Below are 144179 nucleotides of genomic sequence, written 5' to 3' on the forward strand. Positions count from 1 at the left end.
TGTCCGACCGCGGCGGATCCCTTCGTCACCGGACTGCCGGGAGTCCCGGAGGCATTCTTCCCCCGTATCTCCCCTATGTCCGACTGTGCCGCTCATCGGAATGTGGCGAAGAGGGTGGTTCAGCTGGAGGGGAAGGGTGCTTCTGTGGACGCCCAAGCCAGGGTGGTCTAAGATAAAGAAGAAACCAGGCACGTCACCAACTGTACAAGCCGGCGGCGGCCTTCCTAGGACCCAAGCAGCGGCAGCCTCCCGTGTTTTACTTTCCCTCGAAGTTGCTAGCGGATGCGCTGGCCACCGACTCATCGATCTCATCCACACCCCGCCTTCTTTCTCTATCTGCATGGGGCGGCTACGCGCGCGTCAACGGCGGATGGTGCGGTCGCAGGCACTGGAGCGGCGGTAAGACGCGGCGTCGTCCATACCCGTGCCACCGTGCTCCCCTTCGTGTCGGCCTGGAGCAACTCGCCACTCCTCTGCAAGCTGGCTTGGAGCAGCGGGTTGTTGAACCACGCGCCGGATTAGGGCGGCAACTTGCTACGGGGGCCTAGGCTCGGGAGGTGGAGCAGCTGGCTGCCTCGTTCATATCTGCTGGGTTGGGCGGGCCACCATGCCAGCTTTTATGGCGGAGAACTCCTCTTACTGCCTGTTGAATGCCATCGAAATGGTGGAGAAAATGGTGAAGGAGGAGATGAGGTGAGTGGCGGAGGGGTGCGATTCTTGCTCGGCGCATGCCATCGTTTAAATACAGGGCAGACGGGAGGAGCTCGGCCCGCGTGGCGTTTAATGCCGGTCCACTCCTGAACGGACGTGTAGCCGGAGTAGATTTCTTGGCTTCCACGCAGGGATTAATGGAGGTGTATGAATGCGGGGACGAGGCGTGTTCAGCCGGGCATGCAGCGGGCAGTGCCCTCGGTTGGCGCGCCGCTTCAATGGCGGAGGCAGTGAGAGGTCGCGTCCGCCCTAAGCTATCTTCAATGCGAAGCGGCGAGCTCTACAGCAGCATGAATGCGGGCAGGTGGCGCCGGGCGGGAGTGCGCGGGGGAGGCTGGAGGGGTTTTTGGTGGGCCAGGGCGATAAGAAGCGGGCTTGGGAGCGATCTAGACTCCCGCAAACCTCCTCCACTTCTGTCTCCGATTTGCGGGAGAAATCACATCTGAACCGCTCCACGGATCGATATAGATCGATGTTGGATGGCTTCCACGGTTCGGACAACGCGGTCCGGACGGTTGCAGGAGGTTTGCGGGTCCGCCTTGGAGATGCCCTTAGCAAGCGACTGAAATTTTGTGCCCCAATGGTTGAAACGGGGGATAAGAGGATGCATAGCTCCGAGACGGAGACGTGAGCGCCAACAAGGCCTTGGATGAGAATGAACTGGAGCCTACGACGACATAGTAGTAGCGCCCTAGATGGAGGGGAGTCGGAGGTTTGACATGTTTGGGTGCTGGGCGGCGTTGGGGGGGGTGGGGAGTGCATGGAGGTCGATGATTTAGAGGAAGGCCAGGGGCAACGACAACACGACAGGGAAGGCAGGGTGACGAGCCGTACACGATAGCCCCGCTGGCCGCGGATGGCGAAGGCCGACGTTGGAGCAGGGTTCGAGTGGTGGAATACGACTTGAGGAGGAAGAAATGCTCTCAACCATTGGATCTGCATCAAACAGTGATGATTGATTTGAACAAACTAAAAAAAACTAGATGCTTGCACAGTTGTCACTCCTTATATTTCACTTAGCATATTTGGGATGGCACGTAAGATTGGGGCATAACACAAACGTGGCTTAATTTTGCTTTTGCTAAATCTCCTATGCCTAAAATTTTCCCATGGCAGTCGATTTCCGCTTTGCATGAGGCAGAGGGCTGGGACTACCCGAGAGTGGCAACAATGAGCGTCAGCCATGTTGAGGCCAAGCGAGGATCTCACCGGAGCCGAGGACAACACTGCGAGCGACAACGACGCGAGGAATAAACTTAGGGGGGAGGGGGTGATGAAAGTCGCTAGGGTTTCCGCAAATCCGGGAGGGAGGGGGGTAAAAGGATGGGCAGTGCAGTAGGGGAAGGTTAAGGGGAGGGGGCGAGGCGGTGCATGGTAGCACCCTCTAGCCACGAGTAGTGAAGGCCGGCGGTTGGAACGGGGTAGGCTAGGGGCGTGCGTGAGGAAGAAAAGATGCGCGGGGGGGGGGGGTTGAAGATGCACAACATTGATCTGTTTGAGGTCATTTGATCAAGATCTAGTGATTCATGAGAAAAGTGACTAATGCGCGGAGTGTTTTCAGGTACCTAGCGTAAACTTAGTGGGGGGGGGGATTTGTAGCACGCGCCGCTTTTTATTTTGGTTTTCGATTTCAAAGTTTTATACCTTTCAAACGGGAATTCTAAATTAAGTTTTGTTTTCATGTTCGTGTTCCTCATGACTAGCGCTTTCAAATAATATTCATTTAAATATATTTTGATGACTTAAAAGAAACAAGTTAAGTTTCAGTGTTTGACCGACCGATAAAAATCAATTGTTTTGTGTCTACGACCGACAGAAAAAATTGCTTTAAATTATATCAATGAAACAGGTTGAAACTTGACAGTTTTAGATGCAAAACCTTCAAACTTTTTGAGGGATTTATATTTTTATTGTACCTTCATGCAGAATTGAGTTACTGTGTGAATCGCGAGGCAAAAACGAGCGGGCGGCAGGACTTGACAGGTGAGCGCCCCCGCACTCGTGTGCCCCTACACATTGTTGGAAATATTGCTGGAAATGTGAGAAATTTACTGAATGATTTTATTAACAGAAATACTAGATAAAGCATGACTAGTATAGCAGTGATAAAACAAGCCATGCGATTTGACAAAGAGAAGATAAACATCTTCATATATGAATTACAACTAAACATATCTAGAGCAGACAGTATAGCAAGTTGCATATATGAAATAGAGCCTAACATATGTAGGGCAAACAGTAGACAAAGAAACTGTAGCAGAGCCTCTAATAGAAAGAGGAAGAACACGTACAGGATAACAGCAGCAGAAGTGCTGGACTTGGGGTCAGTGTCCTCGCCAGCCATGTCGTCGAGGAGGTCGTCGATGTCGGACAAGAAGTCATCGTCGGAGTCCAGGGCGTTCGTGATGAAGAAGTCAGCAGTCGCGCGAAGTGCTCCCTAAAAACCTTATCACTCTTCTCCCATACAGGACTCAAAAAGTGCGGTTTCGGAGGTCTACTATCCCGACCTGCGGTGCACGCCGCAAGCCGGGATGGGGAAGATCGAAGCAGTAGCTCAGTGGTCAGGAACATGGAGGCGAGAGGGTTGTGTTGTTCTGGTGCGTCTCTCTGGGAGGAGCGGCCTCCCTTTTATAGGCGCAAGAGAAGAAGGCGAGAGGGCAATGACGAGAGATGAAACGAAGAGAGGGAGGCGAAGCGAACATGCAACAGACAAAGAGGTGCACCATTCATATTCAATCTCCATTTCAAAAAAACGTTTCAGCTCCCGTGTGACCGTTCGTATACCCGTTGTGCGTGGAAAAAAATTAGACATCGGCTCATTCTCACAACCCGCGTCATGACGAGGCGAGGCGAGGCATGGCGTGGCGAGGTGGGCGGCGGAGGAGGAGCACACGTGGATGTCCCTCTTATTCTCATGATCATACATGTGGGGAAAGAACCTCCCTTATAAAGAGGTCCAACTCCCTCTAAACTAGTGATGTGGGACTAAACTTTAGTAGTGCCCCTTGCCTTGCATGAATGGGCTAAGTGGGCCTCTAGGATTAATTAGAAATTTCTGAAATTGTTATTGGGCTGGCCCATAAAATATAAAATTCCAGCAATCCCCCACCAGATCCTAGAGGCACATAGAATTTGCCTTTAATTCCAAAACACTGTTTTATATACCGATACTGCAGTGGAGACTGTTAAGTTGAATTTCCACCTAGAACTCTATGCTACACTAGTAAGCAACTTGAACAGTGGACTGGGCCTTGAACTGCAAGTTTTCTATGAATCTAGCTTCACACAAAGCCTTGATCGATACTTGGCTACCGTGGGTCTTCCCCGCGGGTGGAGCTTATGCGTCATACTCCGAGACCTTTCATGAGTTTACTAGAGAGAACCATACTCTTATAGATTGCGACATTTAACAATGAGACTCATATATGTGTGTTTTTAAAAGATGTTCTGCAGGACAACATCTCTGTTTAAAAGAGCCACTTAGAACACATTAAGATATACATCAACCTGCCATGCAGATTAGGAGAGTATTGCATCTTCATGGAGTGGTATTGTTAATAATAAGGATACTCTTCTTTCAGTTGACCAACAACTTGTCTTCCACATCTAATTCACGGGATCTCCGATCACAAAGAATAGGTTACCACTATGAACAACTCATATTGTGGGTCTCATACCCATCTCCCTCGATGCATTATCTATCACATTACGTGATAGACCCTTAGTAAAAGGATCTGCCAGATTCTTAGACGTTTGGATATAATCCAATGCAATAACTCCAGAGTTTTTCATTTTCCTGACAGACTTTAACCTTCTCTGAACGTGTCTTGATGACTTCATATTATCCTTTGAGCTGCTCACTTTCGTGATCACAGTTTGATTATCGCAGTTTATAAGGATGTCCGATACATGTTTTTCAACGACCAACAAGTCATTCAAGAGCCGACGAAGCCAATCTGCTTCGACCGTAGCTGTATCTAGTGCTGTGAGTTCTGCTTCCATTGCTGACCTCGTTAATATGGCCTGCTTGCAGGACTTCCAAGAAACAATGTCACCTCCATGAGTGAATACATATCCACTCGTGGCCTTTATCTCATCAGCATCTGAGATCCACTTTGAATCACTATACCCTTCAAGCACCTTTGGGTGCCTAGTGTAGTGAATTCCATAATTCGTAGTGCCTTTCAAATAACGCAAAACTCCCTCTAGAGCTTTCCAATGCACATCTCCTGGTTTTGAGACAAGCCAACTCAGTTTGCTAACAACAAAAGAGATGTCAGGTCTTGTAGCACTGCCTAAGTACATAAGCGAGCCAATAATCTGAGAATATTTCAATTGGTCTCTAGCAATTATTCGATTATTTCGAAGCAACACACTAGCATCATATGGTGTTGGAAAGGGCTTACAGTCACTATAGCCAAAGCGACTCAAGATCTTTTCCACACAATGTGATTGAAGCAATGTAATCACACCATCGTCGTCTCTCAACAACTTAATGTTCATAATGACACTAGCCACTCCTAAATCCTTCATCTCAAAACAACGAGATATGAAATCCTTGACCTCCTTAATAACATTCAAATTTGTTCCGAAAATCAGTATGTAATCAACATACAAGCAAAGGATAACTCCCTCGCCCCCATCCTAGCGATAGTACACACATTTGTCAGCTTCGTTCACAACAAAGTCTGCAGCTGTTAAAGTTCTTTCAAACTTCTCATGCCACTGTTTGGGTGCTTGCTTGAGTCCATACAAAGACTTCAGCAACTTGCACACTTTCCCTTCCTGACCATCTATTACAAACCCATCTGGTTGTTCCATATAAATTTCCTCATCCAACTCCCCATTTACGAAAGCAGTCTTAAAATTCATTTGATGAACGAGAAGACCATGTGAGACATCTAGTGAAAGTAGAACTCGAATAGTGGTCAGTCGAGCCACAGGTGAGAAAGTATCAAAGAAGTCTTCTCCTTCCTTTTGGGTATAACCCTTAGCCATGAGCTGAGCCTTGTACTTTTCAATAGTACCATCAGGCCTAAGCTTCTTCTTGAATACCCATTTGCATCCAATAGGTTTGCACCCATAAGGACGATCAGTTATCTTCCAAGTTTCATTCGCCAAGATGGAATCCATCTCGCTACAAACCGCTTCCTTCCAGTAGTCAACATCTTCAGATGCATAGGCCTCTGAAATAGAACTGGGAATGTCATCTATGATATACACAAGAAAATCATCACCAAAGGACTTTGGAGTCCCCTGTCTCTTGCTCCTAGTAGGAATTTCATTGTTCTCCTCCATAGGATTTTCAAAGTGTTCTATCGAAACGGTAGGTTCAATAATTGTAACTGGTTCCTGATTTGATGAACTAGGCATCTCCTGATTAGTTGAGGTAGCCATATCCTTCATGGGAAAGATATCTTCAAAGAAAGTCGCATCATTCGACTCCATGATCATACCGACATGCATGTCAGGTACCTCAGACTTTACAACCAAGAATCTATAACCAATGCTATGAAAAGCATAACCTAGGAAAACACAATCCACGGTTTTTGGTCCAAGTTTGCGCTTCTTTGGAATTGGCACATTGACTTTCGCCAAACAACCCCAGGTTCGTAGATAAGAGAGCTTTAATCTTTTCTTTTCCCATTCCTCGAATGGAGTTATCTCTTTGTTCTCTGTGGGAACTCGGTGTAGGACATGACATGCAATCAATATTGCCTCCCCCCACCATGCCTTGGAGAGACCCGATGTGTCTAACATGGCGTTATCCAAATCAGTTAGAGTACGGTTTTTTCTTTCGGCTACCCCATTTGACTAAGGTGAATAGGGAGGCGTCCTCTCATGGATTATACCATGTTCCACACAAAAAGCATCAAATTCATTGGAAAGGTACTCTCCACCACGGTCAGACCTAAGCCTCTTGATTTTCTGATCAAGTTGGTTTTCCACGTCATCTTTATAGATCTTGAAAAAGTTCAAAGCATCATCCTTAGATTTTAGAAGATACACACGGCAGTATCTAGTGGAGTCATCAATTAACGTCATGAAATATTTCTTTCCACCTTTTGTCAAAACACTATTCATTTCACATAGAAATGAATGTATGAGCTCTAGTGGTGCAAGATTTCTCGTTTCCGCAGTCGTGTGAGACTTATGAGGTTGCTTATCTTGCACACAAACTTGACACTTAGATCCCTTGACAGTGGTGAAACTAGGGATTAAGTTCAACTTCGCTAGTCGCGACATGCAACCAAAGTTAACATGACAAAGACGTGAATGCCACACATTCGATTCACTCTTGTTGCAAACATGATAAACAACTTTATTGCAAACGTCTGATAAGGATAAATGAAACAGGCCTCCTGACTCATAGCCTTTACCAACAAAGGTTTCATACTTGGATATTACAAATTTATTCGACTCAAAGACAAGCCATTTCTACACAGGAGAGACCCGCTAACAAGATTTTTCTTAACAGAGGGGACATAATGCACGTTCTTCAGCCGCACGATCTTCCCCGAAATAAACTTCAGATCGACCGTGCCAACACCACGAACAGAAACACTTGAACCGTTGCCCATCAACACGGTTGAAGTCCCTGTGGTCCAGCATCCTTCATGTCATTGTCTCCAATGACAACATTAGCAGTCTTGCCACCTTTCCCAGGGTGACGCTTGTCATAGCGATTAGGGCAACTAGGAGCCCAATGATCAGGATCTCCACACACATGACAAACACCTTTCTTCTTGTCATTCTTCTTCTTGAAGTTCGTGTGCTGCACAGCCTTGTTCTTCCCATCAAACTTTGCTTTACCATCAAATTTGCCCTTGTTCTTGAACTTGTGGGGTTGAAAAATTTTCTTCTGTACCAGATTGGCACTGGATCCTCCCTCAATACCTCGAGCACGTGTATCCTTTGTCGCCCTTTCTTCCACATCAAGAGTACCAATGAGATCCGGAATGGAGAACTCCTGCCTCTTATGCTTCAGTAAGGTAGCAAAGTTCCTCCACGAAGGAGGAAGCTTAGTAATGATACCTCCGGCAACAAACTTGTCCGATAGCATACAATTGAAGTGCTCAAGTTCTCTAGCAAATCACTGTATCTCATGAGCTTGATCAACCACGGAGCGCTCTTCAGTCATCCTGTAATCATAGAATTGCTCCATGATGTACAGCTTCATGCCAGCATCCGAGACCTCAAACTTGGCATCGAGTGCGTCCCACATATCTTTTCCATTATCAATTGACGCATAAGCATCAACTATGTTCTCACCAAGAACACTCAAGAGAGCAGCCTTAAACAGAATATCCATTTTTTGAAAAGCTTGTTCCTATTGGGCATCATACTCCCATTCAGGTTTGCCAAGCATGGCGTCATAGCAACTCATGGTTTGAAACCATAAGAGTGCTCTCACGCGCCACCTCTTATAGTGGATACCCTCAAACATAGGAGGTCTCATGGAAGCAGCAAAACCACCTGGAGTAAATTGCCTACAATAAGGTTTTTGGATTGTTGAAAATATTGTTGGAAATGTAAGCAATTTACCAAATGATTTTATTAACAGAAATACTAGATAAAGCATGACTAGTATAGCAGTGATAAAACAAGCCATGCGAATTGATAAATAGAAGATAAACATCATCTTCATATATGAATTGGCAAACAGTAGAAGAAGGGAACTGTAGCAGGGCCTCTAATAGAAGGATGAAGAACACGTACGGGACAGCAGCACCAGAAGCGCTAGACTTTGGGTCGGTGTCCTCGTACAAGACTTAGGAACTTGGAGGCGAGAGGGTTGTGTTGTTCTGGTGCGCCGTTCGTATTCAATCTCCGTTTCAGCTCCCGTGTGACCGTTTTGGTGCGCCGTTCCCGCAACCCGCGGCGCGGCGCGGCATGCGGCGGAGGAGGAGGAGCGCGCATGGATGTCCCTCTTGTTCTCATCCTCGTATATGTGGGGAAAGAACCTCCCTTATAAAGAGGTCCAACTCCCTCTAAACTAGCAATGTGAGACTAAACTTTAGTAGCGCCCCTTGACTTGCACAAATGGACTAAGTGGGCCTCTAGAATTTATTAGGAATTTCTGAAATTGTTATTGGGCTGGCCATAAATAGATAAAATTCCAGCACACATTTCTGCTTAGTTAGTTTTAGTCGAACTCGATAATATGAAGTTTGGTAGTCAAATTCAAGCGTCAATTTTGGTGAGCTGAAGGCTGCATTCCGATGATTAATTTTGTGGCCCCAATCAGATCAAAACTGAAAAGTTGAACCTTGTTTTTAAGTAGATACTTATAGCACACTTACATTTTGTTTATCTTGCACCTTCTTTGACTCTACTATCTCGGCAGCCGATGATTTTGACTCCCATTAATCCCAAACTTGGAGCGTCCGGCTAGCGGATAATCGCCTAAACTTGTACTACGGCATAGTCCAGTCAAACTTGCCTAGGTGGACTCAGTGGATTAGATGCACGCATGGACTCCTGCATATAGTATATGGTGAGGTAATGGTATACCTGCATATATATTCCGTATGTGGCCATGTGATCGAGGGGTGGATGGCTAAGTTAATATTCTCATTGCTCCCATGAGGCCATGAGACCGTTAATTAGTCATGTGTCCATGTCAGATTCCCGTGACTGGTCTATGCCACCTGTGTTTCTAGAAAACAATGATTATGCGTGGAAGCTTAAGTTGTGGTGTCGTTTACTAGCTAGCCGATGTGACCTGCGCATCGACTGGATATTGCGGTTGTTTATTTGATTTTCCGCTCGCAGACTTGACTTGGCTCGTAGACCAGCTAACGGCCACGACTTAATTTAGACTAACACAAGAGAGGGGGAACCATCTCTCCCACACACGAGCACACAGTGAGGGGATTTAGGGCATGCAAGTGCGGGGCACACAGATTCTGTCTCGCTGATCTCTGTCTCGTTGATCTGTGCCAAGATCCGCATATTTAAAGATGTGCAGACATATTTCTATTTTCGTTTTTATATGTAATGTGTTCGTACATCATGCGGATATACGTGTTCGTGTGACGGGAAATAAAACACTCATAGAATAGAAGATAAGGAAAAAAATTCACCATGCCATAATTCTCCTGCTCTTGTTTTTTTTGCGGGGAATTCTCCTCCTCTTGTTGCTTCCTCTTTGTTCTTCTCTCTTGCAGATTTGCTGGGTTGGGCCCTGTATCATAAGCAGTAAAGGCCTAATTGATCTGGTTGGAGGGCAGGCTCAAGCCTGTTAAAGCCTGCACAGTAGATTTGCCCCTGCCTTCAGGCATCATTTGAGTACGCGAAAGGAAGGAGATCATCATGTGTCCTCGTAGATTGAAGCCCGACCTTTAAGATAAAAGAAAACCGCAACAATATATTTGGTGCAAAGAGATATAGATTCGCTCGTAAAGCTTCATTTTCTTGTGTAGTCCTTGGTAGCGATCTTGTCTGTTCAAGAACAGGCTTTTAATGTGTGATATTGTTAGTCAATTCAATGTTTGATATTTGTCTTTGTTGCTTGTGTTCGCTTTGGTCCTTTGTTATCTTCGAACAGCTTTACTGTCCGACATATTGAGTATTTTTTATTTGAACCTGTATGAACTGGAATCTTATGATGTGTCCGTAAACAACGGGAGCACATACGTGCATAAAATATGTTTACGCAAGTTACAGATGCTGAAACTGAATTTGAGGAACTTTAAAACCCATGTTTCTTCGTACAAAACTTAAACATTACGTAAACTTAATTCAGCCCAAGATCATTATTGTCATTAAAAATAGTTGTGTTGAGTGATTCACAATAATTTTGTGTTTGGAGGTCAAAAGGTTTGAAAGGACAATATTTGCAAATCGTTAATAATACTAATCCTAAAACCCCTAAACCCCTAAACCCTAATAATCTACAAGGTACAAATAGTAATGCCATCGAATCTGGTGGCAAATTAATAAAAGGAAAGCTAAACTCAAAACCCTAACCCTAAAGCCTAAAGCCTAATACTTCAGTAAACCTAATAATATCCAATGTATTATTAATGTCATTGAAATTGATCGCAAAGTAAAATAGAGAAATGTAAACCCAAAACCTTAAGTTGTAAGTTCTAAAGTAAGACAACTAGATACAATACATGCATACGCTAACCTAAGCCCTAATCTGTAAAGTAAGATCCCTATGTGGACTACATGATTACCCTAAATTGTAAGCATTAAACCCTAAGCCCTAACTCTAAAGTAAGATTGATATACTAAGTACTCACTCCGTAAAGAAATATGAGAGCATTTAGATCAGTAAAATAGTGATCTAAACCCTCTTATATGTCTTTACATAGGAAGTACATGAGAACCGTAAACCCTAAACTTTGAACCCTAACTCCACAATTAATAACCTTAAACCCTAAACAAAGTATTGAAAATATATGGAAAAGTACCAAACCATAGAGCCTAATTGTACCCTAAACTGTAAGCACTAAACCCTAAACCCTGTTTGCGAGTAGTATTGGTTGTTCCCTGTGAGTCTATCCTTGATTTCTTGTTCATCCCTCAGGACCTCGACCCATCTATCATTAATCTAATCCTTTTAGAAATAAAGTTTATGGGTCTTCCGCTTGATGCTCTTGGTCGTGCTAACTAATCGCCGGCAGAAGGCTTGAAATTGAGGAGCCTCAAGGGGTTCCTCGGGGATGTTGAATTCATCGGGTCCGAGGCTTCGATCTTCCCTGGACTCCAGGTAGTCACCGTCTTCGGGCGCCATCGTCCCCTTTGAACAGGGTGTCACTGACATTTCCAATGCCAGTGCTATTGTCACCATTTTGGTACTCGTCACCGTTCGGAGTAGTGCTATTGTCGGTGGTGTCGCCATTCTCCGTGGCGCCGTTGCTAGCGTCGCCGTTGCCTGTATTTTTGCATGATGCTCTCTGTGCCGGTGTTTGGAGGGCTCTTTGCCTCCTTCATCATCCTCCGGGGGTACTACCATGTAGACATCATAGGTGGAGGTGGCCGCCCATTTGCCGGTATTGGAGGTAGCTAAGGATGATGTGGTGTATGACATGTCGTTGGCATCTTCATCCATGTCGACTACCTCCTCGAAGGCATAGTCCAATATGTCGATTACGTCCTCGACTGTAGCGACTAGGTGGGTGGAGAGTGGGATGCAAATTTGTATTCCCCCGAGTTTGTCCCCGATCTGATCATAGACCGAGGTTAGATTGTCTGAGATTCCAAGACTCTGAATCCAATCTAACATCTTGTTCAGGAGCGTGATGTCGGCCTCACCCATCTCTCGACAGTAGGCGGGACTCAACTGAAGTTTGCCCAAGATACCATGTGTTGTAGCCTCAGAACTTTCATCGGTCGGGCCTGATGCCTGATTTGGCAATGTAGTGTTCGGATCCTAGCTCTAAGCTAGATCCGAGATGCAAACTGTTCCGCAGTCCTGCTCCGAGATCGAATCTAGTGCTAAGATGGCGGTGTTGGTAAGGTCTTCGGGCTGGTTTGACACCCAATCCAAAAAGCAAGTTTGCCATGGGAGTCTGTGGCATACTCCAGATTCCCAAACCTGATGGTTTGGCCTGGGGAGAGGTTCTTGACCTAGCCAAGGTAAAGAGCTAACCGAGGACAAGATCTTCCCACATCCAATGCCACCATTGATCTGAAGATGAGCCATCAAGCCTTTGCGACCACATAGCTGGACCTGTATGGGCCATCAATGTCGATGCTAAAACTAATGCATCTCGGGTAGGGTATCCCAAGCTGGTGGTCTAGACTAAATGGTAGCAGGGAGTAGGGAAAGATGCGATTTTACCCAGGTTTGGGCCGTCTCGAAGAGGTAAAACCCTACGTCTTTCTCTCGTTGTATTGATTGTGATGAGGTATAGAGTAAATGATGATCTACATCGAGATTGTATGAATGATTTCTAACATGCCTCTATAGACTAAACCCCTCGGCTTATATAGGGACCGAGGGGTACCTAGGGTTACACATGGTCAATTGCCTCTAGACATAAACATGTTGAATATTTGAATTTCCCTTGAAGTATTACGCCAAGTCTTCGGAGGATTCCATCTTGAGTATACGCTGAGGGTCGTAGCTTATGTGGCTCCTTCTTCGGTTGTCGATGGATCCTCGACCCGGCCCATGAATGGCAGGCCGACATGGTGAGCACCACCTAATCCAGGACACCATCACATAGGACAACACGAACGGATAAGTGGAGATAACATAAAGGAAAGAATTGGATAGATGGGAAATGAAGATAAAGTAAGAGGAGAAACCATAGCTGAAACATAACATAAGAATAGGGCTGAGACGAAGGAAGAAGAAGATGAACAGTTGTCAGAACTCGTGGAATAGGGTTTGTAACAGAACGGAGGCTGTAGACGGACAGGTAGACACACATATAAGCAGGGCCCGCACACGTATTTGTACAAAATAAACACATATACTATTTTGTATTCAGATAGTTAAGGATTTCCACATGTGCATCCCCCACACTTGGTGCCCCTACGCATTTTTGAAAGCACACACGGAGTTTGAAGTGCATTTGAGAAATGGAGGCTTAACGGAGTGGTCGTTTCCATCTTCTATAAAATAGAAATGTTGGTAAATAAAATGAAAATTTGTTAGCCGTCAGAAATTTGATCTAGGTGTAAACCACAAAATGTATGCGTGCAGCTAAATCAATCACATTTCTTCTTAGTTTTACTTCCTCAAACGGATCAACTAATTCTGGATGGAGGGAGTACTTGTTTCATCGTAGTGTAATCTTTGTACCCCATTAATAAAGTTCCAATTCCCATGTTCATGGGTACCAAAAAATGTCCCCGTGCCTCTTTCCCTTGGGTGAGATGTGTTGCTACCAACCACCGCCGCATGCCTTCCTAGCCCCCTCAACGTTGATGGTGGAGTCCTTCTTGCCCCTTTCACATTGGAGGATGGACACGCGCTTGCGCATTGTGGGTCAGTCACAGTGCATGTAGCGCGCCACCATGGCCTGGTGGAGCGGCGTGGTGACATGCTCTGCCAGGTATAGGCAATGTTTGGGTGCTCGCTTGGTGCAGGGAGCTACGTTCTAACTTAGACCCCTATGAACATTATTGATCTTCACGAACCCCATGGGGGCGGGATCCAAAATGGTTCCACATGGGAACCCTAGCACCAGCCTCATGCTTGTTTGGTTTCCCTTCCTCTAGGTTAGCCATAAACCTCTCGATGAAAGCATATGTTTCCATTAGGCTCCGAAATAACTTCTATGTATTGCTTTCCTCATAGCACTTCAAATTTCCCACTACGTCACCACAACATTTATGATCTCCTCATGGTGAAGCCTCACAAAGATGTTAAAGAGTTAGTTCTTCATGCTAGCATCCTAAAACAGGGGAAGATGTGTTTTTGTCGCTCATTTAATCAAATCCTAAAGCAACAAGCAATTGTACTTTTAAAGAGGGAATGTGTGTTGGAAATATGCACTAGAGGCAAATAATAATTTTATTATTTATTTCCAAGTTTATAATTAATGTTTATGTTTTATGCTATAATTCGAATGGTTCTTGAGTCTGCAATAATCACGAGGCTCTGAGGAAAATTCATGTGCACGTGTTGAATAATAAACGACAAATAGATTCCTAGTCTTGCTGCTAGGACTAGCTCAAGTGTTGCATGATGGTTTGTTTTCCTGGTCATGAGCATAAGTTATGTGTAATAATGATACATACAACTTTGAGGGCACAATGTTAGAAAAACACTTGTGTTGAATTGACCCAAATTGTTTGTTATACCAAGAGATGCTTTCGTCACAAGTTAATAGTTTATAACACAGAGAAAGTTAACGTATGCACAATTCCATAGATCATGATAGTATCAAGCCACTTCATATTGGATGATGCACTTAGGGTTCGTCAAACGTCATCCATAATAGGGTGACCATAATGGCAACTCTTACAGGTTCGTTGGAAACATATGACAAGGGACTAGATATCTCAAGGATGGGATTTGTTCCTCCAACGATGGAGAGATGTTCTTAGGGACCTCTCAATGTGAAGGTGTCCATCATCGTCTGGCTAAACTCTCTCCACCCCTTTGTTTAAAATTAAGCACTTTTAACTCGGGCTTAGAAACAACAAGTGAAGAACTAGCCATGATAGCAACACACCATGTTTTTGGTATTTTAGTTTTTTTGGCAAATAAAGAGAAGGAAAATAAATGGCAAATGGCACCCAGGCAAGAAAATAAAACAAGAAAATGAAAGGGTTTGTGTGAAGGACATGATTCGATAGAAGCAAAATCCCTGACGATGGCGCCAGAAATTCTTCTACTACTGCAATTGGAGTTGTTAGATTTCCCCGGAGAGGAAGGGTGATGTAGAACAATAGCAAGAAGTATTTCTCTCAGTTAAGAACCAAAGTTTAATTGAACCAATGGGATTCTACAAGGTAGCAAGATAATTATGATATTTATTGTGATCTTGAAAATTTATTTGAGCTTCATGATGATTCTATTATTGATAATAAAATTGTAAATACTATTGAAAGTGGGTTTGGAGAGGCCATTATTTTAGTTAATGTTAATCCCACTGTCTTGAAATATTATAAAATTTGTGTGCATATGGATCATGAAGAGAATGTTGTACATGATAGCTATATTCTTGAATTTTATTATGATTTTACATGTAATTATTTTGAGAGAGGCAAGTATGGTTATAAAAATCTCCATGTTACAAAATTATATTTCTTTATGTCAAAATTGTTAATGTTTCGTTCTTCTTCCTTGCATATGCTAAGTATTTCTTGCTTTGATAATTTCTTTATCTGTAAAGTGTCTATGCATATGAAGTGGGTTGAGCTTCAATTCTTGTTTTTCATGTGAGCATCATTAAAATCTCAATCCTATCTTAATGGCTATAAAGAAAGAGCTTGTTGAGAGACAACCCAATAGTTATCATTCTTTATTTTATTTTCCGTGTTAACATGATTATTGCTACTATATGAAATATGTTTCTATCTTTTATTGTGCTTTTTGTGCCAAGTTGAACCTTTAGGGTGATGTGAATCCTTGTTTAATTTTGCATCCAGTGTCTGATTTTTCATTATGTACCGAAATCTGATCAATTGCTGAAATTTTTAGGCAACACTGACTTGCAAATTTTCTATTGTCCTATTTTTTTTTAGATTTTTTAGAGTTGCATAAGTATGATCATAAAATACATCTTTATGTACTGTCCTGTTTTTCACAGATTCTGTTTTGATTTCATAGTTTGCTTGTTTTGGACTTTCCATCGCTTATATTGCAGGATATAAATTGTGGAAACGATAGAATACAGTAGACATCATTTAGGGATAATTACAAATCTTGCCTTGATAGTACAAGAGTGAATGATTTATTTTTGGGTATTTATCATTTATGCCACTAGTAGTGTCCCACTACTCAGTTTTGCCATTAGAAATTACAACTGCTCAAAAATGCCATCATTTCATGAGATGCTTGCTCAAAAATGCCATTAGATATCTCAAACATGCCATTGTTCCATTAGATGTTTGCTTAGAAATGCCATTAGACATCGTTATTATCAGGTCAAACCCGTTGATCATGTTATATGTCAAAAATACCCCTAGACCCACATGTCAGTTCTCTCTTTCTCACAATGATAAGTGTGGGCCCCACTTGTCAGGAGTAAGCAAGTGAATAGTTTTAGAGGAAAATAAGAATGGTGTTGGGATCAAGTGGGACCCACACTTTATTGGAGTGATATAGAGGGAGGGCTAACATGTTGGTCCATAGGTATTTTGGTCACTATAACATGGCAAACGAGATTAGAGCTGATAGTAATGGTGTCTAGTGGCATTTTTTAGCATGCGCCTAACGAAGCAATGGTCTTTTTGAGCAGTTGAAATTTATAATGGAAAAACTGAGTAGTGTGACATAACCAGTGACATAAATGATAAAAACCCTTTATTTTCTATACTAAGCAATCTCATGAGGTCCATTAAGTTTTGTGTGAATGAAATTTTCAACTTTTGGGTGAGATGACAATGGAATAAGAATAAGGAGTGGCAAGACCCTAAGCTTGGGGATGCCAAAGGAACCCTAAGGTAAAATCTAAGGAAGAACATCTAAGCTTGGAGATGTCCTAGATGGATCATCTTCATATCTATTGGTAATCCTACACTAGTGCAGAAAGGGTCTTGCTGGCGTGGACACACGACGCCACCAATATGGCACCATTGTTAAAAAATAGTACTAGCGTTGGGTCCTACGCTAGCAGTATTTTGGAGGCTAATGGCGTGCCACGTGGCCAATGCTAGCAGTAATATTCATCAGTAGTGACATTCCATGTTGTCATGATGCCAGTAATTTGATTTTTCATATTTGAAATAAAAGCTAAACAACAGCGATCCCAACCAAAATGACAGCATAAGCCAATTTGAGAACAATAATTAAATCAACTTTAAATAGTACTAAATAGACCCAATACCAACATTTAAGTTCAACAATGCACTTATTGATATAGTTCAACAAAGTAGGCAAAGTAACACATGCGTGTACAAGTTCAAATAAATAGAGGTGGTAATAACATTAGATCTTCCATGCATGCCAACTAGCTAACTAGACTTTTCAGCGGGCGGACGCAGGGTCATAGTCTGGAGTAAGTGAAGTATCTTCACTACCAGCAGGCTTGTAGTAGACCATGATCTCATCATGATCATAGTCGAGGTAGAATGTGGCTCTCTCCCCAGCTTCCATCCTGTAAGCAGGTGCAAGGGCTCTCCAACCAGGGCAACCAAAATAGGTGCAGTTTGGCTCATTGGTGAAAAAACAATTGAATTGTTCTGCCGTCAGCATCTTCATGAGGGTGCATTGGATTGTGATGGTGGCATCAAGCGGAACTCGAAACTTCTCTAATATGGCATGCCTTTATGCGGCTAGAAACTGCATCGGTATTTCCCGAAAGAGAAAGGGATGATGCAGTACAGCTACCGTAGGTATTTCCCTTAGATGTGAAACCAAGGTATCAATCCAATAGGAGAACCAAGCAATAATATGTAAAAGGTACCTACACACAAAGAACAAATACTAGCAGCGATATAAAGATAGATAATATTGTATGAGTTTGGATAAATAGATCTTGATAAAAGATGAAATAAAATAAGTAAAGAAAAAGTGCAGCAAGGTATTTTTGGTTTTTTGCAAATATAGATCTACAAATATGACAAAAGATATATCGGAAAGCAAATATGATAAAAGATAGAACCGGGGGCCGTAGATTTCACTAGTGGCTTCTCTCGAGAAAATAGCACACGGTGGGTAAAGAAATTACTCTTGGGAAACTGATAGAAGAACAAATAATTATGATGATATCCAAGTCAATGATCATGAATATAGGCATCACGTCCAAGATTAGTAGACTGAAACGATTCTGCATCTACTACTACTAGCTGAATGCCCGTGCGTTGCCACGGATCAACAAAAAATAAATAATCAAATAGTTGTTCTAAGTAAAGTGTGCGTCAAAATGACAAGACGTGATTTCAATTCCAACAAATCAATATCTCTCCCACTTCTTTCTTCCTAGGCAATCATTGTATCTCTTTAACCTATCCCCCCTTACATCGTTTCTTTCTCCTTAATTACCCTTCCTTTTCCTTCACCTTTTTTCACACTGCCGTGAGCAAGCCCCTCTTCAAATCTTGTATTTTCATTGATGATACTATCGACAAAATATTATTTTGATCTATTTTTTGGTGGTCAATTAGTTGAATGGAAACTTAAGAAGTACCTCACAACTAACTGAAAAGAAACATGAACTCCGATGAGTATAAAAACAAAAGAACTAAAAAATTCTGAAAAAATAGACTCCCATTTATAGCATATACCATTCCCAAACCCAAAGAAAAAGACTTGCAAACGAGGTATATTTAATTCAAAACAACTGACCTTTATGTCACTCTCATTAAAAGTTATTTCTGTATCTGCCAAATGACTGGGAGGAGCATCTTGTGTTAAAGCACTTCTCTGTGCAGGGGCAGCTTGAGTTCAAGGTTGCCCTCTACCTCCTTAAAAGGAACTCCTGACCTCCTTGAGAATTGAAAGAAGCTCTACGTGCACCTCGCCTTCATCATGGTCAAATACAAACCAACAATTTAGAGCCATGATGTCTGCAATAGTTAGTTTAATCTCTTACAGGCCAAAAAACATATGAATTGATCAACTTAAAGTTTCAAGATTACCTTGAGCCTTAGATATTCTTTCTGATTTTGTATAGTTGCATGTCAAAGCTCCAAGCATGCTTGACAACTGAGAGCGATGTGATAAGTTATGACTGACAGGAACATTAAGTAGCACAACCAACACGAAAACTACGACGACATACTACCATCACATGAAATATGTAAATGTGTGTGCACTATTTAGGTTCTCAACACTATCTCTCATGCTCTTCCCGTTTCATTTCTCCTATCCAAGTGTCTCATGGCCAATCTAACAAAAAAACAGCTTTCCACATAGATGTGGCCTTGATCAGTGACCCAACGGAAGCGGACATCAACCTTCAGGAAGTACTCGTCAAGCTCACCAAATGCCGGCTCACCGTAGAAGTAGTTCTGCACACATGAAGACTTCAAAAAAAATTAATGTCTTAAAAAATTAAAAGAAGCTACACATATAAAAGTGTAAAAAGGTATAATTGGGGACAAAATGTGGAATAGCTCTGATGAATGCATAAAAGGCAGTACAGTACCAAAATAAATTAGTCTATGTGCCACTTTGATTATCAGAGAAGTTTAAATGCTCTTAATGTACCCTTGAAGAGAATAATCAAATCCTGAGAAAAATAAAATTATTATCAGCATAAGCAACATACAAGATGTGTAGAAAGCAAATAGCAATGGCCATTTTGACAGGAATCAAAATATGACACAATTAAATGTGCAGGCAACATGATAATAATTTATACACACGCACTTGTCATGCCCTTAGCAGGAACCATTGAAAAAAAAGTAATCAATATTGGTATACATATACTTGTAGGGATGGCAATGGGTCGGGTTTGGGGCGGGTGGATCTGGTCCAAATCCAACCCATGACCCATCTTCCTACCCTCTGCCCATCCATCAAATTATCCATGGGCAAAACTTGTGCCCATGTCCAAACCCACTGGATACCCACATACCCATGGAGCTCCATGGGCATAGAAATGTCAGCATGAAGCCTTCCCAAAGAGCAAATTAACTCATCATCATTCACTCACAAATGACAACATAAGCTACATGCATAAGTAGGCAACAAGTAATACATGAGTCCTTAAGTGTGACATACCATAGATTGATTCTCCAGCATATAGCTCATGGAACAAGTTGCATATTTCCTGCCACTTCCCATTGATTCGCTCTTTCTACTATCACTGGCATATGGCCCCACATGTCATATGGGTATCCATTGGATATCCATGGAGCACAAACTATAACCATGCCCAACCCGGCTGTTCGTGGGTATCCATATCCATGGATCCATGGGCGAAAATGTGCTCCATACCCTTGCCCAACCGGGTCAGGTATCCATGGATATCCAGATCCGTGGATAAAATTGCCATCCCTATATACTTGTCTTGGACACAAACCGAAACCTACATGCAGCTGAAATCATGCATCAAACCTGAACGTACAAAATACATCTACGTTTCCTGAAGGTTGATAATTTTACAGTTTGGTAGCCATCTGCAACCATGCATCAAACCTGAGCTTGCCAATTCCTCATGGAGAGGGCGGCAATGCCGGCTGAAAGAATAACCACGACAATGGCATCACCTGCTGCTGCAGGCTTTGAGATTCTGTCCAGGTAGCCTGGCGATCGACATGCTCGAATCCGATTCAAGACCAAGATGCAGCTCCTGGCCCTCCTTGCCACTGCCGTGATTGTTCTCGGGCTCACTACTCTCAACATCCTGTTCACGCTGCTCAGCAGGTTGAGATGGGGTGTCCAAATCCTCACTGATCTATTCGCCGTTGCTGCTACCTGGAGCTGCTTCTGATGCTCTAACATCAAGCTCATCTACTGCCTTGGAGTAGTCTGATGCATAAGATTCTTCTACCACTGCAGCAACACCCTCTGATTCTACAGTCAAGCCAGAAACTGCATCTTGGATATTCAAGTGCTCCTCCAAGGCACTGGCACTACCAGGAGCTTCTTCTGACATTACAACATCAAGCTCATCTACTACCATGTCGTAGTAGTCTGATGCATCAGATTTTTCTCCCACTCCAGCATCATCAACTGGTTCTTCTTCCACCACAACATCACCTTCTGGCTCTGCAGCAGCACGCACACGAAAGCAGCAAACATGAACAGAACGAAAGCAAGGGGAAGTAGGAACCTCAACGCGGATCCCTTCTTCACTTGAGCTCGCACCCCAAGCTCCGGCTCCGGTGTCAGTGCACGAGCTCGCAGAGGAGTTGCCCTAGGCTCCGGTGTAGAGACGCGAGCCGGCTCTGGCTTCACCGCAGAAACCTCCGATGACAGTAGAGGGGGCCACAGCAAACAGACGCAGGCTCTGGTGCCAGGACGGAAGCCTCAGCGGCCTCAGATGGAGCGGTGAGAGCAGGTGATTTTGCTGTGGTTGCTCTTGTTCCTCCTCCGTACGTGAGGTCGTCCTCCGTGGTGGCAGTGGCATCGGTTTCGTCGCTCCTCTCGGAGGCGGAGGCGAAGCCGTCCTTGAGGCGCCTGACGCCAGCGCCGAGGGGGTCAGGCTTGTAATGGAGGAACCGCGGCCTCGGTGAGGTGTAGTTGGTCTTGGGGTTGTACAGGGCCGCCCGTGACGGCAGGAGGGGGTCGAGGTCGGGCTTCTCCGGTGCGTACTCCACCTCCACCTGCAATAAGCCACGTCGTTAGGACTTAGGAGCAGATTGCAGGGAGGAGGAACTGGAGCTCGCCTGGGGGTGGGGTCGGGTTCAGGGCGGGCGCTCTCCTCGCAGGCCCCGCCAGTGCCGGCATTGGCGCACGCAGCCCTGCTCTTTCTGTCCACCGCGGCAGCGACGACGGTGAGGGTTGGCGGTGGGCATGATCGTCATCAGCAGAAGCGAGCGAGGCGACCCCCTCCTCCTCGGCGCCTCCGCTGCGCTCCTTCCTCTCTGTGTCCGCGATGATTTTTGGCAGGAGAGACGAGATCGGGAGTGAGGGGTTGGGGAGAGGTGGGGGCGGGACGTGTTTGTGGGCGGAAGTTTATTCTTTTTTAGCGACGATGGGGTGGGAGCGTGGGCTGATTTTCCGGGTTTCTCGTGCGTGCGGGATCGATCGATTTTTTTACCACGTGTCGATGGGGTGGGGGTGCTGGAGGTCGAACCATCACGACGTTCGATCGCCCTTTAATAGTAGAGATTACTCCACACATCGACCGCTATCCAGCATGCATCTAGTGTACTAAGTTCATGGAGAAACGGAGTAATGCAATAAGAACTATGACATGATGTAGACAAGATCTATTCATGTGGGAATAAACCCCATCATTTTATCCCTAATAGCAATGGTACATGTGTGCCTCGCTACCCCTTCTGTCACTGGGTGAGGACACCGCAGGATCGAACCCATCACAAAGCACCTCTTCCCATTGCAAGAAAAATCAATCTAGTCAGCCTAACAAAACCAAAGATTCGGAGAAGAAATACGAGGCTATAAGTAATCATGCATATGCCAGATTAAAGAAGACTCAAATATTTTTCATGAATAAAAATCTGATCATAAACTCGAACTTCATTGGATCCAACAAACACACCGCAAAAAGTCATTACATCAAATAGATCTCTAAGAGACCATTGTATTGAGAATCAAAAAGAGAGAAGAATCCATCTAGCTACTGCCTACGGACCCGTAGGTCTATGGTGAAATACTCATGCATCATCAGAGGAGCACCAATGAGGATGATGAACCCCCTCCGTGATCGTGTTCCCCTCCGGTGGAGTGCTGGAATAGGACTCTAGATTGGATCTCGTGGTTCTAGAACTTGCGGCGGCTGAAATTGTGTTTCACCGACTCCCCTAGGGTTTCTGGAATATTTGGGTATTTATAGAGCTGAGAGGCGGTGGAGGAGACCCCCGTGGGCTCCACATCCCATCAAGGCGCGCCAAGGGCCTCTTGTGCACCCTGGTGTCTTGTGGGCCACACGGGCCTCCCCAGGCGCTTCCTTGGCTCCCAACTTGTCTTCTGGTCCAAAAAAATCTTCAAAAAGTTTTGCTACATTTGGACTCCGGATGTTGGGGATATTCCGCGAAGTAAAAAACAAGCAAAAAACAACAACTGGCACTGGGCACTAGGTTAATAGGTTAGTCCCAAAAAATGATATAAAGTTGCTATAAAATGAATATAAAGCATCCAAGACTGATAATATAACAACATGGAACAAGCAAAACTTATAGATACGTTGGAGACGTACCAGCATCCCCAAGCTTAATTCCTACTTGTCCTTGAGTAGGTAAATGATAAAAACAGAATTTTTGATGTGAAATGTTGCCTAACATGTTCATCACATATTCTTTTCTTTTGTAGCATGGACATTTGGACTTTTAGATGGTTCAAAGCAATAGTCTATATTTGACATGAAGACTTCAATACTCAAGCATATTAACAAGCAAGCATGTCTTTCAAAATATCAACACTAAAGAAAGTTATCCCTAGCCCATCATGCTCAATCATTGATCCACTCCCGAAACACACTCGAATATTAGCTACATCCAATGATCAAGTATGATCATAGTGCTCCCTAGTTGGTGCTTTATAAGAGAAGACGGAGACTCAAAATAAAAATAAAAATTGCATAAAAGTAAATAGATAGGCCCTTTGTAGAGGGAAGCAGAGATTTATAGAGGTGCCAGAGCTCAAAGCTTAAATTGAGAGATAATTTTTTTTGACAGGCATACTTTTCCCGTCAATGAAAATGACCGTGTAATTACCAACACTTTCCACGCTAGATACATCATAGGCGGTTCCCAAACTTAAAATAAAGTTCATTCCTTTTTCCACCATACTTTCACACTCCATGGCTAGTCCTATCCATGGGTACCATCCATACCAACAGTTTCCAAGGAATTTATTATTTGACAACATAAAGTAAATTTATTTTTTATTTCAGGACTGGGCATCCCTATTACCGTTGTACTACCGTGCAATGACAAGTGAATAAACACTCATCCTGAGAATAACACATCTAGCATGGAAAATATTGGCCATCTCCTGCCGCTTCATGAGCGGTACGAGCACACAAAAAGGAAATTCATTTTGAAAATTAGAGATGGCACATACAAATTTACTTAGAACGGCACGGAAATACCGCATATAGGTAGGTATGGTGGACTCATATGGCAAAACTGGGTTTAAGGATTTTTGATGCACAAGTAGTATTTCTACTTAGTACAAATGAAGGCTAGAAAATAGATTGAGAAGCATCCAACCAAGAAATAAAAATTCACATAAACGAGCATTACACATAACTAACACCGAATAATTCACCATAAGTAGGATGTAATTTCATTGCATAACTATTGACTTTCGTGCTTGCATAGGGAATCACAAACCTTAACACCAGTATTCTTACTAAAGCATAATTACTCACCGACATGACTCACATATTATTATCATCATATCTCAAAACTATTACAAAGAATCAAGTTTATTTTGTCCAATGCTCTTCATGAAATTTTTTATTATATCCCTCTTGAATATCTATCACTTTGGGACTAATTTCATATGTTGCAATTGCTTTTTGATAATCTCAAACAAATTTAAGTGAAGAACATGAGCATAAAAATTTTCATCTCTCAAAATAATATAAGTGAAGCATGAGTGAATTTCTTCACAAATTTACTAACTCTCCAATAAATATATGTGAAGCATGAGAGTATTTCTCCAAAAATATTAAAGCACACCATGGTAAAAAAGATATAAGTGAAGCACTAGAGCAATTCCATAGCTCAAATTTTTTTAAGTGAAGCACACAGAGCAATTCTATCAAATCATAGCATAATTTTGGCTCTCTCAAATAGATGTATCCAGCAAGGGTATATGAGACAAACTGAAAAGCAAAACAAGCAAACACTCATAAAATACAAGACAGCTCCAAGCAAAACTCATGATATGTGACTAATAAAAATATAGCTCCAAGTAAAATTACCGATGTCGTTAGACGTAAGAGGGGATGCCTTCAGGGGCAGCCCCAAGCTTAGTTGCTTGGTTCTCCTTGAATATTAACTTGGGGTTCCATGGCCATCCCCAAGCTTAGGCTCTTTTCACTCCTTATTCCTTCATCCATCATGATCTCACCCAAAACTCGAAAACTTCAATCACACAAAACTTAACAAAACCTTCGTGAGATCCGTTAGTATAATAAAGAAAATCACTACTCTAAGTACTGTTGAAAACCCATTCATATTTTATTATTGCATTATATCTATTGTATTCCAACCTTTCCGTGGCATATACACTTCAATACAATCCATAGATTCATCAAAAGAAGCACACAATGCAAAGAAAACAAAATATGTCAAAAACAAAATGATTTGTAGTAATATGGACTTTCTCCATACTTCTGTAACTCCAACAATTCGGAAAACTTAGGACAACGTACGCAATTTGTATATCAATCTTCTTTTAAAAAAAATCAGAATTTTATCACGCTTCTGAGATTTTTAAGAATTCTGCTACTGGACGCAAAAGTTTATGTTTTTCAACAAGATCAAATCAACTATCACCCAACATGATCCCAAAGGCTTTACTTGGCACACACACTAATTAAAATGTAAAAACACAATCATAACAGAGGCATAATTGTGAGAACACACAAGAATAGAAATAAAAAAAGAGAATGATATATTTTATTCATTGGGTTGCCTCCCAACAAGCTCTATCATTTTATGCCCTATCTAGGCATAAGTAATTTTAATGGTGCTCACATGACAGATAGCAATGGAAACATGAAAAAAGCATCATGTAGCATGTGAAAAACAAGCTTCAGTCTAACATACTTCCTATGCATAGGCATTTATAAGCAAACAAATTATCAAGACAAACAAAAACTAGTATATGTAAGGAAGAAGAAAGAAACAATAGCAATCTCAACATGACAAGAGGTAAATTAGTAGCATGAAAATTTCTACAACCATATTTTCCTCTCTCATAATAATTACATGTGGGATCATATTCAAATTGAACAATATAGCTATGACATAACATATTCTCTACATGATCCACGTGCATGCAAAGTTGACACTCTTCCAAAATAGTGGGATTATCATCAAATAAAGGCATGACCTCTCCAAACCCACTTTTAATATTATTACTAACATATTCATCATGAGGCTTAAATAAACTTTCAAGATCATAAGAAGAATCACCCCAATCATGACCATTATAAGTAGTGGACATATCAAACTTAGCATCGTCCCCAAGCTTGGGGTTTTGCATATTATTAGCACAATTAACATTAATAGAATTTATAGTAAAACCATTGCAATCATGCTTTTGATTCAAGGAACTATCGTAAATTACTTCATAAATTTCCCCTTTCACTTCATCACAATTTTTAGATTCACGAATCTCAAGCAAAACTTCATAAAGATAATCTAGTGAACTCAATTCACTAGCAATTGGTTCATCATAGTTGGATCTTTTAAAAAGATTAGAAAGTGGACGAGGATCCATAGATTTTTATCAAGCGATGCAAGCAAATAGCTGGCACATGGCAACACAAGCAAAGATAGCAAACAAGATCACAAGCAAACAAAAGATTGAACAAGAAAAAAGCAAACGAAAAGAAGCCAAATAATTTTGTGCTTTTGCAAAAAATGTTTTAGAAGTGGGGGAGATGAAAACGAGAGGAAAATGAGAGGAAAATGGCAAATAATGTAAATTGCAAGGAGATGAGATTTGTGAGTAGGAACCCGATAGATATTGATGATGTCTCCCTAGCAACGGTGCCAGAAATTCCTTTTGATGTGGCTTGAAACTGAGCCGGTATTTCCCCATAGAGGAAGGGATGATGCAGTACAGCTACGGTAGGTATTACCCTCAGATGTGAAACCTAGGTAACCAAGCAACACTATGTAAATGGTACCTGCACACAAAGAACAAATACTTGCAACCCGACGCGTAAGAGGGGTTGTCAATCCCTCCACGGTATAAAGATAGATAAAATTGTATGAGTTTGGATAAACAGATCTTGATAGGACACGAAATAAAATAAGTAAAGAAAAGGTGCAGTGAGGTATTTTTGGATTTTTGGAAATATAGATGTGAAAACAAATATGGCAAAAGATAGATCGGAAAGCAAATATGATAAAAGATACACCCGGGGAACGTAGATTTCACTAGTGGCTTCTCTCGAGAAAATAGCACACGATGGGTGGACAAATTACTGTATGACAATTGATAGAAGAACAAATAATTATGACAATATCCAAGGAAATGATCATGAATATAGGAATCATGTCCAAGATTATAGACCAAAGTGATTCTGCATCTACTACTATTACTCCACACATCGACCGCTATCCAGCATGCATCTAGTTTATTATGTTCATGGAGAAACGGAGTAATGCAATAAGAACGATGACATGATGTAGACAAGATATATTCCTATAGGAATAGACCCTGTCTTTTTGTCCTTAATAGTAATGATACATGCGTGCCTCGCTGCCCCTTTTGTCACTGGGTGAGGACACCGCAAGATTGAACCCATCACAAAGCACCTCTTCCCATGGCTAAAAAAATCGATCTAGTCGGCCTAACTAAACCAAAGATTTGGAGAAGAAATATGATGCTATAAATAATCATGCACATAAGAGATCAAAGAAGACTCAAATAATATTCATGGATAAAAATCTGATCATAAACTCGAACTTCATCGGATCCAAACAAACACACCGCAAAATGTCATTACATCAAATAGATCTCCAAGAGACCATTGTATTGAGAATGAAAAAGAGAGAAGAAGTCATCTAGCTACTGCCAATGGACACGTAGGTCTATGGTGAACTACTCACGCATCACTAGAGGAGCACCAATGAGGATGATGAACCCCTCTGTAATCGTGTTCCCCTCCGACGGAGTGCCAGAATAGGGCTCTAGATTGGATCTAGTGGTTCTGGAACTTGTGTTGGCTGGAATTGTGATTCGTGGACTACCCTAGGGTTTGTAGAATATTTGGGTATTTATAGAGCTGAGAGGTGGTGGAGGAGACCCCTATGGGCCCCACAACCCATCAGGGCGTGCCAGGGGCCTTTGGCGTGCCCTGGTGTCTTGTGGGCCCCACGGACCTCCCCTAGGTTCTTCCTTGGCTCCCAAGTTGTCTTCTGGTCCAAAAAAATCTCCAAAAAGTTTCACTGCGTTTGGACTTCGTTTGGTAGGGATATTCGGCAAAGTAAAAAACAAGCAAAAAACAGCAACTGGCACTGGGCACTAGGTCAATAGGTTAGTCCAAAAAGAATGATATAAAGTTGCTATAAAATGAATATAAAGCATCCAAGACTGATAATATAACAGCATGGAACAAGTAAAAACTATAGATACGTTGGAGACGTATCAGCATCCCCAAGCTTAATTCCTACTCGTCCTCGAGTAGGTAAATGATAAAATCAAAAAAATTGATGTGGAATGCTGCCTAACATGTTTATCACATATCATTTTCTTTTGTAGCATGGACATTTGGACTTTTAGATGGTTCAAAGCAATAATCTACATTTGACATGAAGACTTCAATACTCAAGCATATTAACAAGCAACCATGCCTTCCAAAATATCAACACTAAAGAAAGTTATCACTAGCCCATCGTGTTCAATCATTAATCCACTCCCGAAACACACTCGAATATTAGCTACATCCAATGCTCAAGTATGATCGTAGTGCCCCTTGTTGTCGCTTTATAAGCACTACAAAAAAAGACACATCCGTGACATTTTGGGCCGAACGAATTTTTTCTGTCATACATATGACACTTCTATGACGATAATTGTGACAAAACCCGGTATCATCACAGATGTGGTGGGCTCCTACTTCTATGACAAAAAATCATGACACACAATGGGCTTTTCATCCTGGGCGGGCCGGAGACGCAGCTGCATGACGTTCTTTGGGCCGTCCATGACGGAAAAAACCGTGGTAGAAGCGAGGGGGAGGAAAATTTCGAGGAGTTCCCGGTTACGGTAGGAGGTCGGGGGCCGAGCGATGCGCGTTTCTCTCGTACACGTACGCGCGTGTGTGCGAGGCATTGGCTCTAACTGAACTCGAGCGAGGCGTTGGGCTCTAACTGAATCCGAGCGATTGCACTGTAGGCTACGCGTTACTGAACCCGAGCGATCGATCGATGGCTGTTAACTGAACCCGATCAAGCGATTCCTTCGCTACTGCTGCTAACTGAAGCCGATCGATGCTGCCTCTGGGATGAACAGTGAGGGTTGCGGGGGGAGGGGGGTTGGATGAACAGTGAGCGGTGGCGTTGCCTCTGGATGAACAGGACCCCGTGGTGTGGTGGAGGGCTGGATGAACAGTGGACGGTGGAGGGGTGCCCGTGGGGGGTGGTTGAACAGGACCCCATGGTGTGGAGGGCTGGATGAACAGTAAACGGTGGAGGGGTGCCCGTGGAGGGGTGGTTAAACAGTAGCCGGTGGAGTAGCGCGCGGTGGAGGCTGGATGAACAGGAGCCCGTGGAGGCTGGAGGAGGTCGACGGTAGCCCGTGGAGGCTGGAGGAGGTCGACGGTGGAGATGAACAGTATCTCGTGGAGTCCCGTTTTGCAGTATGCCACACCCCTCCCGATGAACAGAGCCCCCGTTTCGACCGTAGCGCTCCAACACAAGTCCATTTCGTCCGTTTTGCGGTACGCCACACCCCTCCCGATGAACAGGACCCCCGTTTCAACCGTAGGAGGTCCGTTTCGTCCATTTTGTGGTACGCCACACCCCTCTCGATCAACAGGACCCCTGTTTCGACCCTAGGAGGTCCGTTTCCTCCATTTTGCGGTACGATAGACCCCTCCCGATCAACGGGACCCCGTTCTGAATGTAGGAGGTCCGTTTCCTCCGTTGTGCGGTATGCCAGGCCTCGTTTCCATCGCCTGTTCCGTCCAAGCCCTCCTGATGAACACGACCATGTATTCCGTTCCGACCCAGCCGGTTGGCTCCCACGCGTTCTGTTGCCTCCCGATGAACACGGCACATTCCGTTGCCTCCCCATGAACACGACGCATTCCGTTGCCTCCCCATGAACACGACAACGATGATGTTTCTCCGTTCCGACCTAGCCATGTACACGAGCCCTGGCCGTACATATGCGCGAGTAGGCGTTCGAGACACCGCCCGTATGTACACATACGTGGCCGTATTTTCTTTCTTGCACCCTGGCCGATGTACGTACGTGTACATGCTACATGCGCGCCTCTACTACGACACATACGCGCCTCTACTACGACACGTGCGCGCCTCTACATCCACCAGTATATATGTACGTACACGTTCACGACTAGAATGACAACGCTACGTACGCTTCGACCAGGTGGGTCCTGACTGTCACGCACTTCCTTGCGTGCGAAGATGTAGCTGGTGGGTCCCACCAGTTAGGGGGGCGAATCGTTTTTTTGCCCGGACGCACTTCCTTGCGTGCGAAGATGTAGCTAGTGGGTCCCAGCAGTCAGGGGCAAACGTTTTTTTTCGCGAAATACGGTGGCCCGTCCGGTGGGTCCCCGCTGTCAGGTGGAGGAATAATTATTTTGCACGTAATAAGGAGGCACTTCCTTGCTGCGGTCGTGGACCCAGCTGTCAGCCTCTCCACGTATAGTCCACGTCCGATGGAAGCCGTTCCTTGACCACGTTGACCACACCGCGCCGAGAGCACCAGGGCGGTGGACGACGGGAGGCCTAGGAAGGGGACGACGTGGAGCCGGGGAAGACGCTGTAGTGGATGCCCACGCGTAGAGGAGTACGAGGGTTCACTGGTTCGCTGCGGTGTGAGGCTACCGTCACCGCAGAATAACAGGGGGTGTGGGTGAGTAGAGGGATGGCCTGGCCAGCGGTGGGAGTAGTAGGGGGCGGTGAGGCCTCCGCCGCATCGCAGCCGGCCACGGGAGGCAGGAGCACGAGGCATGACCGACGCTGGCTTGGGCGGCTGGAGCAAGAAGACCAGAGGTTGAAGAAGCAGTACGGCCATTGGATGGACATCGTACGGTCACTGGAGCTAGAATCGTGCATATTGACTAAGTTGACAAAGCCCTCCGTCCCCGTCAACTTAGTAGGCCCACAAGTCAGCCTGCCACTATACTAGGTCCCAGCTAATAGGGGGAGTATTTATTTTTTTTGTGCGTAATAAGGAGGCACTTCCTTGCGTGTGAAGATATAGCTGGTGGGTCCGAGCTATCAGCAGCGGTAATGTTTTTTTTCACGAAATACAGAGGCCCTTTCGGTGGGTCCCTGATGTCAGGTGGAGGAGTCATTATTTTGCACGTAATAAGGAGGCATTTCCTTGCGTGCATCCGTGGACCCAGTTGTCGGCCTCTCCACGTACAGTCCACTTCAGATGCATGTCGGTCGTTGACCACGTTGACCAGGCCGCGCCGAGAGCACCAGGGCGGTGGACGACAGCGAGGCCTAGGAAGGGAACGACACGGAGGCAGGGAAGACTCGGCAGTTGTTTCCCACGCGGAGGGGAGTACGACTGTACGAGGGTTTACTGGTCCGTCTGCCGTCGCCGGAGAATAACAACAGGTGTGGGTGAGTAGAGGGATGGCTAGGCCAGCGATGGGAGTACGGTGGGGCGGTGAGGCCTGCGCGGCAGCAGAGCCGACCGCGGGGAGGAGGGAGCAGGCAGTCCCGCCGGCGCTTGTTTGAGCGGCTGGAGCAGGAAGAGCAGACATTGAAGAAGCATGACGGTCGTTCGATGGACATCCAACAGTCACTGCTTGTGCGTCAACCTTTTCTTTTAGAAAAGCCTCAAATCTGTGAAAACAGCATACAACCCATCTGCCATTATTTCTAATAATTTACAGCCCATTTGCTAATTCTTATGGTTTTTTTGGAGTCCATATTCTTTTTGTTAGCATTATAGCCCATATTGTGGCCACGGTTAAAAAATTATATGAAATTTTGCATATTTCGGTGCGGTCCGAACTGTTTTTAATCCCGAAATTTCGACTCACATTCAAACTGATTTAAAAAATAAATGTATATCAATATAAAATCCAACAAATTTCTCCAAGCATAAAAATTAATGTAATTTAAAATCTCGAAATGAAAAAAAAGATATTTGAAACTAATTGCCGGTTTGATGTGTTTTAAAAATATACAGCCCATTTCTCATTACTGATAGGCCATTTTCTTGGCCAGCGGAATGAAGCTCTCCTCGTCTTGAAAGATTTGCAGCCCAACAGGCCTGACAAAGCGACTTACTTGGCAAATCACAAAAAACTGGGTTGTGGCCGTGGACCCAGCTGTCAGCCTCTCCACGTACAATACTCTTCTGATGGAAGTCAGTCGTTGACCACATTAACCACGCCGCACCGAGAGCACCAAGGTGGTGGACGATGGCGAGGCCTAGGAAGGGGACGACGTGGAGCCGGGGAAGACGCGGCAGTGGATGCCCACGCGGAGAGGAGTACAAGGGTTCACTAGTTCGGCTGCAGCGTGAGGCTGCCGTCGTCGCAGAATAACAGGGGGTGTGGGTGAGTAGAGGGATACCCTGGGCCAGCGGTGGGAGTAGTAGGGAGCGGTGAGGCCTTCGCGGCATCACAGCCGGCCACGAGAGGCAGGAGCACGCGGCACGACCGGCGCTGCTTTGGGCGGTTGGAGCAAGAAGACCAGAGGTTGAAGAAGCACTATGGCCGTTGGATGGACATCGTACGGTCACTGGAGCTAGAATCGTTCATATTGACTAAGTTGACAAAGCCCTCTGTCCTCATCAACTTAGTAGGCCCACAAGTCAGCCACCCACTATGTCGGTTCCGGCAGCGCTGGGGGAAGAAGACGAGAGATTGAAGAAGAATGCCGGCCGTTGGATGTAAATCCAACGCCTTCTTAGGCTTCGACCTACTGGCCCACATGTCAGCCAGTCCATTTGTTTTTTAGTCCATTTGGTGGGTGAGTGAAACAATGATGTAGCATCTATGCAGCCCGTTTAAATCCCATTTGCATTTTTCTCGAAATCCACGGACTTGCTGGGCTGGGTGAAAATATCATGTTGGGCTAGATGGGGAAATGTTATAAAACATAAACACATGATTGCACATCAGTAAAATCTTTGCAAGGTTATGTACACAATCACTAGGAGTTGACTTGCCAAGTTATTTATAAACAATTATTATTATTATTTTGTAAGAACTTTCAACTTACGAAATAAAATATCATTTTAATTTGATGAGTTAATAGTACGTGGGGTATTATTATTTTTTAGGCTAGACGTCGGACAGTTGAGTTGGTTCTAGGGGAAAGTACTGGGAGAAAACTCAGTTTACATCAAAAAAGAAAGTGGGAGAAAATTCAAAGACCTGCTGGGTCCACCTGAGGAGGGGAATATGTTGGGAGAAAGGAGATTCAAAGCACGGCAGCCGAGTGAACTAGTTTTTTTTACGGACAAGTGAACTAGTTTACATACATAAGCAAATAGCCACTAAAAAAAGCAATCAGGTTAATGGGTTCTTAAAAAGAAATATTTCGGACAAAACAGATAATTACGACACATAGGCTAATGCATGAAACACTCAGATGATAAAGGTGCTTATAAACAGATAAAGTACAACATCTAGACCTTCCCGGCACGCTTGATCATGACGCTGCGGCTGTCCGTGTACTCGTCGGTTACGGGAAGCAGACACGCCCTCATGTCCAAGATCTTCCTGTACATGTCGTAGCATGCGTATGCGTCCTTGGCTGCGTAGGTTATGTAGGCTATATTCAGAGGTACCTCCCATGTGTTCAGGTCATCTTCTTTCATGTTGGCATATCAGGGGTCGATGATGGTCTCAGCGAGGTCAACCACGGAGTCCTTCTCCTGCCCGTTGCTGATGATCTTGTATTGCTTCAGGATGTCGACAAGCTTGTTGCACCAGATGGCCGAATCGTCGTGTTCTTCCTTCTCTCCACCGTAGCGAAGGTGCAGTCGACGCTGCCGATGAAACGGGCGAATGCTCCAGAACCTGGTGTAGCCATAGGACTGAGGCGAGGCAGAGCTTCACTGAGTCCGTATCATTGGTGTACATCACATTCAACTTGGTGCAGCCATAGGACTGAACGGCGAATTCAAAGGGGAACTCCTTGCTGAAGTCTATATCCAGCAGGCTCATCCCTCGGATTGCCGTTGGAGTCTCTTCGAGTGAATGAGTGTGTAGGCGGCAGCAACAGTTTGTTTTTCAGCTCTTGGGGAACTGGATTCAACAGTAAGTTGAGTGTGTACCAGCGACAACAGTTACTACCCCTCCCTCATCCGCTGCACGCCCGGCAGAAGATGCACCCTCGGCCACACGTCGGTTCACGAGCGGGTCTATATTGGTACTGTAATAACAGGAGTTAGTGGTCACTTTACTTAAATTTAATTAGCTTTAATAGAAATTTATACTTAAAACAAGCAATGCATTCGCTCGTTCTATCAGTGCCACAGGATCAACATGCACAACAATTAGAATTATTATTCTCCGGACGCACACGATCAGCACATTTGTCGCACTTTCACAAAGATAATACTACCAAGTTTGAACTGTTTGCTTTGGTTGTTGTCCTCTGCATCATCATGCCGTGTTTCCCAGCTTGCAAGATTCAGAACCAACAAATAAGATCCAAATAATAAGTACAACAAAGATGCCTACACATCTCATTGATTCCCAGCTTGCAAGATTAAGAACCAACAAATAAGATCCAAATAATAAGTACAAAAAATATGCCTACACATCTCATTGATTCACAGCTTGCAAGATTCAGAACCAACAAATAAGATTCAAATAATAAGTACAACAAAGATGCCTACACATCTCACTGATTCACAGCTTGCAAGATTCAGAACCAACCCATTAGAGCCTTTTGATAAAGTGAATATCGGGATTAAATCCATCTTGGCTAGCCATGTCATACAATCGAAGAACTTGGCAAATGCTCTTGACCATCACAACATCTGTAGTTGAGTATTCCTGTTTGCACAACATGTTTGCACAGCACAAACAAGGAGACAGGAGAGCATGATTTTGCTTTAATAGCGGCCTCCTTGAACTCAACCTCCAGCTCTACTTGGATGAGGTCTTCCTGGAGTTCCATGATTCAATTCATGCACCTTTTTCTGCAGTTCACCTGAAATGAAGCAAAGATTGCAACATTCAACTAGCAAGAAGTACTTGCTCTTGTGAGCTGGCAGGTTCTTCTTTAGTAGTTGCACTAAAATTGAGGAACATTAAGGTTGACTATCCGGCTCATGTAAGGTGCAACTATAATTTTCTTATCCTTTTGTGCAGTTTCACTAAAATAAAGGGCCATTGTGGTGACAGTGATGGCTCCATCTTGCAAAGGCTAATAAAATGTTGCACGAGATTACCAGCAGAACTTGACGGAGATTTTGGAAACTCCAGTCACCATTTCGTGCAGTTCCACCAAAATTGGGAGATGTTGCCCACGTGACATTTTAGTTGAACTGCACAAGACACTCGTTCCAAAAAAAGTGTTTTGTGCAGTTCACCAAAAGGTCACAATAGCAACAAGGTGAAATGGATATCCCTATCTGCACAAAAAGATAGAAAGTAAACAATTGCTGGGCAGCAAACCTAATCCTGGAGACCTTGTACTATGTGAGGGCAGCAAATCTAATCCTGGAGACCTTTTACTATGTGAGGGCAGCAAATCTAATCCTGGAGACCTTTTACTATGTGAGGGCAACAAATCTAATCCTGGAGACCTTTTACTATGTGAGGGCAGCAAATCTAATCCTGAGACCTTTTACTATGTGAGGGCAGCAAATCTAATCCTGAGACTTTTTACCATGTGAGGGCAACAAATCTAATCCTGAAGACCTTTTACTATGTGAGGGCAGCAAATCTAATCCTGGACATACTCTGTTGACTTGTCCACCAGCCGCCACTTTCTATCCTTTTTTCAACCAATAATAGATTTGTTCCTTATCCAGTTTGTACTGCGTTTTCCCATTATTTCCCTTTTCAACCAAGAGACCGGTTGGGTATCCAGTCTCTACTACTTTCACCATATTATCTCCTCTTTGAATCAAGTCCTAGATTCATGCTACAACTTTCCCCCCTTTCTTCATTGTTTGAACAAAGCCCTAGATTCGAATGCATGAAGTAGATTTACTCATGCTTTACCTCTAATAATACTAAAAATTTAGGTGGCTTTGGAAGAGCTGACGAGAGTAGAAAAAGATGCACATGCAGACACGTGGGGAGATGGGGCAGTAGAGCAAGGCCGCTTTCGAAGAACTTATACCTGAGGGTCGCCGGGATGTCGGCGGCGACAGGTCGGATCTGCGGACAATACGGCAGGGAGGAAGAAGGGTCGGAGGACCTCCCGAGCCGGCACTGTGTCGAAGAGAACGGCACAGGCAGAGGATCGGGTCCCTCCGGCAGCTGTGGGTTTCCTCCCTCGACGGCGATGACTGCGTGAATGATGCACCTTTTAGTCCTCTACACACACTGGCCGAAGGGATCCGGCCGGATTTGTGACCAGCGGTGAGCAAAGAGAAAATGTCGCTGCCGCTGTCTTGTTTATATCTGGAGAGGATGAGAGAATGAAGAGAGCAACCCTAGTAAAGCAAGCGCCCAGGCCCCTGCGTCCATATATAGTGGAGTGATTATCTTTTTTCTCTCCACAACAAGCGTTTCAATTTGTGTACGTGTCATTAAAGAAAAGAAACTCTCTATTTAAGGTGACTACTGTACGACTCCTACTTAGTACTAGTAGTACTACAGTATTGTTCACTTGTGCTCCTCGCCCCTCCATTCATTGAACAACCCCACGGGTGAATAAACATACAGTAAGTACTGTATTTATATAGAACGAACAAGCTCGAACTATTTTCGCATAGTTAAAAGTTGAGGACGGGGCTTTTCCCGGGCAGTACGCGCGGCAGTTTTCGGGTAGGGCCAGAAGACTATTTAAAAAAAAACTTCGAGACGGCCACATAGCACGGAGCCGACCCCAACGATTTTAAGCTTACAGGCACGGTACACGCTAGACTACTCTACACATGAAACTGCCACATGAGCGTCCGGGCTGCGCTTGGCTCTTCGCCTCTTCGGGAAGTCGAACAATGATGGAATACTACTGCACTGGAGGAGTACTACAGTATGCTTCTGGCCATCTGACACCGATTGAACTGATGCATGTCCACCGCGAGCGGGAGGGAGAGCGTGTAGCGAAAGCTTCTCCTAGTCTTGCCAGCCACCACGCTCATGGGCGAGGGAGGGACGCTCCTGCCTTTGCGTGTATGACAGGTGGGCCCGACAGGTGTGTGGCCAACCTGTCATACAGCCAAAGGCAGGTGCAGTTAAGTCCGCGAGGGAGAGGATAATCAAACTTCTCGTTGATGTACGAGTTGACGCGACACATCAAAGCACTGCACTCGATATATTTCAATAATTTGCGTGTGTGACTCCCAGATGCAGAGGCCGGGGGTCATCATCCTCCTTTTCGAGAAAAAACAGACGCATGTGTGAGAGGACGAGTGCGTGCATGCACCTCTTCTCTTCCTGTATAACGTACTACTAAACTCAGAGTACAAGTTTTTGTGGGTGGCACGATGGTGCGTGCGAGAAGTCCCGATAGATAGGTTTAATGCGTCTGAAAAAAAGACTAGCCTAGAGCTCGCCACGCGGCTATTCCTATCGAACGCCCCATTAACCGTAAGATATGTATACGACGGTGCCAGTTATTGCACGTACACAGCAATACTCCCTCATTTCCGGTTTATAGGGCTTAATTCAAAAATCTCACCAACCAAGATGGTGAGTGGTGGAATATTTTTTGTAGTTTGCAAAAGCACCTAATTAATGCTCTTGTTTTTCTCAAAAAATTATGTTTATTAATGCATTAATTGCAATGCATGCATGCATAAAGTACATGCATTGGTCAATTTTCTCTTAATACTTGCATGCAATGATTTAATGCACCTTGGAATCTGAACATGTGTTGGGGAACAACCAAATTGAGCCTTATAAAATGGAAAAACTAAAATTTTGAGATAAGCCCTATAAAACCGGAAATGAGGGAGTAGAAAAAGAAGTACTCCATCCGGGAATAGTGCCGCACTTCAAAACTAGAACCGTCAATAAATTTTGAGCTTGCGCATCGTCATATTCCAAATTACTCCATGCTATATTGAATTGCAAACCTGTTCACACCGATCACAACCTAAACGGTTTCCCACTTAGGAGCGTATTAGTACTCGGTTATAAATACTAGTATGCCAAGATGACTGCACATTCCTCCTCAACTCCTCATCCACAAAAACAAACAAGTCATTCAACATCCTTCCCTTGCGTCTGCCATGGCCAGCATGAGTTCTGGGTCGAGAGATTGCCACCAGGGAGAGGCGAGCATGGAAGCGGAAGCACGAGAGATGTCCCACCTCACTGCGAGAGCAGCCAACATGTCCCGCCGCGCGGAAGTAGCAGCACAGAGGTCCCGCCGCGCCGTCGATGCAGCAGACTGGTCCGGCCGTGCCGCGGAAGTAGCAAAGATGTCCCGCCACGCCACGAATGCAGCAGAGATGTCCCGCCGCGCCGTGGCGGCCTGGGAAAATTTCTCATGGGCAGGCGACGCCTGTTACAGGTGCATGCATGCGATCATCCATAGCTAGATGGATCAGATCTCCGGCTCGGCGAGGTTGCAGGACGACATGATAGCCTCGTTTGAACAGGCTATCGGCGTCATCCGTCAACTAAGGGAGGGCAATGAGAGGCTCCGGGCTGAGCGCGACCTGCTGAGGGAGAAGATCGTCCGAAGTGCACACCAGCAGGAGACCAGTGCCTTGTTGAAGAGGACTGGCGTCATCGTCAAGAAACTTATGGACGAGAATGACATGCTCCGCAACGAGCTCCAAAGGCTGGTGGAGGAATCTGTGGATGTTCTCAAGCAGCGTCTTGAGGACACGAAAGAGCTCATCGCCGCTCGCCGCGGAGACTAGTTTTCTGGTTTCTTTTGATGTAATAATCGGTTTAGGATGTGGATTGTGTCATTGGTTGTGAAATGTTGGGTTCTAGCGCGGATGTTTGGCATTTGTTGGCCTCTTGGGATGTTGCGATTTCAATCTGGTATCTTTTAGTCCTTCGTGTTAGGCTGGAGTTGTGCTGAACTTCTTATGAATTGTGGTGGTTTTCAGTAATGAAAATCGGAAGGGGCAAGCCCTTCTTTGATAAAAAAATTAATCGTCCTTATATATATTCATCAGTCTTGCTATAAGTCGCAGTAGATGCTATATATGTCCGTCAGATCTTACATCAAGATCCGTGCTTTCAGATTTTCTTTTTTCTCTCTTAAATCTCAGTCGAGTGAGACATAGCCACGCCATTAAATAGAGGCTCGGGCGCCATTAATGGAGACCTTGGGAGAGAGGTGGATGGTAGATGGAGGTCAAAGGGCTCTCCTCCTGATAAGCACGCGCAGGGGTCTGATCGCACGCCTCTCATACTCAAATAGCTACCCTGCACGACGCCTCCTAGCTAATAAAAAATGGGGACGCGTGGTGGCAGGTAAATGGTACTAGTAAGTAGAACGCCCATGGTTTCAATAATACTTGTGTTTCCGATTGTAACGTGACAACACTTGTTCCAAATGACTTTGTTGATTGTTAATGTGTGCTCCTTCGCAAACCGGACTGCAAATTTACCACAGCATGTTGGTGCCATGTCATGGCACCAAGCCAAGTTTCATTATTTTCATGCGTGTTTTGGATTTACAGGAATTAAAAAACTAAGTTTCTCAATGTTTCCAACCCAGCCACGACGCCCAGAATTTTGAATTTCATTCCCATTTCTTGCATGGAACCTAGAAATTTACCCGAGGACACACATGTGATTTTTCAACCAACTTTGGTGCACTGGAACATGTGCTTGTATTTCAAATTTGAATTATGCACACAAAGGTGACACGTTCCCTCCCAGAACCACGAGCCTTCTTAAGAGAAGCTCTGATTTGCAAGAAGCTTATACCAAAATTTGTTCCTATTCGGCCAATTTTTTTACCACGGCATGGTACTACCATGACATGACACCATGCCAAGTTTCATGATTTTAAAACCAAGTTTCTCAATGTTCTTGACCAAGCCACGATGCCCAGATGTTTGAATTTTATTCTCATTTTTTGCATGGGACCTACTCCCTCCTTCCATCTATATAGGGCCTAATGTGTTTTTCAAGACAGCCTTTGACTATTCACAAGAATAATAGCACATGAGATGTCTACTATGAAAATTATATTATTGGAAGCTCCTTTGACATACAAAATTGAAGGTATGCTTTGTGTAAGTTGCATGTCATATATTATTGCTCTAATGTTTGGTCAAAGTTAGCCTCGAAAAACGCATTAGGACCTATATAGATGGAAGGAGGGAGTAGAAATTCACCCGAGGACACAAATGTGATTTTTCAACCAACTTTGGTTCACGGGAGCATGTGCTTGTAGTTCAAATTTGAATTATGCACATTAAATGACCAAAAACTCAATTAATGTGTAAATAAGGCCAAACGAAGCCAGAATAATTCCAAAATTTAACAGGGCACTCATGTAGTTCTATGTTGCCTTTGTAAATAAACTCAAGGGGGACAAGTATATCGTTTCACACTCAAAGGTGGCACGTCCCCTCTCAGAACCATGAGCCTTCTTGAGAGAAGCTTCGGTTTGCAAAAACTTATACCAAAATCTGTTCCTATTCGGCCAATTTTTTTACCACAACATGGTAGTACCATGACATGACATCCATGCCAAGTTTCATGATTTTCAGACGTGTTTTGGATTTACAAGAATTTTAAAACCAAGTTTCTCAATGTTCTCGGCCAAGCCACGATGCCCAGATGTTTTTATTTTATTCTCATTTCTTGCATGGGACCTAGAAATTCACCCGAGGACACAAATGTGATTTTTCAACCAACTTTGGTGCACGAGAGCATGTGCTTGTAGTTCAAATTTGACTTATGCACATTAAATGACCAGAAACTCAATTAATGTATAAAAATGACAAACGAACCTGGAATAATTCCAAAATTTAACAGGGCACTAATGTAGTTCTATGTTGCCTTTGTTAAGAAACTCAAGGGGGGAGCGTATATTGTTTCGCACTCAAAGGTGGCACGTTCCCTCTTATAACCACGAGCTTCCAAATCGGCCCAATTTTTTACCACAACATGTTAGTGCCATGACATGACACCATGCCAAGTTTCATGATTTCCAGGCAAGTTTTGGATTTACATGAATTTAAAATCAAAGTTTCTCGATGTTCTCGGCCGAGTCATGACGCCCAGATGTTTGAATTTCATTCTCATTTCTTCCATGGGACCTAGAAATTCAACCAAGGACACACATGTGATTTTCAACCCACTTTGGTGCACCGGAGCATGTGCATGCAATTCATATTTAGATTATGCACATTAAAAGTCCAGAAACTCAATTAATGTATAAAAAGGCCAAATGAACCCGAAATCATTCCAAAATTTAACAGGGCACTCATATAGTTCTATGTTGCCTCTGTAAATAAAATCAGGGGGGAGGCAGCGTATATCGTTTTGCACACAAAGGTGACACGTTCCCTCTCGAAACCGTGAGGCTTGTTGAGAGAATCTCCGGTTTTGCAAGAGGCTTATACCAAAACCTGTACCAATTTAGCCAAAAATTATACATATGAAAACAGGGTTTAGATTATCCCAAACATCTCGCTACCTAGACCAATAATGTACTATGATTTGAATTCAACATAAAATGGATACAAATATTTGAATTGGAGAGCGTATGGTACATGTAGTTCATAGTGAAATATGATTAATGCTATATGTATGTTTTTGTTATCAAGATAATATTTAAATTATTGTATAACTTGACAACAATCATATTCAAATATGGAAAATTGATTCAAATATAGTCCATACGGTAGATGACAATATATATGTTCACATGGTGGAGTAAAATGTTCATATATGATGGAAGATCAAAATGTACGACTACATCAATTATAAACCGCAAGGTCACCTAACGATATATTCGAATTCAACATAACATGGATTCAAAAATTGAAATTCGAGATCATGGGATCTGTAATCATATAAAAAGGGACATTACTCTTTCTTTGGTGGGAATTGATTTGTTTTTTGTTGTTGTTGAGGGAAGTGCGAATCGATGTGGTACTGTGCAGGGTAATCTTGTTCTCCTGATTTTTTACATTTTTCTTGTAGTTTTTTCAATGGCATCTACAGCAATATAGTAAAAGGGGACATAACTCTCTTGTGTCTTGTATGAATTTTTTTTACACGTTAAGTTTGTTCTGCCGAACAAGGAATCCACACCTTGTTATCCCAAAATTTTCAAGCTCGAGTATCTTTTGTCTCACTTGCTTTGAAACTCCCGCTTCTTTAACCCGCGCCACGCCTTGTTATCCCGAAATTTGGACACGCGCGAGAACTCCCTCCTCATCCAAAATCGCTCCCGCAGTCCAGACACGCGAAATCCCCCTTCTACCCCTCAGCCAGAAATGAAGCTCCACGTCGCGGTGTCAAAACCGGTGGGGGTGCGCTAGTAACTTACCCTACATTTCGGACAAGCGCGTCCCTAAGCTTGGCTCCCCCTCCCCCTTCACCCCACATTCGTACACCGAGGCCGCCAAAACCCGCGAAACCCCACGCTCCTCCATCGGCCTCCCGACCGCCGCCCAGCCGGAGACTCTTCCCCGACTACGTCGTCCACCGCAACAGCTCGACGTCCCTCATCCACCGCACCGGATGAGGATCCGTTGTCGATCTCGTCGTCCCGCTGGATCAGCCGCCCCATTCTCCACCTCCAAGGAGTTGCCCCGACGTTCGCCTCGTCTATCGCGCCACCTCAATCCCCACAGTGTCGTCTTGACCCGCCCCACCGGAACCGCAACACCCTCACCAATTCCTCCGATGAAGCCGAGGCCAACTCGGCGCCACCAAGGAGGCTCTGCACTCACCGCTGCATTTTATCTTTTATTCGATCTCACGGGGCTGCCAGTGCTTGATACCGAGCAGACATGGCGTGTCTCCATCGACGGCGCCATCGCCGGCCACATCATCCACGGCATCTCTCCCTCATGTCGTTGCTTCCTCGACGGCGACTTCCACAATGGCACTAGCTGCAGCTGCTCCAGCTCTCGCTCGTGTTGCGGCTCTGTTCTTGCTGTCGGTTGCGCTGCTGCACTGCTCCTGCTTTCGTTCGTGCTGCTGCTCTGCTCTTGCTCTTGCTTGCGCTACTGCTGCTGCTGCACAACCTCCGGTAGCTACAGGAGTTGCTGCTTTAGCACTCACTCGCGGTGCTACTGCACGACTTGCTCTCTTCTAGTGTGTTCCCTGCTCGAGCATCTACTGATTTAGATCACTGCTTCTCTGCTACTAGTGCTCGAACGCCCTAAACAACTATTGCAATGCTCTGTTACTAGTTCAACCAGTTTCGACAGTAAAATTTAGTTTCTACTGTGAAGTTCATTTTCTTCAGTTAAGTTCAGAGTGAACAGTAATTACAACATCTGTCGGAGCGGCCGTGGCGCGGCTGATGCGTTTTACATCTAGCACTTTTTGGTGATGTATTTTAAATCATCTATTGCAGATGATATTAGGGTCCCACTTCAGATTAACGTTGTCTGTCTTGTCATGCTTCAGCCTCGTCGCCGTACACCTTAGCGGAGCTGCTCCAATGACGGAACCGTCCATCACAGCGGAGCAGTACCCTCGGCGCCGTTTCCAGAGGCCTCAGATCTTCTTCCCCGCCTCCGGCAGTCACACCATCATCATCACCATCCTCCACGTCCAACCCAATGATGCAGAGGTCCACAAGGCTATGCCAAAGAGGTTGTACATGTTGGGGAACGTAGTAATTTCAAAAAAATTCCTACGTACACGCAAGATCATGGTGATGTATAGCAACGAGAGGGGGAGAGTGTGATCTACGTATCCTTGTAGATCGACAACGGAAGCGTTAACTTGGTTGATGTAGTCGTACGTCTTCACGGCCCGACCGATCAAGCACCGAAACTACGGCACCTCCGAGTTCTAGCACACGTTCAGCTCGATGATGATCCCCGGACTCCGATCCAGCAAAGTGTCGGGGAAGAGTTCCGTCAGCACGACGGTGTGGTGATGATCTTGATGTACTACTGTCGCAGGGCTTCGCCTAAGCACCGCTACAATATTATCGAGGACTATGGTGGAAGGGGGCACCGCACACGGCTAAGAATATGATCACGTGGACCAACTTGTGTCTCTAGGGGTGCCCCTGCCTCCGTATATAAAGGCTCAAGGGAGGGGGGCCGGCCAGCCAGGAGAGGCGCGCCAGGAGGAGTCCTACTCCCTTCGGGAGTAGGACTCCCCCCCTTTCCTAGTTGGAATAGGATTCGCGGAGGGGGGGGGGAAGAGGAGAGAGAGGAGGAAGGGGGGCCGGCCCCCTCTCCTTGTCCAATTCGGACCAAGGGGGGGAGGGGCACGCGGCCCATCTCTGGCCACCTCTCCTCTCTTCCACTAAGGCCCACTAAGGCCCATATACCTCCCGGGGGGTTCCGGTAACCTCCCGGTACTCCGGTAAAATCCCGATTTCACCCGGAACACTTCCGATATCCAAACATAGGCTTCCAATATATCAATCTTTATGTCTCAACCATTTCGAGACTCCTCGTCATGTCCGTGATCACATCCGGGACTCCGAACAACCTTCGGTAAACCAAAATGCATAAACTCATAATATAACTGTCATCGTAACCTTAAGCGTGCGGATCCTACGGGTTCGAGAATAATGTAGACATGACCGAGACACGTCTCCGGTCAATAACCAATAGCGGAACCTGGATGCTCATATTGGCTCCTACATATTCTACGAAGATCTTTTATCGGTCAGACCGCATAACAACATACGTTGTTCCCTTTGTCATCGGTATGTTACTTGCCTGAGATTCGATCGTCGGTATCCTATACCTAGTTCAATGTCGTTACCGGCAAGTCTCTTTACTCGTTCTGTAATACATCATCCCGCAACTAACTCATTAGTTGCAATGCTTGCAAGGCTTAAGTGATGTGCATTACCGAGAGGGCCCAGAGATACCTCTCCGACAATCGGAGTGACAAATCCTAATCTCGAAATATGCCAACCCAACATGTACCTTTGGAGACACCTGTAGAGCTCCTTTATAATCACCCAGTTACATTGTGACGTTTGGTAGCACACAAAGTGTTCCTCTGGCAAATGGGAGTTGCATAATCTCATAGTCATAGGAACATATATAAGTCATGAAGAAAGCAATAGCAACATACTAAACGATCGGGTGCTAAGCTAATGGAATGGGTCATGTCAATCAGATCATTCAACTAATGATGTGATCCCTTTAATCAAATAACAACTCTTTGTCCATGGTTAGGAAACATAACCATCTTTGATTAACGAGCTAGTCAAGTAGAGGCATACTAGTGACACTCTGTTTGTCTATGTATTCACACATGTATTATGTTTCCGGTTAATACAATTCTAGCATGAATAATAAACTTTTATCATGATATAAGGAAATAAATAATAACTTTATTATTGCCTCTAGGGCATATTTCCTTCAGTCTCCCACTTGCACTAGAGTCAATAATCTAGATTACACAGTAATGATTCTAACACCCATGGAGCCTTGGTGCTGATCATGTTTTGCTCGTGGAAGAGGCTTAGTCAACGGGTCTGCAACATTCAGATCCGTATGTATCTTGCAAATCTCTATGTCTCCCACCTGGACTAGATCCTGGATGGAATTGAAGCGTCTCTTGATGTGCTTGGTTCTCTTGTGAAATCTGGATTCCTTCGCCAAGGCAATTGCACCAGTATTGTCACAAAAGATTTTCATTGGACCCGGTGCACTAGGTATGACACCTAGATCGGATATGAACTCCTTCATCCAGACTCCTTCATTCGCTGCTTCCGAAGCAGCTATGTATTCCGCTTCACATGTAGATCCCGCCACGACGCTCTATTTAGAACTGCACCAACTGACAGCTCCACCGTTTAATGTAAACACGTATCTGGTTTGCGATTTAGAATCGTCCGGATCAGTGTCAAAGCTTGCATCAACGTAACCGTTTACGATGAGCTCTTCGTCACCTCCATATACGAGAAACATATCCTTAGTCCTTTTCAGGTACTTCAGGATGTTCTTGACCGCTGTCCAGTGATCCACTCCTGGATTACTTTGGTACCTCCCTGCTAGACTTATAGGAAGGCACACATCGGGTCTGGTACACAGCATTGCATACATGATAGAGCCTATGGCTGAAGCATAGGGAACATCTTTCATTTTCTCTCTATCTTCTGCAGTGGTCGGGCATTGAGTCTGACTCAACTTCACACCTTGTAACACAGGCAAGAACCCTTTCTTTGCTTGATCCATTTTGAACTTCTTCAAAATCTTGTCAAGGTATGTGCTTTGTGAAAGTCCAATTAAACGTCTTGATCTATCTCTATAGATCATTATGCCTAATATGTAAGCAGCTTCACCGAGGTCTTTCATTGAAAAACTCTTATTCAAGTATCCCTTTATGCTATCCAGAAATTCTATATCATTTCCAATTAGTAATATGTCATCCACATATAATATCAGAAATGCTACAGAGCTCCCACTCACTTTCTTGTAAATACAGGCTTCTCCAAAAGTCTGTATAAAACCAAATGCTTTGATCACACTATCAAAGCGTTTATTCCAACTCCGAGAGGCTTGCACCAGTCCATAAATGGATCGCTGGAGCTTGCAAACTTTGTTAGCTCCCTTTGGATCGAAAAAACCTTCCGGTTGCATCATATACAACTCTTCTTCCAGAAATCCATTCAGGAATGCAGTTTTGACATCCATCTGCCAAATTTCATAATCATAAAATGCGGCAATTGCTAACATGATTCGGACAGACTTAAGCATCGCTACGGGTGAGAAGGTCTCATCGTAGTCAACCCCTTGAACTTGCCGAAACCCTTTTGCGACAAGTCGAGCTTTGTAGACAGTAATATTACCGTCGGCGTCAGTCTTCTTCTTGAAGATCCATTTATTCTCAATTGCTTGCCGATCATTGGGCAAGTCAACCAAAGTCCATACTTTGTTCTCATACATGGATCCCATCTCAGATTTCATGGCTTCAAGCCATTTTGCGGAATCTGGGCTCACCTTTGCTTCTTCATAGTTTGTAGGTTCATCATGATCTAGTAGCATGACTTCCAGAACAGGATTACCGTACCACTCTGGTGCGGATCTCACTCTGGTTGATCTACGAGGTTCAGTAGTATCTTGTTCTGAAGTTTCATGATCTTTATCATTAGCTTCCTCACTAATTGGTGTAGGTGTCTCAGAAACAGGTTTCTGTGATATACTACTTTCCAATAAGGGAGCAGGTACAGTTACCTCGTCAAGTTCTACTTTCCTCCCACTCACTTCTTTCGAGAGAAACTCCTTCTCCAGAAATTTTCCGAACTTAGCAACAAAAGCCTTGCCTTCGGATCTGTGATAGAAGGTGTATCCAATAGTCTCCTTTGGATATCCTATGAAGACACATTTCTCCGATTTGAGTTCAAGCTTATCAGGTTGAAGCTTTTTCACATAAGCATCGCAGCCCCAAACTTTCAGAAACGACAACTTTGGTTTCTTGCCAAACCATAGTTCATAAGGCGTCGTCTCAACGGATTTTGATGGTGCCCTATTTAACGTGAATGCGGCTGTCTCCAAAGAATAACCCCAAAACGATAGCGGTAAATCAGTAAGAGACATCATAGATCGCACCATATCTAGTAAAGTACGATTACGACGTTCGGACACACCATTACGCTGTGGTGTTCCGGGTGGCGTGAGTTGCGAAACTATTCCGCATTGTTTCAAATGCACACCAAACTCGTAACTCAAATATTCTCCTCCACGATCAGATCGTAGAAACTTTATTTTCTTGTTACGATGATTTTCAACTTCACTCTAAAATTCTTCGAAATTTTCAAACATTTCAGACTTATGTTTCATTAAGTAGATATACCCATATCTGCTTAAATCATCTGTGAAGGTGAGAAAATAATGATATCCGCCATGAGCCTCAATATTCATCGGACCACATACATCTGTATGTATGATTTCCAACAAATCTGTTGCTCTCTCCATAGTACTGGAGAACGGCGTTTTAGTCATCTTGCCCATGAGGCACGGTTCGCAAGTACCAAGTGATTCATAATCAAGTGGTTCCAAAAGTCCATCAGTATGGAGTTTCTTCATGCGCTTTACACCGATATGACCTAAACGGCAGTGCCACAAAAAAGTTGCACTATCATTATCAACTCTGCATCTTTTGGTTTCAACATTATGAATATGTGTGTTTATCTATCGTGATTCAATAAGAATAGACCACTCTTCAAGGGTGCATGACCATAAAAGATATTACTCATATAAATAGAACAACCATTATTCTCTGATTTAAATGAACAACCGTCTCGCATCAAACAAGATCCAGATATAATGTTCATGCTTAACGCTGGCACCAAATAACAATTATTTAGGTCTAATATTAATCCCGAAGGTAGATGTAGAGGTAGCGTGCCGACCGCGATCACATCGACTTTGGAACCATTTCCCACGCGCATCGTCACCTCATCCTTAGCCAATCTTCGCTTAATCTGTAGTCCCTGTTTCAAGTTGCAAATATTAGCAACAGAACCAGTATCAAATACCCAGGTGCTACTGCGAGCATTAGTAAGGTACACATCAACAACATGTATATCACATATACCTTTGTTCACCTTGCCATCCTTCTTATCCGCCAAATACTTGGGGCAGTTCCGCTTCCAGTGACCAGTCTGCTTGCAGTAGAAGCACTCAGTTTCAGGCTTAGGTCCAGACTTGGGTTTCTTCTCTTGAGCAGCAACTTGCTTGCTGTTCTTCTTGAAGTTCCCCTTCTTCTTCCCTTTGCCCTTTTTCTTGAAACTAGTGGTCTTGTTGACCATCAACACTTGATGCTCCTTTTTGATTTCTACCTCCGCAACTTTCAGCATTGCGAAGAGCTCGGGAATAGTCTTATTCATCCCTTGCATATTATAGTTCATCACGAAGCTCTTGTAGCTTGGTGGCAGTGATTGGAGAATTCTGTCAATGACGCAATCATCTGGAAGATTAACTCCCATTTGAATCAAGTGATTATTATACCCAGACATTTTGAGTATATGCTCACTGACAAAACTATTCTCCTCCATCTTGCAGCTATAGAACTTATTGGAGACTTCATATCTCTCAATCCGGGCATTTGCTTGAAATATTAACTTCAACTCCTGGAACATCTCATATGCTCCATGACGTTCAAAACGTCGTTGAAGTCCCGGTTCTAAGCCGTAAAGCATGGCACACTGAACTATCGAGTAGTCATCAGCTTTGCTCTGCCAGACGTTCACAACATCTGGTGTTGCTCCAGCAGCAGGCCTGGCACCCAGCGGTGCTTCCAGGACGTAATTCTTCTGTGCAGCAATGAGGATAATCCTCAAGTTACGGACCCAGTCCGTGTAATTGCTACCATCATATTTCAACTTTGCTTTCTCAAGGAACGCATTAAAATTCAACGGAACAACAGCACGGGCCATTTATCTACAATCATACATAAAACAAGCAAGATATTATCAGGTACTAAGTTCATGATAAATTTAGGTTCAATTAATCATATTACTTAAAGAACTCCCACTTAGATAGACATCCCTCTAATTTTCTAAGTGATCACGTGATTCAAATCAACTAAACCATGTCCGATCATCACGTGAGATGGAGTAGTTTCATTGGTGAACATCACTATGTTGATCATATCTACTATATGATTCACGCTCGACCTTTCGGTCTCCGTGTTCCGAGGCCATATCTATATATGCTTGGCTCGTCAAGTATAACCTGAGTATTCCGTGTGTGCAACTGTTTTGCACCCGTTGTATTTGAACGTAGCGCCTATCACACCCGATCATCACGTGGTGTCTCAGCACGAAGAACTTTCGCAACGGTGCATACTCAGGGAGAACACTTCTTGATAATTTAGTGAGAGATCACCTTATAATGCTACCATCAATCAAAGCAAGATAAGATGCATAAAAGATAAACATCACATGCAATCAATATAAGTGATATGATATCGACATCATCATCTTGTGCTTGTGATCTCCATCTCCGAAGCACCGTCATGATCACCATCGTCACCGGCGCGACACCTTGATCTCCATCGTAGCATCATTGTCGTCTCGCCAATCTTATGCTTCCACGACTATCGCTACCGCTTAGTGATAAAGTAAAGCATTACAACGTGATTGCATTGCATACAATAAAGCGACAACCATATGGCTCCTGCCAGTTGCCGATAACTCAGTTAAAAAACATGATCATCTCATACAATAAAATTTAGCATCATGTCTTGACCATATCACATCACAACATGCCCTGCAAAAACAAGTAAGACGTCCTCTACTTTGTTGTTGCATGTTTTACGTGGCTGCTACGGGCTTAAGCAAGAACTAATCTTACCTATGCATCAAAACCACAACGATAGTTTGTCAAGTTGGTGCTGTTTTAACCTTCACAAGGACCGGGCGTAGCCACACTCGGTTCAACTAAAGTTGGAGAAACTGTCACCCGCAAGCCACCTATGTGCAAAGCACGTCGGGAGAACCGGTCTCGCGTAAGTGTACGCGTAATGTCGGTCCGGGCCGCTTCGTCCAACAATACCGCCGAACCAAAGTATGACATGCTGGTAAGAAGTATGACTTATATCACCCACAACTCACTTGTGTTCTACTCGTGCATATAACATCAACATATAAAACCTAGGCTCGGATGCCACTGTTGGGGAACGTAGTAATTTCAAAAAAAATCCTACGTACACGCAAGATCATGGTGATGTATAGCAACAAGAGGGGGAGAGTGTGATCTACGTACCCTTGTAGATCGACAACGGAAGCGTTAACTTGGTTGATGTAGTCGTACGTCTTCACGGCCCGACCGATCAAGCACCGAAACTAGGGCACCTCCGAGTTCTACCACACGTTCAGCTTGATGACGATCCCTGGACTCCGATCCAGCAAAGTGTCGGGGAAGAGTTCCGTCAGCATGACGGCGTGGTGACGATCTTGATGTACTACTGTCGCAGGGCTTCGCCTAAGCACCGCTACAATATTATCGAGGACTATGGTGGAAGGGGGCACCTCACACGGCTAAGAATATGATCAGGTGGATCAACTTGTGTCTCTAGGGGTGCCCCTGCCTCCGTATATAGAGGCTCAAGGGAGGGGGGCCGGCCGGTCAGGAGAGGTGCGCCAGGAGGAGTCCTACTCCCTCCGGGAGTAGGACTCCCCCCCTTTCCTAGTTGGAATAGGATTCGCGGAGGGGGGGAAAAGAGGAGAGAGAGGAGGAAGGGGGGCCGGCCCCCTCTCCTTGTCCAATTCGGACCAAGGGGGGAGGGGCGCGCGGCCCATCTCTGGCCACCTCTCCTCTCTTACACTAAGGCCCACTAAGGCCCATATACCTCCCGGGGGGTTCCGGTAACCTCCCGGTACTCCGGTAAAATCCCGATTTCACCCGGAACACTTCCGATATCCAAACATAGGCTTCCAATATATCAATCTTTATGTCTCGACCATTTAGAGACTCCTCGTCGTGTCCGTGATCACATCCGGGACTCCGAACAACCTTAGGTACATCAAAATGCATAAACTCATAATATAACTGTCATCGTAACCTTAAGCGTGCGGACCCTACGGGTTCGAGAACAATGTAGACATGACCGAGACACGTCTCCGGTCAATAACCAATAGCGGAACCTGGATGCTCATATTGGCTCCTACATAATCTACGAAGATCTTTTATCGGTCAGACCGCATAATAACATACATTGTTCCCTTTGTCATCGGTATGTTACTTGCCTGAGATTCGATCGTCGGTATCCTATACCTAGTTCAATCTCGTTACCGGCAAGTCTCTTTACTCGTTCTGTAATACATCATCCCGCAACTAACTCATTAGTTGCAATGCTTGCAAGGCTTAAGTGATGTGCATTACCGAGAGGGCCCAGAGATACCTCTCCGACAATCGGAGTGACAAATCCTAATCTCGAAATACGCCAACACAACATGTACCTTTGGAGGCACCTGTAGAGCTCCTTTATAATCACCCAGTTACGTTGTGACGTTTGGTAGCACACAAAGTGTTCCTCTGGCAAACGGGAGTTGCATAATCTCATAGTCATAGGAACATGTATAAGTCATGAAGAAAGCAATAGCAACATACTAAACGATCGGGTGCTAAGCTAATGGAATGGGTCATGTCAATCAGATCATTCAACTAATGATGTGATCCCGTTAATCAAATAACAACTCTTTGTCCATGGTTAGGAAACATAACCATCTTTGATTAATGAGCTAGTCAAGTAGAGGCATACTAGTGACACTCTGTTTGTCTATGTATTCACACATGTATTATGTTTCCGGTTAATACAATTCTAGCATGAATAATAAACTTTTATCATGATATAAGGAAATAAATAATAAATTTATTATTGCCTCTAGGGCATATTTCCTTCAGTACACTCGTCACATCACTTTGTTTCTCCATTCCTCTGTTCTTCCAATTCATGTGAGACAAACACCCAGGTTGACTGAAATCCTATGTTTCCAAATGCTCTGTTTTGCACGTGCATTCCTATCCTATTCCTGTGTTTTTCCTGTCCCTGCGTTTATAGAATCATCCAATTCTGAGGAGCCCTTATAGATTTACTTCATTTTCAGATAGGCGTCAAAGAAAACTCTGTGTGTTATGTCCTGCTCCTGTCGTGCCGTCATCCACCCCACCTGAGGTGCACCATCGACAGAAGAGTTCACTGCAACAGAGATCCCCCCTGCAGACTTCCTTTCGCCGCCTCAGATCATCTTCCCCGTTGCCGGCAGCCACGCCAACTGCATTACCATCATCGACTGAGCAGATGAACCTAAGGACTACACAGTTCTGGAAGACGCAGTCTTTCGTGTTTGCTTACGTTATACATCGGTTATTATTACCTGCTACTTTATCGTTCAAGCTTGAGTTTTGAATTGCCCATGGGTCTCATATCGAGACAACAACGAATAGTATCTGTCTACTATCTGGTTCATCTGGGTCTTCTATGTGGTTCATGTTGGGTGGGCAACAAACAATAGATGATCCATTGTCTATCTTTTTAAACTGAAGCTATAATCTACATGCTATCATTATTTTTGGATCCATCCACTCGTTTGCTACCATCAGTCTTGATTTTTGCATGCACCCCTTAGGCCTTACAAAATCTAACTATTTTTTTATTATGCATGTCAGATATTGTACACAATCGTACTAAACATGTAGAGAAAAAGAGAAGACCGTTGCGTGTGAATATAATGTCATGCAGACGCCGCTCCATGGTGGGCGAAGTGCCCCCCTCCTGCATTTCCAGATTGTATTCCAGAGGAAGATAAATGTTCAGATGGAGATTCAGAAGGAGCCGACTACGCCTGTTTACCACCTGAGGTGTTTGCTCTAACCTGGCATGCTGATGTTGGTCATATCATGCATATGGCACCTTGCATTGCTTACATTATACATCTTATATGTCATCAGCTTAGTTTAGATTTGCTTTGTGTGAATGCCACCTATTTGGTTTCTATATCATACTCCCACCATTCCTAAATATTTGTCTTTTTAGAGATTTCAACAAGTGACTACATACGGAACAAAATGAGTGAATCTACACTCTAAAATATGTCTATATACATCCGTATGTGGTAGTCCATTTGAAATCTCTAAAAAGACAAATATTTAGGAACGGAGGGAGTATATGGGAATTATGCAATGCCATCTTCTTTAGCCAGGCATCATATACGTGAATCATGCAATGCCATCCTGTTTAGCCAGTCATCGTATATGTGAATTGTATTGTGCCATATTTTTTCCATAATGTATTCAATTTGTCAACAATGTTTATACATTCATCTACTCTTCCTGTGCATCAGCCATTTGAGTCGGTCATGGGAAAATCTGGAGTGAAAACAAGGTCTTCTGAGTAGACGGTGCTACCTGTCGATGCAGATTTCTTGATGGTTATAGATAGCTCCTCAGAGGAGGTTTCAGAGAGAGATGACCAGTCGTATTCCCCTCGAGGTGCATGCTCTAACTTGGCTGGGTTATATTGCTCATATCATGCATATGGTGTCTTGCATTGCCATGACATCTCCTTAGATTAGGCATGCTTTGTGTGAATGCCTCCTGTTTGCTTTCTATATCAGATATGTGAATTATGCAATGCCATGTTTTTCAGCCAGTTATCATATATGTGAATTATGCACCGCCATGGAGCCAGGCATCATATATGTGAATTATCTCATGCCATCTTTTTTTTCATTACGTATTCCATTTGTCGACAATCTGTGTATATTGAACTACTCTTCATGTGTATCAGCCATTTGAGCCGGTTATGCAAAAATCTGGAGTGAAAACAAGGTCTTCAGAGCAGGCAATGGTACCTGTTGAAGCATATATCTCGATGGTTACAGGGAGCTCCTCAGAGGATGATTCAGAGACAGATGACCAGTCCTATATCCCACCTGAGGTGTATGCTCTAAGTTGCAATTTTTATATTTCTCATATGATGCATATGGTGTCTTGCATTGCTTAGTTTATACATCATATGCACAATGTTGAATTCTATCTACTTAGTTTAGAGATCATACATGCGAGTGCTAGCTGCTTAGTATATGAATCAATTATGTCAATTATATCATGCCATCCTATATACTTAGACAACATGTATGTGAATTATTTCATCCCAACCTATTTTAGAAAGACATCATATAGTTTTGTCATGTCATCCTGTTTAGGTACTCATCATATGTTGAATTATGCCATTATATCCTGTTAAGTTATCCATCATATATCTGAAACTGTGTCGTGCTATCATGTTTAGTTAGGCATCATATATGTGAAATTGTGTCATGCTGTCCTGTTTGGTTAGACAACATATATGTGAATTACCACATCTGTCTATCATACAATGTCTGTACGTTCAATTTCTTTTCTTGTTTATCAGCCATTTGAATTGGAGGGGGTGATGGCAGTATCTAAGGGGGCAAAAACCCGTTCTTCACAAAAGACAGTGCTACCCGTCGATGCAGATAGAACCATGGTTGTACTAGCCCACAGACTAGCCCCACCACACATAATCGAGACTCTTCCAGATTGCACACTTACACCGTTGGGCAGAGAACCAGCTACAACCCATCTAACCGCAACCCCAGCGGATGGTAACCCACTTATAGTTGACAAAGCACCATGTCCACCATAGAGTACCCCCACACGAGCAGTTTGTAAAGCTACTGCAGTGCCCAAAGCACGAAGACCACCACAGCTAACCCAAACTTCATGTTTAAAGCAGAAGAGCAACTGTTCTCAGGCCAGATTTCGTAGCTATGGTCCATACTCCTTTGCTGTTGCATCACTGTATTTACTCATACCAACTACTTTTGAATTTGGAGGATCCAATTGAAACTCCAATGGCGCAACAGGTATGTTTTAAACCTATTTCTTTAACTGGATTGCTGTTCTAACTTCTTGCTCTATGTTGATTTCAGTTTAAGTTGTATAAACAGTTATGTTCTCATGTGATGCACATTACAAGTGCTGCCAATGCTGTGTAGTTTCTCACACTTATATTCTGTCTATGCTGCTGTGTCTTAAAAATATATGAGTTGAACTGTGTCTCTATCTTGATTAGGGAACATAAACTAGAATGATATGGACAATACAGTGACCATAGTACATAGATATATGTTTGTTTCATGTTGTTATCCCGTCCACCTTACTACTGAACCGGTTTACCAAAATGAGTTTCGTATACTACAAGCTAAACCTGTGATGTGTCTGCTTGTTTCTCTTGTAGTATGCAAACCGAATATTGGATAAGAGCACCCCACTATGCAATGGTAGAGAAAGTAATGAAGATAAGGTTCAAGATAGTGAGACAACCCTGTTGTTCTCCAAGAAAGGTGATAAAAACGATCTTGTAGACAATGAGAAAAGCCCATAGTCCTGCGTTGATGTAGTGTTCGAGTTACTGGCCAGTACCATTGGCACAAGCTCTTCGAACTCGCTGCCTAAATCACTTCGGCTTCTTCAGTCTCCGCTACAAGCTGAAAGGCATCATTCAGCTGTGCTGCAGCAAGAAGCCGAAGGACTGAGGAAGTCCCTGCAGAATTTAGATGCGTACTTTCTTGTGCAACAGCAAGCGCTGGAGGATTTAAGCGCTAAACAAGAGAAAGTTAATAAGCTTGATAAGCATCTTGCCAGCATTATGGGTACCCAGGATATTGTTTCTTGAACTCTTCTGAAGTGGTTTCAGTTCTGGACTTGTTTTGCTGCGGCGTTTATATGCTGCTTTGTTCCCTATATTTGCACTGGTGGCGAACTTTGATGCCCAGTGGATGTAATATGTGTAATAGCCGTGATAGCCTAGCATAAGTTGCTTGCTTATTTATTTCCTTGTTGTCTTGTTTATTTGTTTGCTTGTAGTCAGTGCAGTTCTTTTTCCGTGGTTTGCTAGTGGCTGCAATAACCTATTTTTTAAAACTAGGCCACAATAACCATGGGCTAATATTTATTGTAGTGACACTGGACCTCCTACGGGCCATAGAAACAGTGGGCCTTCTACGGGCCGTAGAAACAGTAGGCCTTCTACGGGCCGTAGAAACAATGGGCCTTCTATGGGTCATAGAAACAATGGGCCTTCTACGAGCCGTATCATCAATGGGCCTTATACGGGCCGTATGATCGATTGGCCAAACATGGGCCAATAACAGGCCGCATTATGGCCGTAAACGGGCTAGAGTTGGAATCGTCCGTTCATGGGCCGACCATAACGGGCCATCATTAATAGGCCGTATTTGATGACGCTATGAAAACGGCCCAACGTATTAACGGACCACAAATGGGCCGACTGTAACCACAGGCTGAATTTGGCCCACAAGCAGAAAATGACAGTAACGGGCCGTAAGTAAACGAATGCTGGAAATGAGCCCAAGAATAAATGGGCTCTGAGAAGGCCGAAAGATAACATGGGCTGGAAACGGCCCAACGGAATAACGGGCCGTTAATGGGTATAAAGTGATACACTGTTCATTACGGGCCAGTTTCACCACGGGCCGTTAATGGGTGTAAAGTGATACACTGTTCATTACGGGCCAGTTTCACCACGGGCCGTTAATAGGCCAAGAGTTACATAGGGCCTCATATGGGCCAAAGATGTCATGGGCCATACATGGGCCAAAAGTGAAAACGGGCTAGAATCATATTGGATGGCCCAGATGACGCTACTGGGCCTAATTCGGATAGGGCGTAACAGGCCTTGAGTTAGCGGGCTATAAATGGGCTATGTGCGAACAGGTCGTTAACAGGCTTTCCATGGGACGGCCCGCCACCTTTTGACCAAGTCAAACAGGCCGGCCTTTTCACAAGAATGGGCCTCTGTTGGGCCGTGCCATGTGTCGACGTATCATAGGCGCCTTCTGTCCAATGAGTGGATGACATCTGTCCCAACGATGAGCCGACACGTGTTTCCTCCAGCCAATGATGATTTTACACGTGGAAAATCCCCATTGGTCGGGGCTGTTAACGGGTTATCGGATCCAAAACCCGAACCGATAGCTTAACGGTGTTCCATTATGGTGGATGCCATATGTTGGTCACCCTTGACGAAAGCACTTCTGTGACGCACGATTTATCGTCATGGAAGTGCACACTTCCATGATGATAGTTTTGGTAATGTCATGGAACACTTCTACGACAGCACAGGTATGACTATCTTGATTCTGTCATAAAATCGTCATGGATGTACATGCCTGGCAAAAAACGCGACCTACTGTGACAAACACGTATCATCACGGAAGTGTATTTTTTTGTAGTGAAGAGAAGATGGAGACTCAAAATAAAAATAAAAATTGCATAAAATTAAATAGATAGGCCCTTCGCAGACGAAAGCAGAGATTTGTAGAGGTTCCAGAGCTCAAAGCTTAAATTGATAGATAATTTTTTTTTGAGAGGCATACTTTTCCCGTCAATGAAAATGACCGAGTAATCCCCCACACTTTCCATGCTAGATACATCATAAGCGGTTCCCAAACATAAAATAAAGTTTATTCCTTTTTCCACCACTTTCACACTCCATGGCTAGTCCTATCCACGAGTACCGTCCATACCAAACTTTCCAAGGAATTTATTATTTGACAACATAAAGTAAAAAAATTCATTTTGGGACTAGGCATCCCTATTACCGCCGTATTCTCGTACAATGACAAGTGAATAAACACTCATCTTGAGAATAACACATCTAGCATGGAAAATATTGTCCATCCCCTGCCGCTTCATGAGCAGTACGAGCACACAAAAAGGAAATTCATTTCGAAAATTAGAGATGGTACATACAAATTTACTTAGAACGGCATGAAAATACCGGATATATGTAGGTATGGTGGACTCATATGGCAAAACTAGGTTCAAGGATTTTGGATGCACAAGTAGTATTTCTACTTAGTACAAATGAAGGCTAACAAATAGATTGAGAAGCATCCAACTAGGAAACGAAAATTCACATAAACGAGCATTAAGCATAACTAACACCGAATAATGCACCATAAGTAGGATGTAATTTCGTTGCATAACTATTGACTTTCGTGCTTGCATAGGGAATCACAAACCTTAACACCAATATTCTTACTAAAGCATAATTACTCACCAACATGACTCACATATTACTATCATCATATCTCAAAACTATTACAAAGGATCAAGTTTATTTTGTCCAATGATCTTCATGAAAGTTCTTATTATACCCCTCTTGAATATCTATCACTTTGGGACTAATTTCATATGTTGCAATTGCTTTTTTTATAATCTCAAACAAATTTAAGTGAAGAACATGAGCATAAAACTTTTCATCTCTCAAGATAATATAAGTGAAGCATGAAAGAATTTTTTTAAAAATTTACTAACTCTCAAATAAATCTAAGTCAAGAATGAGAGTATTTCTCCAAAAATATTAAAGTACACCATGCTAAAAAAGATACAGGTGAAGCACTAGAGTAATTCCATAGCTCAATTTTTTAAGTGAAGCACATAGAGCAATTCTATCAAATCATAGCATAATTTCGGCTCTCTCAAATAGGTGTGTCCAGCAAGGATAGATGAGACGAACTAAAAATCAAAACAAGCAAAGACTCATAAAATACAAGATGCTCCAAGCAAAACTCATGATATGTGACTAATAAAAATATAGCTCCAAGTTAAATTACTGATGGTTGTTAGGCGAAAGAGGGGATGCCTTCCGGGGCAGCCCCGAGCTTAGTTTCTTGTTTCTCCTTGAATATTAACTTGGGGTGCCATGGGCATCTCCAAGCTTAGGATCTTTTCACTCCTTATTCCTTCATCCATCGCGATCTCACCAAAAACTTGAAAATTTTAATCACACAAAACTTAACAAAACCTTCGTGAGATCTGTTAGTATAATAAAGCAAATCACTACTCTAAGTACTATTGCAAACCCATTCATATTTTATTATTGCATTATATCTACTATGTTCCAAGTTTTCCATGGCATATACCCTTTAACACAATCCATAGCTTCATCAAAATAAGCACACAATGCAACGAAACAGAATCTGTCTAAAATAGAATCGTCTGTATTAATCTGGACTTTGTCCATACTTCTGTAACTCCAACAATTCTGAAACATTAGGACAATGTAGGAAATTTGTATGTCAATCTTGTGTAAAAAATCCAAATTTTATCACGCTTCTATGATTTTTAACAATTCTGCTACTGGGCGCAAAAGTTTTTGTTTTTCAACAAGATCAAATCAACTATCACCCAACATGATCCCAAAGGCTTTACTTGGCACAAACACTAATCAAAACATAAAAACACAATCATAATAGATGCATAATTGTGTGAACACACAAGAACAGAAATAAAAAGAGAAAAATTATTTTATTCATTGGGTTGCCTCCCAACAAGCGTTGTCATTTTATGCCCCTAGCTAGGCATAAATAATTTTAATGATGCTCACATGAAATATATCAATTGAAACATGAAGAGAGCACCATGTAGCATGTGAAAAACAAGTTTCATTCTAACATACTTCCTATGCATAGGCATTTTATAAGCAAACAAATTATCAATACAAACAAAAACTAGCATATGTAAGGAAGAATAAAGAAACAATATTAATCTCAACATGATGAGAGGTAAATTAGTAAGATGAAATTTCTACAACCATATTTCCTCTCTCATGACAACTGCATGTGGGATCATATTCAAATTGAACAATATAGCTATCATATAATACATTCTCTACATGATCCACATGCTTGCAAAGTTGACATTCTTCCAAAATAGTGGGATTATCATCAAATAAAGTCATGACCTCTCCAAACCCACTTTTAATATTATCACAAATATATTCATCAGGAGGCTTAAATGAACTTCCAAGATCATAAGAAGAATCACCCCAATCATGATCATTGCAATAAGTAGTGGACATATCAAAATTAGCATCCCCAAGCTTGGGGTTTTGCATATTATTAGCATAATTGACATTAATAGAATTTATAGTAAAACCATTGTAATCATGCTTTTAATTCAAGGAGTTATCGTCAATTACTTCATAAATATCCTCTTTTAGCACTTGTCAAAATTCTCAGATTCACGAATCTCAAGCAAAACTTTATAAAGATAATCTAGTGAACTCAATTCACTAGCAGTTGGTTCATCATAGTTGGAACTTTTAAAAATATTAGCAAGTGGATGAGGATCCATATATTTTTAGCAAGCGAAGATGCCAACAAATAGATGGCACATGGCAACACAAGCAAAGATAGCAAACAAGATCACAAGCCAACAAAAGATCAAACGAGAAAAAAACAAATGAAAAGAAGGAACATATTTTTTGTGTTTTTGCAAAAACATTTTAGAAGTGGTGAGATGAAAACGAGAGGAAAATGGCAAACAATGTAAATTGCAAGGTGATGAGATTTGTGAGTAGGAACCTGATAGATGTTGATGATGTCTCCCCGGCAACAGCGTCAGAAATTCCTTTTGATGCGGCTTGAAACTGTGTCGGTATTTCCCCAAAGAGGAAGGTATGATGCAGTACAACTACGGTAGGTATTTCCCTTGGTTGTGAAACCAAGGTATCAGGCCAGTAGGAGGATCAAGCAACAATATGTAAATGATACCTATACACAAAGAACAAATACTTGCAACCCGACGCGTAAGAGGGGTTGTCAATCCCTCCATGGTAAAAATATAGATAAAATAGTATGAGTTTGGATAAAGAGATCTTGATAAAACATGAAATAAAATAAGTAAACAAAAAGTGCAGCAAGGTATTTTTGGGTTTTTGGAAATACAGATCTGAAAACAAATATGGCAAAAGACAGATCGGAAAGCAAATATAATAAAATATAGACCCGAGGGTCGTAAATTTCACTAGTGGCTTCTCTCGAGAAAATAGCACACGGTGTGTAAACAAATTATTGTTGGGAACTCTAAGTCATTTTCGTTGGTGGGAAGGATACACCTCCCAAAATGTTTTTTATCTCTAAGTTTTTCTCTTTGAGCTCTGTCACCTCTACAAATCCCTACTTCCCTCTGCGAAGGGCCTTTCTTTTACTTTATGCAATGAGTCTCCATCTTCTCTTATAAAAGCACCAACTAGGAGGCACTATGATCGTACTTGAGCATTGGGTGTAGTTAATATGTGAGTGTGTTTCATGAATGGATCAATGATTGAGCATGATGGGCTGGGGATAGCTTATTTTAGCATTGATATTTTGAAAGACATGGTTGCTTGTTGATATGCTTGAGTATTTAAATTATCATGTCAAAACTAGACCATTGCTTTGAACAATATAAAAGTCCAAATGTCCATGCTAGAAAGAAAAGAATATGATATGACATGATAGGCAACATTCCACATCAAAAATTCTGTTTTTATCACTTACCAACCCGAGGACTAGTAGGAGTTAAGCTTGGGGATGCTGATACGTCTCCAATGCATCTATAATTTTTGATTGTTCAATGCTATTATATTATCAATCATGGATGTTTTATAATCATTTTATATCATTTTTTGGTACTAACCTATTGACATAGTGCCAAGTGCTAGTTGCTACTTTTTGCATGTTTTTTACATCGCAGAAAATCAATACCAAAGGGAGTCCAAATGACACGAAACTTTACGGAGATTTTTTATGGACCAGAAGACACCTAATGGGCCCTGGCTGCGCCTGGGGGTGCTCCGACGAGAGCACAACCCACCAGGGCGCGCCAGGAGGCCCAGGCGCGCCCTGGTGGGTTGTGCCCACCTCGGGTGCCCCCCGGACTGCCTCTTTGCTCTATAAATACCCCAATATTCCCAAAACCCTAGGGGAGTCGACGAAATATTGATCCAGCCGCCGCAGAGTCCAGAACCACCAGATCCAATCTAGACAACATCTCGGATGTGGTTCACCACCTCCATTGGTGCCTCTCCGATGATCCGTGAGTAGTTCTTTGTAGACCTCCGGGTCCATAGTTAGTAGCTAGATGGCTTCCTCTCTCTCGCTGAATTATCAATACAATGGTCTCTTGAAGATCCATATGATGTAACTCTTTTTGCGGTGTGTTTGTTGGGATCTGGTGAACTTTGAGTTTATGCTCAGTTATATCTTTTTATATCCATGAAAGTATTTGAGTTTCTTTGATCTGTTTTATGCATGATCTCTTATAGCCTCGTATTTTTTTGATATTTGGGTTTTGTTTGGCCAACTTGATCTATTTATCTTGCAATGGGAAGAGGTGCTTTGTAGTGGGTTCGATCTTACGGTGCTTGACCCCAGTGACAGAAGGGGAACCGACATGTATGTATCGTTGCTACTAAGGATAAAACGATGGGGTCTATCTCTACATAGATAGATCTTGTCTACATCATGTCATCGTTCTTATTGCATTACTCTGTTTCTCCATGAACTTAATACACTAGATGCATGTTGGATAGCGGTTGATGTGTGGAGTAATAGTAGTAGATGCAGGCAGGAGTCGGTCTACTAATCTTGGACGTGATGCCTATATAATGATCATTGCCTGGATATCGTCATGATTATTTGAAGTTCTGTCAATTTCCCAACAGCAATTTGTTCACCCACCGTTTGCTATTTTTCTCTAGAGAAGCCACTAGTGAAACCTACGGGCCCCGGATCTCTTTCTCATATTATTTGCCTTTGCGATCTACTTTTCCTTTGCATTTATTTTCAGATCTATTAAACCAAAAATACAAAAAATACTTTGCTGCATTTTATTTTATTTGCGATCTATTTATTCAATCTATTACAACTTTATCCCATCTGTTTGCCAATTTCTGGCGCCGTTACCTGAAAGGGATTCACAACCCCTTTAACACGTCGTGTTGAGAGTGGTTGTTATTTGTGTGCAGGGGATGTTTACGTTGTCTTGCTTGGTTCTCCTACTAGTTCGATAACCTTGGTTTCTTCACTAAGGGAAATACCTACCGTCGATGTGCTGCATCATCCCTTCCTCTTTGGAGAAATGCCGACGTAGTCCTAGCCGACATCAAAAGGAATTTCTTGCGCCGTTGCCGGGGAGGATCTTCAACATATACTAGGTTCCTAATCACAAATCTCATCTCATCGCAATTTACATTATTTTCCATTTGCCTCTCGTTTTCCTCTCCCCCACTTCACAAACATTTGCCGTTTTATTCGCCCCTCTTTTTCCGTTCGCCGTTTTCTTGCCGGATCTGTTTTTGTGTGCGTTCTTGTTTGCGTAGTTATGATGCCTCAAAGAAAATACTATGATGTTCCTTACCCCAATATTTTGCTTGAAATTGAGAAAAATACTAAGGAGTATATGACTACACAATTTGAGCATAATAAGTATTTTACTGAAGAACTTAAGGAGCACCCCGTGGTGCTGGATGCTACCACAAAACAACTTGATGATATTAGTAGAGAAGTTTGCAATCTCCAATCTAAGTATGCTTTTTCTGAAAGTTTGCTAGGAAAAATATCCGATGCACAAGCCACCTTAGTAAATCAAATGCCAGCTAAACCAATCTCGTTAGAAGATAAAAGTGATGAAGATCTCAAAATGATTGGTGTTTCTTCTATTGATTCCTTGTTTAGTAAAGTTAAGATTGATGAAAAAGGGACTAGAGAAGAGTCAACTTTAGCTAGAAGGTGTCCCGATAATTTGGAGGGTGAAAATATTGTTGAGAAAATTGATAAAAGTGGGTTTGAAGAGGTCAAAACTTTAGCTAGTGATGTACCCACTCTTTTGGATTACAAAGACTTTAATTATGATAGTTGCTCTTTGATTTATTGTATTTCTTTGTTGCAATCCATGATAAATTCACCCCAAGCCTATAAATAAAATAAAGCTTTTACATATTGTTGATGCTATGATGAAAGCTTTTGAAAAAAATGGAATTAGAAGTATTAGTTCCTGGAAAATTGCATGATGAATGGGAACCTACTATCAAGTCAAGATTAAAAATTATGAGTGTTTTTCTTTGTGTGACTTGGGTGTGTTTTTCTACTATTTCGGAATCTTTATGTGATGTGCTTGGTCTTACCAATCTTGAAGAATGCTCTTTAAATTTGCACATGGCGGATTCTACTATTAAAAAGCCTATGGGAAGAATTAATGATGTTCTTATTCTTGCAAATAGAAATTATGTGCCTATAGATTTTATTGTTCTTGATATTGATTGCAATCCGTCTTGTCCAATTATTCTTGGTAGACCATTTTTAGGCACTATCGGTGCCGTGATTGATATGAAAGAAGGCAATATTAAGTTCCAATTTCCTTTGAGAGAGGGTATGGAACACTTTCCTAGAACAAGAATTAGGCCACCATATGAATCAATCATGAGAGCATCTTATGGATCTCGAAACAAAGATGACAAAACTTAGATCCTTGCCTTATGCCTAGCTAAGGGCGTAAAACTATAACGCTTGTTGGGAGGCAACCCAATGAATAATATTTTTTTTGCTTTTTGATTTCTGTTCTTGAGTGTTTGTACAATTATGCTACTGTTATGATTGTGTTTTTATGTTTTAATTAGTGTTTGTGCCAAGTAAAGTGAGGGAGTCCTGGATTAGGGGGTATCTGGACAGCCGGATTATATCCTTTGGCCGGACTGTTGGACTATGAAGATACAAGATTGAAGACTTCGTCTCGTGTCCGGATAGGACTCTACTTGGCATGGAAGGCAAGCTAGGCAATACGGATATGTATATCTCCTCCTTTGTAACCGACCTTGTGTAACCCTAGCCCCCTCCGGTGTCTATATAAACCGGAGGGTTTTAGTCCATAGGGAAACATACAATCATACCATAGGCTAGCTTCTAGGGTTTAGCCTCTCCGATCTCGTGGTAGAACAACTCTTGTAATACTCATATCATCAAGAATAAATCAAGTAGGACGCAGGGTTTTACCTCCATCAAGAGGGCCCGAACCTGGGTAAAACATCATGTCCCATGCCTCCTGTTATCATCCGCCTTAGACGCACAGTTCGGGACCCCCTACCCGAGATCCGCCGATTTTAACACCGACATAAAGCCTTTAGGATCTTCTTGGGTGATAGTTGTTTGATCTTGCTGAAAAAACAGAAAATTTTACGCTCACGAAAATAATTCTCATTTTTAACTAGAGAGCGATAAAATACCCATTTCTTTTGCAGTAGATCAATATACAAATTACTCAGGCCGTCCAAATTTTTCAGAATTTTTGGAGTTACATAAATATTCGAAACATCCAGATTACTACAAACTGTTCTGATTTTGACAGATTCTGTTTTCTTTGCGTTGTGTGCTTGTTTTGATGGCTCTATGGTTTTCTTTGATGAGTTTTTGCCATAGAAAAGTTAGAATACAGTACATATAATGCAAGAAAAAAATATGAATTGGTTTGATACAACACTTATAGTAGTGATTTATTTTCTTATACTAACGGATCTCACGAAGGTTTTGCCGAGTTTTGTGTGATTGCAGTTTTCAAGTTTTGGGTTATCTTACGATGGATGAAGGAATAAGGAGTAAGAAGAGCCTAAGCTTGGGGATGCCCGACATCCCCCTCTATGATCCAAAAGAGAGCAAGCAACTAAGCTTGGGGATGCCCCCGAGTGGCATCCCCTCTTTCTTCTAACAACCATCGGTATTTTACTCGAAGCTATATTTTTATTCGTCACATACTATGTGTTTTTCTTGGAGCGTCTTGTATGATATGAGTCTTTGCTTGTTTTATTTTGTGTTTTAAGTCTTGATTCCTTGCTGGACACACCTATTTCATAGAGCCAAAATTATGTCATGATTTGTTAGAATTGCTCTCTATGCTTCACTTGAATCTTTTATGAGCTATGGACTTGGTCTAGTGCTTCACTTATATTTTTTTAGCACGGTGTGCTTTAGTATTATTTAACAAATGCTCTCTTGCTTCACTTAGATTTATTTGAGAGTTAATAAAGTTTTCAAGAAGTTCTCTCTTGCTTCACTTAAATTAATTTGAGCAGAAGAAATATTATGCTCGTGATCTTCACTTATATTTGTTTGAGCTTGCCAAGAGCAACATATGAAAATTAGTCCCAAAGTGATAGATATCCAAGAAGGATATAATAAAAACTTTCATGAAGATCATTGGACAAAATAAACTTGATTCTTAGTAATAGTTTTGAGATATGATGATGTGATATGTGAGTTATTTTGATGAGTAATTATGCTTTAGTAAGAACATTGGGTTAAGGTTTGTGATTCCCTATGCAAGCATGAAAGTCAATAATTATGCAATAAATTATATCCTACTTGTGGTGCATTATTTGGTGTTAATTATGCTTAATGCTCTCTTATGAGATTATTCATTTCTTGGTTGGTCGCTTCTCAATCTTTTGCTAGCCTTCATTTTGCACTAAGTATGATCTCTACTTGTGCATCCAAAAACCTTTAAACCAGTTTTGCCACATGAGTCCACTATATCTACCTATATGCGGTATTCTTTTTCCATTCTAAGCAAATTTGTATGTGCCATCTCTAATTTTCGAAATAAACTTCTCTTTTGTGTGTTCGTTTCGCTCGCGGAGCGGTGAGGGGTGGCTAATATTTTCCATGCTAGATGTGTTATTCTCATGATGGGTGTTTATTCACTTGTCATTGCACGAGATTAAGGCAAAGGTATTAGGGATGGCCAGTCCTGAAATGAAAAATAAATTTACTTTATGTTGTCAAATAATAAATTCCTTGGGAAGTGTTGGTATGGAAGGCACCCGTGGATACGGTTAGCCATGGAAAGTGAAAGTATGGTGGAAAAAGGAATAAACTTTATTTTCTGTTTGGGAACCGCCTATTATATATCTAGCATGGAAAGTATTGGGAACTCTAAGTCGTTTTCGTTGGTGGGAAGGATACACCTCCGAAATGTTTTTTATCTCTAAGTTTTTCGCTTTGAGCTCTGTCATCTCTACAAATCCCTACTTCCCTCTGCGAAGGGACTTTCTTTTACTTTATGCAATTTTTATTTTTGAATTTGAGTCTCCATCTTCTCTTATAAAAGCACCAACTAGGAGGCACTATGATCGTAATTGAGCATTGGGTGTAGTTAATATGCGAGTGTGTTTCATGAATGGATCAATGATTGAGCATGATGGGCTAGGGATAGCTTATTTTAGCATTGATATTTTGAAAGACATAGTTGCTTGTTGATATTCTTAAGTATTTAAATTATCATGTCAAAACTAGACCATTGCTTTGAACAACATAAAAGTCCAAATATCCATGCTATAAAGAAAAGAATATGATATGACATAATAGGCAGCATTCCACATCAAATTTTTTGTTTTTATCACTTACCTACTCGAGGACGAGTAGGAGTTAAGCTTGGGGATGTTGATACGTCTCCAACGTATCTATAATTTTTGATTGTTCAATGTTGTTATATTATCAATCTTGGATGTTTTATAATCATTTTATATCATTTTTGGTACTAACCTATTGACATAGTGCCAAGTGCTAGTTGCTCTTTTTTGCATGTTTTTACATCGCAGAAAATCAATACCAAACGGAGTCCAAATGACACGAAACTTTATAGAGATTTTTTAAGGACCAGAAGACACCTAATAGGACCTGGCTGCGCCTGGGGGGTACTCCGACGAGAGCACAACCCACCAGGGCGCGCTAGGAGGCCCATGCGTTCCCTGGTTGGTTGTGCCCACCTCGGGTGCCCCCAGGACCGCCTCTTTGCTCTATAAATACCCCAATATTCCCAAAACCCTAGGGGAGTCGACGAAATATTGATCCAGCCGCCATAGAGTCCAGAACCACCATATCCAATCTAGACACCATCTCGAATGGGGTTCACCACCTCCATTGGTGCCTCTCCAATGATGTGTGAGTAGTTCTTTGTAGACCTTCGGGTTCGTAGTTAGTAGCTAGATGGCTTCCTCTCTCTCGTTGAATTCTCAATACAATGGTCTCTTGGAGATCCATATGATGTAACTCTTTTTGCGGTGTGTTTGTTGGGATCTGATGAACTTTGAGTTTATGATCAGTTATATCTTTTTATATCCATGAAACTATTTGAGTTTCTTTGATCTCTTTTATACATGATCTCTTATAGCCTCGTATTTTTTATCGGATATTTGGGTTTTGTTTGGCCAACTTGATCTATTTATCTTGCAATGGGAAGAGGTGCTTTGTAGTGGGTTCGATCTTACGGTGCTTGACCCCGGTGACAGAAGGGGAACCGACACGTATGTATTGTTGCTACTAAGGATAAAACGATGGGGTCTATATCTACATAGATAGATCTTGTCTACATCATGCCATCGTTCTTATTGTATTACTGCGTTTCTCCACGAACTTAATACACTAGATGCATGCTGGATAGCGGTCGATGTGTGGAGTAATAGTAGTCGATGCAGGCAGGAGTCGGTCTACTAATCTTGGACGTGATGCCTATATAAAGATCATTGCATGGATATCGTCATGATTATTTGAAGTTCTATCAATTGCCCAATAGTAATTTGTTCACCCACCGTTTGCTATTTTTCTCGAGAGAAGCCACTAGTGAAACCTATGACCCCCGAGTCTCTTTCTCATATTATTTGCCTTTACGGTCTACTTTTCCTTTGCATTTATTTTCAGATCTGTTAAACCAAAAATACAAAAATACTGTGCTGCACTTTATTTTATTTGCGATCTATTTATTCAATCTATTACAACTTTATCCCGTCCGTTTGCCAATTTCTGGCGCCGTTACTCGAAAGGGATTGACAACCCCTTTAACACGCCGGGTTGCGAGTGGTTGTTATTTGTGTGCAGGGGCTGTTTACATTGTGTTGCTTGGTTCTCCTACTGGTTGGATAACCTTGGTTTCCTCACTGAGGGAAATACCTACCGTCGTTGTGCTGCATCGTCCCTTCCTCTTTGGGGAAATACCGATGTAGTCCTAGCCAACATCAATGATATCCAAGGCAATGATCATGAATATAGGCATCACGTCCAAGATTAGTAGACCAAAACGATTTTGCATCTACTAGTATTACTCTACACATCGACCGCTGTCCAGCATGCATCTAGTGTATTAAGTTCATGGAGAAACAGAGTAATGTAATAAGAACGATGACATGATATAGACAAGATCTATTCATGTAGGAATAGACCCCATCTTTTTATCCTTAATAGAAATGGTACATGCGTGCCTCACTAACCCTTTTGTCACTGGGTGAGGACACCGCAAGATCGAACCCATCACAAAGCACCTCTTCCCATTGCAAGAAAAATCGACCTAGTCGGCCTAACTAAACCAAAGATTCAGAGAAGAAATATGAGGCTATAAATAATCATGCATATAAGAGATCAAAGAAGACTCAAATAATATTCATGGATAAAATCTGATCATAAACTTGAACTACATCGAATCCCAACAAACACACCGCAAAAAGTCATTACATCAAATAGATCTCCAAGAGACCATTGTATTGAGAATCAAAATGAGAGAAGAAGCCATTTAGCTACTGCCTACGGACCCGTAGGTCTATGGTGAACTACTCACGCATCATCGGAGGAGCACCAATGAGGATGATGAACCCTTCCATGATCGTGTTCTCCTCCGGCGGAGTGCCGGAATAGGGCTCTAGATTGGATCTCGTGGTTCTGGAACTTGCAGCGACTTGAATTGTGTTTCATCGACTCCCCTAGGATTCTGAAATATTTGGGTATTTATAGAGATGAGAGGCGCTTGAGGAGACCCCCGTGGGCCCCACAACCCATCACGGTGCGCTAGGGGCCTCTGGCGCGCCCTGGTGTCTTGTGGGCCCCACAGGCTCCCCCAAGTGCTTCCTTGGCTTCCAAGTTGTCTTCTGGTCCAAAAAAATCTCCAAAAAGTTTCATTGTGTTTGGACTCCGTTTGGTATGGATATTCTGCGAAGTAAAAAACAAGAAAAAAACAGCAACTGGCACCGGGCACTAGGTCAATAGGTTAGTCCCAGAAAATGATATAAAGTTGCCATAAAATGAATATAAAACATCCAAGATTGATAATATAACAACATGGAACAAGCAGAAATTATAGATACGTTGGAGACATATCACGCCTTGCCTCACAAGGGATGACCTGAGAAAAATTGAAATAAAGAACTAGCTAGTTAGACAATTTTGGGGACAACCGTATACATCATATGAAACTCAATCAGAACATGTTCAAGTAAAACATATCGTTCTAGTGATAAAGTCATTTGGGAGATCTATGAAGAACTTCTTGTACCTTTGGCATCTCACTAAACCAAAGGCCTCACATGGGGGCATCCATTTACTGCTTTCATCAAGTTAGCAAAAATAAGCATACATAACAGATAAATAGATATAATGCAACATGTGTTGTTAGTGTGGACTAGAGCTACCTGAGGGAGTCCTGGATTAGGGGGTCTCCGGACAGCCGGACTGTTGGACTATGAAGATACGAGATTGAAGACTTCGTCCCGTGTCCGGATGGGACTCTACTTGGCATGGAAGGCAAGCTAGGCAATACAGATATGTATATCTCCTCCTTTGTAACCGACCTTGTGTAACCCTAGCCCCTTCCGGTGTCTATATAAACCAGAGGGTTTTAGTCCGTAGGACAACATACAATCATACCATAGGCTAGCTTCTAGGGTTTAGCCTCTCCGATCTCGTGGTAGATCAACTCTTGTACTACTCATATTATCAAGAGTAAATCAAGAAGGACGTAGGCTTTTACCTCCATCAAGAGGGCCCGAACCTGGGTAAAACATCGTGTCCCTTGCCTCCTGTTACCATTCGCCTTAGACGCACAGTTCGGGACCCCCTACCCGAGATCCGCCGGTTTTGACACCGACATTGGTGCTTTCGTTGAGAGTTCCTCTGTGTCGTCATCATTAGGCTTGATGGCTCCCTCAATCATCGATAGCGATGCAGTTCAGGGTGAGACTTTTCTCCCCGAACAGATCTTTGTGTTCGGCGGCTTCGCACTGCGGGCCAACTCGCTTGGCCATCTGGAGCAGATCGAGAGTTACGCCCCTGGTCACCAGGTCAGGTTTGGAAGCTTAAACTACACGGTCAATATCCGCGGAGACTTGATCTTCGACGGATTCGAGCCCCTGCCTAGTGCGCCACACGGTCACGATGAGCATGATTTAGCTCTGCCATCGGACAGTGTTCAGGAGATCGCGCCGGCAACCACTCCGACCCTCAATTCGGAGCCAGATGCGCCATCCATAGACGGGTGGATAGACCCCGCCACGGAGGCCGCACTCTCATCGGCGATCGAGCCGAGTATCGACCTTACCCTTCACGGGAGCCGTGACGCCGAACTACCGGATTCTTCCCCGGCCACGGACTCCGAACCGCCTGTGCCCGTGCCTATCGAATCTAACTGGGTGCCGATCATGGGGTTTACCTCTGCGGATATTTTTCAGCACTCGCCCTTCGGCGACATACTGAACTCATTAAGGTCTCTCTCCTTGTCAGGAGAGTCCTGGCCGAACTATGTCCGGCAGGATTGGGATGCGGATGACGAAGAAATTCGCCGCCCACCCACCACCCACTTAGTAGCCACTGTCGACGATTTGACCGACATGCTCGACTTTGACTCCGAAGACATCGACGGCATGGACGACGATGCAGGAGGCGAACAAGAACCACTGCCCACAGGGCACTGGACAGCCACCTCGTCATATGACATATATATGGTGGACACACCCAAAGAAGGCAATGGTGACAGGACAGTGGGGGATGGCCCCTCCAAGAAGCAACCCAAGCGCCGACGTCAGCGGCGCCGCTCTAAGTCTCTCCAAAGCAAAAGCGGTGACACTGGCACAGGAGATAATAGCACTCCGGACAGTGCCGAAGACGACAACAATCCCCTCCAGCAAGATTTAGGGCAGGAGGATGGAGAAGCCAGCCCCCTCGAGAGAGAGGCGGATGGAGAGGCGGAGGATGATAATTACATGCCTCCCTCCGAAGACGAGGCAAGCCTCGATGATGACGAATTCATCGTGCCCAAGGATCCCGTCGAACAAGAGCGCTTCAAGCGTCAGCTTATAGCCACGACAAATAGCCTTAAGAAAAAGCAACAGCAACTTCAAGCTGATCAAGATTTGCTAGCTGACAGATGGACTGAAGTCCTTGCGGCTGAGGAATATAAACTCGAACGCCCCTCCAAGAGTTACCCAAAGCGCAGGTTGCTACCCCGACTGGAGGAGGAAGCACCAAAATCTACAGCGTATGACGCGGCTGATCGGCCACCTTGTGGCCGCGACAGAGAGACATTTCAGCCAAAAGCTCAGCCCGCACCCCGACACCACTCAAATAAAAATGTCAAGACATGGGGAAATACGCCAGACCTGCGAGACATATTGGAGGACAAAGCAAAACACGCAAGGTCGATCTACGGATCGCGAGGGCGCGCCACTATGCGAGACGATAACCGTCATGCCGGATACAGTAAAAGTAAGTCCGGCCAGGCCAAACACAGCGGACAAGACTCATTTGAGCTGTGTCGTGATATAACCCAGTACAGAGGCGCCGGACACCCCCTATGCTTCACAGACGAAGTAATGGATCATCAAATCCTAGAGGGTTTCAAACCCACAAATATAGAATCATACGATGGCACAACAAATCCTGCGGTATGGATCGAGGACTTCCTCCTGCGCATCCACATGGCCCGCTGTGATGATCTACACGCCATCAAATACCTCCCACTTAAACTCAAAGGACCACCTCGGCATTGGCTCAACAGCCTGCCAGCAGAATCCATTGGCTGTTGGGAAGATCTGGAAGCCGCATTCCTTGACAACTTCCAGGGCACTTATGTGCGACCACCAGATGCCGATGACTTGAGCCACATAATTCAGCAGCCAGAGGAATCGGCCAGGCAATTCTGGACGCGGCTCCTAACAAAGAAAAATCAAATTGTCAACTGTCCGGATGCATAGGCCCTAGCAGCTTTTAAGCACAACATCCGCGACGAGTGGCTCGCCCGGCACCTTGGCCAGGAAAAGCCGAAATATATGGCAGCCCTCACGACACTCATGATCCGCTTTTGCGTGGGAGAAGACAGCTGGCTGGCTCGCAGCAATAACATATCAAAGAACCATGGTACTTCGGATACCAAGGATGGCAATGGCAGGTCACGTCGCAACAAACACAAGCGCCGCATTAACAGCAACAATACCGAGGATACGGTAGTCAATGCTGGATTCAAAGGCTCTAAACCCAGTCAGCAGAAAAAGCCATTCAAAAGAAGCACTCCGGGCCCGTCCAGTTTGGACCGTATACTCGACCGCTCGTGTCAAATACATGGCACCCCCGACAAGCCAGCCAACCACACCAACAGGGATTGTTGGGTGTTCAAGCAGGCCGGCAAGTTAAATGCCAAAAACAAAGATAAGGGGTCACATAGCGATGACGAGGAGGAGCCCCGGCAGCCAAACACCGGAGGACAGAAGAGGTTCCCCCCACAAGTGCGGATGGTGAACATGATATACGCAACCCACATCCCAAGAGGGAGCGGAAGCGTGCGCTAAGGGACGTATATCCGTTGGAGCCAGTCGGCCCAAAGTTCAACCCATGGTCCTCTTGTCCGATCACCTTCAATCGCAGGGACCACCCCACTAGTATCCGTCATGGCGGATTCGCCGCACTGGTCCTAGACCCAATCATTGATGGATTTCACCTCACTCGAGTCCTTATGGATGGTGGCAGCAGCCTGAACCTGCTTTATCAGGACACAGTGCGCAAAATGGGTATAGACCCCTCAAGGATCAAACCCACAAAAATGACCTTCAAAGGCGTCATACCAGGTGTAGAGGCCCATTGCACAGGCTCAGTCACACTGGAAGTGGTCTTCGGATCCTCGGATAACTTCCGAAACGAGGAGTTAATCTTCGATATAGTCCCGTTCCGCAGCGGCTATCATGCACTGCTCGGGCAAACCGCATTTGCGAGATTCAATGCGGTACCGCATTATGCATACCTCAAGCTCAGGATGCCAGGACCTCGGGGGGTCATCACAGTCAATGGAAACACAGAGCGCTCTCTCCGCACGGAGGAGCACACTGCGGCCCTCGCAGCAGAAGCGCAAAGCAGCCTCTTAAGGCAATCCATCAGTTCGGCGATTCAAGACCCGGACACCTTCAAGCGCGCCCAGAGTAATTGGCAACAAGACCGCCTGGCACGTTCCGAGCTCGCATAGCAATGCGGCCCCCACCCCAGTACCAGCCAAACGATGAAATCCGTGCCACGCGTACATAATTATGCATTAAAAATACCATGGGCGCAGGTGGGGAGGGGAGCACAACTACGGCACGCCCCAAGACGCGGCTCAACCGCACTAGGGGCTTCCCGCTTTGTTATTTTTCTCTCTTTGAGGACTTTAATCTCTGGAAACCCTGTCCGGTAGTATGATTGCCGGACACATGATGCAACAACCAAGGAGGCAGAAAGCTACGTCGCACCATGGAACTCCCAGGTGGTCTCTGACAACGAGTGAAATACCTGCTTTAAATACCATTCCCCAGCTTGCCCTTGGAAGGGACATGTCAAATAGTCCTACTTTTTGCTTATCGCACTACTTGTATCATTCTGCTTTAACGCACCTTTTTGAATAAACAATGCATAGCACTAGACTATTATCACATTCTCTATTCTTCTTTATATATATATATGTTCATTCATGACATCCAGCACCCGTACACTCTGGTACGCCAGGGGCTTAAGCATACCCCACAATACAGCGTGAGAAGTCCGAACACTTTCGAGAGTGCGGCACCCCGAACTTATAGCATTATATGCATTAGCTCCGAATCATGCCTTGGGTCAATAGTTGGGTTTGCCTGGCTCCCATGTTTTGGTACCTTACGTTCCGTTATATCGGCTAAGGTAGCACTGGGAGAACTACTGTTATTGTGCCCCAGTTCAGCTGGGCTAAGCACCTCAGTAGAGAAAGCTAAAATTGACTGTCATGATAAGGCGAGAGCCGGTCGCTGTTCAAGAGGTCTCGAGTCCCTAAAGACTTATGCCGCTTAGAGCGAGGAGTCGGCTTTGTCCGGCTTAAGGCGTGTATAGCGTCCCGAATTCGGCCTTCCGAATACTAGGGGCTTTGCCAAAATTTAAAATTGTAGAATTCTATGGCTAAGTGAGAGTGATAAAGCATTATAGTCCGGTTGCCTTGTTCGTTGTGCTGAGCACCTCCCTCGAATGACCCAACAATGGGAAAAAGAGTGCTCAGGTTTATCCCGAACACCCCAACACTCGTGGCATGGGGGAAGAAGCTGACAACTGGCCATCTCTCAGATTTGATAAACAGTCGCACAGAAGGTAATATTTTAAATTCAAACAAGCATTGCATAGCGCATATGAACAAGTTTTCATAATACAGGATCACACGAGCAAGTTCATTCAAAAATTACATCTTTTGCACACTCGTCCGCCACAAGATGGGCACCCTTCAAGAGACCCCCATAATACATTTCGGGGTGGCGATGCTCCTTGCCCTGCGGCGGCCCCTCCTTCACCAGCTTCTCAGCATCCATCTTGTCCCAGTGCACCTTTGCATGGGCAAAATCCCGGCGGGCACCTTCTATACAGACGGACCGCTTGATGACTTCCAGCCGTAGGCAGGCATCCACAAGACGCCTCACCAGGCCGAAGTAGCTGTTGGGAAGGGAGTCACCAGGCACATCCATACTATAAAGCCCTTCATGTCCTGTTCGGCCGCCTTGTGCAGCTCGACCAGTTGCTTTAGCTGGTCACTCATAGGCATCGGGTGTTCGGTCCCAGTATACTGAGACCAGAACAACTTCTCCGTCGAGCTTCCCTCCTCGGCCTGGTAAAATTTCGCGGCATCCGACACGCTATGGAGCAAATCCGTGAATGCTCCTGGAGAGCTCCGGACTCGGGTAAGTAACAAGTAATTTACTTTTACATGCTTGCTTTGCGTATTGAATGCCTTACCCGCCGCTATCCTCCTCATCGCCTCAATCTCCTGGAGGGCCTTTTGGGCTTCAGCCTTGGCATTCTTTGCGCTCTCGAGGGCCGCAGCAAGCTCAGACTCTCGCGTCTTCGAGTCAAGCTCCAAAGCCTCGTGCTTCATCACGAGAGCCTGGAGCTCTTGCTGCACCTCACCCACCCGTGCCTCTTGCTTTTCCCGCTCAGTGCGCTCCTTGGCCGCTTTGTCTTCGGCCTCGGACAACGCTTGCTTCAGGGTCGCCACTTCGGTCGTGGCCCCTGGCACATTCATGATGATCCTGTCATTTCACAACCACATTTTCTTTTATATACATAGACAAGGTATTACTTACCTTTGTTCTCCTCGAGCTGCCTCTTGGCAAGGCCGAGCTCTTTGTCGGACCCCTCGAGGTCCTGCTTCAGTGTGGCGACCTCCGCAGTCAGTGCGGCAGAGGTCAGCAGCGAAGCCTGCATACACATACAGACATACTTATATTAGACTCCTGCATATATTATTTGATCCTCTATTCGGCTTTTCTTTGTGAACACCGAACAGAGCATCATGGGCTACTGTCTATGCGGTAATATTTTTCCTATATTTTAAATACTTACCTCAAAGCCTGTTAGAAGGCTGTCACAGGCTTCAGTCAGTCCTCTCTTGGCGGACTGAACCTTCTTGATCACCGCACTCATAATAGTGCGGTGCTCTTCGTCGATGGAAGCACCGCGAAGCGCTCCCAGCAGGTTGTCCGGTGCCTCTGGATGGAAAGAGGTCACTGGCACGGGCGTCTTGCCCCTTTTGGAAGGGGGCCGCCTGCCCGAGTTCGGAACCACTAGAGGTTCCGGCGCAGTGTTCGGCTGAGAGCCGAACTTGGAGCCCCCGGGAGCCTTGCTCCCTTTGCTCCTGGAGTCCGGAAGGTCGCCTTGAGGCGCCTCCGAGACTGTCTCCCCCCGGCTCGGTGCCCCCTGAGACAGTACCTCGGCATTGTCCGTAGGGCAAGGAGAGGTGGCGGTTGGAAGTGTATCACTATTCATGTCCGACGAGTCCAAGGAACCGTCCGACGATGATACATCAATACGGACTTGGGGCGGACTGCATAATCATATTCGACGTTAGGAGAAGCAGTGCCGCAAAGGTATGCTATGAGTTACTCTGGTATCCGAATACTTACGACTTCGCTAGGGGCTTGGCCCTGAGCAGCCACTCGTCTTCGCCGTCGGCGGCGGTGGTGGAACAGTCCGGAAGGAGAGTCCTTCCCTTATTGGACCCTTCGGCCTCCCCGGTTGGGGCGGCCTTCCTCTTCTTGTCTCCCCCGGTAGGAGGGGGAGAGTCTTCGTCTTCCTTCTCCTCGTTTTCGTGGGAGGAGTGCGTCTCAGAGTTATCAGACGATGAGTCTGATACCACCTGGCGCCGGGAACTCTTTCGGGTTCCCTTGGCCTTCTTCTTGGTCTTATCTGGCACCTCATAAGGAGCCGGAGTCCGCATCTCCGTCAAGAGAGTGTCCGCAGGGTCTTCGGGCAGAGGGGCCGGACAGTTGATCTGCTCCGATGTCTCCACCCATTCCTGTCAGAGGCATGGGAGCTCGGACCCCGCACATGGTTAAGCTATGGGAAATAAATATCCTACTAGATGTACAGAACTTACCGGATTCGCAGGGCGCTTCGCGCTTAGCCCGCGGTCCTCGGTGAGAGAGGGAGGGACCTCGGCACCCTTGAACAACACCCTCCAGACATCTTTGTGCGTCGTGTCGAAGAGCTCGCTTAGAGTCTGGTGCCGGGCCGGGTCGAACTCCCATAAGTTGAAATCCCGTTGTTGACACGGGAGGATCCGGCGGAAGAGCATGACCTGGACTATGTTGACAAGCTTAAGTTTCTTTCTTGTCATGTTCCGGATACACTTATGGAGTCCGTCCAGCTCCACCGATGAACCCCAGGACAGGCCCTTCTCCTTCTAGGAAGTGAGCCGCGTGGGGATTCCGGATCGAAACTCGGGGGCTGCCACCCAGTTGGTGTCGCACGGCTCGGTGATGTAGAACCACCCCGATTGCCACCCCTTTATGGTCTCCACGAAGGAGCCCTCGAGCCATATAATGTTGGGCATTTTGCCCACCATGGCTCTGCCGCATTCCGCTTGTTGGCCGCCCACCACCTTCGGCTTGATATTGAAGGTCTTCAGCCACATGCCGAAGTGGGGCCGGATGCGGAGGAAAGCCTCGCACACGACGATGAACGCCGAGATGTTGAGGATGAAATTCAGGGCCAGATCATGAAAGTCCAGCCCATAATAGAACATGAGGCGCGGACGAATGGATGGAGGGGAAACCCCAGTCCGCGGACGAAGTGGGGGAGGAAAACCACCCTTTCGTGAGGTTCCGGGGTAGGGACGACCTGCCCCACGGCTGTCAGCCGGTGCGCGATATCCGCAGCTAAGTATCCGGCTCCACGTAACTTTTTGATGTGCCCCTCCGTGACGGAGGAGGCCATCCACTTGCCTCCCGCTCCGGACATGTTTGGAGAGAGTTGAGGAGGAGGATGCAGACTTGGGCACTGGAGCTTGAGTGCGCGAGAATGGATGAGCAAGGAGGAAGAAGGCGTGGGTAGAAAAAGGTGAGATCTTATCCCTTTATAAGGGCGGATTAAACTATGCGCCCCCACTAGACTGGTAAAACTCGCTTATCCCCCAAGCGTCGCAATTGATGGCGCGGTTGGGTTACCCACGCCCGTATTAATGAGAATCCCATAATAAGGGGAGCACGATCTCTGCCTTGACAAGACGTGTCAAGAAACCGCCTCGCGTTATGTGCGGGGGCTGGTTAAAGAAAAACGGTTCGAATAATTACCTGGCCATGGCGTGATGTCATGCTACCAAAACGTGTCAGCAGATTAGATTTGTGGAAATATTATTCTCTCTACGGTGGTATGTGGAACTTATTTTGCAGGGTCGGACACTATCCTTGTATTCAAATTCTTCCGTGGTGTATTCGGAGGAGGAACCCACCTTGCAATGCCGAAGACAACACTGCACGCCGGACTCATCGTCATTGAAGTCTGGTTCAGGGGCTACTGAGGGAGTCCTGGATTAGGGGGTCTCCGGACAGCCGGACTATATCCTTTGGCCGGACTGTTGGACTATGAAGATACGAGATTGAAGACTTCGTCCCGTGTCCGGATGGGACTCTACTTGGCGTGGAAGGCAAGCTAGGCAATACGGATATGTATATCTCCTCCTTTGTAACCGACCTTGTGTAACCCTAGCCCCTTCCGGTGTCTATATAAACCGGAGGATTTTAGTCCGTAGGACAACATACAATCATACCATAGGCTAGCTTCTAGGGTTTAACCTCTCCGATCTCGTGGTAGATCAACTCTTGTACTACTCATATTATCAAGAATAAATCAAGCAGGACGTAGGGTTTTACCTCCATCAAGAGGGCCCGAACCTGGGTAAAACATCGTGTGCCCTGCCTCCTGTTACCATTTGCCTTAGACGCACAGTTTGGGACCCCCTACCCGAGATCTGCCGGTTTTGACACCGACACTACCCGTCCATCTAGATATTAAGACATACTTGTAATTAAGCAATTCTACAAGCCATGCATAGTTCAAACATAAAACATGCATTAAGTTAAACAATTCATACGAAATAGGCTACCCATCTAGCAAGCTATTGAGGGTCCGACCTCGTGGTTGTCCCTAGTGGACCTACGACACCTCTGCTGACCCTCCTCCTGATGCTCCAAGGCATCCCAGTCTATAGGATCCTCCTCCGCGCTCATCTTGGTTGCATACTGAAGTAGCATCATCTTGTTTGTCTCCACGAGTTTCTCATCTCTCGCAAGCTCGGTCACCAATGGGTCAAAGAACTGCTTCTCGGCATGTTTGCTCTCCTTCTCCTCGGCCTTAGTGCATATCCTCATGCCCTCCGGTGCAAGGAACTCTGCGTACTCAGGACACTCAGGGAAGTTCAGAATCGCCCTTTCCTGATAGAACTCTACCGCCATGGCATCATAGGTGCGCGCCGCAAACTCCGGTGTGTCCCAATGGCCAAGCTCGTTGACGACATTGTCCTTCCTAATGGTCGCATAGTACTTATTCCCCTTCGGTCGCGCACCGCGAAACTTCGGAGCCGTCTGTGACGGTGCATATATAACTAACAAGTTAGTAAAAATTGGGCATATTGATGAGTAACTGCAAACCTACAATCAACAATGTAACTAAACGTACACTACAACTACACTAAAATCTTAAAGTACAACTACACTAAATTCTTTCACTACGAATACACTACATAGAACTATAGTAAAACTACACTAAAATCATATACTATGATCTTACACTAAAAATTGTACACTACTCTTACACAAAAAATTCTACACTACTCTTACACAAAAAATGCCACACTACTTTACACTAAAAATTCTACATTACCCATACACTAAAAATCTTGCACTATAACTGCACTAAAATCTTACACTATAACTACACTAAAATCTTATAGTACAGTCTTACACAAAAAATTCTACACTACGCTTACACAAAAAGTCGTACACTATTACACTGAAAATTCTACACAACTCTTACACTACAAATTGTACACTACTATTACACAAAAAAGTCTACACTACCTAGAGCTCACCGGTGGTGGTGGAGATGGCGAGGAGGCGTTGCGGGGTGGAGACGATGGGGGCGTTGCGGGGGTGGGGGTAGAGGCGACAGCGAGGGGGAGACGTAGGTGGAGAAGAAAAAATGGCGACAGGGGCGGGGAAGATGATGAGAGGGGGAACATAGGCGGAGAAGACAGAGGCGGCTACGAGTACTTGACGGCGGTGACGAAGACGGCGGCTGGGGATGCTGTCGGCGGCGGCGGTGGCGCGGGGTGTGGATTTGAAGTGGGTGGGTGGTTAATTGATTTGGGGGCCAGCACTGCAATTGCTGGCGTTGGCCGACGTGGTCCACACCATTGCTATTGTTTTATGATTTTATTGAACTTTTTTACTTTTATTTGTTGGACACATTGTTTTTATTTTCCTATAGATGTTTAGTTTATTATTTTGTTGTGTTATTATTCTATTATTATTTTAATTTAATATTTTATTTTATTATTTTGCGTGTATATATATACATATTAAAATATAGTTCAAGACGAATAATTAGAACGACATCGATCTCATTAATCTGGCCTAGATACATAATAGTTGAAGGATGAAAACAATAACAAATATATATAGCTTCTACTACTTCATCTACACTAAGAACATCATCAGTGTAATGACTCCTACGAGAAGAAATGCTGCCACCGATCAAGCTGAGAGAACAAGGCCAAGCATAACACCAGTTAAAAGCGCATATCGAAACATCTTTTAATTTGGCGGCGCATCACATCATTCTTGAGCTGCATCTCATCTATCTGCTGCCTCAGTGGTCCAATGAAGTACTCGAGCAACTCGCTTACGTACTTCTGCACGAGATCAACCCATATCCACATGTAGCAATATTTTGTCACCGGTGCCCGTGGATCAAGGTTGTCAGAATCGCGATTTTGAATCGGATCAGAGCTCCGATGGTAAGATCGCAAATTATAGAATCTTCACTATCAGGATCGTAGAAACGTAGATTCTATGAACTAAAATCGTAGAATCATAGGGGTTAGTTTGGATCGTAAAGTCGTAGAATCGTATAACAGAATCGCGATTCTGACAACCTTGCCGTGGATCACAATATACATACACATATTCATGTGAGTGACACTAGACGATAGAGTTAAATTGTGCAAATTAGCATAAATAGACCGGGAGGGTGTTTTCTGTCATATTAACTTTCCACATTTAGCGCATATATAGTACTCTCACTCTGGATTCCATTTTGTGTGCGACATATGCTTATCAGCAGGGCGTCGACAGCCGCAAAGCAGCACAGGTGCCCTCGCTCAATTCCCGGTAGCTTCGGCGCCGGTGGCGTAGCTGCCGGATCAAACGGCCGACGTGCTACAGTGGGATGATTCATCGGACAGGGCCGACCACATTGGCCGTGGTGAGCTCATGCCGTAGCCAATGGGGCCAGAGGAGAGCCCGACCAAGGCGGCAGAGTCCCAAACTTTTGACACGCCTCGTCGACGTGGACTCGCACAGGCTCATGCCAATTCGACAAGCTCCGGTGGGTCCATTGTCACCAAAGCAACTAGCTAAGAGGGAGTAGAATTTTCTGCAGAATAGAAGTGAATGTATTTGAGAAACAAGGGCTGCCAACACTTCTATATATAAGCAAAACTTAGTGCTGGCGTGCTCAAAGAGGGTAGGACAACACTATATACCTTATCTATGGCGTGTATTCAAATCCCACGCCAGCAGTATCTTCCAACTGGTTAGCACAGCTGGGCCCACATAGTAGTGACGTCTCGCAAAATATCCACGCCAGCACGACCAATATATAGCTAGCGTGCAAATTACACCAACCAAATAGTGCCCGTGTTGATGGAAAATGGTGCGCCACCAACGAAGTTGTGGTTAGACATTTTTTTCACTGGTGCTACTTGGAGCTATATTTTTATTTTTCACATGATGTGTGTTTTTCTTGGAGCATTTTTGTTTTTGTTTGGTTTGTTTGCAAAATCATTATTTCCTAATCACACCTATTAAGAGAGACACACATTCATCTTATACTTATAGAATGCTCATTTGTTCTTCACTTATATCTATTTGAGTTGAGGAAATTTCTCTTGTACTTCACTTTATATTTGTTTGAGCACAGTGATATGATTTTATAGAAAATATTAGGAATCTATTGCTTCACTTTTATACTTTAAGAGTTGAATAGTAATTGGTAATTTGCATGAATTATGAGTTGGTCCAAAAATAATGGGTATGTAGTAGTGGTATAATAAAAACTTGCATGAACTTGTAGATCGATTGAAGTTTGATAGTTAGGGTTCTTTGAAATAATTTTGAGATAATATAGTAGGTATATATACGTATAAACTTAAACACTTGCATGAAGTAGTGTAAAAATGTAATAATTAAGGTCATACACGTTAGAACTCGGTTATTTAAGTGAAGCTTATCATGAAAGGTCTAAACTGAAGAGCGTTGTAAGTAGCACTCTCATGTATCATGGGCCGGAGATGTGCAATGGGCTTCGGCTTTGCCAAACAATTTCCCTAAGAGTAGTTAGTCTCATGGTTACCCTTTGTAAGCTACAGAGTATTAGGGATTTGTTTTGATTATGAGTTGAGGTCTTTACAACACTTCCACCTACACCACGACACCACAATGGCGACACGCATCTGTCGGTACAAGTGTATATTACCGACATATTATTTGTCCACAACAATGCCGACACATGAACGGTTGAGGTAGCTCCAGATTTTCGGTGTATCCGTCGACAATGCTAGTCGGTTTGTGGACATACTATGTGTCGGTATAAGTTTCTTTGCTGTTAGATTATCTGTCGTTGTTTCTTTGCGATGGAAAAAGTGTCGGCGTAAGTTTGGACCTGGCCCACTTATTTCGAGCCAGGCGGGACAAGTTGCGCGCGAGACACGCAGAAACTCCAAATTTTGGCCGATCTTATCTCTTTCTCCACCCGGCCAGCACCCCATCTTATCTCTTATCTCTTTCCCCCACACCACACACGCTCCCTCCGCCGCCGCCCCCTGACTTGCCGGCCGATTTGCTCGCGCCGCCGCCTTTCCCACCAGCGATGGCGCCTCCCACAGCCTCCTTCTAGCATGTGGTGCTCCCCCCACGTTCCAAGCCGAAGGTGCCTCCTGAAGATAGGACAAGAAAAGAGGGAGGCAGATCCACCGCGACCAAGAGCAGGTCAGGCGGCGGCCATGGCACGCCCAGATCCGCCAGCGCCATCGTCGTCGAGCACCTCTGCTCCGAGCGTCGGATCCACCTCGGGCTCCATCTACACAACCACGCACTGGCAGCCGCTGCCATGGAAGGTCTCCTCCCCGCCCCTCTCCCACCCAGACTGTTGTTAGTTTTGATTTGGCCGCTCCCTTCCCTGATGCGTCTTCCTCACGCGCGCGCAGGTTCTCTATGTGCTGGCTTCTTCCCTTCCCAAGACGCTGTTGCTCTGACGCCATGGATAATGTAAGAATTTCTCTTCCCTCCCCTTCTGTTCGTCTCCTTCATCCGTCCTAAATTTGCTTACTGCACCAGAATAATTATTTCTTCAGAGAGGAGAAGAGGAGAGGTCTTGCAATCCAACTTGTCTTCTTGAACAATTGAAGCACAATTCTTTGCAGCACCTGAAGTTTCAGACTAAATAAATTATGTTGGCCACCTGTATTTGGAAAATTTACCCTATGTAGCATGCAACTTTAGTTTTCTATAGAAGGCCGTTGTGCTTGCCGTTCCAAAAGTGCCACCAGTATTAGCAACGGACGTTCCAAAAGTGCCGGTGGAAAATTGTGAAATCGGTAGTGCAGTTTGCATCTTTGTAACAAAACATGTTATAAGATCAATATTAAACCAAAACTTGGACTCTGTATCTAGTGTATGGAAGTTTAAGTGATTATGTGAATCTCCTTTTCCTCCAGTTGTGCCGCAGATTTCAATCATTATTTATTTGGCTTAGAGACTGAAAAATCAAGAGAGAGATTATGAAGTGTTTCTTTGCTGCTGAGAACACTGTATGTATTCACTGTAATTGACATCCCTACTGTATCAATGTGTCTCCTTGCCCATGCAGGTGCAGGACAGAGCCGCCATATGGTGTGCGCGGTGATTCTTTTTCCACTCTGATGCCTTCCGCGCTACGTGTCTGATGGACCCGATTTTACTTCCACTCCGACATAGCTAATGGTAAGCCACTGGTGTTCTCTCTCGCTCTCATGCTCTATGTGTCCACGGCCGTCGTGCCATGCTGATTTATAGTTGCCACCCAGATTCTTATTATCCTGCTGCTGCTTGGAGTTGTGAAAAGATCTAGAAATTGATGGTTGTTTGAATTTTATTTTGTTGCTGCCCTGTGTTAACTCATTAATTTCCTTTGTATGCATCTTATTTTCTACCATTGTCTCTTAAGCATCATGTTCAACAATATGTGTTATTTGCAGCAGAAAATATGATAATACCAGAGGAGGAAGCGAGCTTAGCAAATGATGAATTATAGAGGCTCTCAAATATTGGTGAAACAAGAGGAAGGTGAGAGGTCTTATAGAACTGAATAGGATTCTTTTTATAGAACTGTTATCTATGGTATGATGCTTGGTTCAAAAATAAAAAGGGCTAGAATGGGAGAAAGGGTCATCAGTGTGAACTAAAAGTCTATTGTTTTTCTTCTGGGTATGCTTTGCATTTTATTGTCATGTTTCATGCTTCATAGCGTGTGTATGTGCATATAATTACACACATATACACTAGTTTGTAATGTCACTATAAATAGATGATTCATCAGACCATCAGAGTTTGCATCAGACTATAATCGATGATGCATCAAATCGAAAGGAGGATCATCTGCTACATCAGGCATTTACATGATAGCTTGTTTCTATGTGTACTGTGTAATATGAAGTAAAAAAAGTGTAGTTTGATTCAGTGGCATGCTTTACCATTGAATGATCTTGAGCAACATTGCACCAGCACGTGTCTGGGGTGGAAAAGGTCGGGAAAACTATCCCAGAGTCCAGTCTGAACTTATATTCAAAGCAATGGGTGTTGAGCCTGATATTATGTTTGCTGGACAACTCAAATCTAAAAGTGCAGGTCAAGAAACACCAGAACTATTTAATGTTTCTATATTTTTTATTTACTCTGTCGTTTGTTTATGTTTCCAGATTACTGTCGAGATGTAGCTCGTTTGGTTCATATAAATCTTATTCCAAGCCTTTATATAGTTGTTTTAGGTCTAATATTTCACAGCATTTCGAAGCCATTAAAGTTATCATTGACTTACACTGCACTGAACATATAAAAGTTATCTTTTATTTCACTCAAGTTTAACCTCAAGCCTAAGACTTATTGGTCGATAAGCACTGCTAATGTTCAGATTGAAAACAAAGCCCTAGATCAGTGACAGAGTAACTATCTGGTGCTTCAACCCATCCAGAGATGAATTCTGCACCCGAGTTTCTTCCTTCTTGTTGAAAAAAGTTAAGGGGCCCCTCCTCATGTTGTGTTGATTTATAGTGTCCAGATTGGTTAAGTTCCACCTTGCTCGATGAAAGATCTGCTTATAGTACTTGAGAAAGGAATTATCAGTTCCTAAATTCGGCTCGAGAGTCAAGTTATTATTATGTTCTATCAGATCTAGTCCATTAACAAAATAGGAGTTGCTTCCTCTTTTGCATTTATGATAATTAGCGGAGTTGCATGGTCTCACAATGTTTATGTGGTGGTTAGTTGCTCGGGCTTTTTTCTTGTATTTCAATACTAGAAAATAGAAGAGGCTATCAATGTCAGCACAAAGCTGTTGGGCTATAGCAATGTAACTAATCAAGTTTCACAACGGCCTGTTGGTTCTCAATCGTTGTAGTTCAGAGCTGTATGTTTAGTTTAAACTCGAGCTAACTCTGGCCGATGTAGATGGTTTCCAATATAATGCTACATAATTTCCCCTTTTGTATTCGTCACCCTTGTTTGGCACTACTTTTTTTATCAGCATATGCAAACTTTCATGTAACATGCAAACTCTCATGGATCTGTACGTGTGTTTGTAAGAACTTGAATGCTGGTTTGATGATTTATTTTCTACGAAGTTGGGCATATATTCATGGCTGTTTCTTGATAACATTGCATGTAACTGGGTTTCTTCATTGCACTTAAATAAGTCTGTTTTTAGCTTTGGCCTATATGCTGCCTAATTAAACTTGAAAATTAGAGAGAAACAAGAAAACTAGGAGAGATGCATAGATTTAATTAGAGAGGAAGTGCAATCAAGTATTTGTTTACTTTTCATTTAAGCAAGCCAGTTTGTTGAACATCTTCTGTTTTTAGATTTTTGGACTCAAGAGCAACTCAGAAGTTTGAACAAATGCTGCTATGATAATATTGCTGAAACATATGAGTGATTTTGCAGGGTATAATGGCAGAAGGTATCAAATCGAAGATGTTATGGCTTTTCTTCATGGGATGCATGGTCGACCTACTTTCATATGGAAGTTGTTGTTGGTTCGATGAACAAAGACTTGGTGTGTTCCATAGTGTTTTGTATAGTGACTAGACATGAGTCTCTTATGAACTTAGCCCGTATTTTGTAACAGGTCACAGCTTATATGTCGACCTATGTATTTCCTTAGTGGTTGTAGCTAACTTGAGTGAAGAAAACTAATGAATCTTCTATATGTTGAATATATATGTATTTATCAATGGTATCTTGTGATGAATACAAGAGTATAATTGTTTATATATGTATTGCGTATTGAACATGAATTGAACATTATGAATGTAATTTCATTCAAATAATGGTGCATTTGCATTTGTGCTGAAATGTAGGACCCTGGCAGTAAATGTGTCGGCATAAGTATTGGGCGTCGCACTATCTGTTGGTATAGTGCACTGACAGACAAACTGTCGGCGTAGCAATGGATGTCACACAATGTGTCGGCATAGCACACTGTCAAATGATCCGTCGGCATAGCTTTGTCTGTCGGTGTAGAAATGTCTGTCGCCATAGATCTCACTAATGTTGTCATACTGTTTGTCGGCATAGATTTGTCTGTCGGCATAGACCTTTCCCGGCAGGACTATAGGCGACAACTCCTTTATGTCGGGAAAGGTCTTTCCCGAGCTAAATGTGTCGCCTTAGGTGGCCTATGCCGACAGATTGTTTGACGCTGCTTTGAGTGTCGTGGTGTAGTATCCATATTTGTAGCTACTTCGGTATCGTGCATTGCCCACTCTCACCTTGAGATTTGGTGCATACTTCACCGGTGCATTCAAACCCCATGAGATGATAAGATATCTCACACATAAGTCACATTATATCTTCCTCAAAACAGCCACCATACCTACATATTATGGCATTTCCATAACCATTCCAAGATATATTACCTTCCATTGTTACTATTCACATGACTTGAGCATTCATTGCCATTTTGCTTTGCATGAACTTATAGAGCTGACATGATATTTGTGGCAAAGCCACCATTCATCATTGTTATACATGCTATACTAGATCATTGCACATCCTGGTACACTACCATGCATAGGCATTCATATATAGTCACCATTTTTAGTTTTGAGTTGTAAGTAAATAAAAGTGTGATGATCATCATTTTTAGAGTGTGTCCCTACCTATGAGGGTATAAAAAGGAGAGGGCAAAAAGATCCCACCAAAAAATGTTAAAATAAGAAAAGAAAGAAAATGAGAGAGAAAGAGGGGACATACTACTATCCCTTTTCCACACTTATACTTCAAAGTAGCACCATGTACTTCATATAGAGAGTTTTCATATACTTCATGATTATGCTAGTGGGATCCTTATACTATATAACTTGGCTTGTATATTCGGATGACGAGCTTCCTCAAATTCTTGAGGTCTTCATGAGCAAGCAAGTTGGATGCACACCCACTTTGTTGCATTTAGAGAGAGCTTTCATATACTTATAGTTCTAATGCATCCGTTGCATGGCAATCCCTACTCTTTACATTGACATCAATTGTAAGGCCTCTCCATTGCCTAATGATCAAGCCTCGCTGATGTGAGACTATCTTATATTTCGTCTTCTTTAAAATCCCCATCATCATTCTATTTGCCATCCAAAGTGCTAAGAACAAAAGCTTGTAGTCTTAACATTGAACGAAGTGCTAAGCAGTAGAAAAGGGCTCGTCATGGATTTGGCTACTGCACCGATGGTATGGGTTGTTATTATGATAAGATGGTTAAATTTGATAAGGCTTTGATTGATTAGGGACATGTATATGACATTATCAGTATTAATTGGTTTTACTTCAAGACATTTTAACATGAAAAAGTAATACTTATTTTGTTTATGTACTTTGATTTTACTTGCTTATTATCAAATATAGATTATTCCTTTGAATCATTTCTATCCTAAGTTCACACCACAATTGTTATATCATTTGATCAAGAACATGCTAGGTAGCATTGAACATAAAAAATCTTTGTTTATCATTTACCTACTCGAGGACGCGTAGCAATTAAGTGTTTGTATCATCTCAAATGTATCTATACTTTTGATTTTTAAATGCTATTATATTATCATTCTTACATACGTTAGCCTTCATTTTATATCATTTTATATTATTTTTATGGACTAACATATTAATCCGGTGCCTAGTGACAATTGTTGTTTTTTGGCTTGTTTTTGGTTTCACAAAAAACCGGTACATACGAAGGTCCAAACATGAGAAAAAAATTAGTAATTTTTTTGGAACAAAAGAGATCCTAGACACTTTAGGAGGTGACCAGAAGATGGACCAAGGGACCACAAGCCAAGGGGCTCGCCCTGAGGGTAGGGCGCCCCGGCCAGGGCGGTGGGCCCCTGCTGCTCCATTTGCCCTAATCTATAGCCTATAAATTCACATATATTCCAAAACCATTGGAGCGAGACCCGAAAAAAATTTATCGCAACCGCAAGCCTATGTTCTGATGTGATCCCATCTAGAGCTTTGTTCTAGCACTCTGGCAGAGGGGGAATCATTGGATAGGCCATCTTCATCAACCTTGTTGCCTCTATGATGTTGTGTGAATAGTTCTTTTAGGGTCTATGGTTTCGGAGTAGTAGCTAGATGGCTCTCTCTCTCTCTCTCTTGATCTTCAAAACAATGATCTCTTCAGAGATCCATCCAATGTAACTCTTCTGGTGTTTTTGTTGGGATCTGATGAATTGTGGATTTATGATCAGATTGTTCATTGAATTTATTTGAATCTCTTGAAGTTTCTTTGATGCATAATTTCAGTGCTATGTATGCTTTCCGATCTATGAGTCTTCTCTGGCCAAGATAGATGAGTAGTTCTTTAGAGGGAGTGGTGCGTAGTAGTGCGTTCAATATTGTGGTGATCTTGTCTAGTGACATTAAGGACAAAGGCACGTATTGTATTGTATTGTGTTGTTGCTACTAAGGATAAAATGATGGGGTCAATCTTATTTCTAAGTTTTCTTGTGTCTACATTATGTCATCTTGCTTATTGCATTACTCTGTTTCTTGCAAACTTAATACTTTGATATGCATGCTGGATAGCGGTCTTGGAGTGGAGTAATAGTAGTAGATGCAATTGGATTAACGGTCTACTTATCACAGATGTAAGACCTGTGTGAGACTATACCATGAATGATCAAAGTTATAATTTGTGTTATTCTGTCAATTTCCCAACAATAATTTGTATACCATGCCACTACATGCTTTTGAGAGAGATGCCACTAGTGAACCTATGGCCCCGGGTCTATTTTCCATCAATACAAAAACTCCTACAACAATTAAATTTTTAACTTTCTTGCCGCTTTGTCCTATCACTATCTGGTTTTAATCTTGTAGCTAGCAAGAACAATGGGATTGACAACCTCCTTGCCTTTGTTGGGTACAAACAATTTGTTTGTTTGTGTGAAGCTACTGCCAATGTTGTTATCTTAGTGACTTCTACTAGTTCGATAAACATTGTTGTTAACTGAGGTAAATACTTTCTTCTACTATGCTACATCACTGAAGGAAATATGCCCTAGAGGCAATAATAAAGTTATTATTTATTTCCTTATATCATGATAAATGTTTATTATTCATGCTAGAATTGTATTAACCGGAAACATAATACATGTGTGAATACATAGACAAACTTAGTGTCACTAGTATGCCTCTACTTGACTAGCTCGTTAATCAAAGGTGGTTATGTTTCCTAACCATGAACAAAGTGTTGTTATTTGATTAACGAGGTCACATCATTAGTTGAATGATCTGATTGACATGACCCATTCCATTAGCTTAGCACCTGATCGTTTAGTATGTTGCTATTGCTTTCTTCATGACTTATACATGTTCCTATGACTATGAGATTATGCAACTCCCGTTTGCCGGAGGAACACTTTGGGTGCTACCAAACGTCACAACGTAACTGGGTGATTATAAAGGAGCATTACAGGTGTCTCCAAAGGTAGATGTTGGGTTGGCGTATTTCGAGATTAGGATTTGTCACTCTGATTGTCGGAGAGGTATCTCTAGGCCCTCTCGGTAATGCACATCACATAAGCCTTGCAAGCATTGCAACTAATGAGTTAGTTGCGAGATGATGTATTACGGAACGAGTAAAGAGACTTGCCGGTAACGAGATTGAACTAGGTATTGGAATACCGACGATCGAATCTCGGGCAAGTAACATACCGATGACAAAGGGAACAACGTATGTTGTTATGCGGTCTGACCGATAAAGATCTTCGTAGAATATGTAGGAGCCAACATGGGCATCCAGGTCCCGCTATTGGTTATTGACCGGAGACGTGTCTCGGTCATGTCTGCATTGTTCTCGAACCCGTAGGGTCCGCACGCTTAAGGTTACGATGACAGTTATATTATGAGTTTATGCATTTTGATGTACCAAAGGTTGTTCGGAGTCCCGGATGTGATCACGGACATGACGAGGAGTCTCGAAATGGTCAAGACATAAAGATTGATATATTGGAAGCCTATGTTTGGATATCGGAAGTGTTCCGGGTAAAATCGGGATTTTACCGGAGTACCGGGAGGTTACCGGAACCCCCCGGGAACCAAATGGGCCTTAGTGGGCTTTAGTGGAATGGAGAAAGGGGCAGCCCAAGGTGGGCTACGCGCCTCCCCCCTCCCCTAGTCCTATTAGTACTAGGAGAGGTGGCCAGCCCCCCCTCTCTCCCCCCCCCCGAGGAATCCTATTCCAACTAGGATTGGGGGGGGGGGAATCCTACTCCCGGAGGGAGTAGGACTCTCCTGGCGCGCCCCTTGTGGCCGGCCAGCCTCCCCCCTTTGGTCCTTTATATACTGAGGTAGAGGCACCCTAGAACACACAAGTTGATCCACGGATCTATTCCTTAGCCGTGTGCGGTGCCCCCAGCCACCATATTCCTCGATAATACTATAGCGGAGTTTAGGCGAAGCCCTGCTGCTGTAGTGCATCAAGATCGTCACCACGCCGTCGTGCTGACGGAACTCTTCCCCGACACTTTGCTGGATCGGAGTCCGGGGATCGTCATCGAGCTGAACGTGTGCTCGAACTCGGAGGTGACGTAGTTTCAGTGCTTGATCGGTCAGATCGTGAAGACGTACGACTACTTCCTCTACGTTGTGTCAACGCTTCCGCAGTCGGTCTGCGTGGGTACGTAGACAACACTCTCCCCTCTCGTTGCTATGCATCACATGATCTTGCGTGTGCGTAGGATTTTTTTTGAAATTACTACGAAACCCAACAGTGGTATCAGAGCCTAGGTTATTTATGTTGATGTTATATGCACGAGTAGAACACAAGTGAGTTGTGGGCGATATAAGTCATACTGCCTACCAGCATGTCATACTTTGGTTCGGCGGCATTGTTGGACGAGACGACCCGGACCAACATTACGCGTACGCTTACGCGAGACCGGTTCCCCCGACGTGCTTTGCACATAGGTGGCTTGCGGGCGACTGTCTCTCCAACTTTAGTTGAACCAAGTATGGCTACGCCCGGTCCTTGCGAAGGTTAAAATGGAGTCTATTTGACAAACTATCGTTGTGGTTTTGATGCGTAGGTGAGATTGGTTCTTGCTTAAAGCCCGTAGCAGCCACGTAAAACTTGCAACAACAAAGTAGAGGACGTCTAACTTGTTTTTGCAGGGCATGTTGTGATGTGATATGGTCAAGACATGATGCTGAATTTTATTGTATGAGATGATGATGTTTTGTAACCGAGTTATCGGCAACTGGCAGGAGCCTTATGGCTGTCGTTTTATTGTATGCAATGCAATCGCGATGTAATGCTTTACTTTTATCACTAAGCGGTAGCGATAGTCGTAGAAGCACAAGCTTGGCGAGACGACAACGATGCTATGATGGAGATCAAGGTGTCACGCCGGTGACGATGGTGATCACGACGGTGCTTCGGAGATGGAGATCACAAGCACAAGATGATGATGACCATATCATATCACTTATATTGATTTCATGTGATGTTTATCCTTTTATGCATCTTATCTTGCTTTGATTGACGGTAGCATTATAAGATGATCTCTCACTAAATTATCAAGAAGTGTTCTCCCTGAGTATGCACCGTTGCGAAAGTTCTTCGTGCTGAGACACCACGTGATGATCGGGTGTGATAGGTTCTACGTTCAAATACAACGGGTGCAAAACAGTTGCACACGCGGAATACTCAGGTTATACTTGACGAGCCAAGCATATACAGATATGGCCTCGGAACACGGAGACCGAAAGGTCGAGCGTGAATCATATAGTAGATATGATCAACATAACGATGTTCACCATTGAAAACTACTCCATCTCACGTGATGATCGGTTATGGTTTAGTTGATTTGGATCACGTAATCACTTAGAGGATTAGAGGGATGTATATCTAAGTGGGAGTTCTTAAATAATTTAATTAATTGAACTTAAACTTATCATGAACTTAGTACCTGATTAGTGTCTTGCTTGTTTATGTTTGATTGTAGATAGATGGCTCGTGCTGTTGTTCCGTTGAATTTTAATGCGTTCCTTGAGAAAGCAAAGTTGAAAGATGATGGTAGCAATTACACGGACTGGGTCCGTAACTTGAGGATTATCCTCATTGCTGCACAGAAGAATTACGTCCTGGAAGCACCGCTGGGTGCCAGGCCTGCTGCTGGAGCAACACCAGATGTTGTGAACGTCTGGCAGAGCAAAGCTGATGACTACTCGATAGTTCAGTGTGCCATGCTTTACGGCTTAGAACCGGGACTTCAACGACGTTTTGAACGTCATGGAGCATATGAGATGTTCCAGGAGTTGAAGTTAATATTTCAAGCAAATGCCCGGATTGAGAGATATGAAGTCTCCAATAAGTTCTATAGCTGCAAGATGGAGGAGAACAGTTCTGTCAGTGAGCATATACTCAAAATGTCTGGGTATAATAATCACTTGATTCAATTGGGAGTTAATCTTCCAGATGATTGCGTCATTGACAGAATTCTTCAATCACTGCCACCAAGCTACAAGAGCTTCGTGATGAACTATAATATGCAAGGGATGAACAAGACTATTCCCGAGCTCTTCGCAATGCTGAAAGCTGCGGAGGTAGAAATCAAGAAGGAGCATCAAGTGTTGATGGTCAACAAGACCACTAGTTTCAAGAAAAAGGGCAAAGGAAAGAAGAAGGGGAACTTCAAGAAGAACGGCAAGCCAGTTGCTGCTCAAGAGAAGAAACCCAAGTCTGGACCTAAGCCTGAAACTGAGTGCTTCTATTGCAAGCAGACTGGCCACTGGAAGTGGAACTGGCCCAAGTATTTGGCGGATAAGAAGGATGGCAAGGTGAACAAAGGTATATGTGATATACATGTTATTGATGTGTACCTTACTAATGCTCGCAGTAGCACCTGGGTATTTGATACTGGTTCTGTTGCTAATATTTGCAACTCGAAACAGGGACTACGGATCAAGCGAAGATTGGTTAAGGACGAGGTGACGATGCGCGTGGGAAACGGTTCCAAAGTCGATGTGATCGCAGTCGGCACGCTACCTCTACATCTACCTTCGGGATTAGTATTAGACCTAAATAATTGTTATTTGGTGCCAGCGTTAAGCATGAACATTATATCTGGATCTTGTTTGATGCGAGACGGTTATTCATTTAAATCAGAGAATAATGGTTGTTCTATTTATATGAGTAATATCTTTTATGGTCATGCACCCATGAAGAGTGGTCTATTCTTGTTGAATCTCGATAGTAGTAACACACATATTCATAATGTTGAAGCCAAAAGATGCAGAGTTGATAATGAGAGTGCAACTTATTTGTGGCACTGCCGTTTAGGTCATATCGGTGTAAAGCGCATGAAGAAACTCCATACTGATGGACTTTTGGAACCGCTTGATTATGAATCACTTGGTACTTGCGAACCGTGCCTCATGGGCAAGATGACAAAAACACCGTTCTCCGGTACTATGGAGAGAGCAACAGATTTGTTGGAAATCATACATACAGATGTATGTGGTCCGATGAATATTGAGGCTCGTGGCGGATATCGTTATTTTCTCACCTTCACATATGATTTAAGCAGATATGGGTATATCTACTTAATGAAACATAAGTCTGAAACATTTGAAAAGTTCAAAGAATTTCAGAGTGAAGTTGAAAATCATCGTAACAAGAAAATAAAGTTTCTACGATCTGATCGTGGAGGAGAATATTTGAGTTACGAGTTTGGTGTACATTTGAAAAATTGTGGAATAGTTTCGCAACTCACGCCACCCGGAACACCTCAGCGTAATGGTGTGTCCGAACATCGTAATCGTACTTTACTAGATATGGTGCGATCTATGATGTCTCTTACTGATTTACCGCTATCGTTTTGGGGATACGCTCTAGAGACGGCCGCATTCACGTTAAATAGGGCACCATCAAAATCCGTTGAGACGACGCCTTATGAACTGTGGTTTGGCAAGAAACCAAAGTTGTCGTTTCTAAAAGTTTGGGGATGCGATGCTTATGTGAAACAGCTTCAACCTGATAAGCTCGAACCCAAATCGGAGAAATGTGTCTTCATAGGATATCCAAAGGAAACTATTGGATACACCTTCTATCACAGATCCGAAGGCAAGACTTTTGTTGCTAAATTCGGAAACTTTCTAGAGAAGGAGTTTCTCTCGAAAGAAGTGAGTGGGAGGAAAGTAGAACTTGACGAGGTAACTGTACCTGCTCCCTTATTGGAAAGTAGTACATCACAGAAAACTGTTTCTGTAACGCCTACACCAGTTAGTGAGGAAGATAATGATAATGATCATGAAACTTCAGAACAAGATACTACTGAACCTCGTAGATCAACCATAATAAGATTCGCGCCAGAGTGGTACGGTAATCCCGTTCTGGAAGTCATGATGCTAGATCATGATGAACCTACGAACTATGAAGAAGCAATGGTGAGCCCAGATTCCGCAAAGTGGCTTGAAGCCATGAAATCTGAGATGGGATCCATGTATGAGAACAAAGTATGGATTTTGGTTGACTTGCCCGATGATCGGCAAGCAATTGAGAATAAATGGATCTTCAAGAAGAAGACTGACGCTGATGGTAATGTTACTGTCTACAAAGCTCGACTTGTCGCAAAAGGTTTTCGACAAGTTCAAGGGATTGACTACGATGAGACCTTCTCACCCGTAGTGATGCTTAAGTCTGTCCGAATCATGTTAGCAATTGCCGCATTTTATGATTATGAAATTTGGCAGATGGATGTCAAAACTGCATTCCTGAATGGATTTCTGGAAGAAGAGTTGTATATGATGCAACCAGAAGGTTTTGTCGATCCAAAGGGAACTAACAAAGTGTGCAAGCTCCAGCGATCCATCTATGGACTGGTGCAAGCCTCTCGGAGTTGGAATAAACGTTTTGATAGTGTGATCACAGCATTTGGTTTTATACAGACTTTTGGAGAAGCCTATATTTACAAGAAAGTGAGTGGGAGCTCTGTAGCATTTCTGATATTATATGTGGATGACATATTATTAATTGGAAATGATATAGAATTTCTGGATAGCATAAAAGGATACTTGAATAAAAGTTTTTCAATGAAAGACCTCGGTGAAGCTGCTTACATATTAGGCATTAAGATCTATAGAGATAGATCAAAACGCTTAATTGGACTTTCACAAACAACATACCTTGACAAAATTTTGAAGAAGTTCAAAATGGATCAAGCAAAGAAAGGATTCTTGCCTGTGTTACAAGGTGTGAAATTGAGTAAGACTCAATGCCCGACCACTGCAGAAGATAGAGAGAATATGAAAGATGTTCCCTATGCATCAGCGATAGGATCTATCATGTATGCAATGCTGTGTACCAGACCTGATGTGTGCCTTGCTATAAGTCTAGCAGGGAGGTACCAAAGTAATCCAGGAGTGGATCACTGGACAGCGGTCAAGAACATCCTGAAATACCTAAAAAGGACTAAGGATATGCTTCTCGTATATGGAGGTGACAAAGAGCTCGTCGTAAATGGTTACATTGATGCAAGCTTTGACACTGATCCGGACGATTCTAAATCGCAAACCGGATACGTGTTTACATTAAACGGTGGAGCTGTCAGTTGGTGCAGTTCTAAACAAAGCGTCGTAGCAGGATCTACATGTGAAGCGGAGTACATAGCTGCTTCGGAAGCAGCAAATGAAGGATTTTGGATGAAGGAGTTCATATCCGATCTAGGTGTCATTCCTAGTGCATCGGGTCCAATGAAAATCTTTTGTGACAATACTGGTGCAATTGCCTTGGCAAAGGAATCCAGATTTCACAAGAGAACCAAGCACATCAAGAGACGCTTCAATTCCATCCGGGATCTAGTCCAGGTGGGAGACATAGAGATTTGCAAGATACATACGGATCTGAATGTTGCAGACCCGTTGACTAAGCCTCTTCCACGAGCAAAACATGATCAGCACCAAGGCTCCATGGGTGTTAGAATCATTACTGTGTAATCTAGATTATTGACTCTAGTGCAAGTGGGAGACTGAAGGAAATATGCCCTAGAGGCAATAATAAAGTTATTATTTATTTCCTTATATCATGATAAATGTTTATTATTCATGCTAGAATTGTATTAACCGGAAACATAATACATGTGTGAATACATAGACAAACTTAGTGTCACTTGTATGCCTCTACTTGACTAGCTCGTTAATCAAAGGTGGTTATGTTTCCTAACCATGAACAAAGTGTTGTTATTTGATTAACGAGGTCACATCATTAGTTGAATGATCTGATTGACATGACCCATTCCATTAGCTTAGCACCTGATCGTTTAGTATGTTGCTATTGCTTTCTTCATGACTTATACATGTTCCTATGACTATGAGATTATGCAACTCCCGTTTGCCGGAGGAACACTTTGGGTGCTACCAAACGTCACAACGTAACTGGGTGATTATAAAGGAGCATTACAGGTGTCTCCAAAGGTAGATGTTGGGTTGGCGTATTTCGAGATTAGGATTTGTCACTCCGATTGTCGGAGAGGTATCTCTGGGCCCTCTCGGCAATGCACATCACATAAGCCTTGCAAGCATTGCAACTAATGAGTTAGTTGCGAGATGATGTATTACGGAACGAGTAAAGAGACTTGCCGGTAACGAGATTGAACTAGGTATTGGAATACCGACGATCGAATCTCGGGCAAGTAACATACCGATGACAAAGGGAACAACGTATGTTGTTATGCGGTCTGACCGATAAAGATCTTCGTAGAATATGTAGGAGCCAACATGGGCATCCAGGTCCCGCTATTGGTTATTGACCGGAGACGTGTCTCGGTCATGTCTGCATTGTTCTCGAACCCGTAGGGTCCGCACGCTTAAGGTTACGATGACAGTTATATTATGAGTTTATGCATTTTGATGTACCGAAGGTTGTTCGGAGTCCCGGATGTGATCACGGACATGACGAGGAGTCTCGAAATGGTCAAGACATAAAGATTGATATATTGGAAGCCTATGTTTGGATATCGGAAGTGTTCCGGGTAAAATCGGGATTTTACTGGAGTACCGGGAGGTTACCGGAACCCCCCGGGAACCAAATGGGCCTTAGTGGGCTTTAGTGGAATGGAGAAAGGGGCAGCCCAAGGTGGGCTACGCGCCTCCCCCCTCCCCTAGTCCTATTAGTACTAGGAGAGGTGGCCAGCCCCCTCTCTCTCCCCCCCCCGAGGAATCCTATTCCAACTAGGATTGGGGGGGGGATCCTACTCCCGGAGGGAGTAGGACTCTCCTGGCGCGCCCCTTGTGGCCGGCCAGCCTCCCCCCTTTGGTTCTTTATATACTGAGGTAGAGGCACCCTAGAACACACAAGTTGATCCACGTGATCTATTCCTTAGCCGTGTGCGGTGCCCCCAGCCACCATATTCCTCGATAATACTGTAGCGGAGTTTAGGCGAAGCCCTGCTGCTGTAGTGCATCAAGATCGTCACCACGCCGTCGTGCTGACGGAACTCTTCCCCGACACTTTGCTGGATCAGAGTCCGGGGATCTTCATCGAGCTGAACGTGTGCTCGAACTCGGAGGTGCCGTAGTTTCGGTGCTTGATCGGTCGGATCGTGAAGACGTACGACTACTTCCTCTACGTTGTGTCAACGCTTCCGCAGTCGGTCTGCGTGGGTACGTAGACAACACTCTCCCCTCTCGTTGCTATGCATCACATGATCTTGCGTGTGCGTAGGAATTTTTTTGAAATTACTACGAAACCCAACACATCACACTTCCTCTTTGGAGAAATCCAACAACTCCATGTGAGTAGTACGACACCACATCTATGATTAGACCGTAATCCAACTGCATCTATTACTATTACTCCACCCAAGACCGGTATCCAGCATACATCTCAAAGTATTAAGTTTGCAAGAAACAATGAAACACAATAATTAAGATGACGTGATGTAGATAGATAGAAACCTAGCAATAATTTCAATCCCCGTCATTTTATCCTTAGTAGCAACAATACATCACGTGTATTTTTCCCTTTTTTCATTAGGCAAGATCACCGCGAGGTTGATACCACTACTATGCACCACTCCTTTTGAAGAATTACCCATCTATCTTGGCCAGAGAAGATAAATAACTCGGAAAGCATATATAGCTACTCAATCATAAAAAAAAGAAACTTCAAAAGATTTAGTTATATTCAATGAACAATATGATCACAAATCCACAAATCATCGTATCCCAACAAACACACCACAAGAATTACATCTGATTAATCTCAGAGGAGATCATTGTATTGAAGATTCAAATGAGAGAGAAGAAGAAGCCATCTAGCTACTACTATGGGCATGTAGGTCCTAAAGGAACTACTCACACATCACCATGGAGGCGGAAAGGTTGATGAAGATGGCCACCCCAATGATTTCCCCCTCCGGCAGAGCTCTGGAAAAAGGCTCCAGATGGGATCACTTCAAAACAAAGGCTTAAGGCGGCGATAAAATTATCCCGTCTGTCACTCTAAGGGTTTTAGGAATAGTGGGAATTTATAGGCTAGGAATAACTTCAAAAGGAGCCACAGGGGCCCCATAAGCCTAGACGACACCGCCAGGGGGGTAGGCCATGCCCTGGGCTTGTGGGCAATGTGAGCCTTTGTTGGTCTTCTCTTAAAGCTTCTAGGGTCTCTTATTTTCCATAAAAGTTCGTCGTAAAATTACATTGTGTTTGGACCTTCCTATATGGTTTTTTTCCATGAAACCAAAAGCATGCAAAAAAACAGGAACTCGCATTTGGCACTAAAGTAATAAGTTAATCTAGAAAAATAATATAAAATGGCATAAATGATAATAAAAATATGTAGGAATGATAATATAATAACATTAAACAATAAAAAAAGATACGTTTGAGAGGTATCAAGAACCCTCTCTCCCGAAGGGAGTTTAAAATCCACTAAGAGAGAAAAAAACTGAGCCAGAAAATTAGATAGTGGTTTAGCATTACTGAAATCTAAGTCTATTATGGTCCGCCTATTACTCTTGAGAGCTACTAACTCTCTACATGGTTAGGTGCCAAGTTCTTTAGTGACCAAGAGTAATTGTGATTCATGAAGAAACAGTTTGTGAAGGTTATGGATATCACCTCAAGTATCTACCCAAGTGATCGACACTAGTTGTCGAGAAGAATAGGATGAATAGAGCTTATCTTCTATGTTAAATCATACGTCCCTCCAACCAGGTGTAGCTCCTTTGCAGAAGAGTGAACTGGTCGGGCAAATACCTTGTTGCCATCGATTACCACCGGTCACTTCTTAACCCTGCTAACCACCTCACTTTGAATTTTCTTTCACTCATCGACTAATTCTCTACCACACCGGACATGTATTCTGTATCCAACAAAACTGGCCGATGCTCTGATTTGCCCATATCTAGGTTGCTCAAACTAGCAAGCAGATGAAGAAGGAGCGATGCTGCATTGGTGACAGCTCGATCAAGCTTCTCTCACAACCAGCCGTGAAACCATGTAAACTTGTCTCCATTGTACCCAATGTCTTCCAACATGTAGTCTGACAAGGTGTCTTGGAACGTCCGGGACTGGTGTCGGGGAGCCCCGCTTCCTTTTTCGACGAGTATAAAAGCTCGTTAAAGTCTCCTATCACCACCCATGGAAAACTCAACTGAGCTTGCAAATCCCTCAAGTTTTGAAAAGTCCTCTCCTTATGACCCCAACTTGGTTTATCATATATTCCAATCATCCTCCATATGCGCTCGTCCAGTTCCTCGATAGACACATCAATCAGCTCTAGGGTGGCAGTCTAGGAGTAGATCCTCACCTCCTCCTTCTAGACTAAAAAGAACCCACTCTTTTTCCATCTAGACTAGGAGCAACCAGTCTATGATCAAAATTTAATTTCCGCATTGGATCCTCTCCCTTATCATTATCCAAATGTGTTTCGGATAGGAAAAACACACATGTGTTAAACTGCCTATGGAAATCCATAAGTGAAGGAACTGTCGAGGCCCCGACAGTTCTAACTAAAGATTTGCATTAATCCCGGCGATCCTCCAGCACGGAGGTCACCAATAACATGTTGATATCATTGCCTGACACGGTCAGATTTGGCTGCTGATCCTCCATCATCCGATGTCTCTTCGGGTCCTACCCCTTCTATGGAGTGCTCATAGCTCCCTTGTCAATTGGTGCAACCCCCCATCTAATGCACTATATATGCATTTTTTAGGGAAAAGCCTAACTTTATTCATTAAAAAACACATAATGTGGCATAGAGTTCTCGTCATGTGGTTGACCAAACCAATCATGATGCCCAGGAACTAGAGAAGTAGCAAAACTAGCTAAACTATGAGCTTCATAATTACTAGCGCGATTCTCAAAAGTGAAAATACAATTGAAAACTGACTCTCGAGCTAAAATCTCGTTTAAGATCGCTCCATATCTCCCTTCTAAAAGATGATACATGTGTCTCCTTAATGAAAGTTCCATCTGGGCCAACTAGCCTCTTGTGTTAATAGACCCGCTCATTGTAGACACGGGCCTGCCTATGCCCCCGTGTGCTCACGTGCTTGCGCACTGAATATGTTTCTACGGAGATAATCCGTGCTTGTTTTAGCGAAGACCAGCCCCGAAGCGCAACAACAACGAAAATATTGGATGATTATTTTTATATAGCTCCCGCTCATGTCGAATGAATTATTCGAGGATTTATTTCAAAAGCTGAGATTGATCGAGAAGGTTTACCTGCATGGAATGGCTAACGATATAGCTAGTGTTCAAGAAAGATCAGGTGCATATTCTCATAACACGCACACACACTCAACCTTATGAATACAGACATGAAAATCATACCCCCTACGCAGGGGCGGACCCATGCCAGAACTATCCTCACTCGTTAGAGCATCTCTAGCACATCCCGCAAAAGCTTGTTGGTCCGTATAATTCTGCCCGTTTTGCAAGATCCCATTTTTTTCGACCCGAGCAGATCCACAACTGCAGCCCACAAAACGTATGGGGTTGGCTGGGTTTTAGGGTTAGCAAACCCTATCCCCCCTCCCATCGCAATCCGCCCGCTCCGTCCTAGCCCTCCTGAACTCCGGCGACAAATCCCACTGCTTTTCCTCCATTTTTTATTCTCCTTGGCCGGTGGTGCTCGTGGGCATGGCGGCCGTGTTAGGTCTCCGCCGTTCAAGCTCACACGACATGACGCCCAGGCCGACAGCTCCAACCGTCCCACCGTCGAGCCATGGCGCTCAAAGCAAGTGTGTGACCGCGACCGACTCTCCTAAAGCGGCAGATGGAGCCCTTGGGTCGGCTTCCATGAGCTCAATGACAACCCCTTTTCGCACTTCCAGTGGTGCCGGGAGGCCGACACGGAGCTCCTTGTCACAGATCAAGCGGCGGAGGTTGGAGAAGAAGGCGCCGCTGGCCGTCTCACTGCCGCCAAGGAGGAGCATGCCCTTGCCAACGCACTCCGCAAGTCTGCCACTGCGTTCTACCTCGGCGTCGACGAGTGAGACCGTTGATTTAGGTTTAGTTTGTTCCTTGAAGTTTGTATTTCCTATGTATGCATTATGTTTGTGATGAACTATTTTCTAGCGCAAGGATATTTTAAATTTGCAATACAAGATTTACGGGATCTGTTCCACCGGAGCCTTCGCATTCCCGCAAAATCGTGTTCTAGGGAACTCTAAACCGATTTTGCAGTACCATAATTTAGTAGATCTGCTAGAGATGCTCTTACGAGACATGACTCGGTTTTCTCTCTCGTGTGGCGCTACTAGGCTGGCCCAGTACTGTAGTTGTTGTGCGAGTTTCTCTCTCTCTCTCTCTCTCTCTCTGGGTTTTCGTTATCGGTTTTTCACTGTTGGATAGGTTTCCTTTGGGTTTTACATTTATTTATTTCCCCCCTGTTTTTTTCTTTTCCTTGTTCTTTTGCTTTTTTCCTTTTTAATTCAACACATGTCCTACTTTTCTCATACACATTGTACATTTTTTGGTATACACCAGGAACATTTTTTATACATGTCTATTTTTTTAAAAAAAACATGATTAACATTTTAAATATAAATTTTTATGTCTACTTTTTCAATGCACATTGTACATTTTTGTATACATCTAAAATATAATTTATATACATGCTTAATTATTTTTCAAATAAATTTTTAATTTTTTGAATAAATTTAAAAAAATTCAAACACACATTGAAACATATTTCTGGATGGTACAAAACATTTTTGAAAATGTCCCGAATATTTTTTTGAATGTGTGAACTTTTTCTAAATTTTAATGTACATTTTTTCAATGGTATGGAAGATTTTTATGAACTACACGACTCCTTCTGATCCATATTAATTGAAGCTAGTTTAGTAGAAAGTTGTACCAGATTGGTACTAAACCAGCGTGAGTTAATATGGACAGGAGAGACTAATATTTTTTCCACATCATATACACATTTAAAAAAAACTATACATTGTTTTCAAACACGTGATCTGTTTTTAAATGTGATAATTTTTCGGATGTATTATTTTTTTAATTCCCCTGCAAAAAACATTTTTTTAATTATGCTAACAATTTTTTTACACTGCATTAATATTTTTCAAATTCATGGTTTTTAAATAAATAAAGTTTGACACATACTAGCAAAAGGGTCCGTGTGTTGCAATGGGAGAGAAAAAAAACCTAATCTCCAATGGCGATGACCACATTTCGTTCACATCTCATCGCATGATTTTGAAAATTTGTTCATAAATGCAAGAAAATATTTCTTTTTTAAAATTTATTAACAAAATGAAGCAATGTTCACATTTACGAAAAAATATCATGGTTGTCAAAAAACTTAGTAATTCAAAAAATTATTCTGATTTTCAAGGAACGTTTTTTTAAACATACTAATATTCTGATCCACCCCAGCAGTTAATTCTTCAATATTCACACGGGTATATAGTCACAAAGACTCAGAAGCATTACTGTTTAACTACATACCTTCGATCATTCATGAACATTTTTACAAATTTGGGAACACTGTTTACCATTTAACAACATTTTTAAAATTGTGATTGTGAACAGTTTTTAAGAATTTTCTTTTGAATCGGCAAACAATTCTAGAGTAGAAGAATATTTTTTTTTGCGAAATTGGTGGACTTTTTCTTCAAATGCATGAACATTTTCTGAATGAACAAACATTTTATGAACCAATAAACTCTTTTATAATTCATGAACTGTTTTTCAAATTTTAGGACTTTTTTTAAAATGCGTGAACATTTTTTTAATTAGCAAACATTTTGTTCAATTTCATTAATAATTTTTAATACACGTACTTTTTTTAAAATATTATAATTTTTATTTTACTAATAATTTTAGAAAATTATGAATATTTTTTAGAATATGCGAACACTTTTAGAAAAGTTCCTAGCATTTTTTAATTCACAAATATTTTATGTTTTCTTGAACATTTTTATTAAAAATCCCAGTGTTTTAAATTTAAAAGTTTTTGAAGTTCCAAATTATTTAAAGTAGAAAAAAGCAAAAAACGAAACATAAAAATAAATATAAAAACGAAACTATGAAAACGGGCTCCAACACATGGGCTGGCCCAAACGGGCGCGCTGTGTCATTACCAGCATGCAGAGCGTAGAGAGTATAGTAGGTCCCTATGCTTGGGCCGGCCCAGGCATGGGATTCGCTGCAAAACGTTTTTTTGTCACTTATAGGTGGCATTGGTAGATAATATTTTGCAATTTTAGGGCAATTTTAATGACGTACCACCAAAGCAATAGCCCCTTTATTATTAGACTAGCACATATGCCCGTGCGTTGCAACGGGAGAGATAATTGATATGTCCGTCAAAATATTCATCACCACAGCCCAACTACATTCGAATGGTACCACCCGCCCACGACAGAGAGCTGCACACTAAGGTCTAGCAGAAATTCATATAAGTTGTACATTTAGTATGGGTTTTCTATGACGATTCTAATCCTAAAGAGCCTAATTTTCAAATGTTTTATACCAAGGCATTATTTGTAGGTTGAAGCCATGTTTGAAATCTGCATCAAATCGTGAAAAAATAACAATAAAATGGTTATTGTAAATGCGTTTTAGGCCATCTCTGCAAACACTTGAAGATTAATTAAAAGAAATGTTTGCGTATGAGGGAAACAAACCTAATTTGTTGCATTCAACTCGACACTTACGTAGTGCCTCTCACCTTCCTAGTTGCATTATTTTTGTTGCACATTACGGTCGCACGCTCCGCAGCAACACTTATATGTCTGTCCCTTTCACATCTCTCGATATCAATTCCTTTTTGTCATTTTATGTATGCCACGCCCTTGGTATTAGTACCAATTCCTTTATGTTATCCTCTCCTTCATATTTTTTTAATCTCCCGTTTTTTTTATGTCCATTGATCACACCCTTTATTCTCTCGTATTTTTATTACATATGCCATTCGAAACCGGTATTTCATACTTAATTTAGCGCCACAACATCCCATGAAATATAAGCCACATGTAAGCCCACCTTTGTTTCCTTATTCTTGAGGTGTTCTTCTTTTTGGAGGACCAGTTTGCTTATTTTCCTGACAACTTATGCATGTACATAATGCAGAAAATCGAGGTGGGACTATTTTATTGGGTAGTGAACCCGAAAGCATAGCCCAGCTCCATTGGTTGCCACCTTCTAAACGGTGGTGGATGACTCTGGATCAAGACCACATGAATAAATTAATTTTTTCTGCGGCAGAATTCTTTGTCGCACAATAACCTTGGGTCGGCCCCTACAGGAAAATACACAATCACACTGGGGGGGAGGACCAGGCTCATTTCCCATGTGCAAGCTGGGACCGATGAGCCACAAAAATCGAAGTCGAATAACGGATAATTTTTTATTTTTTTGTTTATTTTATATACAAATGGATGAACCAAACCACATGTCAAAAATCTGGTAATAAGCGAGGTACAAAAAAGAGAGTAAGAAACGTTCCGACATTTAATTGTATGTAAGAAAAGTACTAATTAAGGGTATAACATAAAATAATTTTAAAAATAATTAACATGCAAGTTATTGAGAATGTACAAAATTTTGCATATATAACATGCAAAATTTGGAGTTGGGGCTTGAAAGATATGAATATTTTAAAAAACTTGAATCTGCAAAGAAAGTAGAAGAGAATAGTTCGGCAAAAATTGTACTGTGCAGGCCTGCTAAGTGACACCTGGTGAGATAGCTCTATGTGTTACGCCAATTGAAATTCATGGAAAAAAAAGGCTGAATAAAATTGGGGGCGTCTGGGATCAAACCCAGGTCTCCATACTGGGAGACAAACGCTTTAGCCAGCACGGTGACATGTGTACTTGTGTTTTGTGTGGGCATCTCCCTACCTGAACCAATCGCTACCGGCGGCTGTTTTAAAAAACGAAACGTTTTCCTACTTACGGATGGCATTGGTGGGTAAATTTGACCAACTTCGAGGGCAATGTTATGACGGACGACCAGAAGCATTATTTGCTTTATTATTAGGGGAAGATAAGATAAGATGTATTTAGAATGTTTCAAAAACTATGGACACAAGAAAAAACAATCGATAAAAAACCCAGAAAGAGAAATAGATTAACGTGGGGAAGCTACTTGGGCCAGCCCATTAGTAGCCATGGCGAAGGTGAGACGAGCTTGTGTCTTGCTGCAAGCGAGACAAAGCCGCTCCTGCGGACTGAATCCAGAAATTTTGTGGGGGCGTAAATATGGTGTGTGTGTGTGAAGGGGGAGGGGGGGGGGGCACAAATAGTTGGCACGGGGTTAGGCTTCACTAGGCCTAATGTCGTTTCCCCCTTCCCCTATGAGCACTTTTGAGGGACTGAACAACTAACATGTACACTCATTTTTATGAATGTACGTGTGCAAACTTTTACACTATGAGCACCTCTAAGAGACTGAATCGGAAAAATCTTAAAACTGATGAGGTCACCACACACACCTCGTTGTCGACGGTATACCATACAATTAAAAGAATAGCATTGGAAATCCTGGAATAAATTCCGCAAACATGCAAACACCCATATGAAAGCCTAGGACTTGAACCTAGAGGGCTGGTTTCAGTGCAAGAAACCTAACCATCTAAGGTATGCTTAATCCATAGGTAGTTCTTGTTTTAATACTAATATAATGTTGATTGTAATTTTGTCAATAAACCTCCAAACTTTCCTTGAGTAAACTTTTGGACGATAGGACTATTATTTGATTATCAATAAATCTTGACATTTTTTTAGAAAAGGAGGATGACCCCCGGCCTTTGTATCTGGACGATGCATGCGGCCACTTTATTAATTATTATCACGAGACCTTACAAAGTCATACAATAGCAAGACTGAAGCCACCGTCTAAGCAATAATTGTCGCTACACCTATCCAATTTATAAAGAGGCGCTAATAGTCTGGGCCTAATACCAAACAGACATCGCAGCCAAACCTAAACATCTAAGACCTGAGGTCCCAACCACGACGCCTGCCTGGTATGGGGCACCTACCAGTCCGGCGCACTCCTCAACCAGGACGCCTACCGGGTATGAGGCCGCCGCAGCCACCTGCCAGGAGTCCATCTTCAGAGTTGTACTGTTGCATCTACCGTGCCAGGTCTCACTGCTATTGACGCCACCACGACGCCAGACATCGTCGTCCTCCTGCGCGAGTCCATCCTCCCACATCGAACTCCGAATCTGCACTGCGCCACGCCGTCAAGATCCGTCGCCATCAATGTATGGATGAAGCACCGCTCCACAAAATAAGCCGTCCGTTGGTCCCGCGAAGCCGAGTGCACCTCCAAGAATGCCGCCCCCAAGGGGGTTACGACACATGATTGCCGCCAACATCCGATCAGCTGATCTAGGGTTTCCCCCGAAGGTATTGAGTGGAGTTGGAGCTTCACCTCGATGATGCCTTCATGAAGGAAACGATGATAAGGGCATCGTCATCACCGGCTTCGGCCATCGACTGAAGACCAGGTTTTCACCCGGATCCATCCCAAGAAATCCACCAAACAACCTGTGCGCCGTCTCGACCACCTTCAAAGCCTTAGATCCAGCCGCCTAGATCCGGCGACCAACCGCAACAACAGTGCCACCGTGGGATCCTGTTGGGGAACATAGTAATTTCAAAAAAATTCCTAAGCACACGCAAGATCCTGGTGATGCATAGCAACGAGAGGGGAGAGTATCGTCCACATACCCTCGTAGACCGTAAGCGGAAGCGTTATGAGAACGCGGTTGATGTAGTCCAACGTCTTCACGATCCGACCGATCCAAGTACCGAACGTACGTCACCTCCGAGTTCAGCACACGTTCAGCTCGGTGACGTCCCACGAACTTTGATCCAGCAGAGCTTCACGGGAGAGTTCCGTCAGCACGACGGTGTGATGACGGTGATGATGTTGCTACCGACGTAGGGCTTCGCCTAAGCACCGCTACGATATGATCGAGGTGGATTATGGTGGAGGGGGCACCGCACACGGCTTGGAACAATCAACTTGTGTGTCTTTGGGTGTCCCCCCGCCCCCGTATATAAAGGAGCAAGGGGGGAGGCCGGCCAGCCTTGGTGCTCCCCAAGGAGAGGAGGAATCCTCTTCCTACTAGGAACATGATTCATCCTTTCCTAGTCCAACTAGGAAGAGGGAAGGGGGAAGGAAAGAGAGGGAGAGGGAGAGGGTAAGGGAAAGAGGGGCTGTGCCCCCCTCCCCTAGTCCAATTCGGACTCCCTATGGGACGGGGCGCGCCACATCCTGGGTTGTAGCCCTCTCTCTCCCCTCAGGCCCACTAAGGCCCAATACTTCCCCGGGGGGTTCCGGTAACCCCTCTGGCACTCCGGTTTTCTCCGAAATCATCCGAAACACTACCGGTGTCCGAATATAGCAGTCCAATATATCAATCTTTACGTCTCGACCATTTCGAGACTCCTCGTCATGTATGTGATCACATCCGGGACTCCGAACTACCTTCGGTACATCAAAACACATAAACTCATAATACTGATCGTCACCGAACTTTAAGCGTGCGGACCCTACAGGTTCGAGAACTATGTAGACATGACTGAGACATGTCTCCGGTCAATAACCAATAGAGGAACCTGGATGCTCATATTGGCTCCTACATATTCTACAAAGATCTTTATCGGTCAAACCGCATAACAACATAAGTTGTTCTCTTTGTCATCGGTATGTTACTTGCCTTCGATCGTCAGTATCTCAATACCTACTTCAATCTCATTACCGGCAAGTCTCTTTACTCGTTTCCGTAATGCATCATCCCCCAACTAACTCATTAGTTGCATTGCTTGCAAGGTTTATAGTGATGTGCATTACCGAGAGGGCCCAGAGATACCTCTCCGACAATCAGAGTGACAAATCCTAATCTTGATCTATGCCAACTCAACAAGTACCATCGGAGACACCTGTAGAGCACCTTTATAATCACCCAGTTATGTTGTGACTTTTGGTAGCACACAAAGTGTTCCTCCGATAATCAGGAGTTGCATAATCTCATAGTCAAAGGAACATGTATAAATCATGAAGAAAGCAATAACAGTAAACTAAAACGATCAAGTTCTAAGCTAACGGAATGGGTCAAGTCAATCACATAATTCTCCTAATGATGTGATCCCGTTTATCAAATGACAACTCATGTCTATGGTTAGGAAACATAACCATCTTTGATCAACGAGCTAGTCAAGTAGAGGCATACTAGTGAAACTATGTTTGTCTATGTATTCACGCATGTATTCTGTTTCCGGTTAATACAATTCTAGCATGAATAATAAACATTTATCAAATAAGGAAATAAATAATAACTTTATTATTGCCTCTAGGGCATATTTCCTTCAATCTCCCACTTGCACTAGAGTCAATAATGTAGATTACACAGTAATGATTCTAACACCCATGGAGTCTTGGTGCTGATCATGTTTTGCTCGTGAAAGAGGCTTAGTCAACGGGTCTGCAAGATTTAGATCTGTATGTATCTTGCAAATCTCTATGTCTCCCACCTGGACTTGATCGTGGATGGAATTGAAGCGTCTCTTGATGTGTTTGGTTCTCTTATGAAATATGGATTCCTTTGCCAAGGCAATTGCACCAGTATTGTCACAAAAGATTTTCATTGGACCCGATGCACTAGTGTGACGCCCCGAGACCGATGCGCCAGGTGTCTTTCAGTTATTCGCCGTCGTTGCCATGTCATTTGCTTGTGTGTTGCATTTCATCATGTCACCTCTTGCATCGCATCATGTCATCATGCCATCATATCATTAATCTTATAACTTTTTAAATAAATTATATGGATCTTCGATCCATTTAAACCGAGGGAATTCACATGGTGATTCTCTTTATAACATATCCTCCCGATATTAGGGAACTATTATAAATATTCCATTACTTGGAATCACCCATAACACAATTGCACTACTCTTCAACTCTTCTTTTATCGACTCAACTTCATATTTTTCCTTGTCATCTCCCTCTCAAGCCACACCCATGCATCATCACATCTCACTTCCTTCTTTTTTCATGTCTTTGCAAGTGACTTTATTCCTCCTCCTTTAATGTTCATCTTTTCCCTATAAATCTTGCCTCTTTCCTACACCCTCTCTGTCAAATTTCATCCCATTTGAAGTTGTTTTGGTCAGGTTCAAAAATGATTGAAGTTTGAGAATAATTCAAACTCTAATTATTTTTCTACCTTCTAAAAATGCGTGAGCAATTTATTCAAACCCTACATAAATCCAGGGTTCCAGATATATATTTATATATCTCATATATCGAACCAAAAACCCTTGGATTTTCCCCTTTGTTGGTTGTTTATTTATATAAACAATAAATTAAAAAGGAAAGAATTTGGAGGGAGAGAGAGCCAGTAGCCAGGCCGGCCTGCTTCCTCGAGGCCCAGCAGGCCCATCTACCCCCTTCTAACCCTAGGCCCACCTAACCCTCTAATCTAAGCCCTCATCTCCACGATCCCCTCGTCCTCTCCTCTCGTCTCCCTGCTCGCGCCGCCAGAGAGGAGCGAGACCGCAGCCTCTGCTCGATCTCCCTGTCCCTCTCTTTTTCCCCCATGCCACCACTCTCACACACACACGCATCGCACCAGGGGTCCCCATCCCATCTCCTCTCCAAGCGTGCTGCTCTCCTCATCCCTGCAGCCTCTCTCTCTCGGGCCACGGCACTCGAGCTCCACCTCCTTGTCCCCATGCCCGCAACAGTAGAGCAGGAGCACCGGCGCCCGCCTTCCTCCGCCTCGCCCGTGTCCGCCTCTGTACAGATGCCTCATCCTGACCTCCTCGTTCTATTCCTCGTCGTCATAGCCGCACCAAGCCCTCTGCTTCGTCCAGGATGTGGGCGCCTGTCTTCATCGCCCAAGCCTCCCGGCCGCATCTCCTTCGCCCCGCTCGATCTGGACGCTGGGTCCCGAGCGCCTCAACCTGCCGCCTGCTTGCCGGAGCAGCAACTGCAGCCCCGTGCGCTGCCCGGGCCTCCCCTGCTGTCTCCTCCACCGCTGCTCCAGCAAGCCCCCGCCGCCGAGCGTTGTCTCTCTGCGCGGTCACCACCTGACCCGCTGCTGCTCTGCCACACCCACCGCCGGCGCCCTACAGCTCCCTCCACCGTCTTGCGCTGTCCCTCTCGCCTCGCCTCCTTCATACTCAGCGCCTCGACGCCCCTTTGCTCGCCCGGCCTTCTCCTGCTGCTACCTCGAGCAGTACCATGACGTGCTTGCCCTGTCCGCCGTAGTGGACGACCGCGACGCACCACTGTCATCATGCAACTCCACTTGCTGTTGCGGTTGACGCCAAGTTCGACCACCGAACATGGATTAGCGCCAAGTACCACGGCGACCCTCCAAGAATTTGGATTTGACAAGTTCGACGATGCTCTTGTACAACTACGTTACCGAGACCGGCAACACCGACTACACGAAATCGCCAAGTACCTCTACGCACGGATGCGTCAAGGTCGCCTCGGATATCGCCAAGTACACCACCGAAAAGACCACACGGATGCTCGAACGAGTACAGAATGAAACGCTGAGTACCACGACACGACCATCGACATGTACCCCTACACCGCACCAAAACGCCGAGTTCCACTCCAGACCATGTACGACGATCATCGCCGAAGACCCGTGTAACGCGAACGTCAAGTTCAACTACCGTCACGAGAAACGCCTACTTCCCTCTACGAACTCGTTCTGCCCGAAACGCATGCTTCGAAGGTATATCACCGAGACGACGCCCGTGGATGAATGCTTGCGATGTATGAGTTGGACCGTGTGTTTCTCCGTGTCCGAGTTGTTCATTTCACGAAGCCCCTCTTTTGCCTTGCCACCGTCATGTGGGAACCCGGAATCCGGGAGCACCCCATCTTCTTGCACGACACACTCGCACCCATTTCCTTTTGCACCGGTATCCCCGTGAGCTACCGGATCATCGGAATGTTGCCGCAGCATCATTTCCGTTTCGTCGTCGTGGCACCACTTTCTTTCTACCACGGTGACACAAATGCTCTCATCACGCTCATGTCATCTTTTAATAAAAAAATGCATAAACTTGCACATGTCATTCGCATCATGATAATAACATTTAAATGTTCAAAAATTGTTGTTGCACCAAATTGATAAATGCATATGGGGATTTATCGGAATTGTTGTTTGATGTTTCCGGCCTCATTTAAAATGCCTAACTGTGTATTTTACTCATGTTTCACCTCTTGCCATGTTTAATAACATGTTGGGTACATAACCGAGAGAGAACTAAATAAGTCATGTGGTGTTTCATCAATAATTTGTAGGATTGTTTGTGCACTTTGCCATGCCATGCATATTTAAACCGGACATGCATCATACTTGGTTGTGCATCATGCCATGTTTATGTGTTGGTTGTTTACTATGTTGCTTGCTTATTTCCGGGTTGCCTCTCTCGTTAGCTTCGGTTTCGTTCCGGAGTTGTGAGGATCTGTTCAGCTACATCCGTTTGTCTTCTTCATGGACTCGTTCTTCTTCCTTGCGGGATCTCAGGCAAGATGACCATACCCTCGAAATCACTTCTACCTTTGCTTGCTAGTTGCTCGCTCTATTGCTATGCCGCGATACCTACCACTTGCTATATCATGCCTCCCATATTGCCATGTCAAGCCTCTAACCCACCTTATCCTAGCAAACCATTGTTTGGCTATGTTACCGCTTTGCTCAGCCTCTCTTATAGCGTTGCTAGTTGCAGGTGAAGATGAAGTTTGTTCCATGTTGGAACATGGATATGTTTGGGTTATCACAATATATCTTGTTTACTTTAATGCACCTATATACTTGGTAAAGGGTGGAAGGCTCGGCCTTATGCCTGGTGTTTTGTTCCACTCTTGCCGCCCTAGTTTCCGTCATACCGGTGTTATGTTCCTTGATTTTGCGTTCCTTACGCGGTTGGGTTATAATGGGAACATCTTGACAGTTCGCTTTGAATAAAACTCCTCCAGCAAGGCCCAACCTTGGTTTTACCATTTTCCACCTAAGCCTTTTCCCCTTGGGTTCTGCAGACTCAAGGGTCATCTTTATTTTACCCCCCGGGCCAGTGCTCCTCTGAGTGTTGGTCCAAACTAGAGTCCTTTGCAGCGCCACCTCGGGGCAACTTGAGGTTTGGTTTTAGTTGTACGGAGCGCTCATCCGGTGTGCCCTGAGAACGAGATACGTGCGACTCCTATCGGGATTTGTCGGCACATCGGGCGGCTTTGCTGGAATTGTTTTACCATTGTCGAAATGTCTTGTAACCGTGATTCCGAGTCTGATTGGGTCTTCCTGGGAGAAGGAATATCCTTCGTTGACCGTGAGAGCTTGTGATGGGCTAAATTGGGACACCCCTGCAGGGTTTTGAACTTTCGAAAGCCGTGCCCGCGGTTATGGGCAGATGGGAAGTTGTTAATGTCCGGTTGTAGATAACTTGACACTTAACTTAATTAAAATGCATCAACCGCGTGTGCAGCCGTGATGGTCTCTTTCCGGCGGAGTCCGGGAAGTGAACACGGTCTTGTGTTATGCTTGATCGTAAGTAGTTTCAGGATCACTTCTAGTTCACGACCGTGCTTTGATCCTCTTCTCGCTCTCATTTGCGTATGTTAGCCACCATATATGCTATTGCTTGCTGCAGCTCTACCTCACTACCCTTTTCCTACCCATAAGGTTAAATAGTCTTGATCTCGCGGGTGTGAGATTGCTGAGTCCCCGTGACTCACAGATTACTTCCAAAACCAGTTGCAGGTGCCGTTGACACCAGTGCAGGTGACGCAGCTGAGCTCAAGTGGGAGCTCAATGAAGATCGTGTTCGTTGTGTTGTTTCGTTTTCCAGTTGATCAGTAGTGGAGCCCAGTCGGGGCGATCGGGGATCTAGCTTTAGGGGTTGTCTTTCTTTATTTTGGTTCCGTAGTCGGACCTTGATTATATTCTGGATAATGTAATGCTATATTTATGTATTGTGTGAAGTGGCGATTGTAAGCCATCTCCTTATCCCTTTCTTATTCAGTACATGGGATGTGTAAAGATTACCCCTCTTGCGACATGCCTACAATGCGGTTATGCCTCTAAGTCATGCTCTGACACGTGGGAGATATAGCCGCATCGTGGGTGTTACAAGTTGGTAATCAGAGCCTTCCCTGACTTAGGAGCCCCCTGCTTGATTGAATCGCTCGCGTTGTTGATTCTAGAAAAAAAGTTTTGAGTCTTATAGGATTATATATATCGGAGAGTAGGATTCTTTTTACTCCTCAGTCACTTCGTCGCTCTGGTGAGGCCTCCTGACGTAGAGTTTTGACTCCTCTCTTCTCAAATTTCACGATTTTTTTAGGATCACGCGGGTATCTTGGAATCGTTCCGATGGTTTTGTGACGAGAACATTGTTCTTGGTGCCTCCTGACATTTAGGGGTTGTGGCAGTGTCCCGGGGAGTTGAGCTGCGAGGTGTTGTCGTCACAATTTTATCGTTGCAGTTCTGGAATACCTGAGTTCGCCGACATCGAAAATCTCCTTTATGCAATTGTTGGTGAGATAACCTCGACGCCACCCAGTACTGGGCGGGAGTTCGGGAGTATTGCCATAACTCGTATAACGGATGCTTTTCGAAGGTTGAGGTAAATGATTTCCGGAGATTTCTTGGTTATGTGTTGAAGGATGGATACAGCTGGATGTAGCATTTGTTAGTTTTGGGTGAGATATTATGCTTCCCCTGTATCCCCAACACCTGATTGCATAACCAGAAAGTTTTGGGAGTTTATAAGTGGGAATTCAAGTAGCTCCTAGGATATCTTTCCGACAGATGTATGATATGAAATTGGGGTTCGACGTCTAGTGGTCCGCCTATCCACGGTTGGCTTTACAGTGGTCTCGTTGTGTCTTAAAGAGTCCTTGGCTATGCTGACTCGGGGACGCTTCGTATGTCATGTGCACTGCCTTGTACATGATGGTGCTGTACGATTGAGCCCATGTGGGCCCCACCATGAAAACTTCGGACGAAATCTCTATCATATGTTTGTTCCGGCTTATTTTGCAAGCCAATCCTTTATTTTTTTTTCAGTTGTGGTATTCGAGTTGCTTCGAAGTCAAGTGTTGATTCCATACTTTTCCTAAACGGTGTTTTCATACTCCGATGTGACTACCAATCCTTCATGATAATCGAGATTGTCATGTCAATCCTTTTCAACCGGCGTGTTTCCCTCCAAGTGGATCCGATCACTTCAACATTTGCAAGATCCAATCTCAGTTCTTCTCAACGGTGTTCATTTCATTTGTCCCAAGCTGCCTTTGTTTTCCCACCCTCCCACCCTTTTTCTTCGAGGACTCAGATTTCTTAATCAAGTATCCATTTTATTCTTGTGAAGTCTCTTCATTCTTTTCTTTCAATGTTCGTATCTGGTGATTCTCATGAAGATTCTAACGGAGCTTCAAGTTCATCATTCTTCGTTCTTTTTCTTCTCCGGTGGATTCAATTCAAGTTTTCAGTGTTGATCATATTCCTTTCCTTGTTTCAAATATTTTATCATGCCGGTGCACCTCTTAATCATCCACTTCTCGCTATTCAATTGTTCTGGAGTGCTGAAGATATCTCAGAAGGCTCGTCTTTTCATTCAAGATCCGTTCAACCTATTTTGAGGTTGTTATCTCATTCAAGCCATTTAATTCAAGTGGTGCAATCTCTCTTTTCAAGCAATCATTCAACGGTGTATCTTTTGAGTGGGCCCTAACCCACAGGTCTTTTCCCAGGATCTTACCTGACTCCTCTATTTTCCCGGAGCTATCCTCAAATTCTTTCAAAGTATGACGTAAGAAAGAATTATCATCAGTCATATGTATTTCTCCAAGATCTTTCAAATTCTTTTCATCGTCGGTTCAACCTTTCTAATATTCATCCCGGAGTATCTCAACAAACCATGCTGGTGTTTTGCATCATCATTTTCAACATTTGAAGACCGAGGAAGAGTTCCTCTTCAATCATATCCGTTCTCGTGAAGATTCTCGGTTCTAGCTTATTGCCATTCTCTCATAATTGTTTTTAATTGTGAGAATTCTTTTCACCCATCCGAAGCATTTCAAGAGTCTTTTCAGTTTGATTCTCCGAAGTCCATCATTTCAGGATTATTCATTCTCAATGCGTAGCTATCATTCTCCAAATCTTATCGGTGCATCGCTAAAATATCCTCTAATCAGCTCGTGACCTCTTCGTTCACTTGTATCTAAATACCCTCAAGTATCTTTGTTCGTTTTCTAATTCTTCCCGGTGTTTCCTTATATTTTCTTCGTTCATTTTCAATTCTTACGGTGGTCCGTTCAAGATTACTTTACTCTTGTTATCATATCAAGTCATTCGTTGTTTTCCAAATCCTACCGGTGGTTGTTGAAGACCTTCTCAAGTTGCGCTATATCTATCTTAATCCTTTTAAGAGAATAAGTAGTATGCCAAATCTGTTGCTTGTCATCAATCTAAATTGGTGAAGGATAAGCATAATGTAATTCTTATTCTTGTTTCATCCAAGTGATTAATTCCTTATTCCGGAGGTTCATCAAAATCCTTGTTTTCATTTGGTCAACTTTCTTTTCCGGAGTTCCAAGTTTTTTTTCCGCGTTATCTCGTCGCGAAGCTCCATCTAAATCATCACAAGGCTTCACCTTGTGTTTTCAACTTCTCTTTCCTTTCTTTTGATCATCCTTTTGTTACCGGAGTTCTTCATGGAGGCTCTACATGATGGTTCATAAAGGATTTAATTCCTTCTCGAAGCGTTCATCGAGATTCTTTTCAGAGGAGCTCAAGTATTCTTCATCTTGCATTCCAAAATGCAATTCTTTCTACCTTATCATCTGAGGTGGTGTTATGTCATTGTTGATAATTTTCCTTCGTGTTGCATGATTCACAGGTTTTCAAGAGTGACATATCTACATCCATCATTTTCTCTTCGCTCGAGACATCTTTTCAACCAATCAACCTCTTCATTGGATTTATCTTGGGTTATATTTCACCTAAAGCCTTCCCTAAGGATTTTTGCTATTTGTGGTGCTTATAAATGATCCAAGTTCTTCATTTATCCTCTCGGTGAAATAATCTTCTCGTCTCCTTGTTCATATCAATACAATTTATTGTTTCCGTTAGTAGCAAAATTTCACCTCATAGTTTTGAGATGTTTTTCCATAAGCCCACAACAACCTTATTCTTTTGTTGTTTACTTTTCAAAAACTCCATTCAATCCTACTTTCTAAGGACACTTTCAAATTTATTCGACGTAGAAGATGTTGTTTTCTTCTTTGTTACTTTCAGTTAGTTCTATCTTTTGTTCCGGAGGCATTGTGATGTTGCTCTCTTCAACCCATCATCTTGTTTGTCAAGATCTTGTTAAATTCCTTCCATTTACAGTCGGAGTGCTGCCCAAATTATATCATTCTTATTCCTTCGCTATCTTGCTTCAACCGGAGTGTTGTGGCTATCATTCCTTTTCTAACTGGAGTCTCATTCAAGTGCTTTCATATTGCAAAGCTCATATTCTTTACCTTCCATTTCCAACCGGAGTGTTGTCGTAATTGATCTTTATCATTCCTTGTACATCTCGTGTCAACCGAGGTGCTTGCATCTACTTCTTGTCCATTGCAACCCTTTTCTCATGTCTTTCAACCTGCAGGGTTCTCGTGATGTTCCTTGTTCCTCTTTTCTAACGGAGGTTTTCAACTTTGTTCATCTTCGTTGTATTCTGCCTTTCAATTGTTCAACCTCTCAAGGTTCGTGGTTTCACTCATTTGTCAAAGAAGCAATTAGTTCTACCTCTTCTCTTCCTCTTCCGTTTCTCTCCGGTGCCATCCTAGATCTCGGGACGAGATCCTCTCGTAGTGGTGGAGTGTTGTGACGCCTCGAGACCGATGCGCCATGTGTCTTCCAGTTATTCGCCGTCGTTGCCATGTCATTTGCTTGCGTGTTGCATTTCATCATGTCACCTCTTGCATCGCATCATGTCATCATGCCATCATATCATTAATCTTATAACTTTTTAAATAAATTTTATGGATCTTCGATCCATTTAAACCGAGGGAATTCACATGGTGATTCTCTTTATAACATATCCTCCCGATATTAGGGAACTATTATAAATATTCCATTACTTGGAATCACCCATGACACAATTGAACTACTCTTCAACTCTTCTTTTATCGACTCAACTTCATATTTTTCCTTGTCATCTCTCTCTCAAGCCACACCCATGCATCATCACATCTCACTTCCTTCTTTTTTCATGTCTTTGCAAGTGACTTTATTCCTCCTCCTTTAATGTTCATCTTTTCCCTATAAATCTTGCCTCTTTCCTACACCCTCTCTGTCAGATTTCATCCCATTCAAAGTTGTTTTGGTCAGGTTCAAAAATGATTGAAGTTTGAGAATAATTCAAACTCTAATTATTTTTCTACCTTCTAAAAATGCGTGAGCAATTTATTCAAACCCTACATAAATCCAGGGTTCCAGATATATATTTATATATCTCATATATCGAACCAAAAACCCTTGGATTTTCCCCTTTGTTGGTTGTTTATTTATATAAACAATAAATTAAAAAGGAAAGAATTTGGAGGGAGAGAGAGCCAGCAGCCAGGCCGGCCTGCTTCCTCGAGGCCCAGCAAGCCCATCTACCCCCTTCTAACCCTAGGCCCACCTAACCCTCTAATCTAAGCCCTCATCTCCACGATCCCCTCGTCCTCTCCTCTCGTCTCCCTGCTCGCGCCGCCAGAGAGGAGCGAGACCGCAGCCTCTGCTCGATCTCCCTGTCCCTCTCTTTTTCCCCCATGCCACCACTCTCACACACACACGCATCGCACCAGGGGTCCCCATCCCATCTCCTCTCCAAGCGTGCTGCTCTCCTCATCCCTGCAGCCTCTCTCTCTCGGGCCACGGCACTCGAGCTCCACCTCCTTGTCCCCATGCCCGCAACAGTAGAGCAGGAGCACCGGCGCCCGCCTTCCTCCGCCTCGCCCGTGTCCGCCTCTGTACAGATGCCTCATCCTGACCTCCTCGTTCTATTCCTCGTCGTCATAGCCGCACCAAGCCCTCTGCTTCGTCCAGGATGTGGGCGCCTGTCTTCATCGCCCAAGCCTCCCGGCCGCATCTCCTTCGCCCCGCTCGATCTGGACGCTGGGTCCCGAGCGCCTCAACCTGCCGCCTGCTTGCCGGAGCAGCAACTGCAGCCCCGTGCGCTGCCCGGGCCTCCCCTGCTGTCTCCTCCGCCGCTGCTCCAGCAAGCCCCCGCCGCCGAGCGTTGTCTCTCTGCGCGGTCACCACCTGACCCGCTGCTGCTCTGCCACACCCACCGCCGGCGCCCTACAGCTCCCTCCACCGTCTTGCGCTGTCCCTCTCGCCTCGCCTCCTTCATACTCAGCGCCTCGACGCCCCTTTGCTCGCCCGGCCTTCTCCTGCTGCTACCTCGAGCAGTACCACGACCTGCTTGCCCCGTCCGCCGTAGTGGACGACCGCGATGCCCCACTGTCATCATGCACCTCCACTTGCTATTGCGGTTGAAGCCAAGTTCGACCACCGAACATGGATTATCGCCAAGTACCACGGCGACCCTCTAAGAATTTGGATTTGACAAGTTCGACGATGTTCTTGTACAACTACGTTACCGAGACCGGCAAGACCGACTACACGAAACCGCCAAGTACCTCTACGCACGGATGCGTCAAGGTCGCCTCGGATATCGCCAAATACACCACCGAAAAGACCACACGGATGCTCGAACGAGTACTGAACGAAACGCCGAGTACCACGACACGACCATCGACATGTACCCCTACACCGCACCGAAACGCCGAGTTCCACTCCAGACCATGTACGACGATCATCGCCGAAGACCCGTGTAACGCGAACGTCAAGTTCAACTACCGTCACGAGAAACGCCTACTTCCCTCTACGAACTCGTTCTGCCCGAAACGCATGCTTCGAAGGTATACCACCGAGACGACGCTCGTGGATGAATGCTTGCGATGTATGAGTTGGACCGTGTGTTGCTCCGTGTCCGAGTTGTTCGTTGCACAAAGCCCCTCTTTTGCCTTGCCACCCTCATGTGGGAACCCGGAATCCGGGAACACCCCATCTTCTTGCACGACACACTCGCACCCATTTCCTTTTGCACCGGTATCCCCGTGAGCTACCGGATCATCGGAATGTTGCCGCGGCATCATTTCCGTTTCGTTGCCGTGGCACCCCTTTTTTCTACCACGGTGACACAAATGCTCTCATCACGCTCATGTGAACTTTTAGTAAAAAAATGCATAAACTTGCACATGTCATTCGCGTCATGATAATAACATTTAAATGTTCAAAAATTGTTGTTGCACCAAATTGATAAATGCATATGGGGATTTACCGGAATTGTTGTTTGATATTTCCGGCCTCATTTAAAATGCCTAACTGTGTATTTTACTCATGTTTCACCTCTTGCCATGTTTAATAACATTTAATATTGTTGGGTACATAACCGAGAGAGAACTAAATAAGTCATGTGGTGTTTCGTCAATATGCAACTCGTTGCATATTAAGCTCCACTTAATTTGTAGGATTGTTTGTGCACTTTGCCATGCCATGCATATTTAAACTGGACATGCATCATACTTGGTTGTGCATCATGCCATGTTTATGTGTTGATTGTTTACTATGTTGCTTGCTTCTTTCCGGGTTGCCTCTCTTGTTAGCTTCGGTTTCGTTCCGGAGTTGTGAGGATCTGTTCGGCTACGTCCGTTTGTCTTCTTCATGGACTCGTTCTTCTTCCTTGCAGGATCTCAGGCAAGATGACCATACCCTCGAAATCACTTCTATCTTTGCTTGCTAGTTGCTCGCTCTATTGCTATGCCGCGATACCTACCACTTGCTATATCATGCCTCCCATATTGCCATGTCAAGCCTCTAACCCACCTTGTCCTAGCAAACCATTGTTTGGCTATGTTACCGCTTTGCTCAGCCTCTCTTATAGCGTTGCTAGTTGTAGGTGAAGATGAAGTTTGTTCCATGTTGGAACATGGATATGTTTGGGTTATCACAATATATCTTGTTTACTTTAATGCACCTATATACTTGGTAAAGGGTGGAAGGCTCGGCTTTATGCCTGGTGTTTTGTTCCACTCTTGCCGCCCTAGTTTCCGTCATACCAGTGTTATGTTCCTTGATTTTGCGTTCCTTACGCGGTTGGGTTATAATGGGAACCCCTTGACAGTTTGCTTTGAATAAAACTCCTCCAGCAAGGCCCATCTTTGGTTTTACCATTTGCCACCTAAGCCTTTTTCCCTTGGGTTCTGCAGACTCAAGGGTCATCTTTATTTTACCCCCCGGGCCAGTGCTCCTCTGAGTGTTGGTCCAAACTAGAGTCCTTTGCAGCGCCACCTCGGGGAAACTCGAGGTTTGGTTTTAGTTGTACGGAGCGCTCATCCGGTGTGCCCTGAGAACGAGATACGTGCGACTCCTATCGGGATTTGTCGGCACATCGGGCGGCTTTGCTGGTCTTGTTTTACCATTGTCGAAATGTCTTGTAACCGGGATTCTGAGTCTGATCGGGTCTTCCTGGGAGAAGGAATATCCTTCGTTGACCATGAGAGCTTGTGATGGGCTAAGTTGGGACACCCCTGCAGGGTTTTGAACTTTCGAAAGCCGTGCCCGCGGTTATGGGCAGATGGAAATTTGTTAATGTCCTGTTGTAGATAACTTGACACTTAACTTAATTAAAATGCATCAACCGCGTGTGTAGCCATGATGGTCTCTTTCCGACGGAGTCCGGGAAGTGAACACGGTCTTGTGTTATGCTTGAACGTAAGTAGTTTCAGGATCACTTCTTGACCACTTCTAGTTCACGACCGTGCTTTGCTCCTCTTCTCGCTCTCATTTGCGTATGTTAGCCACCATATATGCTATTGCTTGCTCCTTCTCTACCTCACTACCCTTTTCCTACCCATAAGCTTAAATAGTCTTGATCTCGTGGGTGTGAGATGCTGAGTCCCGGTGACTCACAGATTACTTCCAAAACCAGTTGCAGGTGTCGTTGACACCAGTGCAGGTGACGCAACTGAGCTCAAGTGGGAGCTCGATGAAGATCGTGTTCGTTGTGTGGTTTCGTTTTCCAGTTGATTAGTAGTGGAGCCCAGTCGGGGCGATCGGGGATCTAGCTTTAGGGGTTGTCTTTCTTTATTTTGGTTCCGTAGTCGGACCTTGATTGTATTCTGGATGATGTAATGCTATATTTATGTATTGTGTGAAGTGGCGATTGTAAGCCATCTCTTTATCCCTTTCTTATTCAGTACATGGGATGTGTAAAGATTACCCCTCTTGTGACATGCCTACAATGCGGTTATGCCTCTAAGTCGCGCTCCGACACGTGGGAGATATAGCCGCATCGTGGGTGTTACAACTAGGTATGACACCTAGATCGGATATGAACTCCTTCATCCAGACTCCTTCATTTGCTGCTTCCGAAGCAGCTATGTACTCCGCTTCACACGTAGATCCCGCCACGACGCTTTGTTTAGAACTGCTCCAACAGACAGCTCCACCGTTCAATATAAACACGTATCCGGTTTGCGATTTAGAATCATCCGGATCAGTGTCGAAGCTTTGCATCGACGTAACCATTTACGATGAGCTATTTGTCACCTCCATAAACGAGAAACATATCCTTAGTTCTTTTTACATATTTCAAGATGTTCTTGACCGCTGTCCAGTGATCCACTCCTGGATTACTTCGGTACCTCCCTTCTAAACTAATAGCAAGGCACATCAAGTCTGGTACACAGCATTGCATACATGATAGAGCCTATGGCTGAAGCATAGGGAACACTTTTCATTTTCTCTCTATCTTCTGCAGTGGTCGGGCATTGAGTCTTATTCAACTTCACACCTTGTAACACGGGCAAGAACCCTTTCTTAGCTTGATCCATTTTGAACTTCTTCAAAACTTTATCAAGGTATGTGCTTTGTGAAAGTCCAATTAAGCGTCTTGATATATCTCTATAGATCTTGATGCCCAATATATAAGCAGCTTCACTGAGGTATTTTATTGAAAAACTCTTATTCAAGTATCCTTTTATGCTATCCAGAAACTCTATATCATTTCCAATCAATAATATGTCATCCACATATAATATTAGAAATGCTTCAGGGCTCCCACTCACTTTCGTGTAAATACAAGCTTCTCCAAAAGTCTGTATAAAACCATATGCTTTGATCACACTATCAAAATGTTTATTCCAACTCTGAGAGGCTTGCACCAGTCCATAAATGGATCGCTGGAGCTTGCACACTTTGTTAGCACCCATTGGATCGATAAAACCTTCAGGTTGCATCATATACAACTCTTCTTCCAGAAATCCATTCAGGAATGCAGTCTTCACATCCATTTGCCAAATTTCATAATCATAAAATGCGGCAATTACTAACATGATTCAGACGGACCTAAGCATCGCTATGGGTGAGAAGGTCTCATCGTAGTCAACTCCTTGAACTTGTTGAAAACCTTTCGCAACAAGTCGAGCTTTGTAGACAGTAACGTTACCGTCAGCGTTAGTCTTCTTCTTGAAGATCCATTTATTCTCGATGGCTTGCCGATCATCGGGCAAGTCAACCGAAGTTGCAAGTCAACCAAAGTCCACACTTTGTTCTCATACATGGATCCCATCTTAGATTTCATGGCCTCAAGCCATTTTGCGGAATCTGGGCTCATCATCGCTTCCCCATAGTTCGTAGGTTCGTCATGGTCAAGTAACATGACCTCCAGAACAGGATTACCGTACCACTCTGGTGCGGATCTTACTATGGTTGACCTACGAGGTTCGGTAGTAACTTGATCTGAAGTTTCATGATCATCATCATTGGCTTCCTCACTAATTGGTGTAGGTGTCACAGGAACCGGTTTTTGTGATGGACTACTTTCCAATAAGGGAGCAGGTATAGTTACCTCATCAAGTTCTACTTTCCTCCTACTCACTTCTTTCGAGAGAAACCCCCTCTCTAGAAAGGATCCATTCTTAGCAAAAAAATGTCTTGCCTTCGGATATGTGATAGAAGGTGTACCCAACAGTCTCCTTTGGGTATCCTATGAAGACACATTTCTCCGATTTGGGTTCGAGCTTATTAGGTTGAAGCTTTTTCACATAAGCATCGCAGCCCCAAACTTTAAGAAACGACAACTTTGGTTTCTTGCCAAACCATAATTCATAAGGCGTCGTCTCAACGGATTTAGATGGTGCCCTATTTAACGCGAATGCAGCTATCTCTAAAGCGTAACCCCAAAACGATAGCGGTAAATCAGTAAGAGACATCATAGATCGCACCATATCTAATAAAGTACGATTACGACGTTCAGACACACCATTGCGCTGTGGTGTTCCGGGTGGCGTGAGTTGCGAAACTATTCCGCATTGTTTCAAATGAAGACCGAACTCGTAACTCAAATATTCACCTCCATGATCAGATCGTAGAAACTTGATTTTCTTGTTACGATGATTTTCCACTTCACTCTAAAATTCTTTGAACTTTTCAAATGTTTCAGACTTATGTTTCATCAAGTAGATATACACATATCTGCTCAAATCATCTGTGAAGGTGAGAAAATAACGATACCCGCCGCGAGCCTCAACATTCATTGTACCACATACATCAGTATGTATGATTTCCAACAAATCTGTTGCTCGCTCCATAGTTCCGGAGAACGGCGTTTTAGTCATCTTGCCCATGAGGCATGGTTCGCAAGTACCAAGTGATTCATAATCAAGTGATTCCAAAAGTCCATCAGAATGGAATTTCTTCATGCGCTTTACACCAATATGACCTAAACGGCAGTGCCACAAATAAGTTGCACTATCATTATCAACTCTGCATCTTTTGGCTTCAACATTATGAATATGCGTATCACTACTATCGAGATTCCATAAAAATAGACCACTCCTCAAGGGTGCATGACCATAAAAGATATTACTCGTATAAATAGAACAACCATTATTCTCTGATTTAAATGAATAACCGTCTCGCATCAAACAAGATCCAGATATAATGTTCATGCTCAACGCTGGCACCAAATAACAATTATTCAGGTCTAAAACTAATCCCGGAGGTAGATGTAGAGGTAGCGTGCCGACGGCGATCACATCGACTTTGGAACCATTTCCCACGTGCATCGTCACCTCATCCTTAGCCAATCTTCGCTTAATTTGTAGTCCCTGTTTCGAGTTGCAAATATTAGCAACAGAACCAACATCAAATACCCAGGTGCTACTGCGAGCTTTAGTAAGGTACACATCAATAACATGTATATCACATATACCTTTGTTCACCTTGCCATCCTTCTTATCCGCCAAATACTTGGGGCAGTTCCGCTTCCAGTGACTAGTCCCTTTGCAGTAGAAGCACTTAGTCTCAGGCTTGGGTCCAGACTTGGGTTTCTTCTCTTGAGCAGCAACTTGTTTGTTGTTCTTCTTAAAGTTCCCTTTCTTCTTCCCTTTACCCTTTTTCTTGAAACTGGTGGTCTTGTTGACCATCAACACTTGATGCTCCTTCTTGATTTCTACCTCCGTAGCTTTTAGCATTGCGAAGAGCTCGGGAATCGTCTTATCCATCCCTTGCATATTATAGTTCATCACGAAGCTCTTGTAGCTTGGTGGCAGTGATTGGAGAACTCTGTCAATGACACTATCAACAGGAATATTAACTCACAGTTGAGTCAACTGGTTATGGTACCCAGACATTCTGAGTATATGTTCACTGACAGAACTATTCTCCTCCATCTTGCAGCTATAGAACTTATTGGAGACTTCATATCTCTCAATCCGGGCGTTTGCTTGAAATATTAACTTCAACTCCTGGAACATCTCATATGCTCCATGACGTTCAAAACATCGTTGAAGTCCCGGTTCTAAGCTGTAAAGCATGACACACTGAACTATCGAGTAGTCATCAGCTTTGCTCTGCCAGACGTTCATAACATCTGGCATTGCTCCTACAGCGGGTTTGGCACCTAGCGGTGCTTCCAGGATGTAATTCTTCTGTGCAGCAATGAGTATAATCCTCAAGTTACAGACCCAGTCCGTGTAATTGCTACCATCATCTTTCAACTTTGCTTTCTCAAGGAACACATTAAAATTTAACGGAACAACAGCACGGGCCATCTATCTACAACAACATAGACAAGCAAAATACTATTAGGTATTAAGTTCATGATAAATTAAAGTTCAATTAATCATATTTAAGAACTCCCACTTAGATAGACATCCCTCTAATCATCTAAGTGATCACGTGATCCAAATCAACTAGACCATGACTGATCATCACGTGAAATGGAGTAGTTTTCAATGGTGAACATCACTATGTTGATCATATCTACTATATGATTCACGCTCGACCTTTCGTCTCAGTGTTCCGAGGCCATATCTGCATATGCTAGGCTCGTCAAGTTTAACCCGAGTATTTCTGCGTGTGCAAAACTGGCTTGCACCCGTTGTATGTGAACGTAGAGCTTATCACACCTGATCATCACGTGGTGTCTCGGCACGACGAACTTTGGCAACGGTGCAAACTCAGGGAGAACACTTGTACCTTGAAATTTAGTGAGAGATCATCTTATAATGCTACCGTCAATCAAGCAGAATAAGATGCATAAAGGATAAACATCACACGCAATCAATATAAGTGATATGATATGGCCATCATCATCTTGTGTCTTTGATCTCCATCTCCAAAGCACCGTCATGATCACCTTCGTCACCGGCGCGGCACCTTGACCTCCATCGTTGCATTGTTGTCGTCTCGCCAACTATTGCTTCTACGACTATCGCTACCGCTTAATGATAAAGTAAAGCAATTACAGGGCGATTGCATTGCATACAATAAAGCGACAACCATATGGCTCCTGCCACTTGCCGATAACTCTGTTACAAAACATGATCATCTCATACAATAAAATATAGCATCATGCCTTGACCATATCACATCACAACATGCCCCTGCAAAAACAAGTTAGACGTCCTCTACTTTGTTGTTGCAAGTTTTACGTGGCTGCTACGGGCTGAGCAAGAACCGTTCTTACCTACGCATCAAAACCACAACGATATTTCATCAAGTTAGTGTTGTTTTAACCTTCAACAAGGACCGGGCGTAGTCACACTCGGTTCAACTAAAGTTGGAGGAGCTGACACCCGCCAGCCACCTATGTGCAAAGCACGTCGGTAGAACCAGTCTCGTGTAAGCGTACGCGTAATGTCGGTTCGGGCCGCTTCATCCAACAATACCTCCGAACCAAAGTATGACATGCTGGTAAGCAGTATGACTTGTATCGCCCACAACTCACTTGTGTTCTACTCGTGCATATAACATCTACGCATAAACTTGGCTCGAATGCCACTATTGGGGAACATAGTAATTTCAAAAAAAATCCTATGCACAGGCAAGATCATGGTGATGCATATCAACGAGAGGGGAGAGTATCATCCACGTACCCTCGTAGATCGTAAGCAGAAGCGTTATGAGAATGCGGTTGATGTGGTCGAACATCTTCACGATCCGACCGATCCAAGTACCGAACGTATGACACCTCCGAGTTCAGCACACGTTTAGCTCAATGACGTCCCACGAACTCCGATCCAGCAGAGCTTCACGGGAGAGTTCCGTCAGCACGACGGCATGATGACGGTAATGATGTTGCTACCGATGCAGGGCTTCGCCTAAGCATCGCTACGATATGATCGAGGTGGATTATGGTGGAGGGGGGCACCGCACACGGCTTGGAACAATCAACTTGTGCGTCTTTGGGTGTCCCCCCGCCCCCGTATATAAAGGAGCAAGGGGAAGGCCGGCCAGCCTTGGTGCGCCCCAAGGAGAGGAGGAATCCTCTTCCTACTAGGAAAAGGATTCATCCTTTCCTAGTCCAACTAGGAAGAGGAAGGAGGAAGGAAAGAGAGGGAGAGGGAGAGGGAAAGAGGGGCTGCGCCCCCTCCCCTAGTCCAATTCGGACTCCCTATGGGAGGGGGCGCGCCACCTCCTGGGCTGCAGCCCTCTCTCTTCCCTCAGGCCCACTATGGCCCAATACTTCCCGGGGGGTTCCGGTAACCCTCTGGCACTTCGGTTTTCTCCGAAATCATCCGGAACACTTCCGGTGTCCGAATATAGCCGTCCAATATATCAATCTTTACGTCTTCACCATTTTGAGACTCCTTGTCATGTCCGTGATCACATCCGGGACTCCAAACTACCTTCGGTACATCAAAACACATAAACTCATAATATTGATCATCACCGAACTTTAAGCATGCGGACCCTACGGGTTCGAGAACTATGTAGACATGACCGAGACATGTCTCCGGTCAATAACCAATAGCGGAACCTGGATGCTCATATTGGCTCCTACATATTCTACAAAGATCTTTATCGGTCAAACCGCATAACAACATACGTTGTTCCCTTTGTCATCGGTATGTTACTTGCCCGAGATTCAATCATCGATATCTCAATACCCAGTTCAATCTCGTTACCGGCAAGTCTCTTTACTCATTTCCGTAATGCATCATCCCGCAACTAACTCATTAGTTGCATTGCTTGCAAGGCTTATAGTGATGTGCATTACCGAGAGGGCCAGAGATACCTCTCCGACAATCGGAGTGACAAATCCTAATCTCGATCTATGCCAACTCAACAAGTACCATCGGAGACACCTGTAGAGAACCTTTATAATCACCCAGTTACATTGTGACGTTTGGTAGCACACAAAGTGTTTCTCCGGTAATCGGGAGTTGCACAATCTCATAGTCATAGGAACATGTATAAGTCATGAGGAAAGCAATAGCAATAAACTAAAACGATCAAGTGCTAAGCTAACGGAATGGGTCAAGTCAATCACATCATTCTCCTAATGATGTGATCCCGTTTATCAAATGACAACTCATGTTTATGGTTAGGAAACATAACCATCTTTGATTAACGAGCTAGTCAAGTAAAGGCATACTAGTGACACTCTGTTTGTCTATGTATTCACGCATGTATTATGTTTCCGGTTAATACAATTCTAGCATGAATAATAAACATTTATCATGAAACAAGGAAATAAATAATAACTTTATTATTGTCTCTAGGGCATATTTCCTTCAGTTCCCTGGCGCACCGGCCACTGCCTGAGTGTGCCACCACTGGAGCCTAGGAGGAGGGCTCCCAACCCGCCTCGCCAAGCCGCGAGAGCCGCCGAGAAGGATCCCGCGCGCTCGTCACCGTCTCTGATCCGAACCAATCCATAGCAGATCGCCGTCACAGATCCGCCTTGGACAGGGACTGCACCACGCCATGCCGCCGCGGGAAGCCCTAGCTTCACCGGCCACCACCCTCCAGGGCCGCCGCCCTGGGATCCAGACAGATCATTGCCGCTGCCACCGGCCAAGTTCCGCCGCCGCCGACCGGCCAAGCCGCCGGTCACTGCATGACCATGCGAGCACAGCCAGCCAGCTGACCAACTCCGACGAAGAAGAAGGCCACCACCACCAAGCCTAGGGCCGGCGCCCAAGACATCCTCGTGTTGCAGATCAAGTCCAGGAGCAGTGCACCGCCGACGGCGATTGAGACCGGTACCATAACATATTTGCCCGACAAGAGTCAAGGCCAGATCCGCTGTTGCTGGTGCCGTCCTCCCACGCCGCCGCCGCACCAATTCCATGCCACCGCCGATCTGCGCCACCGCCGTCGATCTGACCGGAAAGGAGCGCCGCCTCCCAATCAGATCGGGATCCGAGGAGAGAACCGCCGCCGCCGCCACGCCACAAGGGCTTTGCCCTGTGACGCCCCGGGCGACGGCGGCGGAGGGGAGTGGAGGTGGGGCGACGGCTGTAGGAGGAGGGCGGGGGCTCCCCGGTGCGGGACGGCGCCGCCGCACGGGGGAGGGACGGGAGCACTGTTGAACAAAAAGAAGAAGAAAAAAAGAATAAATCTTGACATGACAGCTTTCTCTGAAAAAAGAAGCTGCTTAGAGAACCGTATTGGAATTTGCTGCTCTACAACAGCTTCAAAAACAAGTAGTGTCAGTTCTGCTGCTATATTTCACATCGCAGGACAGGTAGCTTCACAATTGTTGACAACTGATATCCTCGTGAATATTTGATTTTCAAGAAAAAATGTATCAATCAAAATATTCATAACAAACATGTCTAGTATTGTCGACCCTTCACTCCGATGTCAATTCTTGACAGTTAAACACATAGATGTCGACCCTTCACTCCGATATCACATTTTAGGTAGGAAAAGCAGATCATCGCACGCCCACTGTACTGCAATCTGTATCATAGTAATGTCTTCTTGAGGAATTGAACTGTTGCCGTCTTTCTTAGGCAAAAGAATAAATAAAGAACTGTTGCTCTCTGAATAATGGTCATCCTTCCAAACTTCTGGGCAATGCACAACTCGTAAAATGCAGAAGGCAGGCCAATCATAGCTGAAGAATCAAACTGTTCCTATCTGAATGAATGGTCATGTCCCTAGTTTCTGAGCAATACGCGACTCCTATCCAGCTGCTGCCTTTGATCCAACCAGGCTAAGGGGCAGCGCTTGCAGATTACTCAAAACTTTACAGTCTGCAGCACCCTCGCATACGTACCACGCAGCAAACAAAACAGCTAGCTGCTGCATCGATCGCGGCAACGGCCGGGCTGCATCGATCGCGCCAAGAAACGGCCGGGCTGCATCGATCCAAACGATCGAGTATGGCAATACGTTGCTTTGTTCTCAAGACAGCGCCCCTGACTGACAGGGATCCCCTTAAGTAAAACCCTAGCTGCCTGACTACGAGGCGCGTGCATGCATGCATGGGCGGGCATTGATGGCTGCGCCATTGTCGAGGATGAGCCGCGGGAGAATCTATGCATCGCGATCGACGCGAGGCATGACACCGATGCTTTCGCAGCAAGCGTCGGCCTGGTTAATGGTCATGGTGATGCCGTGTTTGCTGGCTGTAGCAACTGATCGAGCGGAGCCATGCACCATGCGTGGATGTGCGCATGGAATAGCTAGTTAGGTCAGTCAGCTACTGCGTGGACACGAAGGGACCAAGATGTATGGTCTCTGCTTCATGCTGTGAAGCGTACGTTAGCGTTGGCGCAAGAGATCTTGCCTGCAGATGCAGGAGATATAGTGCTCTCTCTCACGATTCTAGAGTCCTGCGGCCGATAGTTTAAAAATAGACTTCCTGCTGATCTATGCAAAGAAAACAGGAGCACTCCAATGCTTGATTTAACCTATCGAGCTACGCGCTGAAATACTGGTCAGAAGCTAGGGATGATATATAGGAGGGATATATATGGAGAGCCTCCCAGAAAGCAACAGATCAATTGGAACTTAGCTACAATGTAGTATGGAATTTTATGTACTCATTTGGCTATTTAATTGAGAATTCTGACTTCATTATGCATGTCATGCAAAGAAAAGTGCTCTCAAGGGCCGAAATACTAGATGGAATAGTACATGTTGAGATTTTTATCATCCCCTCATCATGACTGCTGAAGGGAAAGAATTTCAAAACGTACGAGTATATCCTAGTAGATGAGGATGGAAACACCGTGTATGAAAAACTATTATTTGAGTGTTTTATGTGGTCATTCATCCAAATAGCGTTCAGATGCGGAAATTAACAAAAACTCTACACTGCCTCATAAACCAAAAGTTATGTAAAGCTGTTTGATCGACCGCCAAACACTTGGGACTCGGGAGAGAATACTTTCCTGCAAAATTACAGTAAAAAGATATTATGTTCAAGAAACAATGATCTGAATATGTTTACATAAATACCAGAGGCCATGGACAATTAATTAACCGAATTGCATATAGCAACATATAGAGGTCCTCTGGGTCGAAATGATGGGCGGATCAAGCATCTGGGGGCATCCTTTTTAGAGATGTCCTTGAATCTAAAAATGTAGAGGCGTTCATCAAGTCCCAAATCTTCCATAGAATAGTGAGAGCGGTCGTTGGCCAAATATTGGGGCCGAGACGCGGAGGAGAAGGCACATCTCAAATGAGTTCTATGGACGGAGAGGCAGCAAGGCCAAGATCATGCCATACTTGTGAAGCTTTCGGACAAAGGAGCGCAATATGCTTGGCGTCTTCATGAGGGACATCACACCTAGGACAAGCTGCCAAAGAAACAATGCACTTGCACAACAGGTTGGCCTTGGAGTTTAAACGAACCCTGAAAATGAGCCAAGTGGAGATCTTAACTTTTATGGGGACACTTAGAGGACTAAATGTAGCCGGATTTGCACTCGATGTGGTGCGATGACGATGTTGTAGGCATTGCAAGCGGAGAAGGGCAGACCATGAAGTAGAGAGCGTCCATCATCGGGTTCACTTGAAGGGAAATCCCGCAACGAAGACAAAATGGTCCTTCTGAAAATTGTAAATGTGAATGTATGCTTATTCCTTATAATATATTCAGAAGATACATATTGGATATGTAGTGTATCCCTTTAGAAGTGAATAATAATAGGCGCCCATGTGCAAGAACAATGGACTAGCCTACAATACCCTAACTTGCGTACCATGACTATTGACCAATAGGTTGCTGAGATTCCATGGTCAAACTAAGAGGCTAAGCTTCCAATTAGATAGACAAATAAGTACTGATTGCATTCATGCGCTTATATTCTAAGATATAATATTAAAGTAAGGTACGTGGCTGTGCATGCATGCATGCGTCGGTTAGTTGGAGAGAATTTGGGAAAGGGAATCTTGGCTTCATTGAGAGAGTGACCATCATTTGTCACTTTGCAATCCGTTTGAACAATAAGCTTCCAGCGAAGTGCATCAAGTGTTGTATACTTAAAGTGCATCAATTAATATGAAAAAGTGCAAGGGTTGCATCAGAGGATATAAGCTGCTAATCTTGGTACAAACATGTTATGCTTTTATATAGCTGAGCTAAACTATTCTCTAATACTACAATTCAAACTCACTAATTAGCAACTAACAATCTTGTGCCACTTTAAGCCCCACTTACAAACACAATAATAGGAGAAACAAAACATTATAGAATGATTCCTCTATAGAATGTCATGTCTTGTCGGTTCCAATAGAAATTGAAAATGAAATTGTATTACAGAGTAATTTTTTAGATTTTTTAGGGAATTAGTAATTGTTTAGATGCTATTGGGTATCCCCAGGCCTGAAGCTGCAAGACATTTCTAAGCTTTTTATAAAAAGCTGGGCACCCAGTGCCTATTTTCTATTGGGTTTTTTTAGATGCTCTACAAGAAATGGCAGTAAAATGTTTTTCTATCATAAATAAAAGAAGGGAAAAGGATTTATCCTCTTACTTTTAACTCGTCAAAGTGATTTTAACAGAGGTCTGAACTCACGTTCTATAATCCCCTCCAAAGAAAGGAAATTTTTATGTAGGAACATATTGGTGCGTTCATACAATCCAGCGGGATCACGAACAAATTCTCATGTAAATTCAATTGTAGAATTTTTTTTCTTCAGACGAGCCCTTCATTCCTTTAACCCTGTCAAGTAAATAAGTTGGCCGTGAGATTGCTAACTGCGATCATCAAAAGCTTGCAAGTTAATTTGGTGCATGACACGTACGTGAAAACCTCCTTCAACTATCACAAAGTGTCCGGAACGTTAATTTTGTGAGGATATTCTACCTGCATATTCTACCTGCTACGGTCAGTTGCTAACTTAGTACGAACAGATAAATTTACAATAATCCGTTCATCTGTGATACTAATCAGTTTTGTCTAGCTGAACCTCGCATGTTGACCAGATTCTTGTAAGAGCCATTTGTGCATCGAAGCGAGCGCGCTAGATAGCGTAAGAGGCACTTCAGCCCACAATGCAAGTAAGAGAAATAATCAGGCACTTCAGTCAACAATGCAACAATGGTTGTCTAAGTTAATCAAGGAGGACGGTATGTGACAGGAACTTATCCAGAACAAATACTTGGGAGATCCAAGACTCTTAAGTAGAGTGGAGATCAGGGACACTAATTTGTTGGCCAACCTCATGAATGTAAACAGGATTTTTTTTTTACGGCTTACGACGTTTAACATCAAAGATGGATCTCAAGTGAGATTCTGGGAAGTTATTTGGTTTGGAACACATAGCTGGAAATGCATTGGAGCACCCGGGAGCCACACACCCCTATATGAAAATAACGTAAAAAAATATCAGAAAATTTCAAAAAATTCTGAAATTTTAGGATATCAAACCTGGTTACCCATTGTACACTTGTATTAACTTTCGCAGGGAATGGGTGTCCTGGTATCCACGGCGCAGGAATTATGGTCCGATGTACAATACATCCAAAAAATATATATGCATACGATTTTTTTTGTATATTTTACTGACAATACCACGGGCACCCATTTCCCATGAAACTGAACGCGGTGTACAACGGACATCCAGGTTTCACATCCCAAAATTTCAAAATAAAATTAAATTTCCTAATATGTTTTTTAATGCTATATTCATATAGCGATGTGTGGCACTCACGAGCCATAAATCCTCTTCCAACACATAGCTCACTAATAAATATCTACTCACAACATAAGTGAGGGTAAACAATGTCTCGGTTTCAGGCCGATCATAGTGTTTTGCCAGGTTTTGGCCGGGCAAAACATAACGCATGGAACAACTTGTGTGACCGTCTTCGGAATATCCAATTCAAAGACATACCTGATACCTTTATATGAAATTTGCTCCAAAATGGTCTGCTCAATCAAATCTATGCATACAACTTGTTATGATTCCATATCCCAATACAAAGTAGACAACTCAAGAAAATTAGAATCCCATTAAAAATCATGGTTTTCTTGTGTATATGCATAGAGGCGCCATATTGTGTGAAGAAAATCTTTCTCAAATGGAATTGGCAAGGGGTGTATCTTCTGCTGTCAGGATGGATCAATTTGACATCTTTCTTTTTTACTGCCACTTGATGCTTGTAATCTGCGTTGGTATTTTCCCGGAGAGGAGAGGATGATGCAGCACAGCAGAGGTAAGTATTTCCCTCAGTTATGAAAATAAGGATATCAATCCAGTAGAAGAACCAAGCAACACTATGTAAACAACACCTGCACACAAACAACAAATACTTGCAACCCAACGCGTAAAGGGGTTGTCAATCCCTCAACGGTATTGAGATAGATTAAATTGTATGAGATTTGATAAATAGATCTAACTAAAACACAAAATAAAATAAATAAAGGAAAATTGCAACAAGGTATTTTTGGTTTTAATATATGATAGAAAATAGACCCGAGGGCCATCGTTTTCACTAGAGGTTTCTCTCGAGAAAATAGCATACGATGGGTAAACAAATTACTGTTGGGCAATTGACAGAAAAGCAAATAATTATGACGATATCCAAGGCAATGATCATGTATATAGGCATCACGTCCAAGATTAGTAGACCAAAACGATTATGCATCTACTACTATTACTTCACACATCGACCGTTATCCAGCATGCATCTAGTATATTAAGTTCATGAAAAAACAGAGTAATGCATTAGGCAAGATGACATGATGTAGACAAGATAAACTCATGTATGAATAAACCCCATCTTGTTACCCTTAATAGTAATGATACATGCGTGTCATGTCTCCTTCTGTCACTGAGATTGAACACCGCAAGATCGAACCATCACAAAGCACCTCTTCCCATGGCAAAATAAATCAATCTAGTTGGCCAAACCAAACCAATAAATCGGAGAAGAATACAAGGCTATAACAATCATGCATAAAAGAGTTCAAAGAAGACTCAAATAATATTCATGGATAGATCTGATCATAAAGTCACAATTCATTGGATCCCAACAAACACACCGCAAAAAAGAGTTACATCAAATAGATCTCCAAGAACATCGAGGAGAACATTGTATTGAAGATCAAAAAGAGAGAAGAAGCCATCTAGCTAATAACTACGAACCCGTAGGTCTGTGCTAAACTACTTATGCATCATCGGAGGGGCAGCAAGGATGATGAAGAACCCCTCCGTGATCATTGCCCCCTCTGGCATAGTGCAGGAAAAGGCCTCTAGATTGGATCTTGTGGTTCTGGAACTTGCGGCAGCGGAAAAAGTATTCCGTCGACTCTCCTAGGGTTTCTGGCATTTTAGAGTATTTATATAGGTGGAGGTGGGTCAAGAGGGTGCCTGTGGGCCCCACTACCCATCAAGGCGCGCCAGAGGCCCCTGGCGCGCCCTAGTGTCTAGTGGGCCCCACGGGCCTCGTCTCGTGTGCTCCAGAAGCTTCCAGGGTCTCTTATCACCAGAAAAAAATACTTCAAAAAGTTTCATGGCAATTGGACTTCGTTTGGTATTGATATTCTGCAAAGTAAAAAAAGCAAAAAACAGCAAGTGGCACTGGGCACTAGGTTAATAGGTTAGTCCCAAAAAATGATATAAAGTTGCTAGTAATTGTATATAAACATCCAAGATTTATAATTTAATAGCATGGAACAATCAAAAATTATAAATACGTTGGAGACGTATCACCACTTAACTGAATCCATGTGGTAGATAGTCTAGGTAGCATCCAATTTATCAACCACCTCGAGGTGTTGCTAACATGTATAGTAATTGGTTGGGGGCTCTCAAAAATGTTGCGGATTTGATCCTGGTTGGAGCTTATGCTCTATGTTGGTGATAGTGGCTCAGTCTAGATGAAATTGTATTTGATAAAAAGAATACTAAATCACAAACTTAGGGAACAGTATTTTGTCACCTCGGCCTCCCTTGTAGACTTAGAGCATCTCTAGCACTTCCCTAAAAACCTTTAATCCCCTAAAAATGGTTTAGGTGATTAATGTCAACCCAGCCCTTCCTCCAAAACTTTTAATCAATAAAAATATAGCTTTTCATTCCCCAAAACTCACCCCACTAGCCCATGTTTACTTCAAAAACGGGTAGTCTCGACAAATTTAGCTTAAACCTGCCCGTGTGTCTCGTCCTCAACCCACTTCATGTCGCTGCCATCCCCATTGACTGAAAAATGAGTGGTCCACACCTTTATCAAATCAAAACCACACCATTCTCACCAAGTGCATCTAAACTCGTAAGCGCATGTTGATTTGTTGGGTAACGTAGCATGCAATTTCAAAAAAAAAGCATACAATCAGGCAAGATCTATCTAGGAGATGCATAGCAATGAGAGGGGGAGAGTGTGTCCACGTACCCTCGTAGACCGAAAGCGGAAGCGTTAGTTTAACGTGGTTGATGTAGTCGAACGTCTTCTCGATTCAACCGATCAAGTACCGAACGTACGGCACCTCTGAGTTCTGCACACGTTCAGCTCGATGACGTCCCTCGAACTCTTGATCCAGCAAAGTGTCGAGGAAGAGTTTTGTCAGCACGACGGCATGGTGATGGTGATGGTGAAGTGATCCGCGCAGGGCTTCGCCTAAGCACTACGACAATATGACCGGAGGAGTAAACGGTGGAGGGGGCACCGCACACGGCTAAGAACAATTGATGTGTCTAGGAGGCGCCCCCCTCCCACGTATATAAAGGAGGGAGAGGAGAGGAGGCCGGCCAAGGAGCGCCCCCAAGTGGGTAGGAGTCCTACTAGGACTCCAAGTCCAATTCAGACCCCCCTCCTTCCTTTTACTGGAGAGGGAAAGGAGGAAGGAGAGGGAGAAGGAGAAGGAAAGGGGGCGTCGCCCCCTTACCTACTCTAATTCGGACCCCTTCCAAGTGGGGGCGTGCTAGCCCCTTGTGGGCTGGTGTGCCTCCCTCCCAAGGCCCATGCGGCCCATTACTTTCCCCGGGGGGTTCCGGTAACCCCCCGGTACTCCGATAAGTACCTGAAACACTCCGAAACCATTCCGGTGTCCGAATACTATCGCCCAATATATCAATCTTTACCTCTCGACCATTTTGAGACTCCTCGTCATATCCGTGATCTCATCCGGGACTCCGAACAATCTTCGGTCCCAAAACACATAACTCATAATACAAATCATCATCGAACATTAAGCGTGCGGACCCTACGGGTTCGAGAACCATGTAGACATGACCGAGACATATCTCCGATCAATAACCAACAGTGGAACCTGGATGCTCATATTGGTTCCTACATATTCTACAAAGATCTTTATCGTTCAAACCGCAATGATAACATACGTCATTCCCTTTGTCATTGGTATGTTACTTGCCCAAGATTCGATCATCGGTATCTTCATACCTAGTTCAATCTCTTTACCGGCAAGTCTCTTTACTCGTTCCGTAATGCATCATCCCACAACTAACTCATTAGTCACGTTGCTTGCAAGGCTTATCATGATGTGCGTTACCGAGAGGGTCCAAAGATACCTCTTTGATACTTGGAGTGACAAATCCTAATCTCAATCTATGCCAACCCAACAAACACCTTCGGAGATACCTGTAGAGCATATTTATAATCACCTAGTTACGTTGTGACGTTTGATAGCACACAAGGTATTCCTTCGGCATTCGGGAGTTGCATAGTCTCATAGTCAAAGGAATATGTATAAGTCATGAAGAAAGCAATAGAAATACAACTTTAACGATCATTATGCTAAGCTAACGGATGGGTCTTGTCCATCACATCATTCTCCTAATGATGTGATCCCGTTCATCAAATGGAAACACATGCCTATGGTCAGGAAACTTAACCATCTTTGATTAACGAGCTAGTCTAGTAGAGGCATACTAGGGACACATTGTTTTGTCTATGTATTCACACATGTATCAAGTTTCCGGTAAATGTAATTCTAGCATGAATAATAAACATTAATCATGATATAAGGAAATATAAATAACAATTTTATTATTGCCTCTAGGGCATATTTCCTTCATGATTTGCACCAGAGCCACAATCACGGTGACATCAGGACTCTCCATGACCTTCATGTTTCACACTTGGTTTGTACTCGTCAGGCTGGCCTCTCGGATTGAACCAGTTGGTCTGATTGCTTGAACCCATTCATGCCACCTCACTTGGTACCAGCTCCATCTGATTTGTGCGCCAAATCAATCTAACCGGTAGTGCTTTCTGATAGAATTGTCCTTGTTCCAAACACCTCATGTGATCGACCTTGTCTAGCAGCCGATTTCAACAGCCCTTCGAGAGAACACATCACATGAAAACCCCAGTAGTCACATCCGCAATCGTTGTCGCTACTTGTCGATAGTGTTCCGCCACCACCGACAACTCATACAATTCCTTGGGACTCAGCTTCACTATGCTCTGGCCTCTACTCCCACAAAAGCCACTCTTCATTTCGAACAACATCATCATTGCCTTTATCTAGAACATCTATACAGTGATCCAATTTGCAACCTCGCTTTGATATCACTTGTTAGAATTTACATGGTTAGATCATTGTATAAATTAGATGGAGAGACGATATTTGTTAATAGGGTTCACCGAATTTTGGATATGGGGCATGACTTCGTATGCTCCTTCCCAATCAATATAGTATAGATCAGTGGGACCACAGAGGCCATGAGACGCATCTGGACTACCACACCACATATTTTCACCCTGGCCATGGACGGTCAGACCGTTGTCTAGCCTACCAAATTTCGTCTAGTCTACTGTGGTCACCCTGTGGTGCCTTTATATGTAATAGGTTTGAGATAACTTGTTCAAATCTAGCACCTAACCCAATGCATACTGCAAGTCTAACTGGCACATATTCGACACCAATTCCAACATAGAGCCTAAGAATCGTCTTTGTTAACTAGTCTTAGATGAGTCGGTTTCTATAGTAGTGTGTGGTGACATTTAATTCTAGTACATCATTTTTAACAAAGACATAGTACATCCATGAGTATAATATTTCTTTTGTTGAATGTCTATGAACATACTTGATAGTCCATTTTGCATCATGTTTTCTTACTGTTATTTACAATTTTTTTATCCATAATAATGCTTTTTGGAGTAATTCTAATGCTTTTCTCTCATAACTTGCAAGGAACACACCAAGAGGGAGAATTCCGGCAGCTGGAAATCTGGACCTGGAAAAGCTACGTCAGGCCACCTATTCTGTACAACTCCAAATGGGCTGAAACTTTACGAAGATTTTTTATGGAATATATAAGAAATATTGGAGCCAATAAGTACGAGAGGGGGGCCACCAGGTGGGCACAACCCACCTCGGCGTGCCAGGCCCCCCTGGCGCGCCCTGGTGGATTGTGGCCTCCTCGGTCCACCTCCGGTGCCCATCTTCTGGTATATAAGTGGTTTTGACCTAGAAAAAAAATCACAATAATACTTTCAGGACGGAGCGCTGCCGCCTCGAGGCGGAACTTGGGCAGGAGCACTTTTGCCCTCCGGCGGAGCGATTCCGCCAGGGGAACTTCCCTCCCGGAGGGGGAAATCATCATCATCATCATCACCAACAACTCTCCAATCTTGGGGAGGGAAATCTCCATCAACATCTTCACCAGCACCATCTCATCTCGAACCCTAGTTCATCTCTTATATTCAATCTTGTTACCGGAACTATAGATTGTTGCTAGGGGGTGACTAGTAGTGTTGATTGCATCTTGTAGTTGACTACTATATGGTTTATTTGGTGGAAGATTATATGTTCAAATCCATTATGCATATTAATACCCCTCTGATCATGAGCATGTTTGTTGTTTGTGAGTAGTTACCTTTGTTCTTGAGGTCACAGGATAAATCATGTTGCAAGTAATCATGTGAATTTGATATGTGTTTGATATTTTGATAGTATGTATGTTGTGATTCCCTTAGTGGTGTCATGTGAACATCGACTACATGACACTTCACCATATTTGGGCCTAAGGGAATGCATTGTGGATTAGTAAATAGATGGTGGGTTGCGAGAGTGACAGAAACTTAAACCCTAGTTTATGCACTATTCTGTAAGGTGCCGATTGGATCCTAGAATTTAACGCTATGGTTAGGATTTATGCTTAATACTTTTCTCGTAGTTGCGGATGCTCGCGGGAGGGTTAATCATAAGTAGGTGGTTTGTTTAAGTAAGAACAACACCTAAGCACCAGTCCACCCACATATCAAATTATCAAAGTAGCGAACACAAATCAAACCAATATGATGAAAGTGACTAGATGAAATTCCCGTGTACTCTCAAGAACGCTTTGCTTATCATAAGAGACCGTTTTGGCCTGTCCTTTGCCACAAAAGGATTGGGCTACCTTGCTGCATACTTTTTACAATTATCATTACTTGCTCGTTACAGATTATCTTGCTACCAAACTACTCGCTACTTCCAATTTCAGCACTTGCAGACAATACCTTACTGAAAACTACTTGTGATTTCCTTCTGCTCCTCGTTGGGTTCGGCACTCTTACTTATCGAAAAGAGCTACAATTGACCCCCTATACTTGTGGGTCATCAAGGCTATTTTCTGGCACCATTGCCGGGGAGTGAAGCTCCTTTGGTAAGTGGAATTTGGTAAGGAAACATTTATATAGTGTGCTGAAATTTATTGTCACTTGTAACTATGGAAAACAATCCTTTGAGGGGTATGTTCGGGGTATCTTCACCTTATCCCAATCCATAATTAATTGCCCCTCAACCTACTGAAAATATTGAATATGAAATTCCTTCGGGTATGATAGAAGAACTTCTAGCTAATCCTTATGCAGGAGATGGAACTGGACATCCCGATATGCACTTGATACATGTGGAACAAATTTGTGGATTGTTTAAGCTTGTAGGTTTACCCAGGGATGAAGTTATGAAAAAGGTTTTCCATTTATCTTTGAAGGGAAAAGCATTGGGATGGTATAGGCTATGCGATGATATTGGATCATGGAATTGGGATCGTTTGAAATTGGAGTTTCACCAAAAAAATTATCCTATGCATCTAGTTCATCGTGATCGGAATAATATATATAATTTTTGGCCTCGTGAAGGAGAAAGTATCGCTCTAGCTTGGGGGAGGCTTAAGTCAATGTTATATTCATGCCCCAATCATGAGCTCTCAAGAGAAATTATTATTCAGAATTTTTATGCTCGGCTTTCTCGCAATGATCAAACCATGCTAGATACTTCTTGTGCTGGTTCTTTTATGAAGAAGACTATTGAATTCCAGTGGGATCTTTTGGAAAGAATTAAACGAACTCTGAAGATTGGGAACTCGGCGAAGGTAAAGAGTCAGGTATAAAGCTTAAGTATGATTGTGTTAAATCTTTTATGGATATCGATGCTTTTCAAAAGTTTAGCACTAAATATGGACTTGACTCTAAGATAGTAGCCTCCTTTTGTGAATCTTTTGCTACTCATGTTGAACTCCCTAAAGAGAAGTGGATTAGATATCAACCACCTATTAAAGAAGAAATTAAAGAACCGATATCAGTTAAAGAAGAAACTATACTTTATAATGTCGATCCAGTTGTTCCTACTGCTTATTTTGATAAACCTCCTTTTCCTGTTAGGATAAAGGAACATGCTAAAGTTTCAACTGTGGTTAACGAAAGCTCTGTTAGAACACCTAAACTAGATGAACAAATTAGAGTTGAACCTAATATTGTTATAGTTAAAGATCTCTTAGAAGAAGATGTGGATGGGCATGTTATCTACTTCTGTGAAGAAGCTGCTAGAATTGCTAAACCTGATGGAAATGATAAACATAGACCTGTTGTTGGCATGCCTATCATTTCAGTTAAAATAGGATATCACTATTA

The 144179-nt window shown here is 43.7% G+C and overlaps 1 long non-coding RNA gene and 1 pseudogene across 1 annotated transcript; one reads left to right on the top strand and one right to left on the bottom strand.

Annotated features, from left to right (window-relative positions):
- Positions 1 to 20422: 20422 nt before the first annotated feature.
- LOC125518988 (uncharacterized) lies at positions 20423 to 80438 on the bottom strand (annotated as a pseudogene).
- A 3552-nt stretch (positions 80439 to 83990) lies between these two features.
- Positions 83991 to 87790, top strand: LOC125518985 (uncharacterized). The gene is made up of 5 exons (XR_007288186.2): positions 83991 to 84379; positions 84470 to 84530; positions 85132 to 85244; positions 85499 to 85586; positions 87460 to 87790. It is a non-coding gene; the product is annotated as an uncharacterized LOC125518985 (long non-coding RNA).
- The last annotated feature ends 56389 nt before the right edge of the window (positions 87791 to 144179 follow it).

This window comes from Triticum urartu, chromosome 7A, assembly GCF_056163025.1.
Source record: "Triticum urartu cultivar PI428250 chromosome 7A, HENAU_Tu73, whole genome shotgun sequence".
In the NCBI taxonomy this organism is placed as follows: Eukaryota; Viridiplantae; Streptophyta; class Magnoliopsida; order Poales; family Poaceae; genus Triticum; species Triticum urartu.